Source organism: Coregonus lavaretus (genome assembly GCF_964263955.1).
Source record: "Coregonus lavaretus genome assembly, chromosome: 13".
NCBI classification, from domain to species: domain Eukaryota; kingdom Metazoa; phylum Chordata; class Actinopteri; order Salmoniformes; family Salmonidae; genus Coregonus; species Coregonus lavaretus.
The window spans coordinates 17,912,597-18,055,399 of record NC_140000.1 but is presented as its reverse complement, the minus strand read 5'-3'; the positions used below and the strand labels follow the sequence as shown (position 1 = coordinate 18,055,399).

General features: G+C 44.3%; 9 protein-coding genes across 14 annotated transcripts in view; 3 read left to right on the top strand and 6 right to left on the bottom strand.

Moving 5' to 3' along the window:
* Nucleotides 1-8,632, top strand: part of LOC311140820 (oxidation resistance protein 1-like) — a 70,107-nt gene extending 61,475 nt beyond the window's left edge. For 4 of the 5 annotated variants that reach the window (XM_084176062.1, XM_084176060.1, XM_084176059.1 and 1 more), the window contains 6 exons: nt 3,114-3,194; nt 4,933-5,058; nt 5,678-5,830; nt 6,067-6,162; nt 6,447-6,520; nt 6,761-8,632. In XM_084176062.1, the coding sequence (XP_084032188.1) occupies nt 3,114-3,194; nt 4,933-5,058; nt 5,678-5,830; nt 6,067-6,162; nt 6,447-6,520; nt 6,761-6,896 (666 nt within the window). In that variant the 3' untranslated portion in view covers nt 6,897-8,632. The remainder of the gene's footprint in view (nt 1-3,113; nt 3,195-4,932; nt 5,059-5,677; nt 5,831-6,066; nt 6,163-6,446; nt 6,521-6,760) is intronic. The other variant, XM_084176061.1, reaches the window with a different exon arrangement.
* Nucleotides 8,633-8,858: 226 nt separating this feature from the next.
* Nucleotides 8,859-16,178, bottom strand: LOC311139093 (squalene monooxygenase-like). Its single transcript, XM_084173976.1, has 11 exons — nt 15,537-16,178; nt 14,896-15,151; nt 14,354-14,531; nt 14,026-14,122; nt 13,707-13,820; nt 13,362-13,533; nt 12,955-13,050; nt 12,446-12,588; nt 11,884-11,980; nt 11,492-11,579; nt 8,859-10,616 (listed from the first exon to the last, which is right to left on the bottom strand). The coding sequence occupies exons 1-11, from the start codon at nt 15,810-15,812 to the stop codon at nt 10,424-10,426; spliced, it is 1,710 nt and encodes a 569-aa protein (XP_084030102.1). The 5' UTR covers nt 15,813-16,178; the 3' UTR covers nt 8,859-10,423.
* Nucleotides 16,179-17,472: 1,294 nt separating this feature from the next.
* LOC311139390 lies at nt 17,473-47,022 on the bottom strand. Of its 2 annotated transcripts, XM_084174259.1 has the most exons (21): nt 46,908-47,022; nt 43,186-43,491; nt 42,092-42,196; nt 41,386-41,446; nt 27,349-27,562; nt 26,247-26,391; nt 25,884-25,973; nt 25,554-25,688; nt 23,070-23,146; nt 22,842-22,914; nt 22,529-22,644; nt 22,395-22,420; nt 22,081-22,218; nt 19,755-19,864; nt 19,551-19,646; nt 19,372-19,455; nt 19,035-19,161; nt 18,611-18,716; nt 18,294-18,476; nt 18,059-18,133; nt 17,473-17,930 (listed from the first exon to the last, which is right to left on the bottom strand). In XM_084174259.1, the coding sequence occupies exons 7-21, from the start codon at nt 25,936-25,938 to the stop codon at nt 17,847-17,849; spliced, it is 1,485 nt and encodes a 494-aa protein (XP_084030385.1). In that variant the 5' UTR covers nt 25,939-25,973; nt 26,247-26,391; nt 27,349-27,562; nt 41,386-41,446; nt 42,092-42,196; nt 43,186-43,491; nt 46,908-47,022; the 3' UTR covers nt 17,473-17,846. The 2 variants fall into 2 exon arrangements, with proteins under 2 accessions (XP_084030385.1, XP_084030386.1); XM_084174260.1 differs by lacking the exons at nt 25,554-25,688; nt 25,884-25,973; nt 26,247-26,391; ... (3 more) ...; nt 43,186-43,491; nt 46,908-47,022 and adding an exon at nt 23,722-23,830.
* LOC311139947 (E3 ubiquitin-protein ligase RNF144B-like) lies at nt 26,146-43,395 on the bottom strand (the record flags this gene model as incomplete). The annotated part of the gene is made up of 6 exons (XM_084174944.1): nt 26,146-26,160; nt 26,247-26,391; nt 27,349-27,562; nt 41,386-41,446; nt 42,092-42,196; nt 43,186-43,395. The coding sequence occupies 6 exons, from the start codon at nt 43,393-43,395 to the stop codon at nt 26,146-26,148; spliced, it is 750 nt and encodes a 249-aa protein (XP_084031070.1).
* A 13,703-nt stretch (nt 47,023-60,725) lies between the features above and the next one.
* On the top strand, nt 60,726-64,181 carry LOC311139389 (uncharacterized protein). The gene is made up of 3 exons (XM_084174258.1): nt 60,726-60,998; nt 61,529-61,678; nt 62,080-64,181. Exons 1-3 carry the CDS (start codon nt 60,770-60,772, stop codon nt 62,274-62,276), a joined length of 576 nt encoding a protein of 191 aa, XP_084030384.1. The 5' UTR covers nt 60,726-60,769; the 3' UTR covers nt 62,277-64,181.
* A 609-nt stretch (nt 64,182-64,790) lies between these two features.
* Nucleotides 64,791-111,138, bottom strand: LOC311139946 (protein spire homolog 1-like; the record flags this gene model as incomplete). The annotated part of the gene is made up of 16 exons (XM_084174943.1): nt 64,791-67,616; nt 67,815-68,095; nt 68,209-68,307; nt 68,520-68,657; nt 72,883-73,025; nt 75,116-75,215; nt 75,342-75,505; nt 76,524-76,571; nt 78,422-78,463; nt 79,261-79,390; nt 80,292-80,378; nt 80,540-80,704; nt 80,954-81,028; nt 89,755-89,880; nt 91,039-91,275; nt 111,049-111,138. The coding sequence occupies 16 exons, from the start codon at nt 111,136-111,138 to the stop codon at nt 67,355-67,357; spliced, it is 2,187 nt and encodes a 728-aa protein (XP_084031069.1). The 3' UTR covers nt 64,791-67,354.
* Nucleotides 111,139-111,876: 738 nt separating this feature from the next.
* LOC311139191 (V-type proton ATPase subunit C 1-A-like) lies at nt 111,877-119,201 on the bottom strand. Its single transcript, XM_084174086.1, has 13 exons — nt 119,041-119,201; nt 118,457-118,645; nt 116,711-116,778; nt 115,644-115,729; nt 115,222-115,316; nt 114,879-114,970; nt 114,586-114,684; nt 114,423-114,491; nt 114,156-114,248; nt 113,938-114,031; nt 113,632-113,729; nt 113,329-113,455; nt 111,877-113,084 (listed from the first exon to the last, which is right to left on the bottom strand). Exons 2-13 carry the CDS (start codon nt 118,586-118,588, stop codon nt 112,989-112,991), a joined length of 1,149 nt encoding a protein of 382 aa, XP_084030212.1. The 5' UTR covers nt 118,589-118,645; nt 119,041-119,201; the 3' UTR covers nt 111,877-112,988.
* A 5,909-nt stretch (nt 119,202-125,110) lies between these two features.
* Nucleotides 125,111-133,021, top strand: LOC311140819 (antizyme inhibitor 1-like). Its single transcript, XM_084176058.1, has 12 exons — nt 125,111-125,309; nt 126,103-126,225; nt 127,606-128,105; nt 128,544-128,717; nt 129,102-129,274; nt 129,418-129,552; nt 130,145-130,226; nt 130,339-130,413; nt 130,699-130,861; nt 131,046-131,161; nt 131,411-131,625; nt 131,910-133,021. Exons 3-12 carry the CDS (start codon nt 128,004-128,006, stop codon nt 132,022-132,024), a joined length of 1,350 nt encoding a protein of 449 aa, XP_084032184.1. The 5' UTR covers nt 125,111-125,309; nt 126,103-126,225; nt 127,606-128,003; the 3' UTR covers nt 132,025-133,021.
* A 2,780-nt stretch (nt 133,022-135,801) lies between these two features.
* On the bottom strand, nt 135,802-142,194 carry LOC311140169 (Krueppel-like factor 10). The gene is made up of 4 exons (XM_084175113.1): nt 142,123-142,194; nt 138,145-138,393; nt 137,113-137,980; nt 135,802-136,798 (listed from the first exon to the last, which is right to left on the bottom strand). Exons 1-4 carry the CDS (start codon nt 142,162-142,164, stop codon nt 136,542-136,544), a joined length of 1,416 nt encoding a protein of 471 aa, XP_084031239.1. The 5' UTR covers nt 142,165-142,194; the 3' UTR covers nt 135,802-136,541.
* Between the last annotated feature and the right edge of the window lie 609 nt (nt 142,195-142,803).

Below are 142,803 nucleotides of genomic sequence, written 5' to 3'. Positions count from 1 at the left end.
GGTGAAGGTCAGGATTTTTTTGAGAGGAAGAAGCAGTTGGCACTATCAAAAAGATCCACAGACATCAGAAAAGCATTTGAAAGAGCAGGCAGTGATTTACACAGAGCCACAGAGGCGTCATTTGAGTGTTGGCTATTAATTGCCAAGGCTAAAAAGCCGGACAATATTGGAGAGCAGCTAATCAAACCCGCCTGCCTGAAAATTGTAGAGAGGCTGTGGCCTACAGGTGGTGGATAAAGTGAGAACCGTCCCACTCTCTGAAAACACTGTCAAAGACAGAATTGATAAAATGGCTGAAGATTGTCAAAACCAGCTGCACGAGAAGCTTAGGAATGTTCCCTTTGCCATTCAGTTGGATGAAGCAACAACAGTGTCAGACCAATCCGTGCTCATGGTTTATGTGCAATATATTGACGGTGATGACTTGAAACAAGACATATGTCTACCAATCTAGCCACAACAACAACAGGCCAAGATATTTTTTATAGCTATGGACTCATATCTCTCGTCCAACAATCTGCCCTACGAGAATATTGTTGCATGCTGCACTGATGGGGCTGCAGCGTTGATGGGCAAAAACAAGGGATTTAACAGCCGATTTGAAGGAAAAAGCCCCGGGGTGCGCAATTTTCCACTGCATGCTACATCGCCAAGCATTGGCCAGTAAAAAACTTTCAGAAGTCCTTAGTAACACCCTGGCAACTGTTGTAAACTTCATTAAGGCTCGCCCTACTAACAAGAGACTGTTTGCCCAGCTGTGTGAGGATGAAGCGCGTGGAACACTGCTGTTACACACAGAGGTACACTGGTTGTCATGTGGACAAGTGCTTGTGCGTTTTATGGAACTGCAGGAAAAAATAAAGGAATTCTTGCAAGATTTCAATCGACCACTGTGCGAACAGCTGACTGTTGCTTTTTGGATCAAAACGGCAAACCTAGCGGATACATTCACTCTCTATAAGGAGACAAACAAGCGGATGCAGGGTCCTGAATGAAACGTCATGCAGTGCAAAGACACTCTTGACGCTTTTGTGCGGAAACTGGAGTACAGAGTTTGAAAAATGTCAAAAGGGGAGCTACAACAATTTCCACTGCTGATGAAACAGTCTGGTGGCACTGTGCCTGCGTCTTTACGCACTGAGTTTACCCGGCACATGAACATGCTTCGGGAGGAAATTAAATCCTGTTTTGCCGATGTTGACGAATACTTATCAAAGGAATCGTGGGTGATGGACCCTTACATTTGCAGTCTCGAGGACGTGGAATACCTCGGCTGTGAAGATGAGCCTGCTGACCTTCAAGCCGATTCTGTGTCAAATAAATATTTCCACGAGAGCGGATACAAAAAGTTTTGGATTGTCAAAGGATACGCCGTTGCACCCAGACTGGCCAAACACGCAGCTACAAGTGTTATTCTACCATTCAGCACTACGTACCTGTACCTGTCTGAAACGGCCTTCAGCGTGCTTGTAACAATAAAAAACAAAAGCCCGTAACAGGCTCGATGTCCACCAGGACTTCAGGCTGGCTGTCACTAGCATCACACCTGACATCCCATCCCTGGTCAGAGGTATGCAGGCCCAAGGTGGCCATTAGGTTTTTAAGGAAGGAAAAAGTTATTGATTGGAACTTGCTGTTTGTTATTGTTACTTATTGTTATTTTTATAACACATACATTATAGCTGTGTCAAAACCAGTGTTCACATGATGTACATGTGTGTATGCAACAAACTGCCCGGTTTCAGTTCATTGGTCTGAGGGAGATCTAAGACAGAGCTATATAGGTGCTGTTAATCACTTATTACGCTGATAATGAATCATTATTATTATTATTTTGGTAACAATGTGTGTGTATAGGCCTACAGTTAATTATACACAAAGATAACCAGGGCAAACCAAAGAGAAAAGGAAAGGGGGGGGGGGCGCTCAGCTTGTCTTAGAAACAAGTAGGGGGGGCTCCAACGAAAAGTTGGAAACCACTGCTATAGTAGATTCAGACAATTTCATAATTGTTCTAGTTTTAGACATGCAGTATCGTAGCATATTTATGGATAGGCTATATTTGCAGGGGTACACAGCTCTGGTCCTTGAGGGCCACCCAACCACAGCACTGCTCATGTCCATCCTTATAGAGACAGATGAAGTAGGCCTACTGTACTGTATCTGGAGTTGTGCACCACTTGAATGGCTTTGTTATGCTATTTCATATGATCCCACTTTGTGCTGATTCATGGTTACATCCCCTTGAAGAGCTGGGCCTCAAGGGGCTTAGCTACCTTCTGAAGTAGAAGCCAGGCTTTAAGGTGTTATTGTGGAGGTAGCGCTTGTAGCTATTGTTAGACTCAGCCCGAACTGCTGATAGGCTATTTTGAAGGGGGGATTCCCGTGTGCTAGCTTGCATGAACTCTGTCTGGCGCAGATGTTTGCTTCAGCGCATTATTATTAATAATGATGATCAAAAGCAGCACTAGGGCTGGGAATTGCCAGGGACATCACCATACCATATTATCACGAGACTTAGGATATGTATTGCGATTCTCAACGATTCTGTTTATTGCTCACTATATGTCAGCTGCAGAGAGACGAGCATTAGAAAATGAGTTTTGATCAGTCATGGAAGTACAAGTGCTGAAACTGTCGTATCACCTACGGTCCAACGGATCCTCTCAATTGAATAAGATTATCAGAAGAATGTCCTTGTATGGCTTCTCTGGTTTTAATTAGTTTTGGTTCTGGCTGTGTCAGAATGGCTTGTCTGTCTCTCCTCCCTCTGGCTGGTCCTAACATCCTGTAGTGGTGTTGATTTAGATTACACAACCATGCAAAACACTCTATTCTCTTGGTTCATATCAACCACCTCTTGTTCAAATGTTAGACTTCAAACCAAATCTGTCTGTGGGCTAGGCTATGTAAAAGATGGCCTGAGTCCATGTGACTAGTCTATTTAATGGAGACCTGAATATCACATACTGGTAGATCTATAAATATAGATGGTGATGTCAGGTCTCCACCTTCAAATGTACTGTGTCTCTCCTCCCTCTGCTGTGCTTATCCTTTTCCCTCCATCGCCAGCAGCTGAGTTACACTTCCTGTTCCTGTCTCCGCCCCCCCAGGTAGTGTCACTGACTGAGTACCACCGCCGGATCGATGCGCTAAACAGCGAAGATCTGAAATCTCTCTGCAAGCGGCTTCAGGTGCCCCACCCAGCAAAGTTCCAGCTCTCCATTCCCTTTTTCTAGACTACGTCCCAAATGGCACCCTATTCCTTATGTAGTGCACTATGTTTGGCCACTATTATGTAGGGAATAAGGTGCCATTTTAGATTTGCCCCTACCAGGCTCTGTTAGAGCTCCTCAGTGGGTTTCTGACCTCTTGCCTCTCACCTAGTTGGCCTACTTTGTCCTACCTGGGCTGACCTGGGCCTACCTGGGCTAACCTTGACCTGGGCTTACCTGGGCTAACCTTTACCTGGGCTTACCTGGGCTAACCTTGACCTGAGCTTACCTGGGCTTACCTTTACCAGGGCCTTGGGATGGGCCGGCACTATGATGCTGCAGCCTCGTGTAGCAACTGTCCAAATAACCCCTATGAGGATCATTTCAAGAGTTTTCTGCAACCAGCAACTAATACCTGGTAGAGAAAGGGAGGAGGGTAATTGATGCCTTCATGAAGGGCCCATAATGCCCTGCATATCTACTTCTCACAGCTCCTCACTGACCACTGCTGTGGTTAGTTTCAAGAAGGCCTCATTACTGTTATTAATAGCCATAGCTAATTAGATAGCCTAGGCCCAAGGTTGTCATAGAGAGACAAATAATGTGAATCATAATACAATACGTTGTAGCCTATATCTGTTGAGGGAGGTGGATTTTCCTGAGGTTTCTCGACTCTGTCAATCACATGTGGAATTTGTGTTCCTCCACTTCTGAGTGACGCCTCACAAACTGTGTTCATCCATCCACATCTGGGTAGTGATGAACTGCTGCTTCCCCATCCGCCTCTGCTTTCTATTGGAGGGAGAGGGGAAGGGAGGGAGGTAGACGGGGATGGTGGGTGGAAGTGGGATTCCTTTCAATCCATTAAGTGGGTGCAGGATTGTTTGCAGAGGACAATGCAGGTAATTCAACAGGACTGTAACGTGATCACGGTCAGGCCACCAGTGGCTAGGCTCTCTACAATCAGGTCTGTTATGGAGAAAGATAAACAACCCCGCTGGAACTCACAGTCCAGCGCTGTGTGTCCAGCTCAATCACAAATAGGCCTTCTGGACCACTCATTATTTACTGGATGTTTTGCATTCTCCAGCCAACATTCCAAATGTGCTAACTATAGAAATATCCAGTGTCAGACGTTGTACAATGTAGCCTCCTGATTTGCCGACTGTATATGGATATAATGCACATTTCCAAGTGTTATTGCAATGTTGAAGAAGCCTACATGTTTGTATGAGCCATTTATGCTCCCATAAGCCAAGGCTGGCTCCTTACCTTTACTATGTGTTATAGACATAAAGGAGTCTGGTCTATGTTCTCCCTAAACCCGTTGCTGCTTGATTTATGATTTTCAAAACGGAGTTCATTTTTTTATATTAAGTAGGCCTATCTTGTATATTTGCGTTTCCTGGGGCTCATATTACACTGCAAATAATCCTGCCTCTGCTGATATGAGTGTATTCATATCTTTAAAACCACCTGCTTCGAAGTAAAATGACACACCCCCACTCCTAGTAAGTTATGTGGTATCGGTTTATTAGCCTATAGAAAACATCTAGCACAGTGTTCATCCCAGAGTCTGGCTGTGTCCCAAATGGCACCCTATTCACTATAAAGTGCATTACTTTTGACCAGGGCCAAGTAGTGCACTGTGTAGGGCATAGGATCCCCCTCCCACCCCTCCTGAGCGCCTGTCTGACTGTTGTCTGTGTGTTTTTAGATCACCACCAAGGAGGAGGTGAACTCTAAGCATGCCACCTCTATCAAGACGGAGCTGGAGCCTGAGACCTTCAGACCCAACCTCAGTGAACCTAGCGAGCTGCTGGAGGCACACCAGATAGAGAAGGTAATAACTCACACTGCTGACGGGCACAATGACTTAATCCATACCCATTGGCATATTGATGCACTGAAACTGATTGTCAACAATCTGCTTCCTAAAGCATCCTCATGATTGACTTTCAACCACAGGCCTTCAGCCAGAGATGTGCTGCCCCACCCTGGGGAGCAATCTGCATAGTGACAGCAGGTTCTTTAGCCTCATCATTACAAGGCTGATGGCGTAGTAATCTCTATAAATTACAATAGTGGGATGGTTGGGGTTTTCAGATAAGGTCTGTTAGGGTTTTAACATGGGTGAGGTGGGGTTTCTTCAGGAAAAAGGCATATTTGCAGGTATAGCTGTTGGGGAAAATAGATTCTTGTTAGGACATGCGTCGAAGGAAGGAGCCTTAGGAATGTGTGTGACTAGCCTGCTGCACTCTCATTGTAGGTCTTTTGGTGGTCTACACTTAAAGCCTGTTCTCCTGAGACTGTGGTTCTGGGTGTGTGGAGCCCAGTTACTCTCTAACAACCGGCTGTGTGAAAAGGTCACTGCAGCTTTAATGGACCATTGATGGCTGTGGCCTTTCTCTCTTTCATTTCCATGTGTTTCTTCCCCCCCGGCGTCTGCCTCTTTTCTCCAGCTGGCCAAGAACCTCCCTCCCCGTACCATTGGGTACCCCTGGACCCTGGCCTATGGCACCACCAAGCATGGCATGAGCATCAAGAGCCTGTACCGGGCCATGCAGGGGCAGGACACCCCCGTGCTGTTGGTCATCAGGGACAGTGATGGTGGGGTGAGTGGGACAACAACACTTCTCTATTAGGCCTGAATCCTAAGTCCAGATCTGTGCACGGAATTCAAATTTGCGTGAAAATCCTCCATTAACATCGATGCATAGTTTATGCGAAAGTGTGAGACAAGCACGCTCATCTAAAGTTAGGATTGGGCGCTTGAGCTGTAATAGATTACCATGGTCCCGTACGGTCTGTTTCCTGATCTGATGCGTTCTGGTTGGTTGTGTTGCTGCAGGTGTTTGGTGCATTGGCATCGGAACCTTTCAAAATCAGTGAGGGATTCTACGGCACGGGAGAGACCTTCCTCTTCACCTTCTGTCCAGAGTTTGAGGTAGGCTGACCTCTGACCTCTCTGATTGGTGACCCTTATTCTGAACTGGCCAGTGTGGTCCAGTTACTTTTACTCCTAACGTCCATTGTAAACTCATCCACCCCTGCTCAGAACTCAGCAATTAACATGTGATAAGCTCAGTTGTTTGCCTTATTAAATGAATGAGGCATCGTATTGTTATTAGTATGTCTCATATTCTCTTGACAATGGGGAGCTTATGTAAGATGGCATGAGGGTTTGAAATGATACATTTACACAGATGGTGCTCTGTTCTGTGCTGACAGGTGTACAAATGGACAGGTGACAACATGTTCTTCATGAAAGGAGATATGGACTCCTTAGCTTTTGGTGGTGGAAGGTACGTGCCTGCAATTTTTTTTCAATGTTAAAGATTTATTTAGCAATCAACTTTAAGATGTTATGCTTAGTCTACATTGACAGTCACTGCTAGGTGTCTTCAGAAGAGTAAAATGGTGCCTATAGTCTAAGATGATCAGAATCAGAACGTGTGTATGTTACGCACAATTTATGTGATGTTCTTGCTGTCTGGATTGAGTCTCTGAAGATGCCGTGATGTGTTTGTCTTGATGTGTTTCAGTGGTGAGTTTGGCCTGTGGTTGGATGGAGACCTGTACCACGGCAGGAGTCACTCCTGTAAAACCTTCGGCAACCCCATGCTCTCCAAGAAGGAGGATTTCTATATACAGGACATTGAGATCTGGGCTTTTGAATAACAAAACCCACCACGGGAAAAAGAGAAGGACTAAACATCCCTACAATGGCAATGTTGTCTCAAACCTAACTGCACATCACCACCCTGCTCCAACCCACTGTCTGGGGCTCCCAGGACGGAGCCAGCTAAAGGATGCGTGTTGTGCGTTCATACGTTACTACTGCAGTTATAACAGAGCTTTTCTTTGTGAATTACCTTGTGTGTATCTTGTTACAACTGTGTGCAGCGTCATTGAGGAGGTGTACTGTCCTGTGCTTGACTTTACTGTGAGGCATCAGGGGACGTGTGGGTTTGTTAGAGACCGTAGGGAGGCCTTGTTGCAGAACCAAGGAGGAGCAATCGGCTCGCTATCTCTGGCCTCAGCAGGAGATGATGTCGGCTCAGGTTTAGGATTGAGCGAGAGAGAGAGAGAAACTGCCGTAGTCCAGATTATCTGAATTTGAGACACTCAAGGAACCCCGCCCCTCAGAACTTTGTTGAAGTCAGTCTGTAGGATGTTACTATAAGTGGTGTTACAAGCCTTTAATGAAGAGATCCAGTAATAAAATAAACAACAACATGCATTCCTTTGTTCTCAGAGGAGAAGTTTGAACCTGAAGGCAGATTCTCAGCAGGATGCGAGGATGGTGACACTATTATGAGGGGGAAAAGTATTTTACATATTTGGTTTACTTCTGAGGCAGAAACTACGTATAGAGTATTGTGTTTTGTAGTCCTCCTGTTGTTCACCATCATAGCACACACCATCTCATAGCACATAGCTAGAATCAGAATATTACCCATCGTCGTAATAATAACGTTCTGTTCAGTGGGTGTACTACATGTGAGTTCAGCTATCACCGGCGCCCCTCAGGAGTCGTGTGTACTGTTCGTAGACAGTAATGTGTTGCAATAGATTTGTGGAATATGCAAATTACTGTCATGTGACCTCAAATAATCCAGGTTGGCACTTTTCCTCGCCTGTCTGTGGTTCTTTCTCAGAGAGGACTTGTAAAGCTTTTATGTCTTGATCCACAATTGCTTTTTTTCGGTATAATTTGAAAAGTCTGAGACGTGGTTAACTGTTTTACATGCATATGACAATTGTATATTATTTATATATATTTGATTATATATAAATATATTATATATATGTTGCTGTTGTGTGACAGTGATCTTTTTGTGCTGATATTTCAGCTGTTACAAATATAATGTATATTACCCTGTAAATTCATGTTAAAATAGTAGATTTGTTCCTATATAGAAATACATATATGATTGGTGGGTTGCTTCTAGCACTTTAATCCGGTCTAAAAGCGTTATAAACCAGGTTCTTAGACTTCTAGTAGCTGTACAGTACTTTTAGTTTAGAATCATAAACATGTTAACTGTTAGTAGAAAGCTTGCTGCTATAATATGAATAAGGGTAAAGCTAAACTAATGCTCAGTGTAACTAAAGGAGAGTGGTGTTGTCCAGGAGTGAGGAGGCTGAATGTCGAAGAAGAATTTAACTCACAAGTTATTTTGAGTGGTGAGTCTTTGTTAGTAGGTAGACTGTTAACAGACTGTGGACTAAGAGAAAATATGTACATTTAAACTTCACAGCAGCTTTCCTCCTCCTTTCTGGTTTTCCACACCAGTATTTGTGTCTGTGGAGTCACAAAGAATAACATGGATAAGTCCTCTAATTATTTTACAGGAATACAATGTATTAGTGATGTATAAATGAATAAATAACAATAAAATTGTTGTAACCTGGGACATGTCTGTCTGGGTTTGTATTGCTTTCAATCCCCTCATTCTTCTTCCAGCATTTGCACTAACTTTTTGATTGTATATTGAGCGCCACCTAGTGGACATTTGTATTAGTGCTTTTCAGGACTATTGGTCATCACCTCAGTAACATTAATCTAGCAAAAAGTTTTATTGAATAAAAACAAATCAGTGGGTCGATGGTAAAGATAAAACATCAGTCTCCAAATGATGATATTTAACTCCATTATTGCTCATTTATTAAACAAGAAATTAAACAAAATATAATTACAAGTAATTATTCTTAACACAGTGCAAAATTCTGTCATGAATTCCTCCCTAAACTCTGAAGAGATGGATGGAGCAGTGGACCATCGGTCAGGGACTTGTTTTGGGGCTGGGCTCCATCCAACTATCTCAGGTCCTGAATCAGCTCCCATCTCATTGTGCTATTTGTTTCTGTTGCAACCCTCCTCTCTTCTTTCTCCAGGCACACTGGAGCGTCCACTAGGTGGCGCTCAACACTGCAATCCTCAGACAGGCATTTTGTCACGCTTTAATTCCAGCAGGTGATCACAACTGAATAATGACTTTTAAAGAAGTGAACGTACCAGAGGTGTCATGAAAAAAATCCCTTGTCACAATGTGTAAAGAAGAAAAACTTTTAAGGCAGGAAAACCATAACTTGGCAAAAGTTAAGGACAGGCGATCTGACTTGAACCAATAAACAGTTCAATACATTATAATTTGTTTGTACATGTACAGTTAAAATATAATTGCAAATGCACAAGGAACATACTTTTTCAGAACAAAATAAGGACACCGTTTGGAGGAAGGGTAGACAAACAGCCAACTGTGTTTTTTTTTTGCCGTCATTTACACTCCGCTTCATGTGGGGGAACCAACAGTATAAGTGCTTCGGGTTGAAAGAAGTCATTGGCATAGAGAGAAGATAGAAGACAACCACAGTCGTTTACAAGCAGGACGGACATTTTTTGTCCACATGCTCAATTTCCACAAGAAATTTGCATCAGTGGTTTGACAGACACCTATAGTCAGTCCTACTGTATATTCAGCTGGTTATATGGTCAGATTTGCAATTAAGAGTTGCTAATGCAAACCTCTTATTACGCATTGTCTGTTACACTATGTAATTATATGGTTGTAATGTAAATTCTGAATATGCAAGGCATTACTAAATAATAATTGTCACTGTCAATTTAGACCCTGTCCTCAGAAGACATCCCTGTTGATAGTGATGATAGGATGGTGTAATATTAAAGAGGCTATACAGAATTGTTGCCTCTAGGTGTGCTCTTGAGCCAAAAAGGGATCCCTGGCCTAAATGGACAGAAACATTGTCCAGAAATTACTTAATTGGACAGAAAGTGGCATGCCTCCCCACACCCAACGAGTAAAAGCATAAATTGTTGGCCTAAAACTAAGTGGTTTCATATAAATCATACATACAGCCTAAATGTGACTTGACAGTTGACAACTACACTTCCATAGTGTATCTTTAGGTCACTGTACTGTTTGTATGTCATGTCACCATAAGGCAGGTGATGTGTGTATTCTCCACCGGGGGTCAGTGATGGCACTGCTCAGTAAACCAGAGTCGTATTCACTAGAAACTAAATGGAAGACACCAGGCAGAAACAGGGTAGGGGACAACCTGAACTTGTCTTCGTATTCCATTGCAAAATGTTTTCCTACGTTTGTGCACTAATGAATACGACCCTGTTGTCTAAGGCTGGTGTGCGTTCCACCGGATTAGGGCTCAGATTAGAGCACTGCTCAGTACACCAGGTACTTCAACTCAGAGTAGATGAGGGGAAACATGACGGTACAGGCGCGGTACAGGATAGCTCCACTCGTGAATAAGGCCCGGGGTTTGGTGAGCCACGACTCAGACTTGAAGCTGTAGTAGATGGCGTACAAGGCGACGGCAAAGAAGTGTCCTATCAGAGTCATCGGATGGGGCGTCAACCTGGGTATAGAATGGATTGAGAGTTAATTAGAACCATAGACTATTGATTGATGGAATTTGATCATTAATAGTAGTAGGCTGCCCAAGCTGGAGACAACATTACATACATAACAAATTATTGAGGATAAAAACACAATAAGGGCCAAAGGCTTATTTCCATTGTGGTCCTCTAATGTCAATACAGGTGCATGTACAGTATACATTTATATACACTGAGTATACAAAACATTAGAAACACCTGCTCTTTCCATGACATAGACTGACCAGGTGAATCCAGATGAAAGCTATGATACCTTATTAATGACACCTGTTAAATCCACTTAATCAGTGTAGATGAAGGGGAGGAGACAGGTTAAAGAAGGATTTTAAAGCCTTGAGACATGGATTGTGCATGTGTGCCATTCAGAGGGTGAATGGGCAAAACAAAAGATTGAAGTTCCAATGAAAGGGGTATGGTATTAGGTGCCAGGCGCATCGGTTTGAGTGTGTCAAGTACTGCAACGCTGCTAGGTTTTTCATGCTCAACAGTTTCCCGTGTTTATCAAGAATGGTCCACCACCCAAAGGACATCCAGCCAACTTGACACAACTGTGGGAAGCATTGGAGTCAACATGGGCCAGCATCCCTGTGGAAAACTTTCAACACCTTGTAGGATCAATGCCCTAACAAATTGAGGCTGTTCTGAGGGCAGGGGGGGGAGCAACTCAATAATAGGAATGTGTTCCTAATGTTCTGTACACTCAGTGTAATGTTTATACGTGAATATTTTACATACATATTTTTTGAATGGGGAATATTGCATTGACATGACATACACAGTAAAGGATCAACTGTAACAGTTTTGGAAGTGTGTCGAGCACATTAGTGAGACTCACACTGATAGAAGACCAATGGGACCGTTGATGCACTCCCCACCCAGCTTGAAGTAAAGGAAGCACGCCTTTCGCAGCTGGTGGAGAGAATCTGAAAGACACAAACACCAAACAGCTCATATGAATATACATGTCAGTCAGGAAGGACATTATGCTAAATGGTACAGTATATCTCAGTGTAGCACCTAATCGCCCTAGCTAAGTGTTTATTATCAGTTATTTGAGGTATACAGACATAAATTATACTGAGGAGAAGTACTGGACCGTTAGAAAACAAATGATTGAAGTAGAGACATTGGTAACAGTTTAATTAAAGACTTGTCATAAACATGACCTTATTCTATCTATCCTGTGTTGGCAGAGGACAGAAAAAAAGAACAGAGAAGGAGACTCACTGTCTGTTGCAGCAAACAACTCATACAGGGCTTGAGCCAACACATTCACCACAAAGGAATGTGATGACTTGCGTTCCCAGTGGAATTTTTTCTTTGCCTATTATTTTAAAAAACACACGAAAAACATTCAGCATTATACAGTATATCCTAACATTGCTCTGTAACTATTCATTTCACTAGTACAACACTGTGGATTACAGAAACAATATGCCCTGTGCCGCACATAAAACTCCCTAACGTTCTGTGGTAGCAGGTGATTGCAATGCAATATGGACCCACATTCCACAAAACAACAATACACATTCCAACCAAGGCCATTCAGACAGTGAAAATGTGTGTGGTGGAGTCTGGTCTGGTGGAAGCGCTGCTGACTCCGGACCACATATCCCCCTGGTTGGCCATTCTGTCTGAACCACTCTACTGCCTATCCCTTCTCTGTAATACCCACTGTCCAATCATTAACATAATACTGACTGTAAGTCACTCTGGATAAGATGACCAAAATGTAATGTAAATGTAATAATCATAAGAAAGGGGGATGAGATTAGGGATGTGAGTTTACCTGGAGCATGGCTGTGTTGTCGTACAGGTCAGGGATGTTCTTCATCAGGCTCCTCCAGATCAGGACGTCGTTGAGGGCCACACTCATCCCTCCTCCGGTCAGAGGGTGTCTCATGTTGTAGGCATCACCCAGTAGGAGCACACCTGGAAGAGGACAAAGGCCCATGTTAGCCCCAGTCCTCACCTCACTAACATCACACATATACACTGCTAGAGGGACCATCTTTTTCAGCAAAATATCTGATCTGGTCAATCTACTTAGCTAAAGATAAAATAATATACAGTTAATGAACATAACAAATGGAGCAATGCAGTTGGTCTAGTATTTATTTTGAGGCTTTCAAGGTTTATTGCTGTTTTAAGAGAGAAAGTTTCTCTGTCATGCTATAATGGTGGTAGAGACTCCACACAGCCAACATTAAACTCTCCAAGGATGCGTTCCAAATGGGACCCTATTCCATTTGCCCTTTGGGACACAGCCCAACACTGTGGTCAGTACTAGTGTCCTACCTGGCTTGTTGACTGGGGACGGAGGCAGGAAGCTTGCTGGCATAGACCTCAGCCGGTCATTCTGCAGAGCCACCATGAACGGCTCTTTTAGGTGTTCTAGAGAAGAGACAACAGAGCCAGGTCAGAGGTCACACATTCATCACCACAAAGATGGGTGGATAAAGAATTTTAATCAACATAGAGTGAACGTCAACCCATAATGCCGTCATTTACTTTTCATGTGTTGAAGCTCTCAAGCACATAGTCATGTGGGTGCTATACATTGGTGGTGGATATGGTTAGTTTGCCCTTAAGTCTCACAAGGCCCAAGGCCATCCTTCCATCCCTCCATACAATGTAAAGGATGTTGAACACATGGGAAAGCTATACTGTTTAAATCTCTATAGTGTATACCCTAAATCCCTTACCTGGTAGTTGTGGGTGTATTTTCTCAGCCATGTACTCGGTGAGGTTCCTGGGCATCTCTCCCCTGATGTCCACCAGTACCCTGGTGTCTGAGGAGGAGATCTGGTAGATAAGGACAGGGCTGGGGTTGGCCAGGACCAGCTCAGCATGGTGGGGCTTGAACTGGGGAGAGTTCTGACCACGACAGGAGAGGACAGAAAGGAAATACATTAGTCTGACTGCATTTTACTAATTGTTTGGTTGGTCGGTCGGTCGACTCATTGATTTGCTCATTCATTCATTCATTCATTCATTCATTCATTCATTCATTCATTCATTCATTCATTCAACATAATACTTGAACAAACCTTCATGATGCATCCAACAAAGTGAGAGGAGGTCTGGGCCTTCCCAGCTACCAGGCTCTTCCTGAACTTTGAGAAACAGCCGTCAGCTACTACAGTTACTGCTGCATGGACCTCCTATGGGACAGGTTAACACAATTACATCAGTTAAAAACACATCTGTTACACTGCTTGTCTTATCAATGGATCCTGGTGAATTGCTAATCAATAGGTGTAAATACTGTCAAGTGTAATTGTGAGTATCAGCATGGGGCTATTTTACACAGCAACGGCTATCTGTAGAGTACCAAAGTATAAGCTGCATCACAAGCTTAGAGTTTACCTTTGTGTCTCCTGTCTCCTTGTCCCTGTACTGCACTCCTGTCACACAGTCATCCTCTTCCTCCAGGCTGGACACAGTGCCTTCTATGAACGTAACACTAGGGGAGAGCAAAGTACCAGCTATTAAGAAACAGTAGTTCTAGTGATGGTATTAATAGAGCCGGGTTCTTCTGAACATATGACCTGACCAGGAAAAACATAATCAGGCTATAACAACTAAACCCTGGAGTTGGTCCTGGTCAAGTCATGTGGTCAGGAAAAAACGTGTGGCCATAGTGATAGTAATGATATGTCCAACAGGTATAGTGCAGGTTCCCTCCCAGACTTACTTTGGCTCAGCGAGCGCGACTCTGCGCAGGCCCATGATAAAGCGTCCGTGGTGGAAGGCCCTGCCACACTGGATACTGCTGTCTGCCTGGGGATATGGGATCTCCACCTCTGTGCTGCTCTCGATGTCATGAATCACATAGCCGTTCACCACGTGGGCATCCAGCCCCTCCACCGAACCTGAGAGGAGAGCCCAGGGTTAGGCAAGGGTGATGCAACACTTTTCATTATGCATTCAACTCAGGCCTTTAGTCTGTGGCAAAAAGGAATGTCTTTACATTACATAGGGGCTTGGACGTCTAGGTGTCTTTGCAACAGTTTGTTTGGTCCCACTTTAAACAAACAACAACTTATAAAGCCTTTATTAAGTTGTCAAAAGCCCTAAATAGGTCCTGCAGTGAGCCTTGTTCGTTGAGCACAGCCCCCATTTAATGCAAGGGCTTGTTGCGAGTCAGCCCATTGGTCGTTTGCCCCACGCTATCACCTTTTTACACGTAGACCCCACGCTAAAAGATCTCTAGTCCATGCTCCAGAGACCACTCACCCTCCATTCCCAGTTCTCTCAGGGCCCTGTATCCACCAGGCTGCAGCAGCTCCCCCACTATCCTGTCAGGCTCCTTCAGGTCCCTCTCTATCACAGTGACCCTCCGGCCGTCCCGGGCCAGCACTGCAGCCATGGCCGACCCCAGGACTCCCGCCCCTACGATGATCACATCTGGCTCCTGAGATGCAGGAGAGTCACCTGCTGCTGGGGGGCTCTCCATGCCTGAGGAAGCCACTCGTTTCCTCCTGCCACCTCCCTGTTTGGAGAGAAAGCGAGGAGGGTGGGGAGAGACAGAAACGAATTTAAATCATTAAATGGGCATGTTCATGGTACTTTGCAATGGTGATTGAAAAGGTGTATGGTTTGCTATAACAAAAAGGCTTCATTAGAGGTGTTCTGTTAAATCTCAAACAATGATGAACATTCAAAGAATTGTTTGAGATTTAAATAAACACAGATCTGCAGGTCTCAATGGTACTTACCCATAGAAGGTTAAAAAATATATAATTGCACTATAATTGGACACTATTTTATTGTATATAGTGTATACTGAAGTAGGCCAACGGGTGAGAATAATAATAATCTACATGCTTATTTCTGGTTTTTGGTCTTCAACAGATTGTACAGTTATTATTGCTCACCTTCTTTGAAGCGCTCTCTCCACTCCTGTGCCTGACAGCTGAGGGTTTCGGTATAAATGTATTGATGACCGGTAGGGATAATAAAAGTTCCAGCGGTAATTGTAGAATTTGGGGTACCTTGAATGTATGTCCGTGGTACCTGACATAGGATAGCAGCATCCCCACTGCCAAGAACACTACAGCCGCCAGGATTATCTCTTTGTGAGCATACTCCAAAACTGCGTCGCATTTCTTATAAATGTAGGTGAAACTTGCAATTCCAAGAAAAGTCCACATCTTTATTATATTATTATAATAGGCTACTTGAAATGAATAGGCTAACTCATTCAATAAATTATCACTGCTCAGAATGTTTCCTAACCTACAACCTGAAACTATATTCCCAAAACAAAAAGTAGCCTAGATCATGGAATAGAATAAAGTGCGCAATAAAATCACAGCACAGTTCAGCAATTACTATTTCAGAAATAACAAATATTATATCTATAGGCATAGACTATTGAGCATCCTATTTTAGATGCTTTAGCAGATCGTAGGCCTAGTAATATCCGTTAATCCAAAAGAAAAGTATCCAAACCCATGACAATTATTCCACCAGATATTTCAGATGGTGTCAGAGGATGCTAAATATGTTATGATAATGAGATAGGTAGGAACTTCGGGTTCGCAGGTTTGGTGTCCCGCCCTCTCTGTATCTGAACCGTCCAATCAGGAACAGCACATCCGTGAGCAGAGCTCACGCTATCTGGCCATTGGCCAATCCTCGGCTGCTGGTTGGAGCGCTGGCTGAGAGAGGATAGTATGATATGATGTCACTGGAAAGGTGTCATAGAACCGTTTCTGTGCTTGCAAACATTGCCGCACGAGGGCGATGTGCGCAAGTTGGTGGCAGAACAATGGGAAGTTCTTATAGAACACAGGGGGGAAAGCCTCTATTTACATGTTGCTTATGAGTGCATTTCATACTACTTTTGGATTATGATTAGATTTTAAGCCTTGTATGAATGTCCTACTTAATATAATATTTGTGACATGATCGCAAATCAACTGCATTATACTTAAAAAACACTTCAACTTCACTGTAAGTCGCTCTGGATAAGAGCGTCTGCTAAATGACGTAAATGTAAATGTAACCAGTAAAATGGCTCTTTGGCTAGCTTTTGCTACAGCCTATATCAGGGTTCTTCTCAATTCCGGTCCTGGAGGGCCGAAACACCTCTGTTTTTCATCCTCTCCTTCTAATCAGGGGCTAATTCAGACCTGGGACACCAGGTGAGTGCAATTAACTACCAGGTAGAAATAAAAAAACAGAAGTGTTTCGGCCCTCCAGGACCGGAATTGAAGAACCCTGGCTTATATCAATGAGCGTTAGCATTCTAGCTAACAACTGCTACATCCAAAATAGTTCATTTGCAAAGATCACAACCAAATATAATCTTAGAGACTGTTCAAGCAAGAATCAAAACATCATTGTAAGCGTATGAGAACCCCAAAAAGTTATTTTGTTTAATGCGGCAGCTTTTTTACTGTCAGTGTGTCATATACTGGAAAGGGGTCTATCCGTCTACAATTTTACATGCTACTGAGGAAGTTACCAATCCGGTTCACAGTCAGTACTTTTTTGCCAGACATAGGAAATAACACTATTAAGGATTGTGTTACATACCGGTATTTTGCCTTCGGGTGATTATGTAGATAAGTAGGATTGTGCGGATATCAATACAAACATGTATTTTATTTCTGAGGGCATCTTAGTTTATGTTGGGCAGCCTTATTAAATATTGTATAACGTTTTTTTGAAAGTATTTTTTCTTTTTTGCCAAGACTTACACGGACATCAACTCTTTTAGTGTTACTCTAACATTAGAAGCTAAGTAGCAATGCTATATATATTTATTTTCATAAATATCATAATAATGCAAAGCACTGACACAATAGGGTTTGCTTATTTTTATTCAACTCCAGTATGAAAAATTATACCAATCGATCAGTGATCAATTAATTAATTCCTTAATTCATTCAGTATTTGAAATGCCATGTCATTTTAACTCCATTTAATGCATATTTCTGGTCTTTACCATTGATGGCCTCACAATCTAATCATATGTCAACATTACAGGAGTGTGCATTAAAATAGTCCACATTCACAAGACTCCTGCACTGATTAATTTTGTATACTATAACTGTATTAATAGTTAGTCACGTGAAACTATAACACTGTGTAAGCATAAGATTATGAAAGGTCTGGATGGACACTATACCACTCAGGACAAGGGGTTTCATGGTCAAACAAGTCTTCACCACATGTCTTCACAGGTAGTGGTTAAAGACTGTTTCATATTTCTCCTGTTTGCCTGATGTGACTTTGGGCTCCCCATTTTGCTTGACAAAGTCCTGAGAATAAACAACAAAAACTCCCATTAACATATACTGATTTGGTAGACATTGAAACAACAGCCTTGTTACAAACACATGACTGCTATAGAGATGGTACTACATTGTTATTCCACTAGTGACCTCACCTCCAGCTCCTCCAATGAGGCGCTGCCATCCTCTACTTTCTGACCAATCCCATGGCTGAAGCTCATGTAGCGCTCCTGTCAGAAGACAGCGATGTTGTGTTATATAGCTAGCTAATACATAAGCATTCTTTAGCACATATAGTACATTTTGTCTCCTTCCAATGCCAACATACCTGGTAAATAAGGTTAAGTGCATGAATGAATGAATATTAGAATGTATATATTGTCTTAGTACCTTGACCATGCTGGTGACAACTCCTTCCTCTATGATCCTGACGGCGTTCCTCAGGCCGCGTGCGAAGGCGTCCATAGCTCCGATGTGGGCTATGAACAGGTCCTCCAGGTCCGTGGACTCTCTACGCACCTTAGCATCGAAGTTCAGACCCCCCGGCTGCAGACCACCCTGCTCTATCACAGTCTGGGGAGGATAGAACAATACATTTTCTTATGTTCTTTCTGCTGACGTTCTGATATTTGATAGGTATCGTCATAAAATAACTGATATTTATTAGTAATTGTGTGTGTGTGTGCGTACATTATCTTCTACGTCACCTTCATGATCATGGTGGTGTTCCTGATGTCCATGGGGAACTGGTCTGTGTCCCAGCCCAGGTCAGGAGAACCCGTGTTGGAGTCCACAGAGCCCAGCATGCCAAACCTACACACCAGAACAACAGGTTTATTAGATTAACTGGACTGGAACATCCAGATTACCAGGAATGACGTCAACCACCCAATCCAAAAAAGACCACTAGCCCCTACCCCCTATGAACTTCTGAAAGGTGTAAGAAATATGGTGAAAATTATACCTCCCCTATCATTACTCTACCCTATCAGAGGGCAAGGTGGAGCATTAACATATTGATTCGACCTATCCAATCTCTTCAGACCTACACAAGTCCATCGAGGTAGAGAGCAGGGGATAGGGGGTCGGTTTGGGATTGGGCAACATGTGAAAGTCAACATGGCGACTTACACAGAGGCCATGACGACGTCGTGTTCATAGGAATGCCCAGCCAGAGTGGTGTGGTTGGGTTCGATGTTCAGCTTGAAGTGGCTGTCCAGTTCATAGTGCTTCAGGAAGCCTATGACACTCATGGCATCTATATAAAGGTGAAACAGCAACATGTACAAAGAGATGTAACATGGAAATTAAAGGCATCAGAGATTTTATAGCATCTAATTGTTAGATGTGGTTCGTAATGCAGATAAACTGACTATTGAGGGCTTCCATAGTTCAACAGTAACCACATAGTATATCCTTACAATGTGTACATTATGTTAATGTTGTGTTATACACCCAAAAGCCTTACCATAGTCATACTGATGTTTGCATGGCTCTTTGGGCTTGGGTTCAATGAGGAACTGGCACTTCAACCCTATCTTCTCCTTGTACTCTGATATACAATAACACAATCAGGTTATCATCTGCAAATGGTTGGTACAGTATTATGGTAACAATGTATTACACACAGTAGTGCTAGCTACTTACTGACAACCATTTTGAAAAAGTTTGCCATATGTTTCAGTTCAGCGGCAACATCAGTGTTGTGTATCGAGTAAAAACCCTCCCTGCCGCCCCAGAAGACTGCACAAGGAGACAAAAATACATGAACCAGGTTAGGTGGTGGCAACGACAGGATCAGTGAAATAATGGTGGTTCATTATGAGACATTCATTTATTCTCTCATCTCACCAAAGTTCTCTGCTCCCAGCTTCTTGGCTACATCCAGTCCTTTCTTCACCTGGGCCCCAGCAAAGGCCAAAACATGGCAGTCAGGGTTGGTCGCTGCTCCATTCATGTACCTATGGTATTGGCAATAAATAACAAATTCATTAAAAAAAGGAAATGTAGGCTACAAGTCGGATGGCAAAGAGATGGCTTCATCGTGAAATACGGACAATTAGACATAAATATTGTGAAAAACAATGCATATACAGTTGAAGTCGGAAGTTTACATAAACTTAGGTTGGAGTCATTAAAACTAGTTTTTCAACCACTCCACAAATTTCTTGTTAACAAACTATAGTTTTGGCAAGTCGGTTAGGACATCTACTTTGTGCATGTCTGTGACGAGGTGTGAATGAAGGAGTCAGGCGCAGGTAAAATACCGAAGTCCAGAGTTTATTCCGTTACATAAATAAAACGCACCCAGCGTCAAAACGAAACTATCACAAGGGAGAATTCCACCTTGGCAATAACAAATGGAAGAGTAGCTCAACCGAGCTACTCGCTCTCACAATGAAACAATCACTCACAAAGACAAGGGGAACAGAGGGAACACTTATACACATACTAATTATGGGAATGAGCACCAGGTGAGTGTGATTGACAAGACAAGACAAGTGGAGTGATGAGAATGGGATCGGCAGTAGCTAGTAAGCCGGTGACGACGAATGCCGAAACCTGCTCGAACAAGAAGGGGAGGCAGCCTCGGCGGAAGTCGTGACAATGTCACAAGTAATTTTTCCAACAATTGTTTACAGACAGATTAATTCACTTATAATTCACTGTATCACAATTACAGTGGGTCAGAAGTTTACATACACTAAGTTCACTGTGCCTTTAAACAGCTTGGAAAATTCCAGAAAATGATGTAATGGCTTTAGAAGCTCATTTGAGTCAATTGGTGGTGTACCTGTGGATGTATTTCAAGGCCTACCTTCAAACTCAGTGCCTCTTTGCTTGACATCATGGGAAAATCTAAAGAAATCAGCCAAGACCTCAGAAAAGAAATTGTAGACCTCCACAAGTCTGGTTCATCCTTGGAAGCAAATTCCAAACGCCTGAAGGTACCACGTTCATACAAACAATAGTACGCAAGTATAAACACCATGGGACCACGCTGCCGTCATACCACTCAGGAAGGAGACGCGTTCTGTCTCCTAGAGATGAACGTACTTTGGTGCGAAAAGTGCAAATCAATCCCAGAACAGCAGCAAAGGACCTTGTGAAGATGCTGGAGGAAACAGGTACAAAAGTATCTATATCCACAGTAAAACGAGTCCTATATCAACATAACCTGAAAGGCCGCTCAGCAAGGAAGAAGGCACTGCTCCAAAACCGCCATAAAAAAGCCAGACTACGGTTTGCAACTGCACATGGGGACAAAGACCGTACTTTTTGGAGAAATGTACTCTGGTCTGATGAAACAAAAATAGAACTGTTTGGCCATAATGACCATCGTTATGTTTGGAGGAAAAAGGGGGATGCTTGCAAGCCGAAGAACACCATCCCAACCGTGAAGCACAGGGATGGCAGCATCATGCTGTGGGGGTGCTTTGCTGCAGAAGGGACTGGTGCACTTCACAAAATAGATGGCATCATGAGGAAGGGAACTTATGTGGATATATTGAAGCAACATCTCAAGACATCAGTCAGGAAGTTAAAGCTTGGTCGCAAATGGCTCTTCCAAATGGACAATGACCCCAAGCATACTTGCCATCACAAAGCTTTGACCTCAATCCTATAGAAAATGTGTGGGCAGAACTGAAAAAGCGTGTGCGAGCAAGGAGGCCTACAAACCTGACTCAGTTACAGTAGCTCTGTCAGGAGGAATGGGCCAAAATTCACCCAACTTATGGTGGGAAGCTTGTGGAAGGCTACCTGAAAAGTTTGACCCAAGTAAAACAATTTAAAGGCAATGCTACCAAATACAAACTGAGTGAATGTAAACTTCTGACCCACTGGGAATGTGATGAAAGAAATAAAAGCTGAAAGAAATCAATCTCTCTACTATTATTCTAACATTTCACATTCTTAAAATAAAGTGGTGATCCTAACTGACCTAAGACAGGGAATTTTCACTAGGATTAAATGTCAGGAATTGTGAAAAACTGAGTTTAAATATATTTGGCTAAGGTGTATGTAAACTTCCGACTTCAACTGTAGCTAGCAATATACAATATATCCTGTATTATACAGCCTACAACAAATTATAATCTCTTCCACTTTGAGGTGTGAAAACAACTGACAAAACTTTGGAGTGTAAAGATGACTAAGGTTGATGAGGAAAGCTGACCTTGAGTGAGCGAACAGGTTGCAGGTGACCCACAGCACCTTGACCCCAGTCCTAATCTGCAGCTGCAGGGCCAGGTCTGTCATCTCATCCAGGTTCCTGTTGGACTCCTCCAGAGTGCTGCCCTCAGGGGACATGTCCCTATACAACAGGATGGATAGGAGGGTAACATAGATCAGTTAGTGTACAATGACCATGAGTGAGAGAACAAGCATCTTGGATGGGTGCAACTTCTTTAAGGCATAAACGGCCACTCTATCCATGTCTCTCTACCGAAGATCAATTGATTTGATTCTGTAGGAACAAAGAGACAATACCTGTCATGAAAGGTGTAGTACTTCACCTGAAACGAACATACACATGAATCAATATGGTTTATATAAAAAAAAGCAGTACATTCTAAAAGACATAAAGTATTAAAGGTACAGTATTTGAGTGGAAGTTCACTCACACCAAGTTTGGTGAAGAACTCAAAGGCTGCATGGAGTCTCTTCTTGGCACATTCCATGGGGGTAGCACCCTCATTCCAGGGTCTGTGTAGTGTCTGGAACCCAAAAGGGTCAGCACCTGGTGGTGGGTGGAATGGAGGAAAACAGAATACACATGAAGTCATCATGACAGACCCATGATGAGAGATTGGGGTTGTTTCTATTGAAAGAGACAGTGCTTTATTGGATTAAATGTGCAAATGTTTCTGTAGTCTATGTACAGTATAAATGAGAGTGACCTGAAGCAATCAATGTGTGTTAGTGAACATTCATTACCAGTCCCACAGAAGGAGTGCCAGTAACAGACTGAGAATCTCAGCCAGTCCTCCATCTTTCTGCCCAGCAGCACCTGCACAGGTAAACAGTTACATGAAGCCTGCTGGGAAAACCTCAGGCGGGATCATTCAGGTGTGTAAAGGAGGTAGAGTCTCACTGTGCAACAGGAAGACAACAGATATTTCCATGACACACACACAGCTCTTTTTTCAAGTTTGCCACACCTACTTCTTCTGCACTGTAGTGTTTGAAACACAAGACGTCTCGAGCTCCAGCGTCGGGTACATATGGAATCTTCGGAATACCTGTGTGATACATTGATCTCGGTTAACCCAGAACTAAAATATCGCACAGTGATTGATTTGGACAGGAGCTGTGTACCGCACCTCAAATGTTATACTGCTCGAGCTCCTGTTCCTCTTATAGAATATTAGCTCAAAGGTATTGTGGAGCTCCTGCATCTAAATATAAACACTACCGGCACCCAACATGAGTACCGGCACCTATTTCAGTCCAAGTCAAGCACTGATCTCACATAATTTGGTCAAATGCTCATGCTCGTAGTCTGTCGTCCACCAGAGATCACATTGAAGCGTTCATGGAACGTCCCAAGGATTCAGTTTAGACTATTCCATTAACAGATTGACGTGTCGTTCTAACAGAACGACGTGTGCTGTCAAGCAAAAATAAAACGTTACCTTTGAAAATGGGGTTAAACAAATTAATTAAAAAATGCAGTTATTATTTTGTGAATGCATGAAACTTCCAATCTCAACTCTTGTTTGCAGAGTTCTTAGCGGTCAATTGCCACTTACTTAAAGCCTATATAAAACCGACATTGAGGAAGAAGTGTGCTATACTTGAAGCAATGAATGATTACCAGCAAACAATTCTGTTTCCGTAGCCATGTCAAATACTTTTAAGAACTTCAGATCATCTGTGAGTTTTCCCCTTGAAGTTCCACTTCCACTTCGTCTTGATCGAAAATAAGAAGCACAATCTTCACATCCACCACAAGGTGTCTCTGGTATCCAGCAGAACACCAACCGCTTTAGATTTTTGTCAAAATAGTATCTTTTGGTCCCGTTTGACTGCATCAAGCCGCCTTTCAAACCGTACAAACTAGTCAGCTCTATCACGGCCTTCTTTGGTAAAAGCTAACTGTCATTCCCAAATTCCGTGGTAGATTTAGGGTCTGATAGCCTTATCTATACATTGCAACATTATTGCCGTCATTCACATTGTACGCCCTCTTTAGGGCCCCATTTACTATAGTTCTAGTCTTCAGAAGCAAAATTATGAAGACAACCAGGCCTATGACTAGGTGAATGTAGAAAGGTCAAGTTAAAAATGAGGGTAAAACAAGATTATATAACAATGTGCAAACAAACATTTAAAAAAGTAGGCCTACAGACTTGTCAAAGAAACATAATATTATGCAGCCAGGGCATGTTCAATATCTGATGTTTATTTCAATTACAATGGATATTTTACAAAATATCTGATGCAGAAACATCAACGAAAAAAGTAGAAACAAGACGACACCATATACACACTTCCATAAATACATATTTACATACATTATAGTAGTAGTAGTACACAGTCCATCAGAAATTTGGTCTGGAATACCAGGTGGAAACACTAACATCTGTCAGCAGCAGAAAATATTTATATGTGCACCTTTAAAGCCCTATATCATTGGTTACTTCCAAAATGGCACCATATTCCCATTATAGTGCACAACCTTTGACCAGGGTGTCACGACTTCCTCCGAAGCTGCCTCCCCTCCTTGTTCGGGCAGGCTTCGGCGTTCATCGTCACCGGCCTACTAGCTACTGCCGCTCCATATCTCATCATTCCATTTGTCTTGTCTTGTCAATTACACACACCTGGTTCATATCCCCTCATTAGTACATGTATAATTGTTCCCTCTGCCCCCCTTGTCCTTGTGGGTGATTGTTATTTGTGAGTTGAGTGTAGCTCGATTGAGCTACCCGTACCTTGTATTTCCAGGGATATTGTTCCCCGTGTGCCGGTATTTTGTTGACGCTATCCAGCGTAACTGTGTCCTACGGAATAAACTCTGTATTCGGTGATTTACCCTCCTGCGCCTGACTCCTTCAAATCACACTCTCACACAGGGCCTGGTCAAAGGTAGTGCACTATGTAGGGAATAGGGTGCCATTTGGAACGTCCACATTTTTCTCCCAGTAAACAATGCAGTTTCCATAGCACATAATGAAACAATGTTTTTCATTGGTTAAGGATTTTTCCTATGTTACTTACAGTTGTTCATTTCATAAACAACACACATTTTTGCATAATATAATGGAAGGCAAAACAAATATCACCAAATACCAGGCACTGTAGGATGGAGGCACTTGTGCACCTAACAAGACTGGTTTGGCATCATGACGTTTGAAACATGAGGGTGGTAGACAGTGGTCATGTACTGTATGTGTGTGAGACGGTGGGAATCGGGGTACTAGCCAGTTTTTCAATTCTGTCAATTCAATACATTATTTCAAATTCAATGAATGAGTTGAAAATTAAGCCATTCTTTTCAATGAAGATTTTTCCATTCATGAATTAAAATCAGTTCCTGAATTGACTGAATGGATCCATTCCCAGACCGTGGTGAGAATAAGTAGAAGCAGTCTCTCTTTATGACTTGGTGGGGCTGGGTTCTGGCTGTATGTCTGTCTGTGTTACCTCTTTCTTCCTCCTCCTCTTCTTGTTGCCTCGGCAGGGCTTGCACAGGCAGCACAGGATGCAGGGCGAAGCCAGCAGGAGGAGAGGCGAGGCCACCAGCATGATTACACTGACGCCAACCAGGATGCCCACCACCTGCCAAGAGGAAAGGGTTCACACGCACACACACACACACACACACAGGGTGTTTAGCAGGAGGCCAATAATTGTGAATGTCACATACAAAATGTCAGGCCAATGACTGTTGATTCAGGCATACAAGAAAAGTTGATATAGCAAAACACAGGTTTCCTGGGTTACTAGGGTGTATAATAAGAAGAGTCACCTCACCTGTGTTCTGTTCCACATGACGGAGGCTCGGGAGTGGCCCAGCTTGTTCCTGCATGGCCCCTTATCATAGTGCCTCAGAAATATATCACCCTAAACATATAACAACAGTTATCATAGTGCCTCAGAAATATATCACCATAAACATATAACAACAGTTATCATAGTGCCTCATGAATATATCACCATAAACATATAACAACAGTTATCATGGTGCCTCAGAAATATATCATCCTAAACATATAACAACAGTTATCATAGTGCCTCAGAAATATATCACCTTAACAGAGGGATACAGTATCACCATAAACATACAACACTCAGGTTCAGACTTATTGAAGCATTTATAACTGTATATGGACTTACATCCAGGTTCTGCAGACAGTACCAGCAGAAAGTGTGTTTGCAGCTCTTACACAGCATCTGGGCACAGCCCTGGTTCCTCTCGATGTACACGCCACACATGGGGCACGGCTTGATGGGCAGATCAGAGTCACTGCATGACCGGCCCCTGAGGACAGGTGGGTGAGGGGTGCAGAGGTGGGGGAGAGGGGGGAGAGGTGGGGAAAGAAAGGGGGAGAGGTGAGGGGAGAGGTGGAGAGGGATGTGAGGGAGAAGTGTGGGAGAGGTGGTGGGGGAAAGAGGGTTCAGACAGAGAATTAGAATAAGAATGTTAATAATGTCTATACATTATAGTGTATATATAATTATATGGTGTTAGCAGGGTTAAAGCATGGGAGCTGAGGCACAGACTGTCATCTTTATTTAACACTAATGTTAATTGGCGGCTTAACTGAATTTATTTGGGGAGAAGAAACTACGAGGGAACCAGTTGACTGAATACCATGATCAGGAGGGATTGAATGAACTGCATTGTATTACTAAATGGACAAATATTGTTAATCCCCCAAAACAATATCAAACTGGCATTCTGTCTCTCATACTGTGGGGCTCAACTCTAAGATTTTAAAACACTTTCTAGTCTCGTCTGATGTTGTTATACTTTAGTAGATTAAACCCATCGATTCAAGGACATTTCCTCCAGTACATGAGGCACTTCGCGTTGTCAAAGCAACTGAAATTGATTTACTGACTGACTCCCCTACTCCTCCCCTTTGGCAGGGACACAATGATATTCCATTATGCTTTCCTCCACACCTTCCAATAACACACACACACACACACACACACACTGACAACAGTGAAGGGTGGAAGGGGTGGAATACTGTATGCTGCAGATATAGCGGGACACTGAGAGCACACTGTCTGTGGCACACAAAAAATGGCACAGGTTGTAGTTAACTTGTCTAAAAGGCAAGAGACTCTTACCAAATTGTTGATTTTACTTATTTCCAAAATGACTAACAACTCTACTGCCAACACATAAGCGGCTTCAATCAGCCTTCATTCGTTTTTTTTTTGTTACAATATTTTTTACACCAAGGCGCTCTGACTGTGACTGACTGACCTGCTCTCTGAGGCAGGTGATGATGATGTCATAGGCTGGTGCTCGGGGCAGGCGTGCCCGTCCTGCCAGGGCCCTCTACAGCCAGAGCAGAAGACAGTGTGGCAGGCTGGACAGGGCACGGACGTAGGCTGGCCCTCTGAGCTGGGCCCGACGCTGCAGACAGCCTGGCACTCCAGCACCGGGCACCATGCTCTACTAGGGTCCAGCTGCACCCCTGAAACATAACAAACCAATGATGTATATAAACACATGTATATACAGTGGGGGAAAAAAGTATTTAGTCAGCCACCAATTGTGCAAGTTCTCCCACTTAAAAAGATGAGAGAGGCCTGTAATTTTCATCATAGGTACACGTCAACTATGACAGACAAAATGAGAAAAACAATTCCAGAAAATCACATTGTAGGATTTTTAATGAATTTATTGGCATATGATGGTGGAAAATAAGTATTTGGTCAATAACAAAAGTTTCTCAATACTTTGTTATATACCCTTTGTTGGCAATGACACAGGTCAAACGTTTTCTGTAAGTCTTCACAAGGTTTTCACACACTGTTGCTGGTATTTTGGCCCATTCCTCCATGCAGATCTCCTCTAGAGCAGTGATGTTTTGGGGCTGTCGCTGGGCAACACAGACTTTCAACTCCCTCCAAAGATTTTCTATGGGGTTGAGATCTGGAGACTGGCTAGGCCACTCCAGGACCGTGAAATGCTTCTTACGAAGCCACTCCTTCGTTGCCCGGGCGGTGTGTTTGGGATCATTGTCATGCTGAAAGACCCAGCCACGTTTCATCTTCAATGCCCTTGCTGATGGAAGGAGGGTTTCACTCAAAATCTCACGATACATGGCCCCATTCATTCTTTCCTTTACACGGATCAGTCGTCCTGGTCCCTTTGCAGAAAAACAGCCCCAAAGCATGATGTTTCCAACCCCATGCTTCACAGTAGGTATGGTGTTCTTTGGATGCAACTCAGCATTCTTTGTCCTCCAAACATGACGAGTTGAGTTTTTACCAAAAAGTTATATTTTGGTTTCATCTGACCATATGACATTCTCCCATTCCTCTTCTGGATCATCCAAATGCACTTCAGACGGGCCTGGACATGTACTGGCTTAAGAAGGGGGACACGTCTCGCACTGCAGGATTTGAGTCCCTGGCGGCGTAGTGTGTTACTGATGGTTGGCTTTGTTACTTTGGTCCCAGCTCTCTGCAGGTCATTCACTAGGTCCCCCCGTGTGGTTCTGGGATTTTTGCTCACCGTTCTTGTGATCATTTTGACCCCATGGGGTGAGATCTTGCGTGGAGCCCCAGATCGAGGGAGATTATCAGTGGTCTTGTATGTCTTCTATTTCTTAATAATTGCTCCCACAGTTGATTTCTTCAAACCAAGCTGCTTACCTATTGCAGATTCAGTCTTCCCAGCCTGGTGCAGGTCTACAATTTTGTTTTTGGTGTCCTTTGACAGCTCTTTGGTCTTGGCCATTGTGAAGTTTGGAGTGTGACTGTTTGAGGTTGTGGACAGGTGTATTTTATACTGATAACAAGTTCAAACAGGTGCCATTAATACAGGTAACGAGTGGAGGACAGAGGAGCCTCTTAAAGAAGAAGTTACAGGTCTGTGAGAGCCAGAAATCTTGCTTGTTTGTAGGTGACCAAATACTTATTTTCCACCATAATTTGCAAATAAATTCATTAAAAATCCTACAATGGGATTTTCTGGATTTTTTTTCCTCAATTTGTCTGTCATAGTTGACGTGTACCTATGATGAAAATTACAGGCCTCTCTCATCTTTTTAAGTGGGAGAACTTGCACAATTGGTGGCTGACTAAATACTTTTTTTCCCCACTGTACATATACAGGTAACTGCCAAAATAAAGGAAACACTTGGGTAAATGAGGGATACAAAGTATATTGAAAGTAGGTGCTTCCACACAGGTGTGGTTCCTGAGTTAATTAAGCACTTAACATTCCATCATGCCCAGTTGCCCATTATTTTGACTACCATGGCTAGAGGAGATCTGAGTGACTTTGAAAGAGGGGTCTCAAAGGAGCATAGGGGGTTTGTGTGTGTGTGTGTGTGTCTGTGTGTGGCGTGTGTGTCTCAGTCACCAGATCTCCACCCAATTGAACACTCATGAGAGATTCTGGAGTGGCGCCTGAGACAGAGTTTTCCACCACCATCAACAAAACACAAAAGTATTGAATTTCTCATTGAAGAATGGTGTCGCATCCCTCCAATAGTTCCAGACACTTGTAGAATCTATGCCATGTTCTGGCAGCTCGTGGTGGCCAAACGTCCTATTAAGACGCTTTATTTTATTTTGGCAGTTACCTGTATGTACGTCTATAGAATGACACCCAAAGCAAGGTATTAGATTTAGAGGGTAGAGGATCCTAGATACAGTGCCTTCAGAAAGAATTCACAACCTTGACTTTTACTACATTTTGTTGTGTTACTGCCTGCATTTAAAATTGGTTGAATTGAGATTTTGTGTCGCTGGCCTCCACACCCCCAAAGTAGAATATTGTTTTTAGAAATGTGTACAAATTAATAAAAAAATGAAAAGCTGAAACATCTTGCGTCAATAAGTATTCGACCTATTTGTTATGGTAAACCTTTAATTTTTTTATTTTATTTTATTTCACCTTTATTTAACCAGGTAAGCCAGTTGAGAACAAGTTCTCATTTACAACTGCGACCTGGCCAAGATAAAGCAAAGCAGTGCGATAAAAACAACAACACAGAGTTACATATGGGGTAAAACAAAACATAAAGTCAAAAATACAACAAAATATATATACAGTGTGTGCAAATGTAGCAAGTTATGGAGGTAAGGCAATAAATAGGCTATAGTGCAAAATAATTACAATTAGTATTAACACTGGAATGATAGATGTGCAAGAGATGATGTGCAAATAGAGATACTGGGGTACAAATGAGCAAAATAAATAACAATATAGGGATGAGGTAGTTGGGCGGGCTAATTTCAGATGGGCTGTGTACAGGTGCAGTGATCGGTAAGGTGCTCTGATACTGATGCTTAAAGTTAGTGAGGGAGATAAGTGTCTCCAGCTTCAGAGATTTTTGCAATTTGTTCCAGTCATTGGCAGCAGAGAACTGGAAGGAATGGCGACCAAATGAGGTGTTGGCTTTGGGGATGACCAGTGAGATATACCTGCTGGAGCGCATACTACGGGTGGGTGTTGCTATGGTGACCAATGAGCTAAGATAAGGCGGGGATTTGCCTAGCAGTGATTTATAGATGGCCTGGAGCCAGTGCTTAAAGTTAGTGCTTAAAGTTAGTGAGGGAGATAAGTGTCTCCAGCTTCAGAGATTTTTGCAATTTGTTCCAGTCATTGGCAGCAGAGAACTGGAAGGAATGGCGGCCAAAGGAGGTGTTGGCTTTGGGGATGACCAGTGAGATATACCAGCTGGAGCGCATACTACGGGTGGGTGTTGCTATGGTGACCAATGAGCTAAGATAAGGCGGGGATTTGCCTAGCAGTGATTTATAGATGGCCTGGAGCCAGTGGGTTTGGCGATGATTATGTAGTGAGGACCAGCCAACAAGAGCGTACAGGTCACAGTGGTGGGTAGTATATGGGGCTTTGGAGACAAAACGGATGGCACTGTGATAGACTACATCCAATTTGCTGAGTAGAGTGTTGGAGGCTATTTTGTAAATGACATCGCCGAAGTCAAGGATCGGTAGGATAGTCAGTTTTACGAGGGCATGTTTGGCAGCATGAGTGAAGGAGGCTTTGTTGCGAAATAGGAAACCGATTCTAGATTTAACTTTGGATTGGAGATTCTTAATGTGAGTCTGGAAGGAGAGTTTACAGTCTAACCAGACACCTAGGTATTTGTAGTTGTCCACATACTCTAGGTCAGACCCGTCGAGAGTAGTGATTCTAGTCGGGTGGGCGGGTGCAAGCAGCGTTCGGTTGAAGAGCATGCATTTAGTTTTACTAGTGTTTAAGAGCAGTTGGAGGCTACTGAAGGAGTGTTGTATGGCATTGAAGCTCGTTTGGAGGTTTGTTAACACAGTGTCCAATGAAGGGCCAGATGTATACAAAATGGTGTCGTCTGCGTAGAGGTGGATCTGAGAGTCACCAGCAGCAAGAGCGACATCATTGATATACACGGAGAAAAGAGTCTGCCCAAGAATTGAACCCTGTGGCACCCCCATAGAGACTGCCATAGGTCCAGACAACAGGCCCTCCGATTTGACACATTGAACTCTATCTGAGAAGTAGTTGGTGAACCAGGCGAGGCAGTCATTTGAGAAACCAAGGCTATTTAGTCTGCCAATAAGAATGCGGTGGTTGACAGAGTCGAAAGCCTTGGCCAGGTCGATGAAGACGGCTGCACAGTACTGTCTATTATCGATCGCGGTTATAATATCGTTTAGGACCTTGAGCGTGGCTGAAGTGCACCCAAGACCAGCTCGGAAACCGGATTGCATAGCGGAGAAGGTACGGTGGGATTCGAAATGGTCGGTGATCTGTTTGTTAACTTGGCTTTCAAAAACTTTCGAAAGGCAGGGCAGGATGGATATGGGTCTGTAACAGTTTGGATCTAGAGTGTCACCCCCTTTGAAGAGGGGGATGACCGCGGCAGCTTTCCAATCTCTGGGGATCTCAGACGTTACGAAAGAGAGGTTGAACAGGCTAGTAATAGGGGTTGCGACAATTTCGGCGGCTAGTTTTAGAAAGAAAGGGTCCAGATTGTCTAGCCCAGATGATTTGTAGGGGTCCAGATTTTGCAGCTCTTTCAGAACAACAAGTTCAGGAGTAAACATTTGCTTAACAAGTCACATAAGTTGCATGGACTCACTGTGTGCAATAATAGTGTTTAACATGATTTTTGAATGACTACCTCATCTCTGTACCTTACACATACAATTATCTGTAAGGTCCCTCAGTCGAGCAGTGAATAGGTAAAAAAAAATATGTACAGTCGTGGTCAAAGGTTTTGAGAATGACACAAGTATTGGTCTTCACAAAGTTCGCTGCTTAAGTGTTATGAGATATTTTTGTCAGATGTTACTATGGTATACTGAAGTATAATTACAAGCATTCCATAATTGTCAAAGGCTTTTATTGACAATTACATTAAGTTTATGCAAAGAGTCAATATTTGCAGTGTTGACCCTTTTTTTTCAAGACCTTTTTTGTTTGTCCACCCGCCTCTTGAGGATCGACCACAAGTTCTCAAGGTCTGGGGAGTTTCCTGGCCATGGACCCAAAATATTGATGTTTTGTTCCCGAGCCACTTAGTTATCACTTTTGCCTTATGGCAAGGTGCTCCATCATGCTGGAAAAGGCATTGGTCGTCACCAAACTGTTCTTGGATGGTTGGGAGAAGTTGCTCTTGGAGGATGTGTTGGTACCATTCTTTATTCATGGCTGTGTTCTTAGGCAAAATTGGGAGTGAGCCCACTCCCTTGGCTGAGAAGCAACCCCACACATGAATGGTCTCAGGATGCTTTACTGTTGGCATGACACAGGACTGATGGTAGCGCTCACCTTGTCTTCTCCGGACAAGGTGTTTTCCGGATGCCCCAAACAATCGGAAAGGGGATTCATCAGAGAAAATGACTTTACCCCAGTCCTCAGCAGTCCAATCCCTGTACCTTTTGAAGAATATCAGTCTGTCCCTGATGTTTTTCCTAGAGAGAAGTGGCTTCTTTGCTGCCCTTCTTGACACCAGGCCATCCTCCAAAAGTCTTCGCCTCACTGTGCGTGCAGATGCATTCACACCTGCCTGCTGCCATTCCTGAGCAAGCTCTGCACTGGTGGTGCCCCAATCCCGCAGTTGAATCAACTTTAGGAGACGGTCCTGGCGCTTGCTGGACTTTCTTGGGCGCCCTGACGCCTTCTTCACAACAATTGAAGTTCTTGATGATCCGATAAATAGTTGATTTACAGTTGAAGTCGGAAGTTTACATACACCTTAGCCAAATACATTTAAACTCAGTTTTTCACAATTACTGACATTTAATCCTAGTAAGAACTCCCTGTTTTAGGTCAGTTAGGATAACCACTTTATTTTAAGAATGTGAAATGTCAGAATAATAGTAGAGACAATTATTATTATTATTATTATAATTTTTTAGCAGACGCTCTTATCCAGAGCGACTTACAGGAGCAATTATGGTTAAGTGCCTTGCTCAAGGGCACATCGACAGATTTTTCACCTAGTCGGCTCAGGGCTTAGAACCAGCGACCTTTCGGTTACTGGCACAACGCTCTTAACCACTAAGCTACCTGCAGCTTTTATTTCTTTCATCACATTCCCAGTGGGTCAGAAGTTTACATACACTCAATTAGTATTTGGTAGCATTGCCTTTAAATTGTTTAACTTGGGTCAAACGTTTCGGGTAGCCTTCCACAAGCTTTCCACAATAAGTTGGGTGAATTTTGGCCCATTCCTCCTGACAGAACAGGTGTAACTGAGTCAGGTTTGTAGGCCTCCTTGCTCACACACGCTCTTTCAGTTCTGCCCACATATTTTCTATAGGATTGAGGTCAGGGCTTTGTGATGGCCACTCCAATACCTTGACTTTGTTGTCCTTAAGCCATTTTGCCACAACTTTGGAAGTATGCTTGGGGTCATTGTCCATTTGGAAGACCCATTTGCGACCAAGCTTGAACTTCCTGACTGAAGTCTTGAGATGTTGCTTCAATATATCCACATAATTTTCCTTCCTCATGATGCCATCTATTTTGTGAAGTGCACCAGTCCCTCCTGCAGCAAAGCACACCCACAACATGATGCTGCCACCCCCGTGCTTCACGGTTGGGATGGTGTTCTTCGGCTTGCAAGCTACCCCCTTCTTCCTCCAAACATAACGATGGTCATTATGGGCAAACAATTATATTTTTGTTTCATCAGACCAGAGGACATTTCTCCAAAAAGTACTATCTTTGTCCCCATGTGCAGTTGCAAACCGTAGTCTGGCTTTTTATGGCGGTCTTGGCCAGTGGCTTCTTCCTTGCTGAGCTGCCTTTCAGGTTATGTCGATATAGGACTTGTTTTACTGTGGATATAGATACTTTTGTACCTGTTTCCTCCAGAATCTTCACAAGGTCCTTTGCTGTTTTTCTGGGATTGATTTGCACTTTTCACACCAAAGTACGTTCATCTCTAGGAGACAGAACGCGTCTCCTTCCTGAGCGGTATGACGGCTGAGTGGTCCCATGGTGTTTATACTTGCATACTATTGTTCGTACAGATGAACGTGGTACCTTCAGGCGTTTGGAAATTGCTCCCAAGGATGACCCAGACTTGTGGAGGTCTACTATTTTGTTTCGGAGGTCTTGGCTGATTTCTTTTGATTTTCCCATGATGTCAAGCAAAGAGGCACTGAGTTTGAAGGTAGGCCTTGAAATACATCCACAGGTACACCTCCAATTGACTCAAATTATGTCAATTAGCCTATCAGAAGCTTCTAAAGCCATGACATCATTTTCTGGAATTTTCCAAGCTGTTTAAAATCACAGTCAACATAGTTAATGTAAACTTCTGACCCACCGGAATTGTGATACAGTGAATTATAAGTGAAATAATCTGTCTGTAAACAATTGTTGGAAAAATGACTTGTGTCATTCACAAAGTAGATGTCCTAACCGACTTGCCAAAACTATAGTTTGTTAACAAGAAATTTGTGGAGTGGTTGAAAAACAAGTTTTAATGACTCCAACCTAAGTGTATGTAAACTTCAACTGTAGGCAGTGGCGGCTCCTGAAAAAATTCTCAGGGGGGGCAATTTTTCTGATGATTTAGGTGACCTACACACATTTAAAAAAAGATATGTCCAGCAACAACATGAAGACAGGGGCAGCATATAAGTCAATACCAGAAGCATTTATTGACTGATCTCAAAAGTGTTGGCTTACAAAAGCAAAATAAGTTATCACAGTAAAAATAATCAAGGGTGTTCTTTCACATTCCTCAACACTGCATAAACAATATGCATTTCCATAAAACACCTCATCTAATTGTGCCACAAAGTTGACAAGTCCAAGAAAAATACCAGGGTTGGTGGAGCCCTCAGTTTCATCTTTGCCTCGCAAAGCTAACTCAAACACTCCGCAAAACTTCACACACTGGATTAGCCGGCTGAGGATGTGGCGGTTCTTGCTAACCTCATCGTTGTGGCGGCGGACAGCTAGCCTGTATCCCTCATCCAGTTGAGTGGCAATGTTCACTCTCCCCAAAGCAGACAATCTCAAACAGCTATCCATGTGGGTCTTTGACAGCTCATGTTTCTTAATCTTTTCTGAAAGATGGTGCATGTCCGTTACACCAGTCGCTGTCCAAGCGGTGCTGTCTGCCGTGCCGCCTTCAGGGTGAAAGAGTAAGCAGGGGTAGCAGAAGACTGCATTAGCTACATCGCAGCCTGCTAGCCAGGTTTTTCGTTCGTACCAATTTTTGGAAAATCCTCGGGTGTAGGACTTTCCCCCTTTAGTAGAAACCTGTTGAATTATTACATTTGGTCTGGGAGGTCCTAATTGTTTCGTTGCCAATTTATCTTGATTTGTTCGCCGACAAAAAGGAACTTCTTTCAAAGAGACAATCGAGTTGCACTGAACGCTAGCCATCTTGACAGTAGTACGTGAATTGATTGACGCTGCTACCCGCTCTTTTCTTAGTTACGTTCATGGTTATGTTACGTATGACGAAAGCGCGTAAGTGCAAGCCCTCCCGGAACCCATAGAGATTGTATTGAAAGCTCTGATATGTGAAAAAAAAAGATTTTACATGAGAGTCTATGAGAGACTTCTGGGGCGATTTTCAACCTGACTGAAATCGCCCCAAAAGGGGCGGGGCCATTTGAAGCACGACTTTAGCCTGATTGGACATTTAGTGGCAGATCAGACGTCTAGATTAGAACACTGATAACTACTGTTGCCGTGATATAATTGATTAGAAAAAAAATCCCTTCCTTTTCCCGTTTGGCAGTGCGTCGCCCATATCGCCCTAATGAACACACCGCCCCTGACTGTAGGTGCAATCTTACTAGCAGCAATATCCTTGCCTGTGAAGCCCTTTTTGTGCAAAGCAATGATGACGGCACGTGTTTCCTTGCAGGTAACCATGGTTAACAGAGGAAGAACAATGATTTCAAGCACCACCCTCCTTTTAAAGCTTCCAGTCTGTTATTCTAACTCAATCAGCATGACAGAGTGATCTCCAGCCTTGTCCTCGTCAACACTCTCACCTGTGTTAACGAGAGAATCACTGACATTGTCACGATCGTTATACGGAGTAGACCAATGCGCAGCGTTAGTTGCAAACATATTTATTTAATGAATGAATGCACGAACAAAACAACAAAACGAAAACGTGACGTCCTCGGTATAACACAACCGACACGGCAACAAACCAAAACGGAACAAGATCCCACAAACACAAAGGGAAAACAGACAGTTTAAATATGGCTCCCAATCAGAGACAACCAGCAACAGCTGACACTCGTTGCCTCTGATTGGGAGCCACTCTGGCCAACATAGAAATAGCACCCATAGAATACACCATAGAACAAAAACACATAGAACTTACACACCCTGGCTCAACATATAGAGTCCCCAGAGCCAGGGTGTGACAGTACCCCCCCCCCAAAGGCGCGGACTGCGACCGCGCCTGAACATCAACAAACCAGTGGAGGGCTGGGTGGGCATTCCTCCTCGGAGGCGGTTCCGGCTCCGGGCTAGACCACCACCCTCTAATAATCCCCCCGTAGCGCCCCTGGTCCGGTCTGGCCCCGCTGGCTGGAGCTGAACTGGACATCGTAGGAGCGGATAGCTTCAGCTCCGGTGTGGAGCAGCTGACCGGTACCTGACCAGGCACCGGTGACCCAGGCACGGGTTGTGCCGGACTGACGACGCACACCCCTGGCTTGGTGCGTGGAGCAGGAACGGGCCGGACCGGGCTGACGATGCGCACCCCTGGCTTGGTGCGTGGAGCAGCTACGGGCCGGACCGGGCTGACGATGCGCACCCCTGGCTTGGTGCGTGGAGCAGCAACGGGCCGGACCGGGCTGACGATGCGCACCCCTGGCTTGGTGCGTGGAGCCGGAACGGGCCTTACCGGGCTGACGATGCGCACCCCTGGCTTGGTGCGTGGAGCCGGAACGGGCCTTACCGGGCTGACGACTCGCACCCCTGGCTTGGTGCGTGGAGCAGCAACGGGTCGGACCGGGCTGACGATGCGCACCCCTGGCTTGGTGCGTGGAGCCAGAACGGGCCTTACCGGGCTGACGACTCGCACCCCTGGCTTGGTGCGTGGAGCCGGAACGGGCCTTACCGGGCTGACGACTCGCACCCCTGGCTTGGTGCGTAGAGCAGCAACGGGTCGGACCGGGCTGACGATGCGCACCCCTGGCTTGGTGCGTGGAGCCGGAACGGGCCTTACCGGGCTGACGACTCGCACCCCTGGCTTGGTGCGTGGAGCAGCAACGGGCCTTACCAGGCTGACATCTCGCACCCCTGGCTTGGTGCGAGTAGCAGGAACAGGCCGGGCCGGGCTGGCGACGCGCACCGTAGGCTTGGTGCGAGTGGCAGGAACAGGCCGGGCCAGGCTGGCGACGCGCACCGTAGGTTTGGTGCGAGTGGCAGGAACAGGCCGGGCCGGGCTGGCGACGCGCACCGTAGGCTTGGTGCGAGTAGCAGGAACAGGCCGGGCCGGGCTGGCGACGCGCACCGTAGGCTTGGTGCGAGTGGCAGGAACAGGCCGGGCCGGGCTGGCGACGCGCACCGTAGGCTTGGTGCGAGTGGCAGGAACAGGCCGGGCCGGGCTGGCGACGCACACCGTAGGCTTGGTGCGAGTGGCAGGAACAGGCCGAGCCGGGCTGGCGACGCGCACCGTAGGCTTGGTGCGAGTGGCAGGAACAGGCCGGGCCGGGCTGGCGACGCGCACCGTAGGCTTGGTGCGAGTGGCAGGAACAGGCCGGGCTGGGCTGGCGACGCGCACCGTACACTTGGTGCGAGGGGCAGGAACAGGCCGGGCCGGGCTGGCGACGCGCACCGTACACTTGGTGCGAGGGGCAGGAACAGGCCGGGCCGGGCTGGCGACGCGCACCGTACACTTGGTGCGAGAAGCAGGAACAGGCCGGGCTGGGCTGGCGACGCGCACCGTACACTTGGTGCGAGAAGCAGGAACAGGCCGGGCCGGGCTGGCGACGCGCACCGTACACTTGGTGCGAGGGGCAGGAACAGGCCGGACCGTACTGGGAACACACACCACTGGCCTTAAACGGGGATCAGGAACGGGCCGGACCGGACTGGTAATACACCTCAGTACCTCTCGCCGCGCCTCTACATCTTCCTTCCCTCTTCTCACCAATGGCTCCCGTAACCTGGTGGCCTTCTGAATTCGCCCCTTGTCTGCCTCTGTCAGCCCCGTCGTCCATGCCCTGTGCCCCCCTAAAAATGTTTTGGGGTTGCCTCTCGTCCGTCCGACGACGACACTGATTACGCCGTTGCTCCTCTCTCCGTCGCGCCTCTACCGTCTCACTCCATGGCCGGCGATCCATCCCGGCCTGGATTTCCTCCCAGGTCCAGGACCCCTGCCCGTCCAAGATCTGCTCCCATGTCCAGGCTGCCTGCTCCTGGACACGCTGCTTGGTCCTGGTATGGTGGGATCTTCTGTCACGATCGTTATACGGAGTAGACCAATGCGCAGCGTTAGTTGCAAACATATTTATTTAATGAATGAATGCACGAACAAAACAACAAAACGAAAACGTGACGTCCTCGGTATAACACAACCGACACGGCAACAAACCAAAACGGAACAAGATCCCACAAACACAAAGGGAAAACAGACAGTTTAAATATGGCTCCCAATCAGAGACAACCAGCAACCGCTGACACTCGTTGCCTCTGATTGGGAGCCACTCTGGCCAACATAGAAATAGCACCCATAGAATACACCATAGAACAAAAACACATAGAACTTACACACCCTGGCTCAACATATAGAGTCCCCAGAGCCAGGGTGTGACAGACATGATGGCAGCTGGTCCTTTTGTGGCAGGCTGAAAAGCAGTGGAAATGTTTTTTGGGGATTAAGTTCATTTTCATGGCAAAGAGGGACTTTGCAATTAATTGCAATTCATCTGATCACTCTTCATAACATTCTGGAGTATACGCAAATTGCCATCATCAAAACTGAGGCAGCAGACTTTGTGAAAATTAGTATTTGTGTCATTCTCAAAACTTTTGACCACGACTGTACAAAAAAAATCTGACATTGAATATCCCTTTGAGCATGGTGAAGTTATTAATTACACTTTGGATGGTGTATCAATACACCCAGATCTACAAAGATACAGGCACCTTCCTAACTCAGTTGCCGGAGAGGAAGGAAACCGCTCAGGGATTTCACCATGAGGCCAATGGTGACTTTAAAACAGTTACAGTTTAATGGTTGTGATAGGAGAAAACTGAAGATGGATCAACAACAGTGTAGTTACTCCACAATACTAACCTAAATGACAGAGTGAAAAGAAGGAAGCCTGTACAGAATACAACTATTCCAAAACATGCATCCTGTTTGCAATAAGGCACTAAATATGGCAAAGAAATTAACTTTATGTCCTGAATAGGAAGCATTATGTTTAGGGCAAATCCAACACAACACATCACTGAGTACCACTCTTCATATTTTCAAGCATGGTGGTGGCTGCATCATGTTATGGGTATGCTTGTCATCGGCAAGGACTAGGGAGTTTTTTAGAATACAAATAAACGGAATAGAGCTAAGCACAGGCAAAATCTTAGAGGAAAACCTGGTTCAGTCTGCTTTCCAATAGACACTGGGAGACAAATTCACCTTTCAGCAGGACAATAACCTAAAACACAAGGCCAAATATACAAATATACACAACACTGAATGTTCCTGAATGGCCTAGTTACAGGTTTGACTTAAATCGGCTTGAAGATCTATGGCAAGACTTGAAAATGGCTGCCTAGCAATGATCAACAACCAACTTGACAGAGCTTGAAGAATTTTAAAAATAATAATGTGCAAATATTGTACAATCCAGGTGTGCAAAGCTTTTAGAGACTTACCCAGAAAGTCTCACAGCTGTAATCGATACCAAAGGTGATTCTAATATGTATTGACTCAGGGGTTTGAATACTTATGTAATCAGGATATATTAGTTTTTTTTTTTTTTATATATATATATATATATTTTTTTTTACAAATGTTTGAATTTTTCTTCCACTTTGACATTACAGAGTATTTTGTGTAGATCGTTGACGAAAAATGACAATTAAATCCATATGAATCCCACCTTGTAAAAAGTCAAGAGGTGTGAATACTTTCTGAAAGCACTGTAGGCCCGCCTATCCTAGATGTGCCAGGGCAGGGTTTTCAGTGGGGTTTCTAACTGCTTTTGTAACAAAGGCACATTCCATGTTGTCCTTTATCAGGGGAGCACCATAATAACATATTTTGTGCACTTTGTTCGACTTTTCAGTGACTAATATTGGTTTCAGTGTGTTGTTGCCTCAAGGCAAACCAACCAACCTCAGATTCCAATTTGTAAATGTCAAACCAGCTGAGACCTTTTCTACACTGTTTTCTTCTCTTCACATTCTCAGAAATTACTTTGCCTCTAAACAAAAGCCAACAACGAACCATATGTGTTCACCAACAGAAACTGTGGACAGACAGAACAATAACAACTTCATAATTTCCAGTAATTCTTAGACTGCTATTTATAAATCGCCTTATGCTAATCTGGTAGCTCGACCGACCGTCTAGTAGCTACTAAAGTTACAATAACCTTTCAGCTGGACTGGGACGGGGTGGGAGGGAGGGAGTCAAGATAAGGACTAGAGGGAGTCTCTCTCGGTACAATAATCCCACAATATGTCAGGCATGTCGATGCTAGAGGCGGGCTCAGATCAGCTCAGCTCACTGTCACCAGCTGGCCCAGACCTGAAATAGCCTGGTTGCCATGAGCGCCGTCACCAGTCACCTCACCAGCATGCTAATGCTAATGAACGGTACCGTACCTTGTTCAAACTCCAGCCGCTGGTACAGCTCCACCTGATCCGCAGGGGCAAAACAGGCTATCTGCAAAACAACACACAAAAAAAAACAGAATGGCTCACGTCTGTGATATTGCCTTAAAATCACAGGAGGACCAGCCTGGTCCCAGATCAGTTTGTGCTATATAGCCAACTTCTATGGTCATTGTCACAAACAGATCTGAGACCAGTCTTCAATGTACTGCAATCCACAGAAATTAAATGTATTGCATTCTATAGAAATGCTGAATTTAACGCAGGGATAATCATTTCAAGAGAAGAGGTGTTGATTACCAAACTCCCTGACCTGATTGCAACACTACATTGGCCTGTGCTGTAGGCTATTTACCATTTACACTTGACAATGACATTTGCAAGTTCAAGGTGTGGTGGCATGATGTAAGATGTAGAAAGGGTTGGCAAATTAATCTTACCCAACGGTACCCAACCCTACTAGTGTTAACAGGCAAATACATATGAGTGTAATAGCAATGTAGCAGTGTAATAGTCAAATGGTCTAAACATTGATGTGTACCAGTGGTTCTTCAAACAGACAGTGAATGTGTCCCAAATGGCACCTTATTCCCTATATAATTCCCTATGGGCCCTGGTCAAAAGTAGTGCACTATAAAGGGAATAGGGTGCCATTTGGGACGTAGCCACAGCATAACATCCAGTACAAGCCTAGTACCTCTGAGTGGAGCAGGACTCCCGTCCTCTGACAGGCCATGTCTGGACATGTGACTGGGCTGCCCCCACCCTCCCGGATGGCCAGCTGAACATACTGCTGCAGACACTGAGGGGACAGACAACCAATGGCGTAAACACAGATGTGAATACATGTATGTCTATGGACAGAACCAGAGAGCAGGGCCATGTTCAGCAGGGCACAACGTTGTGAAATGTTCAGAACAAACATGCCTCTCTGTAGACATGTAGAGTAAGGAATCACGTCAGCTCTGACCATTACATTTTTAACTGCAACGTTCCACAACGTTCACCTACTAAAAGTGGCCCTGGATTGATGTTGATGTTGACAGTATCTGAGATATACAGTAACTAGCACTTGAACTAGACTCGTCTCTTAGAAACGATTTGATGCTAAAGACAAAGCAGCCAAAAAATGCAGTCCTGCGAGCATGTTCATGCAAAAACCTGCTGTTTTGTTTGTCAGAAGAGTCACGCCAAGCCTCACTCAGCTACCGTAGCAACAGCAGAATGCAGAAAGCATGGGGTGTGTTGTCAATCGGTGCATAGTACTGGTAAGTGGTAACCAGTGTTGTGTTGACAGTATCTCTCTATGGCTGTGTTCCAAATGGCACCGTATTCCCTATATAGTGCACTACTGTCCAGGCCCCATAGGGATGCACCCTATGTTTGACCTTGGCCTAGCAACTCAGACTGGTGCTCCGAGCGACACCAGCAGCCAGGCAGAGATTAGCACCTGCCAGCCAACCAACCCCACGCCAGGATATCTCTCTATCCGTGTCAAGGCACATCACCTCCACCTCAGTGCGGATGGATACAGACTGACTGAACACAAATCAATAGGAAGTCAGCTAGAGTTCTGCATGCCAGAGATAATAGTGAAAGAGAAACTCAATGATTTCAGGAAAGCGGTGATTAAATATATATTTTTGATTCGGCAGATAGATACTGTATGTCCTGCTTGAACGCTGAGTCTTGTTAAGTGAAAATAGAGAGAGAATAGAAAATACAGGCATTTCCTTGCCCAGCATCAGATATGAGAAGAGAAGTTGTGGCAGGATTGTGTTGTCTACCTACCAGGGTGCAGAAGACACAGTCACAGGTGTGCAGTGTGCTGGTTGCTGCTGAGGGGTGCTCACTAAGGCACAGCTTGCAGTAGACCACCACATCAGGCTGGGAGGAGAAGGACTCCACTACAGCCCCGGCCTGGCCCTGAGGCTGGGATGGACTGCTGTTGGCCATGGGGCCCTGACCCTGGCCCCGGGCTGGACTGCTGTTGTTGGCCATGGGGGGAGCAGAGCGGTCAGTCAGTCAGTCAGCGTTGCCTGGAAGCTTCTCTTAGCCCTTCTGCTGGAGGAAGTGTGGAGGGCTGTCCTCCATGATCTGGAGGATGGTGGAGAACAGAAGACAAGCAGTCAGCCAATAGCCTCGCCAGTCCCCACATCATCTAGTGGTGTTTAAAACAGCTGATAGCCTCGCCAGTCCCCACATCATCTAGTGGTGTTTAAAACAGCTGATAGCCTCGCCAGTCCCCACATCATCTAGTGGTGTTTAAAACAGCTGATAGCCTCGCCAGTCCCCACATCATCTAGTGGTGTTTAAAACAGCTGATAGCCTCGCCAGTCCCCACATCATCTAGTGGTGTTTAAAACAGCTGATAGCCTCGCCAGTCCCCACATCATCTAGTGGTGTTTAAAACAGCTGATAACCTCGCCAGTCCCCACATCATCTAGTGGTGTTTAAAACAGCTGATAGCCTCGCCAGTCCCCACATCATCTAGTGGTGTTTAAAACAGCTGATAGCTTCGCCAGTCTCCACATCATTTAGTCATGTTTAAAACAGCTGATAGCCTCGCCAGTCCCCACATCATCTAGTGGTGTTTAAAACAGCTGATAACCTCGCCAGTCCCCACATCATCTAGTGGTGTTTAAAACAGCTGATAACCTCGCCAGTCCCCACATCATCTAGTGGTGTTTAAAACAGCTGATAGCCTCGCCAGTCCCCACATCATCTAGTGGTGTTTAAAACAGCTGATAGCCTCGCCAGTCCCCACATCATCTAGTGGTGTTTAAAACAGCTGATAGCTTCGCCAGTCTCCACATCATTTAGTCATGTTTAAAACAGCTGATAGCCTCGCCAGTCCCCACATCATCTAGTGGTGTTTAAAACAGCTGATAACCTCGCCAGTCCCCACATCATCTAGTGGTGTTTAAAACAGCTGATAACCTCGCCAGTCCCCACATCATCTAGTGGTGTTTAAAACAGCTGATAGCCTCGCCAGTCCCCACATCATCTAGTGGTGTTTAAAACAGCTGATAGCCTCGCCAGTCCCCACATCATCTAGTGGTGTTTAAAACAGCTGATAGCTTCGCCAGTCTCCACATCATCTAGTGGTGTTTAAAACAGCTGATAGCCTCGCCAGTCCCCACATCATCTAGTGGTGTTTAAAACAGCTGATAGCCTCGCCAGTCCCCACATCATCTAGTGGTGTTTAAAACAGCTGATAGCTTCGCCAGTCTCCACATCATTTAGTCATGTTTAAAACAGCTGATAGCCTCGCCAGTCCCCACATCATCTAGTGGTGTTTAAAACAGCTGATAACCTCGCCAGTCCCCACATCATCTAGTGGTGTTTAAAACAGCTGATAACCTCGCCAGTCCCCACATCATCTAGTGGTGTTTAAAACAGCTGATAGCCTCGCCAGTCCCCACATCATCTAGTGGTGTTTAAAACAGCTGATAGCCTCGCCAGTCCCCACATCATCTAGTGGTGTTTAAAACAGCTGATAGCTTCGCCAGTCTCCACATCATTTAGTCATGTTTAAAACAGACGAGAGGAGACTACTTCCAGGTTGCTTCCCAAATAGTGCACTACTTTTGACCAGAGCCCTATTTTGGATGTAACCCCAGATATATGATTATCACTTCCTGTTAATGAACAGAGTTCATTTATTCTTAGAAAAGCAGGAAACTCATGATGCTGCTGCCGATTGACCCATTTCATATGTTCTGGGCTAATCCAGACTAGAGAAGACGACAAGGTCTAACTGTAGCTCAGGTCAACTGGCGTTGGGCCCTGTGAAAGAGGACAAACCCAGAGCCAATATCGCTGCCCTCAAATTCCATAAGGAAAAATAAAGAATTAAGTAGTAAAATAGATTTAGCACAACAGAATGAGTGGCTAAAAAGCTATTGATCATGCATTGGTCTATCTACAGTATCTCATTCTCCACACAAAGTGCAGTTGCTGTTTAAATTGGCAGGCAAATTTATACCAGCCAAATCAATAGAGCCAACATCACTGTCCTAAATTTACTGAGCTCCTCTATCTAACATTGATTTATGGCACACATGCAAAACACTGATACTTGCACTTGAATGTGCACATTTTATTTCTGCACTGTCATTCTTTCTCTCTGTCCCATAGGAGTGAAGCCCTTCTGCATTGCATTGTGGTGGAGACTGGCGAGCAGGGCGAAGACATCTGACAATGCTGCCTACATCTGTCTGTCTGTTTGTCAGTCAGTCAGTATGTCAGTTTGTCAGTCTGTCTGTCTGCCCATCTGTCTGTCAGTCTGTTAGTCTATCAGTCTGTTAGTCTGTCTGTCCTGCACAACCATAACAGGAAGGTAGCAGTAACAAACAGACCTGATATTACCGGTAATAAAAACTCAAGTTTGCATTGCGACACAATGGTGCTTTATCCGTTTCCTCCATCTCTCTGCCTGGAAAGTACCTCACCTTTTTGTTATCTTGATGAAACATTGTAACCTGCAAAGTGATACAAATGGAGGAAAAAATTGCCAATGTCACCAGAGTGTTTGGATCCAGCCATTGACACAGCAATCAGGAGGACGAGGATCAGCTAGAGTAAAATGCTAACTTGTAGCCTACAACAACAACAAATGTGTTTACATCGTCATCATGATGTAGACAAGCTTTTCTTAACTAACCAAATGGCCTTTGCTTTGACTAATAGCAGATGTCACATTACAGTGAGTTCTGTTTCTAACCATACTGTAGGCATTCTCCATGGATCAAGGTCTAGGTTGAATCCCAGCCAGGGATCAAAGCCTCATTGTCCAGCACACAAGCAGAAACGAAAAACCAGCTCAGCTTGGTGAATAGTTGCCATACATACAGAGTGGCTGGCTGTGTTCTGTTGGAAGGCGGAAGCTGGGCCTGGGTCTGGGCCTATGCCGCCGGACTTACAATCCTGTGTGTGTGTGTGTGTGTGTGTGTGTGTGCGTGTGTGTGTGTGTGTGTATAAGAGAGCAAAAGAGAGAGAGAGAGAGAGACATTCATCTTGCTGCCCTTAATGCGGGACTAAATGTCAAATTGTTTCTACTCCAATTCCTATGAAAATGCTGTTTTAATTCATCAAAGAAACAAACAAAAACATAAGTTATTACTGTGTTATTACCATTGTTAGAATTTCTTAGTAAATACCAGTAACTGCTGCCAAATACTGTATTTATGTTGTAGTACATGTTAACCTACAGTAAGTGCGAGTATCCCCCTAATAAAGTATATTCTACATCACGAATTCATAGAGGAATAATCTGAAATATACTCATTATTCGCATGTAGTAGACAGCAGAAGAATACAAGATGAGTCTGACACAATTTCACCTTCCAAGGTTGTAGCTATACTGACATAGGTCCACATTGAAATTCTGCAACATACGCACATTAAACCATTCCTTACACAGAAAAGGACATTTAAATGCCACACAGATGTCACAATAAATACGGAAACACTAGAAAAAGAGAGAGAAAAAAAGAGAGAGAGAGACCTACCTCCCCGGTCAGGTCGCCTACAGTGTGTAGCCTACGAACGAGCTGCTTCTGTCCAGATTAACAGCCGCAGTGCTTTTACTATGACACAGACACATCTGTTGATACACAGTCACCTACAAAACACCTCCACTCGGTCGCCACGATATTCACACAAGCACCACCCATTTACCTCTTCCTTCCAACTGCACTAGACGCACCTCCCTTCCTGCAACGCAATCAGTGTTGGCATGCACAGTCAGTCCCGTGTTTCCAGATGGACGGGTGTGTGTGTAGGTATGTGTGTAGTATTGTTCAGCCAACGATGTTCTTAATGCTTTGTTGCCTTGCTGCCCTTCCTGCTGCTTGCTTGACCAGGAAGCGGTAGGCTATTGGTGGAATGTCCTCTAGCCTGCCCCTGGCGGCTTCCATAGAATAAAAGCAAAAGCAAAAATCTACAAGCGCCTTTCCTCACCTCAGGAGTTCGTCCTTTTTCCCCACATAATAATGAATCTTATTGTTACAAATCCACAGAAGTTTATCTTGTGTTATCTCCTAGTTGGGTAGAATATCGCAGTAAATGTGTTTTTACTTTCGATATTCGGAGTTCGCTCGTCATTAGCTCTCCGACAGAAGGTGCTAGGAGGATGAGAGTGATTAATATAGAATCGGACGACGGTAGAGAGCAAGGTACACACTATGTTTTTACCGATAGTCAAACTTTTCCCTTCACAGAGCCAAGAAATATGCAATATTCTGTTTTCTGGCGCTCAGGTGGTTTAGGGACCATCGTAAAAGTGCAATACCGGTGATTGCATGTGAGCAAAAAAATAAATGTTTTTGCATTCCAATTAAGGAGGGTTAGCCCTATATGAAGATTACACACACTGCATAGGGCCTCCAGTCACTGAAGGACCCAGCATTTTTATTAGTTACCTCTAACTACTAAGGGTACTATATTTGACCCATTTACAAGGATACTTTTAGAAAGCTTCCTATCTAGGTGAAATGGAGATGTAAAACCACATAATGTGAAGTAACTGACCCCACTCATCCATGCTACATTCATTAGAATTCCAGTTCACTACTTCCCTGATTTTATAGGCATATTTCTTGTGATAGGTCTAACTTTCAATACCTTCCTATCCATATGAGCTACAGATGTCTTGTTTACTACACACACCTGGTTCATATCCGCTCATCAGTACTGGTATACGTGTTCCCTCTGCCCCCTTGTCTTTGTGTGTGATTGTTTATTGTGGAGGGTAAAGTAGCTCGGTGGAGCTCCATGTATTTTGTATCGCCGGGATATTTCCCTGTGTGCCTTGTTATTTCCAGTGCGCACTGGAGTGTTTTGACGCATTTCTGTGCTTCGGACTAAATCCTGTTATTTTGTGATTTACCCTCCTGCGCCTGACTCCTTCAAAATCACTCATCACAGAATCACACACCAAGACATGGAGTCAGCAGGAGAGGAGCACATGCCTGGAGTCATGGTGCAGGTCCGGGAGCATTCTACGATGCTAGACAGCTTGGGAGAAGCGATGGATCGTGTTCTCCAGGTCGTCCATGCCTGGAGGAGAGGAGAGGACCCAATCTTTCGGGACCAGCTGAGCGACCGGATCCAGCCACCCACACCCCAGCACCCAGAGGGATTCATATATCCCGACCAAGGGATTTTGACGGGACAGCTGCCCGCTGCCAGGGAGTCCTTCTGCAACTGGATCTATACCTCTCAACCATCAGCCCGGATCCATCGGAGCGGGAGAAGGTGTCCGCCCTCGTCTCCTGCCTCTCGGGGCAAGCCCTGGAGTGGGTCAACGCGGTCTGGAGTGAAGGAGGAGCCGCGTTGGACAACTACGGGGAGTTCGCTCACATCTTCCAGGCCGTCTTCGATCACCTGCCCGACGGGCGAGCGGCTGGTCCACCTGAGGCAGGGTACGAGGACCGCGCAGGACTTTGCCGGATCACGAGATGATGGAGATGGGTGGTGCGGCGATCCGGGAGAGCGGAGGACAACAGCGCCAGGGTCACTCTTGTGGCACGAGAGGACATTCCACTGCACGCTGTCGTCAGCATTCTTTTGGGTCTGGAGGCGGTAGGCAGGGCGCTCTCGCGTCACCCCAGGTATCGAACACCCACACTCGTTCAGAGCCCTCTGCTGCGCACTGTACCCTACACATCCACTTCCATGATTACACGGTAGTTCCCCAGTGTAAGGCGCTGGTCAATTCAGGCGCAGCTGGGAACTTTATGGACAGGTTGTTAGCACATATTCTAGGTATTACATTGGTTCCCCTATCCATTCCACTCCCCATCAGAGCACTTGACAGTCGACCATTAGGGTCCGGGTTCATTAGGGAAGTTACAGCACCAGTCACTATGGTTATGCACAAGACCCATAGAGCAAGTCACCTTTTTTATTATTGAGTCTCCTGATTTCCCTGTTGTGTTAGGTCTTCCCTGGTTAGCACTACACAACCCCACCTTTCATGGCCGCAGAGGGTTCTCACGGGGTGGTCGTGAGAGTGTCAAGGTAGGTGTCTAGCTGTTTCCGTTGGTGCAACCACGGTGGAAAGTTCAGACACTACCTCCACCGTGCGCATTCCCCCCGAATACCTCGATTTGGCGCACACGTTTTCCAAAACACAGGCGACCAAATTACCACCTCTTCGGGCGGGGGATTGCGCGATAAACCTCCGGGTAGACACTGTGCCTCCCAGGAGTCATGTGTATCCCCTGTCGCAGGCTGAAACAGAGGCGATGGAGACATACATCTCTGAGTCCCTGCGCCAGGGGTTGATATGTCCCTCCACTTTGCCCGCCTCCTCAAGTTTCTTTTTTGTGAAGAAGAAAGACGGAGGTCTGCGCCCTTGCATTGATTACCGAGCACTGAACAAGGGGACAATACGTTATAGTTATCCTCTACCTCTCATTCCATCTGTAATCGAATCAATGCATGGCGCACGCTTCTTCACAAAACTAGATCCCCAGCGTGCATACAACCTGGTGCGTGTCCATGAGGGGGACGAGTAGAAGACACCGTTCAGCACAACCACTGGGCATTACGAATACCTGGTGATGCCGTACGGTTTGATGAATGCTCCATCTGTCTTCCAGTCCTTTGTGAAGGAGGTGTTTCGGGACATGCTTGGTCGCGGTTTAGTGGTCTACATCGATGACATTCTGGTGTATTCCACTACGCGCGCAGAGCATGTGTCGCTGGTTCGCAAAGTGTTGAGCCAACTGTTGGAACATTACCTTTATGCCAAAGCAGAAAAGTGTCTGTTTTTCAAACAGTCCGTCTCCTTCCTCGGATACCGCATTACCACATCAGGTGTGGAGATGGAGGGAGATCGCATTTCAGCCGTGCGTAATTGGCCGACTCCAACCACAGTCAAGGAGGTGCAGCGCTTTATTGGCTTTGCCAACTACTATCGGAGGTTTATCCGGGGCTTTGGCAATGTTGCAGCTCCCATCACCTCTTTTGAAGGGTGGGCCGTCCCGGCTCCGCTGGTCTGTTGAGGCTAACAGGGCCTTCAGTAACCTGAGGGTTCTGTTCACCTCAGCCCCGGTACTGGCCCATCCCCATCCATCACTACCGTTCATAGTGGAGGTGGATGCGTCCAAGGTAGGGATAGGCGCTGTCCTATCTCAATGCTCGGGCACGCCACCCAAGCTCCGCCCCTGTGCCTTCTTCTCCAAGAAGCTCAGCCCAGCGGAGCAGAACTACGACGTTGGTGATTGGGGGCTGTTGTCCGAGCCCTGACCGTGTGGAGGCACTGGCTCGAGGGGGCGAAACACCCTTTCCTCGTCTGAACGGACCACCGTAACCTGGAGTACATCCGGGCAGCGAGGAGGCTGAACCCTCGCCAGGCCAGGTGGGCCCTATTCTTCACCCAGTTTGATTTGAAACTGTCTTACATCCCGGGTACGAAGAACGTGAAGGCAGACGCACTGTCACGGCTGTACGACACAGAGGAGAGGCCCATAGACAACACCCCCATACTCCCGGCCTCCTGCATTGTGGCGCCGGTAGTGTGGGCGATGGACGCGGACATAGAGCGAGCGTTACGCACAGAGCCATCTCCACCTCAGTGCCCAGCTGGGCTGCAGTACGTGCCGTCTCTTGTCCGTGACCGTCTGATCTATTGGGCACACACGTCTCTCTCCTCTGGTCACACAGGAATCGGCCATACAGTGCCCATGCCTGACCGGAAAGTACTGGTGGCCTACCTTGTCTATGGACGTGAGGGTGTATGTCTCCTCCTGCTCGGTGTGCACCCAGAGTAAGGCACCTAGGCACCTCCCAGCGGGTAAGTTACAGCCCTTATCAGTTCCACAACGGCGCAGGATAAATAAGGTTACATTTTGGTTATTACTCCCTCCAGATTACCGTATTAACCCCTCGTTCCATGTGTCTCTCCTCAGGCCAGTGGTGGCTGGTCCGCTCCAGGAGTCTGAGGTGCGGGAGGTTCCTCCGCCCCCTCTGGACATCGAGGGGGCCCCGGCTTACTCTGTCCGTTCCATCCTGGATTCGAGGCATCGGGTGGGGGGCATTCAGTACCTCGTGGAGTGGGAGGGGTACGGTCCTTAGGAGCAGTGCTGGGTTCTGGTGAGGGATATCCTCAATCCCTCCCTATTGCGGGATTTCCACCGTCGCCATCCGGCTCGCCCTGCTCCGCATCCTCCTGGCCGTCCCCGAGGCCGGTGTCGGCGCGCTGCTGGAGCTGCGTGTCACGGGGGTGGGGTACTGTCACGACTTCCTCCGAAGCTGCCTCCTCTCCTTGTTCGGGCAGGCTTCGGCGATCATCGTCACCGGCCTTCTAGCCACTGCCGCTCCTCATCTCATCATTCCATTTGTTTTGTCTTGTTTATTACACACACCTAGTTCATGTCCCCTCATCAGTACTGGTATAAGTGTTCCCTCTGCCCTCTTGTCTTTGTGTGATTGTTTATTGTGGATGGTAGAGAAGCTCGGTGGAGCTCTGTGTATTTTGTATCGCCAGGATATTTCCCGGTGTGCCTTGTTGTTTCCAGTGCGCCTGTTTTGCACACTGGAGTGTTTTGACGCATTTCTGCGTAACTCTGTGCTTCGGAATAAATCCTGTTATTTTGTGATTTACCCTCCTGCGCCTGACTCCTTCGAAATCACACATATACATCTAAAACCACTTGAGTTTAGGTCTTTGACCTCCCTTGTCTATAGTACACCCATTATAATTGAAATGTTATATTGCATTGATTTTACACTTATTTCCTTTGATAGGTCTAATTTTCAATAGCTCACTGTTCGTATGAGCTACAGGTCAACAGACAAGTGTGATGGGTTCCTGGACCTCTCTTATGAAAGGTACACCTTTTGATTTTTTACAAATTCCTCACCTTTGATTTTCTAGAAATATTTATCCTATTACAGCTGTGGTTATTAATTCAGATACAGATCTAATTTTCCATAGCTTCCAGTTCAAATGACCTATACACCTAAAACCACTTGATGGTAGCTCACTGACCTCCCTCCGCCCTAGTACACACATTAGAATTGCAATTTTTAATTGCACTGATTTTATATGAATATTTCCTGTGATACATCTAATTTTCAATAGCTTACTGTCCATATGATCTACAGACTAGTGCGGTGAGTTCCTTGACCCCTCTTATCAAAGGTACACCTTTTTTTTTTATTCCCCCCCTTGGTCCTCTTGGAAATATTTTTCATACTACTGGTTTGGTTACTAATTCACATACAGGCCCTCTTTTCTATAACTTATATCCAGATGGTTTTGAAGTCTAACACTGAAAATACTTTCCAATATTGTACATATTTAACATAGTCACCGCCAAAGTATTCGGCACCTTTGATAAAAGCTTAGCAAAAAACAATAAAAAATCTAATACTGATGTCACGGTTTCGGCCGAGGCTGCTCCTCCTCCTGGTTCGGGCAGGCTTCGGCGGTCGTCGTCCCCGGAGTACTAGCTGCCACCGATCTATGTTTCATGTTCGTTTGGTTTTGTCTGGATGTTGTACACCTGTGTCTTGTTAGTCCTCGTTAGTGTCCTATTTAGTTCTCGTTGTGTGTGCTTGTCGTTGTGTGTGATTGCGCTTCTGTTTCGTGTTTGGAGCTACTTTTTCCCTCCAGTGTTTTGGAGAGGTTATTTTGCACATGTTTGTGCGCCGTTTGTTTTGTCGCCTGTGTGCGCCGTGTATTCGCCTTCGGGCTTATTGTGCTTCTGTCTTTGATATATATTGCACTAAAGCCTTTGGACTGAGCCTCTGCGTCCTGCGCATGATTCATACACCACACCCACCTTCAGCACGCCTTGACAGAATCACACACCATAATGGAATCAGCAGGATCGGCAGTGACGCCTGTGTCGCTCGAGGAGCATCTCCGTGGGCAAGAGGGCCAGATAAGACAACTGGAGACCGCTCTACAGGAGGTAATCAACACCTTGCACCGATGGGAGGCCAGCAGGGTACCCACACCTCCACCTACCCTGCCCACCCCATCGGTCGGTCCACCAGTCCCAGGTTCGGAACCCAGGGGGATTCGGCTCTCGCTCCCGAGGGCGTATGACGGAACAGCTGCCGGGTGTCAGGGGTTCCTCCTGCAGGTGGAGCTCTACCTGGCCACTGTACACCCGGTGCCCTCGGGATACGAGAGCGTTTCCGCCCTCATCTCCTGTCGCACGGGCAAGGCGTTGGAGTGGGCTAACGCCGAGTGGAGGAAGATGGACGCCAACACCATCACCTACGCCGAGTTCTCCCGCCGCTTCAAGGCCGTGTTCGACCATCCACCTGAGGGCAAAGCGGCGGGGGAGCGTCTAGTCCATTTGAGACAGGGGAAGAGGAGCGCTCAGGTGTTCGCTCTAGAGTACCGGACTCTAGCGGCGGATGCAGGGTGGAATGAACGGGCTCTCATTGACCATTTTCGATGTAGCCTACGAGAGGATGTTCAACGTGAGTTGGCCTGCAGGGATACCCATCTTACCTTCGACCAGTTGGTCGATATGTCCATCCGTCTGGACACCCTGCTGGCCACCCGTGGACGTCCCGAGGGGAGTCCGTCCATTCCGCCCTCCGGCACCTCCGAGCCGAGCCCTATGGAGCTCGGGGGTGCCGGCGCTAGAGAACGGAGGAGGAGGAGCCCGAGGGGGCCTGTCTCCTGCACCAAGTGCGGTCGTGGAGGGCACACTGCGGCCAGGTGCTGGGGAGGGTTCTCCGGGGGAGAAGACAACAGGCCACGCACTGGGGGGGCCTCCCAGGTGAGTAGACGTCCCACTTACCCAGAGCTTTCTGTTGCGCACTTTTGTATACCTGTTTGTTTTCCACAGGTTGCACCTCATTCCCAGCATAAGGCGCTAGTAGATTCAGGCGCAGCTGGGAATTTTGTTGATCGAAAGTTTTGTTTTGAGTTAGGGATCCCTCTCCTACCTGTTGACAAACCTTTTCCCGTTCATGCCTTAGATAGCCGCCCGTTGGGGTCGGGGTTGATCAGGGAGATCACAGCGCCACTTCGGATGTGTGCACAGGGGGGTCATGAGGAGACTATACAGCTGTATCTGATCGACTCTCCTGCGTACCCAGTGGTGCTGGGGATTCCCTAGTTAAGCACCCATAACCCTGCTATTTCGTGGCAACAGAGGGCTCTCGATGGGTGGTCTGCTCAGTGCGAGGGGCGATGTCTGGGTGTTTCCGTGGGGGCGACTTCGGTGGAGAGTCCAAACCAAGTGCCCGCACTGCACATTCCGCCTGAATATGGGGATTTAGCTCTCGTGTTTAGCAAAACTAGGGCGACGCAGTTGCCTCCTCATAGACAGGGGGATTGTGCGATTGATCTCCAGGCAGGAGCAGCGCTCCCACGGAGCCATGTGTATCCTTTGTCTCAAGAGGAGAGAAAAGCTATGGAGACTTACATAGCCGAATCTTTGAGACAGGGATACATTCGGCCCTCCACTTCTCCCGCCTCCTCGAGCTTCTTTTTTGTGAAAAAGAAAGATGGAGGGTTGCGCCCGTGCATTGATTACCGTGGTCTCAATCAGATTACTGTGAAATACAGTTATCCACTCCCTCTGATTGCGACCATGACGGAGTCATTGCATGGAGCGCGGTTTTTCACAAAACTGGATCTCAGGAGCGCGTATAACTTGGTGCGCATTAGGGAGGGTGACGAATGGAAGACAGCGTTTAGTACCACGTCAGGTCATTTCGAATATCTCGTCATGCCATATGGGTTGATGAATGCTCCATCAGTCTTCCAATCCTTCGTAGATGACATTTTCCGGGATATGCAGGGACAAGGGGTGGTCGTGTACATTGATGACATTCTGGTGTACTCGTCTACCCGAGCCGAGCATATAACCCTGGTGCGTCGTGTATTGAGGAGGCTGTTGGAGCACGACCTATATGTCAAGACAGAGAAATGTCTGTTTTTCCAGGAGTCGGCCTCCTTTTTGGGTTATCGGTTGTCCGCGTCAGGGGTGAGAATGGAGGTGGATCGTGTGTCCGCTGTGCGTAATTGGCAAACCCCAACTACTGTAAAGGAGGTGCAGCAGTTTTTGGGCTTTGCGAATTACTACCGGAGGTTTATCCAGGGTTTTGGACAGGTGGCAGCTCCCATCACGTCCCTTCTGAAGGGGGGTCCGGTGCGCCTGCAGTGGTCAGCCGATGCGGACAGGACCTTTAGGAGACTGAAGGACCTGTTTACGTCGGCTCCGGTGCTGGCGCATCCGGATCCCGCATTACCCTTTCAGGTCGAGGTAGACGCGTCTGAGGCTGGTATAGGGGCCGTTCTCTCTCAACGGTCCGGCACGCCACCTAAACTCCGCCCCTGTGCTTTTTACTCAAAGAAGCTCAGCCCGGCGGAGCGTAACTATGACGTTGGGGACAGGGAGCTGTTAGCTGTAGTTCAAGCCCTTAAGGTGTGGAGGCATTGGCTTGAGGGGGCTCAACACCCTTTCCTCATTTTGACTGACCATCGGAACCTGGAGTACATCCGGGCAGCGAGGAGACTGAACCCTCGCCAGGCTCGATGGAGTATGTTTCTCACCAGGTTCGTATTTAAAATCACGTACATCCCTGGGTCCCAGAATGGTAAGGCGGATGCGCTGTCCCGGCGGTATGACACGGAGGAGAGGTCCGTTGAGCCCACTCCCATACTACCGGAGTCTTGCCTTGTGGCACCGGTGGTGTGGGAGGTCGATGCCGAAATCGAGCGAGCGTTGCGTACCGACCCCAGCCCTCCACAGTGTCCTGAGGGTCGGAAGTACGTTCCGCTCGAGATTCGGGATCGACTCATTTACTGGGCTCACACGTCACCCTCCTCTGGACATCCGGGTATCGGCCGGACGGTGCATTGCCTTAGCACTAAATACTGGTGGCCCACTTTGGCTAGGGATGTGAGGGTTTATGTCTCCTCCTGCTCGGTGTGTGCCCAGTGTAAGGCGCCCCGACATCTGCCCAGGGGTAAGTTACAACCCCTGCCCGTTCCACAACGACCATGGTCCCACCTCTCGGTGGATTTTGTGACAGACCTTCCCCTCTCTCAGGGGAATACCACCATCCTGGTCGTTGTGGATCGGTTCTCTAAGGCCTGTCGTCTTCTCCCTATGTCGGGTCTTCCTACTGCCCTACAGACCGCTGAGGCCCTATTTACCCACGTCTTCCGGCATTACGGGGTACCCGAGGATATAGTGTCTGATCGAGGCCCCCAGTTTACCTCTCGTGTTTGGAGAGCGTTCATGGAGCGTTTGGGGGTTTCGGTTAGCCTTACCTCAGGGTACCACCCGGAGAGTAACGGGCAGGTGGAACGTGTCAACCAGGATGTGGGTAGGTTTCTGAGGTCGTATTGCCAGGACCGGCCGGAGGAGTGGGCACGGTACATTCCCTGGGCCGAGATGGCCCAGAACTCTCTCCGCCACTCCTCTACTAACCTAACCCCCTTCCAATGTGTGTTAGGTTACCAGCCGGTTCTGGCACCTTGGCAGCAGAGCCAGATCGAGGCCCCTGCGGTGGATGATTGGATGAGGCGCTCGGAAGAGACGTGGAACGCTGCCCACGTCCACCTGCAGCGGGCCGTCCTTCGTCACAAGGCGAGCGCCGATCTCCACCGCAGTGAGGGGCCGGTGTACGCACCCGGAGATCGAGTCTGGCTCTCTACCAGGAACCTACCCCTCCGCCTGCCCTGCCGGAAGCTGGGTCGGCGGTTTGTGGGGCCCTTTAAAGTCCTGAGAAGATTGAACGAGGTGTGTTATAGGTTACATCTACCTGTTGAGTATAAGAATATTAACCCCTCGTTCCATGTGTCTCTTCTCAGGCCGGTGGTAGCTGGTCCACTCCAGGACAATGAGATAGGGGAGACTCCTCCGCCCCCACTGGACATCGAGGGGGCTCCGGCGTACACCGTTCGGTCCATCTTGGACTCTAGACGCCGGATGGGGGGTCTCCAGTATCTCGTGGAGTGGGAGGGGTACGGCCCGGAGGAGCGGTGCTGGGTGCCGCGGAGGGACATCCTAGACCCATCTCTCCTGTCGGAGTTCCACCGGGACCATCCCGCGCGCCCTGCTCCGCGTCCTCCTGGTCGTCGCCGGGGTCGGCGCACGGCTGGAGCCGCGCGTCAAGGGGGGGGTACTGTCACGGTTTCGGCCGAGGCTGCTCCTCCTCTTGGTTCGGGCAGGCTTCGGCGGTCGTCGTCCCCGGAGTACTAGCTGCCACCGATCTATGTTTCATGTTCGTTTGGTTTTGTCTGGATGTTGTACACCTGTGTCTTGTTAGTCCTCGTTAGTGTCCTATTTAGTTCTCGTTGTGTGTGCTTGTCGTTGTGTGTGATTGCGCTTCTATTTCGTGTTTGGAGCTACTTTTTCCCTCCAGTGTTTTGGAGAGGTTATTTTGCACATGTTTGTGCGCCGTTTGTTTTGTCGCCTGTGTGCGCCGTGTATTCGCCTTCGGGCTTATTGTGCTTCTGTCTTTGATATATATTGCACTAAAGCCTTTGGACTGAGCCTCTGCGTCCTGCGCATGATTCATACACCACACCCACCTTCAGCACGCCTTGACAACTGAGCTATATTATCCTAAAAATATGCTTGAAAATATTAAGAGTGGTACTCAGTGATGTGTTATGTTGTCAAACATAACGCTTTGTATTCAGGACATAAAGTGAATTTCTTTGCCACATTTTTTGCTATTTTACTTTTGTGCCTTATTGCAAACAGGATGCATGTTTTGGAATATTTGTATTCTGCACAGGCTTCCTTCTTTTCACTCTGTCATTTCAGTTAGTATTGTGGAGTAACTATATTGTTTATCCATCCTCAGTTTTCTCCTATCACAGCCATTCAACTCTGTAACTGTTTTAAAGTCACCGTTGGCCTTATGATGAAATCCCTGAGCAGTTTCCTTCCTCTCTGGCAACTGAGTTAGGAAGGATGCCTGTATCTTTGTAGTGACTGAGTGTATTGATACACCATCCAAAGTGTAATTAATAACTTCACCTGCTCAAAGAGATATTCAATGTCTGTTTTTGTTTTTTTACCCATCTACCAATAGGTGCCCTTCTTTGCGATGTTAGCTCCCTGACCTCCATCCTCCCTAGTAAACACATTAGAATTGCCATTTTTCATTGCACTGATTTTATATGAATATTTCCTGTGATATGTCTAATTTTCAATATTTCCCTATCCATATGAGCTACAGGTGTACAGACAAGTGTGGTGGGTTCTTTGACCTCTCTTATAAAAGGTACTCTTTTTTATTCCTCCCCTTTGATTTTCTACAAATATATATCCAATTACAGCTCTGGTTATTAATTCACGTACAGACCACATTTTTAATAGCTTCCAGTCCAAATGACATATACATCTAAAACCACTTGATTTTAGCTCACTGACCTCCCTCCTCCCTAGTAAACCCATTTTTACAAATGTTCAAATGTTTCTTCCACTTTGACATTACAGAGTATTTTGTGTATATCGTTGACATAAAAATAAAATTAAATCCATTTTAATCCCACTTTGTAACACAACAAAACGTGGAAAACGTCAAGGGGTGTGAGTGCTTTCTGAAAGCACTGTATATGTAATTTGGACTGGAAGCAATTGAAAATGATATCTGTATGTGAATTAGTAATCACAGCTAAAATAAGATAAATATTTGTATAAAATCTAAGGGGAGGAATTTTAAAACAATAAAAGGTGTACGTTTGATAAGAGAGGTCCAGGAGCCCATCACACTTGTCTCTAGATCTATAACTCATATGGACAGTGAGCTGTTGAAAATTAGACCAATCAGAGGAAATAATTGTATTAAAATCAATGCAATATAAAATGGCAATTCTAATGGGTGTACTATGGACAAGGGAGGTCAAAGACCTAAACTCAACTGATTTTAGATGTATATGTCATTTGGACTGGAAGCTATTGCAAATTAGATCTGTACATGAATTAATAACAATTATTTGTTGAAGAATTTTAAAGAAGTCATTCGCTTTGATAATCAGGGAACACACCGCACTTGTCTGTAGATCTCTATCACATGTGGAGCAGAAGCAATTAAAAAGGATAATTATGACCGGAAATATTCATTTATAAATCAGGGAACTTCATTTATAAATCAGGGAACTTTAAAATGGGAATTCTAATGGGTGTATCATGGATTAGAGGCATTAGTGACTTTGCCACAAGTGATTTTTAGCTCTCTAGGTCATGCAAGTAGGCTACAGTAGGTTGCATATGAGTGAGAAAGATCATAGGCCTATTTATGTTTTTTGAGCTCATATTCTTACATAAAAATCAATTAAAAATAAACAAAATCACATTTAAAAATGTAATTATTGTGGGATAAACAACTGGTTTAAGATCTATAAATTATTTAATTAAAAAAAGTTTATGTAAACACCAGGTTCGGCTGATTGCACTTTTAAGACGGTCCCTTAGCTGCGATTGCATAATATTCATCCATTCAAACCAAAGTAAAGTAACTTTTTTTCAAACGGAAATGAATAAGGGGGGGGGGTAAACTGATATTTTTTTTACTGCGGAGATAAACCTTCAGTGCTGCACAAATGTCATTTACAATTATTGGCTTAAGCATACGCTACTCCAGTTATCCTATAAGATTAGAATAATTAAAATGCATTTATAACGTCAACAATACTTTAAATCATGCTGCAACTCTTGCAATTTGTTACTCTGTTCTTCTTTACAATACATGCGCAGTTGGGGAATTTATTATGAGGGGGAAGCAAGTGGAAACTCCCAAAACAGTATGCGCATGCCCCCAGCATTAGGGACTTTTATTTCAGAAGTTTGGCTACCGCAGCCTATAAAAGTAACCGACAACCGATTATAGCCCATTTCTCAATCGAAACACACAAATTGATGCACTGATGTAATATAGCCTATATCGTTCTGTTAAATTAACAGGTATGTTACAATGTAACGAAAAAAACGAGATTTTACCTGGTAAGAAATCACTTTCCTCATCACCAATCTATTCTCAAGGGACGCAACGGGTCTAATCTCTCGTGGATTGACAGTTTACAATTTTAGTTCTGGGTTAACCGAGATTGCAACGGGTCTAATCTAAACAAAAAGTGATAGGCCTATGATATGTATGGAAGTAATGGGGACTAACCAATGAGAATAACAAGGCCGGTGTGAAAGTGATATTTTTGCGTTAGCCTACACTACACTTCTTTTATCATTTTCATCACATTGTCTTTTGCATTAATTAAGCAAATGCCATATTATTATCATGTTATAACAACACTGAAATGTATATTTTTTTTTACAAAGCATTTTTTTCCTTATTTATTTCTGTAATTTATGCATTCTCTCTCATCCAAGAAAGGAGCTTGCAATTTCAGTTACACGCTCTCAGCAAATCTATGTCATGCTGTGTGGTGGAAAGGCTGTGCGTGTACTTGTTGAGCTCCAGGACAATCACAGAGTACGAGAGCCAGGTGATCAGGTCACAGGGAACAGACATGCAGAAGGCTGCCAAACTGCTGCAGGTGGTGTTGAAGAAGGGTCGCAACGCCTGTCAGCTCCTTTTCGACTCACTAGAAAAGTGCTGCCAGTGCCCACCACTGTTCGAAAGAGTCACCGGCCTCCCAGGTAAGTCTCTTCAAAAGTGTTAATTTTTTCATTTTATTAATTGCAAGTAAATTACTTTGGCCTACAAGTCTGTAGTTTTCACCAACATTTAAATATGGTTATGAATAGTCTAGGCCTACAGTTTATTTATTTTTTCAATTATGTGGTATTTAGAGAGGTAGGCTAACTAGGCCTAGATGGCAGCACATTTTCTTTGTAGTATATAGTATATGTTATATGAATTCTACCCAACTTTCCCTTTTAAAGCACTGGAAACCCAGCTCCATTTGGTGTCTGAGGCAGGTGAGGGCAAAGAATATTCCAGAGGCCCAAGAATGTTCCATTCCTCATGTGAAATCCAGTTTTTTAAAGATAAAGTGTAGGGTTAAATCCAAATGTTTTCTCCATGTGTCCAAAACAAAAGCTCATAGAAGGTTTTTAAAGTGTGTCATCATCATGACGCAATGGGAATCGCCGGGATACTATTGTCAGCAACAGACTATTTCCCTTTTTTTTATCTCTTCCCTTTTTACTCACACCCCAAACAACAGAGAGGAGGAGGAGCAACACTGCCCCAACTTACGTCATCAACATCAGCCATTCCAATTTGAGTAACTGCATAATTGGAGACTGCAACTTTCAAGGTGTGGCAACATGTATACAACAACTTCAGAGCATGGGTTCAGAGCATGCTATGCATGGTAAGTTACAGTGTGTCAGAGTTACAGTTACATTTTCTCATCATTTCATGTATTTTTTATGATGTGTTACAAGATTCAAGCACATTCACAGATACAAGCACATATGTATATATTATTATTATTATTTTGTATTATTGTTTCCTTCACTTCTCTTTTTGACCTGCACTGTTGGAGTTTAAGCATGTCACTGTACCCTGCAATTACATCTGTGACCCTGTGCATGTGACTAATAAACAAATCTAATCATTGACAATACAATTATTTATCAGATGTGTTGCACCAGTGTGTGTAGTTTACGCTAATTCTCAACACCTATCCCCTTTCTCTAATAGGTTCAAAGAAGCCATTAGATTAATAACTTTAATATATGGTACTGCATTCCATTCAATGCTCTATTACAGAGACGATGGAAGGCAACACCACCAGTGACCACCAGAGAGCAGTACGGGCCTGTCCAGAGCCAGAGCGCCAGAGGAGTGTCCAGGTCTACGGGTCCCAGCTGCAGTATGTCATCATTGGGGACAACAACAGCCTGCAGGCTGGAGACACACGGGAAGAGGAAGACGAAGACATGGAACTCATTCATGAAAGTAACTGATGGGATTTGTGTAGGGCATTTCCAGATGCTCAAAGCGGTTTACATTGTATTGGGGAAACTCACCTCATACACCACCAACTAGTTTCCATTTAAGTCATTGAGCAAACGCTCTTATCAAATCAAATCAAATCAAATTGTATTGGTCACATACACGTGTTTAGCAGATGTTATTGCGGGTGTAGTGAAATGCTTGTGTTTCTAGCTCCAACAGTGCAGTAATATCTAACAAGTAATATCTAACAATTTCACAACATATACCCAAAACACAGATCTAAGTAAGGAATGAATTAAGAATATATACATATAGGGACAAGCGATGTCAGAGCGGCATGGACTAAGATACAGTAGAATAGTATAGAATACAGCATATACATATGAGATGAGTAATGCAAGATATGTAAACATTAAAGTGGCTAGTGTTCCATTTCTTAAAGTGGCCAGTGATTTCTAGTCTATGTCTATAGGCGGCAGCCTTTAATGTGCTAGTGAATGCTGTTTAACAGTCTGATGCCTTGAGATAGAAGCAGTTTTTCAGTCTCGGTCCCAGCTTTGATGCACCTGTACTGACCTCGCCTTCTGGATAATAGCGGGGTGAACAGGAAGTGGCTCGGGTGGTTGATGTCCTTGATGATCTTTTTGGCCTTCCTGTGACATCGGGTGCTGTAGGTGTCCTGGAGGGTGGGTAGTTTGCCCCCGGTAATGTGTTATGCAGACCGCACCACCCTCTGGAGAGCCTTGTGACTTACAGGAGCAATTAGGGTTAAGTGCCTTGCTCAAGGGCACATTGACATATTTTTCACCTAGTCGTCTCAGAGATTCAAACCAGTGACCTTTCAGTTACTGGCCCAACGCTCTTAACCGCTAGGCTACCTGCCTCTGGTGCCAAAGGTTGCATGTTTGAATCCAATGATAGAAAGTTGTTTTTGAGATTTTTGTTTTAAGCCTATCCCAAACCTTAACCCTTACCTTAACCATTCAGATTTAATGCCTAAAATTAAGATTTCGGAGTTAATGCCTAAACTTAACTCTTACCTTAAAAATGTGGAGTTAATGCCTAAGCTTTAATGCCTAAAGCATTAAAGCGTTGTGTGGCATGGCATCAGTGTCCTATAGAGCCATACATGTATGGCTCTACTATCCTAGATGCCATCTCCTGCTGTTGTGCCCTTGAGCAAGCTACTGCGCCACGGTCGACCCTGGCTCTCAATCCCCATAAGTGATATGGAGACAAAATGTATGGCCATTGGCTACATTGTAATGTTCCTTGCTGTGTCAACTTGATTTCTGTGGTCCTCTGTAGCTCAATTGGTAGAGCATGGTGCTTGTAACGCCAGGGTAGTGGGTTCGATCCCCGGGACCACCCATACGTAAAAATGTATGCGCACATGACTGTAAGTCGCTTTGGATAAAAGTGTCTGCTAAATGGCATATTATTATTATATTATTATTCTGGGGAATGTATATTTATTGTCAATTGTAATGTATTGTTTGGATAGTATAACTTAACCCTACATAATCAAAGAATGAACCATATATTTGGTCCGTAGACTTATGGAATAAGTATTGAACCATACAGTACATACAGTACGTTCTGTGAACCCAATGTATAATGACCACACTGATCACTGCTATTGATAAAGTGCATTTTATTTATTTTAAGTATTTACTTGCTGTAAAAAAAAACTTGCTGTTTTACTTTGAATGTGTTATTAATGTATTAATTTGAATGCAAGTGTTAGGACATGCAGATTTATCTTTACTGAAAATTGTACTGTACATATTCACTGTTCTACTAAGTTATCAATATAACTAAATAGGTTATTTAAAAAAAAAAAGTTTACTATAAGGTACAGAAATTGTTATTGTTCTGAATTATTTGACTTTATCCGGCAATAAACAATATTTCTTCTCAATAATTTTGTTTCTCAATATTATTTTTGCTTGAAAAGCTGGCATGTCACCTAATGAAATATCCATACAACATTATAAAGGTATTGCAATACATTTTTATAGTTTTTTGTCATTTCTTGAAATCTCTGGGAGGGAGTTACATCTGAAAGGTTTGAACAGATTAAATATACAAGTTACACAGCAGTACATGCATTTGGTGTCACATTTTGGGCTTTCTGTTATGTACCATACAGTAGATCACCTCTACTTATTATAGTCCATATTTTGTCCAGCAATTACTTGTATTGTGAGAAACAATCTCTAAGCTAGTTAATAGTAGCCTGGATCCTAACTGAATAGTTATGTTTCACTTCACCAAACAGAGCAATTTAGTTTGGATCTAGGCTAAGTTAATAGCCCCAAGTCTAAATGATTTTAGTCGGGATGTAAGTGGTCAAGGAAACACAGACCTGCTCTATGGACGGACATTACTATAGATCATATTTATATACAGTATGCTGAGTCACTGTGGATTCAATCTGTCACAAAAATAATATATTAATGCTGAGAGAAGAAGGCAGTGTATTTAAGGCAGAAATATAAGGAACTGGGAGGAAGAAGACTGGATTTGTAATAGACACTTTAATATACATAAATTCTGATTCCTGGCCCCCGAAATATGCTTCAGCTTCTGGTTTAGAGACAAACGGTATGGTTAAGACACACCACAGTCACACACAACTGATATACAAATTCATGAAGGCATCAGTTCGAGGCTTTGAGTTGAACAGTAGAGTAGTGTGTAATACCATACTTTGCTGCATATACAATAAAACAGAGGGTGGTTTTAAGCATGTTAAATCATACCATAACTATTGTAAAGCAAAGAAACACAATTTGAGATCATTTCATGTACTGTTATTGAATATGGGTGTTTATATGAAATATTCCATTCAAAACCAAAGAAAAAGCCATGTCAAACTTACATCAATAACTGAAATCAACATAACAGTAGGTATAGATTTCTTTCACAAAATATGCATATATTTCTGTGGGTGCATGCTTGTTACTGGGACAGACCAGATTATTTTGGGGGGCACAGGCTATATAAAATATTGACAAAAAGTGATTCCTACTGTTGGTGTCTGCTTTTGTTATGATTATCTAGTGCAATTACTGTACCTGCTCAATGATATCACGCGTGTTCAACTACCAGTGACAAATACTGTGTCAATATTGTTCCTTCATCATGTCATAGAGTTAGTATCATAGAAATAGAATGAATAGAACATGCTTGGAAGCTCTAACCCTGGCAATTTGACTGGTAAACTCATCGGTACACTCGCAATAGCTGCCTGGTACTGTACCTGCTCAATGATATCACACGTTTTCAACTACCAGTGACAAATACTGTGTCAATATTGTTCCTTCATCATGTCGTATAGTTAGTATCATAGAAATAGAATGAATAGAACAGGCTTGGCAGCTCTAAACCTGGCAATTTGACTGGTAAATTCATCGGTACACTTACAAGGGCTGCCTGGTCTTGCGATGCAATAATTTTCCATGTTTATTTGGAATGGTCTATCAACTGATGCTGGATTGCCATGGTAATGAAGACTGTTCATTCAAATTATGCTAACTGATGTGGCTCATGTAAAGGAATTTATTTTTTGTAATGTCAGTTGAGTTGACTCAACAAAACATCACAGCACAGAATGAAGGGTACACTTCCTGCTTTTACTTCCTGGCATGGGTCTAGGTTGAAGATGACAAAGGTTAAGACAACGGGATTTTAAAATCCCATAATAATATGCAACAATGGTAGTTGGCAACAGCGCTGGTAGTTAGCAATGGCACTGGTCCCAGATTTATGACGACGATGTCTTAACCTGTATATTTTTGACCTAGGCATGCGTACACTCAAAATGGCTGCCAGTCCACCCATTATGCCATCATTGACTTGAATGGGGACGCCTGTTCTATTCATTCTATTTCTATGGTTAGTATATTCATCAGTCTGACATCTTTTGGAGAAGCATGCTCTAATCGGGGGATGCGATGGCTATAGCAAGGTCAATGAGTATTTACACCAGAAAAAAACACTTCTTTGGGTTTTATATTATAGTTTAGACAGAAGGGAATCCTTTTGGCACTAAAGCTGACATTAGCAGCAAGTACTGTATTGTCAATGTCATACACCTGACATTCCCGTAGACCCTACAACGAGACAGGTGAGAGGTTTGGGCTACCTTCATGGGTATGATCTAACTTTGAGCAAAGTGATACACTGTTTGTTTACCTGTTATTCTTTATGGTAAAATGATGCTTCATCAAGACCGCTCAGAACCCCAGAGAACATCAATGAGCAGAATTCATTATTGTACCGTCAGCTAAAAATAACCTGAACATGTCAAGAGTAAAAAGGGAGAGACAACTTTTCATCACAAACCACCTGACTCTAAGCCGAACCATATGTACACACGTATACCATACCATACAAAATTATAACTTGTAAAAAAACATCTACAATTTCATAGTTCCATATCGATTCAAGTCATCATCCAATCGTTTGTTGCTTTTGTCTCATAATGTCTCCACTTTAAGATGTTCACAGCTCTCAGTATGGGACTTGTGTTGTCAGCATCACACCTACTCTCTTACAGTAGAATACCATAGCCTGAGGAATTCAAATATGGAGCGTAATTTTGCCTTGTGCTCATTGATTTTTCTGTGGGTGAGTAACTCCTACCACATTCCACCAATTGTGCCAGTATAGGGGGTGATTGAGGCCATACCACTTTGAATCTTTACACTACCTCATACTTTACATTTGATCATTCAGTGTCCTTAATCACCTCTCTATGGCAGAACATTATGGTAACATTTACATTGCTGAGCAAAATATTGTATAAAAATTGACTAGTATCATTTTGTCTGAAAGTACTGGTACTGTTTTCAACAATCAGAGGACATAGTAACAAGCACTGACTACACAGTCCACATTCCTCCAAGGAAAAGTAAAGGTCCACAGCATCGACAGACAGACGAAACTAGACACGGTATAGGCCGGATCGCAGCACAGTCATCCAGATCAAAACCCAGTCAGTCAGAGTTCTGTATTGTGCCATAAGTGCTGGAAGCCGCTAGAAGACAGTGGAGAAGGTAGACAAGGACGAGGGGACAGTCTAGATCTCGTTGATTGTTCTTTCCGAGGGTCGGTAATCAGCTCCCTTGGGGGACGACATGTAGAAGGACTGGGTCTTGCGTTTTAAGCGCGCCCGCTTGGTGGCCAGGGAGAGGCTGTGCTTGCTGGAGGAGATGATGTCGTGGATGAACTTCTTGCAGTCCACACACACTTCCATGGTGCACCAGTCCTCCGTCAGCTCCGCTGGAAGCTCCACCTCGTCACGGGACTGGGACTTCTCCAGACTACCGTGCTTAGACAACCTGAGCGAGGGAGGGAGGAGAGGTTAACACTAAGTTGTGTAACAGAGTAGGTTCCGTCTCTGTCCCTCACTGGGCTCAGCCGGCTACAGTTGCTCTTAAAATAGAACATAACTTCATTTGAGAATAAGTCTTGCACATCTAAAACAGGGACATTTAAAAAAGCGTTATGATCTAGAGAAGTAGTAGAGGGGTGCCTACTTGGACATGGTCTTCTGAAGGCTGAGGCGGTGGTGGCTGGTAGAGGGTTTCTCAGGCTTGGGGGCTGCTGCTGCTCTGCTTGGTCCTGCTGCTGCTGAGGCTGCTGCTTTAACTGCTGCTTTTCCTTTTCCTGCTGAAACTGCTGCTGCTGCTGGGGCGGCTGATGGACCAGCTATACTGGCAGCTTTCCCCATGGCTGCTACCCGGTCCCTGGGTAGAGTGGTGGTAGAGCCCAGGGAATAGATGGGCAGGTTGGCATAGGGCTTGGAGGGCAGCCTCATCTGACAGAGAGACAGAAATAGAGCAGAGTATGAACACATTCATAAAGACAATATTATGGGATGACTTTCTATCAGTGGGCATCCATCAGTGTGAGAGAATAAATATGACATACTTTTTGACAGCACTGTGAACACACAGGCCTTTTGCAGAACTGGCAGGTGTAGGACCATGTGAACAAGGAAAACCTTTTGGTTCGGCAACAGAAGCAAAGCTGTAAAAAAGAAGAAATTCAGAACAGGTGCATCAAAAGTTTAAGACAAAAGGAATCAAATCATTCAAAAAGCAGTGTGTGACTACAATTCTGTGACTACAAAGATTTTGAAAGGAATGTGTAAGATGATTTTTCTCAACAATAGGTACTGTGATGTTTAGTCCGAGATACTTTTATTTCAGCTGGGTGAACATAAACAGCAGTAAACTGACCTTTCCCTTCTTCATAGCATTGTACACGTCCTTGTACTGTTGGAACTTCTCCAACTCTGCTTTGACCAGCACCTGTCTGATATGCATCACCTCTTCCACCGTCAGGGACAAGCACTCTACCGGGAAACAAAACTCCTCCTGAAAACACACACACAGCACCGGCCAGGTTACTATGACAACCGCACAAACCACCCTTGTTACCATTCTGTCCACACACACACACACACACCAGAACCTCTCGGTGCACTCTGTCCAGGTTCTGACAAGTTTGGGCAAAAAAAGTATCCATTGTTTACCCGGCAAGCCGAGGGGACAAACAAAGCACAATGGGCACGGAACGAGTAAACAACTGGAGTGATGACAGATAATGCCAATATTCCAGAAAATTCCAGAAATCCTCTACTTGGTTCTGCTTCACATAAAGGTCTAGACAACCTAAAAACACACAAGGCCCCTCTGCTGTGGTTGGTTTTCTGTTTCTGACTTCAATAAATAAGCCTGCGGTGGGACTACGGAGATGCTATCTTCAACAGTACACCAGGTCTGCTGCTGCTGCTGCAATTACTGGTCATCCTGGTGTTGTTCCAATAATGTTTCTCAATAATGTGTCTCTATTCAACGTTTTTTGTTGTTGCACCCAGCTAATGTTTCTCACTCCCAGAAGAACCATGAATATACTGTAACTCTGTAATGCTGCTGCGGCTCCTGCTGCTGATCTTATGACTCACAGAGATACAGTGGGCTGCATTGTCTCTGGCCCAGAGGAAGGGAAGGACGGGGAGAGCCTAGGGAGTATCAACAACAACAAAAAACTAGTTTATACTTGCTACTGAACAACAGTATTTTATATACAGTATACACAACATGAAGGACTTAATTCATCTATCTAGAGCATTGTTTTACTTGGCAGTGGCTAGCTAGGCTACATGATGCTTGCAAGCACAACAACTATAACTATGGTTAAATGGAGCAAAGCTGAGTATGATTAAATGATTGGTGCTCCAGTGAGGGATGCATCTGCTGTTGACTGTCAAAATGCATAATGACAATCACACCTAAACTGAAGGGCTTTCTATGAAAACAGCAAAAGTCCTGGGCGGGGCTGAGAGATGGATCTCTAGGAAAGCAGGAAGCATTAGAAGAGATAATGATGAACTACGGTGCGCCAGCATGGACATAAGGGGCGACTGGCAAACCTTGAAAGGCTTTCTTCCCCTGCACAGAGCAGACAGGGCAGACCACACCATGCCCAAGACAAACACCTCGACAGGGTAGGAGCTCCGTAAGGGGTGGAGGGTGGAGGGAGGGGAGTTGAGGAGGAGGGAGTTCCAGGGTAACAGATGGTGGGCTATCCTCCCGACCTGAGAAGGACAGGGGTTATAGAGGTGTATGGAAGAGGGGGAGGACAGGGATTATAAAGGTGTATGGAAGAGGGGGAGGACAGGGATTATAGAGGTGTGTGGAAGAGGGGGAGGACAGGGGTTATAGAGGTGTATGGAAGAGGGGGAGGACAGGATTATAAAGGTGTATGGAAGAGGGGGAGGACAGGGATTATAGAGGTGTATGGAAGAGGGGGAGGACAGGGATTATAAAGGTGTATGGAAGAGGGGGAGGACAGGGATTATAGAGGTGTATGGAAGAGGGGGAGGACAGGGATTATAAAGGTGTATGGAAGAGGGGGAGGACAGGGATTATAGAGGTGTATGGAAGAGGGGGAGGACAGGGATTATAAAGGTGTATGGAAGAGGGGGAGGACAGGGATTATAGAGGTGTATGGAAGAGGGGGAGGACAGGGATTATAAAGGTGTATGGAAGAGGGGGAGGACAGGGATTATAGAGGTGTATGGAAGAAGGGGAGGTCAGGGGTGTGTGTGTGGTCATTTGCATGTGTGCATACATGGACCTGTGTGTCAAGATTTTTATTGTATGACTTAATTTGCCCTTTTTTTCTTACATGGGGTTATAGAGGGACAGTGCTTTCGGAAAGTATTCAGACCCCTTGACTTTTTCCACATTTTGTTACGTTACAGCCTTATTCTAAAATTGATTAAATTGTTTTTCCCACCTCATCAATCTACACACAATACCCCATAATGACAAAGAAGCACCTTTGGCAGCGATTACAGTCTTCTTGAGTATGACGCTACAAGCTTGGCACACCTGTATTTGGGGAGTTTCTCCCATTCTTCTCTGCAGATCCTCTCAAGCTCTGTCAGGTTGGATGGGGAGTGTCACTGCACCACTATTTTCAGGTCTCACCAGAGATGTTCGATTGGGTTCAAGTCCGGGCTCTGGCTGTGCCACTCAAGGATATTCAGAGACTTGTCCCGAAGCCACTCCTGCATTGTCTTGGCTGTGTGCTTCCTGTTGGAAGGTGAAACTTTGACCCAGTCTGAGGTCCTGAGTGCTCTGGAGCAGGTTTTCATCAAGGATCTCTCTGTACTTTCTCTTTTCATCATTCCCTCGATCCTGACTAGTCTCCCAGTCCCTGCCGCTGAAAAACATCCCCACATCATGATGCTGCCACCACCATGCTTCACCGTAGGGATGGTGCCAGGTTTCCTCCAGACGTGACTCTTGGCATTCAGGCCAAAGAGTTCAATCTTGGTTTCATCAGACCAGAGAATCTTGTTTCTCATGGTCTGAGAGTCTTTAGGTGCCTTTTGACAAACTCCAAGCGGGCTGTCATGTGCCTTTTACTGAGGAGTGGCTTCTGTCTGGCCACTCTACCATAAAGGCCTGATTGGTGGAATGCTGCAGAGATGGTTGTCCTTCTGGAAGGTTCTCCCATCTCCACAGAGGAACTCTGGAGCTCTGTCAGAGTGACCATTGGGTTCTTAGTCACCTCCCTGACCAAGGCCCTTCTCCCCCGATTTCTCAGTTTGGCCGGGCGGCCAGCTCTAGGAAGAGTCTTGCTGGTTCCAAACTTCTTCCATGTAAGAATGATGGAGGCCACTGTGTTCTTGGGGACCTTCAATGCTGCAGACATTTTTTGGTACCCTTCCCCAGATCTGTGCCTAGACACAATCTTGTCTCGGAACTCTATAGACAATTCCTTCGACCTCATGGCTTGGTTTTTGCTCTGACATGCACTGTCAACTGTGGAACCTTATATAGACAGGTGTGTGCCTTTCCAAATCATGTCCAATCAATTGAATTTACCACAGGTGGACTCTAATGAAGTTGTAGAAACATCTCAAGGATGATCAATGGAAACAGGATGCACCTGAGCTCAATTTCAAGTCTCATAGCAAAGGGTCTGAATACTTATGTAAATAAGGTATTTCTTAAAACCTGTTTTCGCTTTGTCATTATGGGGTATTGTTTGTAGATTGATGAGAAAAAAAGTAATTTAATCAATTTTAGAATAAGGCTGTAACGTAACAAAATGTGGAAAAAGTCAAGGGGTCTGAATACTTTCCCAATGCACTGTATATGGAAGAGGGGGAGGACAGGGGTTATATAGATGTATGGAAGAGGGGGAGGACAGGGGTTATATAGATGTATGGACGAGGGGGAGGACAGGGGTTATATAGATGTATGGAAGAGGGGGAGGACAGGGGTTATATAGATGTATGGAAGAGGGGGAGGACAGGGGTTATATAGATGTATTAAAGAGGGGGAGGACAGGGGTTATATAGATGTATGGAAGAGGGGGAGGACAGGGGTTATATAGATGTATGGAAGAGGGGGAGGACAGGGGTTATATAGATGTATTGAAGAGGGGGAGGACAGGAGTTATATAAATGTATGGAAGAGGGGGAGGACAGGGGTTATATAGATGTATTGAAGAGGGGGAGGACAGGAGTTATATAAATGTATGGAAGAGGGGGAGGACAGGGGTTATATAGATGTATGGAAGAGGGGGAGGACAGGGGTTATATAGATGTATGGAAGAGGGGGAGGACAGGGCTTATAGAGGTGTATTGAAGAGGGGGAGGACAGGGGTTATATAAATGTATGGAAGAGGGGGAGGACAGGGGTTATAGAGGTGTATTGAAGAGGGGGAGGACAGGGGTTATATAGATGTATTGAAGAGGGGGAGGACAGGAGTTATATAAATGTATGGAAGAGGGGGAGGACAGGGGTTATATAGATGTATGGAAGAGGGGGAGGACAGGGGTTATAGAGGTGTATTGAAGAGGGGGAGGACAGGGGTTATAGAGGTGTGTGTGGGAGAGAAGAGCTGGAGGGATTGGAGGTGGGGTTTTAGGAGCATCTTACATCACCTAACAGAAATAAGATGGAGGCTGATGAACACAAGACAAACTGACACACTATTCAGGAACCAAAATCTCCAATGTGGTCATTTTCTCAAGATTGATCAACTCTTCTCTTTCCCTTCTTCTCTTCTGTTACTCACCAGAGACTTGGAGCTCTGTCTGGATGGGGGTATGAACTGTCGTACATTGGTGGGCGTCTCCTTCTCAATGGAGTGTCTCCTCTGGGGGGCCTGCCGTTTCTCAGGCTGGGGGGTGGAGGAGATGGGCAGGAACATGGGTGGAGCTGGGGGTGGGGGGAGAGAGGACATGTATGATATACTTTATGTAGTACTGTAACCCTTACAGTGAGGGAAAAAAGTATTTGATCCCCTGCTGATTTTGTACGTTTGCCCACTGACAAAGAAATTATCAGTCTATAATTTTAATGGTAGGTTTATTTGAACAGTGAGAGACAGAATAACAACAAAAAAATCCAGAAAAACACATGTCAAAAATGTTATAAATTGATTTGCATTTTAATGAGGGAAATAAGTATTTGACCTCCTCTCAATCAGAAAGATTTCTGGCTCCCAGGTGTCTTTTATACAGGTAACGAGCTGAGATTAGGAGCACACTCTTAAAGGGAGTGCTCCTAATCTCAGCTTGTTACCTGTATAAAAGACACCTGTCCACAGAAGCAATCAATCAATCAGATTCCAAACTCTCCACCATGGCCAAGACCAAAGAGCTCTCCAAGGACGTCAGGGACAAGATTGTAGACCTACACAGGGTTGGAATGGGCTACAAGACCATCGCCAAGCAGCTTGGTGAGAAGGTGACAACAATTGGTGCGATTATTCGCAAATGGAAGAAACACAAAAGAACTGTCAATCTCCCTCGGCCTGGGGCTCCATGCAAGATCTCACCTCGTGTAGTTGCAATGATCATGAGAACGGTGAAGAATCAGCCCAGAACTACACGGGAGGATCTTGTCAATGATCTCAAGGCAGCTGGGACCATAGTCACCAAGAAAACAATTGGTAACACACTACGCCGTGAAGGACTGAAATCCTGCAGCGCCCGCAAGGTCCCCCTGCTCAAGAAAGCACATATACAGGCCCGTCTGAAGTTTGCCAATGAACATCTGAATGATTCAGAGGAGAACTGGGTGAAAGTGTTGTGGTCAGATGAGACCAAAATCGAGCTCTTTGGCATCAACTCAACTCGCCGTGTTTGGAGGAGGAGGAATGCTGCCTATGGCCCCAAGAACACCATCCCCTCCGTCAAACATGGAGGTGGAAACAGTATGCTTTGGGGGTGTTTTTCTGCTAAGGGGACAGGACAACTTCACCGCATCAAAGGGACGATGGACGGGGCCATGTACCGTCAAATCTTGGGTGAGAACCTCCTTCCCTCAGCCAGGGCATTGAAAATGGGTCGTGGATGGGTATTCCAGCATGACAATGACCCAAAACACACAGCCAAGGCAACAAAGGAGTGGCTCAAGAAGAAACACATTAAGGTCCTGGAGTGGCCTAGCCAGTCTCCAGACCTAAATCCCATAGAAAATCTGTGGAGGGAGCTGAAGGTTCGAGTTGCCAAACGTCAGCCTCGAAACCTTAATGACTTGGAGAAGATCTGCAAAGAGGAGTGGGACAAAATCCCTCCTGAGATGTGTGCAAACCTGGTGGCCAACTACAAGAAACGTCTGACCTCTGTGATTGCCAACAAGAGTTTTGCCACCAAGTACTAAGTCATGTTTTGCAGAGGGGTCAAATACTTATTTCCCTCATTAAAATGCAAATCAATTTATAACATTTTTGACATGCGTTTTTCTGGATTATTTTGTTGTTATTCTGTCTCTCACTGTTCAAATAAACCTACCATTAAAATTATAGACTGATCATGTCTTTGTCAGTGGGCAAACGTACAAAATCAGCAGGGGATCAAATACTTTTTTCCCTCACTGTATATCACCAGTTAAGTTGACTGAGAACACTCTCTCTTTGACAGCATTACATAGAAGAGCTGTCAGGTGAACAGCTGAGAGCTGTGAAAGCATAGAATTACATATATAATTATAGGATCTCTATGATAACCCTAACCATAGCTTCATGTCCAGACCAAGGCTCAACCCTTACCCCAACCCTAACTCCAGATTCATGTCCACACCCAGGCTCATCCTTACCCCAACCCTAACCCTAGCTTCATGTCCACACCCCGGCTCAACCCTAACCCCAAACCTAGCTTCATGTCCACACTCCGGCTCAACCCTAACACTAACCCTAACCCCAGCCATAACCTTAACCGTAACCCTAGCTTCATGTCCACACCCTGGCTCAACCCTAACCCTAACTCTGGCCTTCTGGTCAACTGGTCTACAAGTCTACTCACTCTTCTTGCCCAGTACAGACTCTGGAGACGTGTCGTCCACCACCGATGTAGAGACACTGGAACTACTGACTGACCTTCGACCCCCAATGGTGATGTCATCCTGTACGGGGAACAACAGAGAGCAGTGCTGTAGGATGTATACTGATGTCAACTACCAGAAGAAGACACACACACACAAATGCAAGTGCGAGCACACACACACACACACACAGACACACACACTTACATCAGAGTCGGAGCTGTCCAGTTCTGACAGGGTGGGTGCTTTCAGCCTCTTCCTCTGACATAGGGCCTGGGCTCCACCCCCTGGTGCCCCTGGCCCCCCATTGGACAGACTGCTGAGGGTCATGGTGCTGGATGTCTTCCTGCGGCCGTCAGGACTGGACACATCTGGACAGAGAGGTTGTCCCAAGAAGACTGATCAGACAGAGGACAACTCAAATACCCAGGGGTGATTTCAGCAGGATGCAACGTAGCTAACTATACTGAACACAGCAGATAGAAATGTTATGAATAGAGCTGGGAACAGGATTCTGTTCTATGTGATACATTTCTATCTGAGTGTTCGGTAATGTTGCACCGTCCTGAACAGACCCGAGGGGAACACACCAGCGGTAGGGAGGGAGGAGGGAGTGTGAGTTGAGGAGAGACGGAGAAGCAGCCTGGTGTTACACATACACACAACATGGATTCTACTTTCACAACACTTTAAGACCTGGACTGAGCAGGATTCTCATGTAACCCTAACCCTAGCTGACTCCCTCCCTCCTAGCCTCATTGACAACTTCTACCCCCATGAGAGAGAGAAATAAAGTAGGGAGGAAGGGACAGAGAAGACAGTGCTGGAAACAGCAGATAACCAGTAGCAGAGGCCGATCTGATCTGTGGATGCATTGAGGCCTTGCCAGGCTCTCTCTCGCTCTCTCTCGCTCTCTCTTTCTTGCTCTCTCGTTCTCCCGCTCTCTCACTGTCTCTCCCTCTCTGTGAAAAGGACCACACAGTGAGCATGTGAATACCTCATCTGGAAAAAGGCTCAAATATGAGCTCATTACCTCAACGGGAGGCCAAGGCCCTCCTCCTTTACTGCTGTCCTGGAGCTCCAATCCTGCCTGCCTGGGACAAGACTGACTGGTCCTAGGAGCCAGGTTTAAACTAGAGCAGATCAAACATCCACCATTTGTGGCACTATGTTTAGTATCAGTCAAAAGCAAAACACTTTGTAAAGCACTGGTTTCTGTAAACTATATTTGTCGATATAGTATAATTCAATCTATTTTAATCAAGACATAAGCAGTAGTGTTAGGATACAGCCAAATAGGCAGACAAACGAAACAGGGCCGACATTATGTGTTGCAGCACACAAGTAGCTAGTCACATAAACAGAGCGAAACCACTCCACATACTTTACCTTGACGTGTAAGGATCAACTGTGGAGTGCTGTAGTATATGCCTCCACCTAAAAGGGAACACTTCCTTAAATATGATTGGCCAGACTGTACTAATGGTTTATTCCTATACCCGAACATAGCCTGTCATTTGACTACAGAACTCTATCTCTCTCAGTGAGTATTGGTATTGGAGAATCTGGCCACAAAGTAAGGGGATAAGTACCCAGCTGCAATGAAGTTCAGATAGCCAACCATCACATACACACGCACGTACGCACGCACGCACGCACACACACACATATAACACACACACACACACACACACATTGAAGCTACACAACAATAAATTGAACCGACTAGTAGCCATGGATGAGCAAAGGGTAAAAGAGCCTCCAGTGTGATGAAAGACGCTGGGATCAGCGGGAGAAATGTCAAGCACAGCCAATCAGACTTGTCAAAGTTCAGATACCCCGCCCACAACAGGAAGTGTTGACACAGAAAATAGTAAGAGGGTGTAGATTATTAGAAATTATTTTCAGTGTCACCAATGTAAATTCATTGGCTATCTATCTCACTAGAGGATGTATTGGTGATGAAATTTTTTGATAACCACTACAGTACAACCTTATCAAACAGAAGGTATCCTCTTCTTATCTGTTTAAAAAATGGCCATATACTGTAAGTTATTCAGAAGTGCTAAGTGAAAGTGACCAATGCAGGTGATGGTGGAGATAAAGTGTGATGTTTTTGTGAGAATGTCCTTTTCTGTGTTGAACAGAGCTGGGAGCTGACAGGTGTGTGTGTGTGTGTGTGTGTGTGTGTTCTGCGTGTGTGTGTGTGCGTGTGTGTGTGCCGACAGCTCCTGTCTACGCTGCTCTCTGATCGCACCTCTGATTAAATTCTGCAGACTCACTCTCCAAGATGAACAACTGCATTGTGTGAGGAGGACAGTCATTTTCTAGAAAACCGAGGAATGTAGTTATGCACGTCTTGGTTGTTTGTAATGAGTATTTCTGAGTAATGATGTTCTTTAGCTAAGGCAACTCTTTCCCTGATTTATTTTAGTATCGAAAAGAAAAAGGCCCAGAAGCAGAATTCTATTAATAGATTCTTTAGTGGGAGTTTGAAAGGCAGGAGCTCTGTTGCCTTTACTTTCTGTCGGCTACTGACTTTTATCAATCAATCTGTTTTTAACATACAGAGGTTTTAACCAAAGAGCAACATTACACTAGAGAAAAATGTAGGAAGATCTAATTAGTTTAGACTAATCCCAGAAAAAAAGGAATTTGAAGTGAGCATTATTCAAGCATTTAGACAAGGAAAATACTGTTTTACAAATCCTCCTGAGGGACTGAGAAGAACGAGCACCAGCTGTGTGGAGCTTTTGACATCAGCAAGTGTGCCTTCGAGAAATAGTTCATTATCAGAGATGTACTGTAGTGACAGGCAGCGAATAAAACCGTTGGCCTGTTTGAGTCACATCTACCTTGGTCTTTTTCACAACTGTCTGTGGTATGTAAGGCTACATCTAACTTAACATTATCCCTGGGCATAGTTTGAGTAGACCATTAAGCCCTTTCACATTCCATGTGGAGATTCAAAAACAAGTGTCATAAGAATTTAACTAAGGTGCAGAATGATTGAAAGATATGCTGAGGTTATCTATGAGTGAGTTGCTGATGTGAAGGTAGCCATTGACAGTTCTCATCCTGACCAGTGTCTGACATCATGACGTCACAACCAGAGCGCATACTGCTGCGGTGCAGAGCCAACCAAGACAACCATCAACACCACCACTGAAGCATGAAGAAGCATGAGATGAGAGTATTAATATGCATGCTCTAGCTTGGGCAGATGGACAACAACCACGATAGATAGAGACGTAAAGAAACAGCCAGGTAACTGGACAGATCTTTACCTGACAGGTCAAAACTTTGAGACATGCTAAGAGGCCGAACTACTGCAAGAGAAACAATGGTGGCGTTACAGAGTTATTAAGCTATCCATAGGTTAGTTAGGAGGAATACGGGCAGAACACATATATTAAGTAAGCGAGAAGAAAGACATCATCTGCCGACATGTCTGTCAGCTGTCCATAGTGCAGTACAGTACAGTATGTTAGGAAATGTAAAATGATGAAAGTAGTCAGTAGAAAGTGCATAGCCAATGGTGAGAAAACATTAACATAATAACTAAATAAAATACATTCTCTCTTCAGATTCTAAGGTTTGGTTTGGTTATAGTCAATACAGGCACTTAGCATAACACCAGACAAGGTGTATGTTTAGGCTGTATTACTAGCAGAGCTGTAACACCAAACAGCACAGGCATCCAAGAAAACAGTAACTTGGCTGGGTGGAAGCATCGTTTAAACCAATGAAAGAAACTATGATTCACCTTGTGTTTTTCATTCATGCCGATGCCCAGCACCCGTGAACGTGCATAATCACAACATACTTCACCTTCTCACAATGAGTGTGAGTGTGTGTGTTGTGTGTGTGTGTGTGTGTGTGTGTGTGTGTGTGTGTGTGTGTGTGTGTGAGAGCGAGAGGGAGCGTAAGAGAGAGAGAGAGAGAGAGATAGAGATAGAGATAGAGATAGAGATAGAGATAGAGATAGAGATAGAGATAGAGATAGAGATAGAGATAGAGATAGAGATAGAGATAGAGATAGAGAGAGAGAGAGAGCGAGAGATAGAGATAGAGATAGAGATAGAGATGGAGAGAGAAAAGACAGACAGAGGGAGGTGTTTCTCACCCAGCCTGCTCCTGCGGATCACATCAGGAGAGACAGGTCTCAGTTTCCTCTCAGATTTGATCTCATCCAGGATCCTCTCGTGCAGGGTGGGAGGAACCTGGGGCTGGGGCTTCAGCTTCCTGGCTGCTGCCTACACACACAAACGCATTAACGCACACACACACACACACACGCACACACGTGCACACACACACGTGCAGATACATACATGCACTCACACTGAGTTATGGGCATCAGAGTTATGGACATCAGGCCTTTCGCCGCTGCCTCCTAAACCTTAACGACACTGTCACTGTACCGTTAATATAACTGTCACTTTGTAACAGTAACTCTTTTGACTGTCAGTCCGCTCCTCTCATGACTGAGGCAGGCACTTCACTGAGGCTGGGGCAGTGAGCATTGATATACAGCTCCAGTAGTAGATGATCTGATTATCTATCTATCACCCCTCATTCCAATCAGTATAATCATACCCCAGAACCCAAAATCCTGAACTACCTGTATTTCTTTTGGGATATAAAGATGAAGTCTTTCTTTGACTAAAGATGGGTTCAGTGGCTTGAGGATTTAAATGGAAAGGGAAGACCCCAAGCATCAATTCCCAAGCTTCCCCACGTTCCAGTGATGAACGAGACTTGGAAGCCTGGCATGGCAAGACTAGAAGACACCAGAATGAGAGGAATGTGAGGCAGGTACCATAGAATGTACTATCATATAGTATATAGTACATGTACTATACAGTACTGTACATTAACAGGATTAGAAAGAGAGAAAATTCCCCATGTTCTCCTCTCTAAACCCTATGACTGTACAGCCCATTTAGATAAGAGATATACTTTACATACATAGCTAATAGTTGTCTTCTTATTTCATTCTATGGTACTCTGTTCAGCCCAAAGAGATAGAACAGAGTGCCCATAGAGATAGAACAGAGTTGTATCTCTATGGTTCAGCCCACCACCATTCCAACACCAAAGAGGTTGCTAGTTGATGTAAAGTATATCTGTTGTTTCTATAGGCTGTGCACTCACAGGGTTGAGAGGAGGTCTGGACCGGATGAAGTCTAGGATGACCTCATGGGCGCTCTTCTTCAACCTTGGTGGGATGTCGTTGTTTACCTGGAGGTGCAAGGGACACACACACACACACACACACACACACACACACAGACAGACAGAGAGAGATTAAGAGACAGCATAACTACATATCTCTGCTTAATTACAGTAACTGCTTCAAACATGACAACAAACCATGCTTTTAAGACACCTGACAGTCTTACCATGACCTTGCGTAGTTTGTAGCGTTTGGAGCGGATGTCATCCATGAGCATCTCATAGGGCGTGAGCTGAAACTCGATGGCCAGAGGGTTGTACTGGCGCTCCTGGACCTTCTTCAGCTTCACCCCGTTACGCAGGTCTCCCATCACCTGCATCCAGAACTTAGCCTGGGGGATGCAGGGGGACAGGAATCATATAGCAACACAGTACTCATCCAATGACTTAACACTTATAGGGCCAATTTCCCAGACCCAGATGAAGCCTAGATACTCCTGGGCTACAAAACATGCTAGTCCAAGAGTAGGTTTAATATGGGTCTGGGAAACTTGTCCTAAGGGTGTCACATAAGGGTGTCAGAGAAGGGTGTTGCCAGATAAAAGGGGCTGTGTGAGGCTATTAAGGAGCTGGTCACCTACCCAGTCTGCATTCTGGAGCTCATTTAGGTCTCTGCTGGGACCCTCAGACGGCTCGCCACCCATCTTCCGAAGATTCTACCATAGAGAGATAGAGAGAGAGAGAGAGAGAGAGAGAGAGAGAGGGAGAAAGACAGAGAGAGAGAGAGAGAAAGACAGAGAGAGAGTGAGAGAAAGAGATAGATAGATAGATAGAGAAAGACAGAGAGAGAGTGAGAGAAAGAGATAGATAGATAGATAGAGAGAGAGAGAGAGAGAGAGAGAGAGAGAGAGAGAGAGAGAGAGAGAGAGAGAGAGAGAGAGAGAGAGAGAGAGAGAGAGAGAGAGAGAGAGAGAGAGAGAGAGAGAGGTAGGGGGATCAGAGAGAGAAATAGATGAGCACTCAGAGCTTAATGTGAGCTTAAAGGCCCAGTGTAGTCGAAAACGTTTTGTGTGTTTTATATACATTGCTCAAAAAAATAAAGGGAACACTAAAATAACACATCCTAGATCTGAATGAATGAAATAATCTTATTAAATACTTTTTTCTTTACATAGTTGAATGTGCTGACAACAAAATCACACAAAAATTATCAATGGAAATCAAATGTATCAACCCATGGAGGTCTGGATTTGGAGTCACCCTCAAAATTAAAGTGGAAAACCACACTACAGGCTGATCCAACTTTGAGGTAATGTCCTTAAAACAAGTCAAAATGAGGCTCAGTAGTTTGTGTGGCCTCCACGTGCCTGTATGACCTCCCTACAACGCCTGGGCATGCTCCTGATGAGGTGCGGATGGTCTCCTGAGGGATCTCCTCCCAGACCTGGACTAAAGCATCCGCAAACTCCTGGACAGTCTGTGGTGCAACGTGGCGTTGGTGGATGGAGCGAGACATGATGTTCCAGATGTGCTCAATTGGATTCAGGTCTGGGGAACGGGCGGGCCAGTCCATAGCATCAATGCCTTCCTCTTGCAGGAACTGCTGACACACTCCAGCCACATGAGGTCTAGCATTGTCTTGCATTAGGAGGAACCCAGGGCCAACCGCACCAGCATATGGTCTCACAAGGGGTCTGAGGATCTCATCTCGGTACCTAATGGCAGTCAGGCTACCTCTGGCGAGCACATGGAGGGCTGTGCGGCCCCCCAAAGAAATGCCACCTCACACCATGACTGACCCACCGCCAAACTGGTCATGCTGGAGGATGTTGCAGGCAGCAGAACGTTCTCCACGGCGTCTCCAGACTCTGTCACGTCTGTCACATGTGCTCAGTGTGAACCTGCTTTCATCTGTGAAGAGCACAGGGCGCCAGTGGCGAATTTGCCAATCTTGGTGTTCTCTGGCAAATGCCAAACGTCCTGCACGGTGTTGGGCTGTAAGCACAACCCCCACCTGTGGACGTCGGGCCCTCATACCACCCTCATGGAGTCTGTTTCTGACCGTTTGAGCAGACACGTGCACATTTGTGGCCTGCTGGAGGTCATTTTGCAGGGCTCTGGCAGTGCTCCTCCTGCTCCTCCTTGCACAAAGGCGGAGGTAGCAGTCCTGCTGCTGGGTTGTTGCCCTCCTACGGCCTCCTCCACGTCTCCTGATGTACTGGCCTGTCTCCTGGTAGCGCCTCCATGCTCTGGACACTACGCTGACAGACACAGCAAACCTTCTTGCCACAGCTCGCATTGATGTGCCATCCTGGATGAGCTGCACTACCTGAGCCACTTGTGTGGGTTGTAGACTCCGTCTCATGCTACCACTAGAGTGAAAGCACCGGCAGCATTCAAAAGTGACCAAAACATCAGCCAGGAAGCATAGGAACTGAGAAGTGGTCTGTGGTCACCACCTGCAAAACCAGTCCTTTATTGGGGGTGTCTTGCTAATTGCCTATAATTTCCACCATTTGCACAACAGCATGTGAAATGTATTGTCAATCAGTGTTGCTTCCTAAGTGGACAGTTTGATTTCACAGAAGTGTGATTGACTTGGAGTTACATTGTGTTGTTTAAGTGTTCCCTTTATTTTTTTGAGCAGTGTATATTTCCACACTATGAGTTCAGAATAATACTGTGAAATTGTGAAAATGATGATAATGCCCTTTTATTGTAATGCCCTTTTTAATGCCTGAAATTTCTGTCTGTTTTTGTGTGATGGAGTTTTGGCCTGCCTGGTGACATCACCAGGTGGTAAATTAGTTAATAGGCCAATAAGAAAGAGAGTTCCAAACCTCTCTGCCAATAACAGCTAGTTTTCCCCTCCACACTCAGACCACTCCCAGTCCTAGCCCAAAATCTTGCTCTTTGCTAAGAAGCTATTTTTGTTTCTTTTTGACCATTTTTATTGAAAACAATCACAGTAAGGTACTTAATTGTTACCCAGAAATAATTTGATGTTGAGATAAAAATGGCATTGGACCTTTAACTAAGTAACTGACCTCAAAGCCACAGATTTCATCCTTTCATGTTGAAATTAGATGTTAATCAAGTTCCTTGACTACCGCAGCATTAGGACAGGCAGCTAGCCCCGCTATCAGTCATACCCACAAATCAATACCTATTTGATTATCAATGACAGTTAACGAGAGCCTTCACAGCCTGACAACCTGCCAAGTCCCTATCAACTAGCATCACAATGGTACGCTAACACATTCCCACCACACACATGCCCAGTCCATTTTCATCAGTGATTGAAAATCATCAGTGATTGAAAATCCTCAGTGTAGCCATAAGGAACATAGCATGGTCCTGCCAATGTATGCATAGCAGAGATGACAGCTTTTAGCCATGGTCAAGATGACTGTATGAAATACAGTGTGGGAACTCCCTTAGCTAGCCCATGCTAACACTAATCCACTGCTTTTAAATGTGAGCAAATGCACTTCGAGAGAATTGGGATGCAACCAACGAAGCAGTGAGCAGCCTGCCTCCCTTCTCCTCCTGATTTAGGAGTTCATTAGAGGACAGGACACTGAGGGATCTGTTCTGCAGCAGACTGGAAAGCCTCCTCCTCCTCTCTCCTCCTCCTCCTGTCCCCTCTCCCTGTTATTTGTGGTGAGAGAGTGGGTGTCACCCTACATCCCACCGCTGTTTGATAGAGCAATCATGGGAGTCTCTCTGCTACAGCCCCTCACAGGAGATTTACTATAGGGCCTCTCCTCTCACTGGATATAAAGAGCCATAACTCACACATCTAAGGTGTCTACCTTCTCTACCATTAACAGTTCTCTACCATATTCCCTTTTCATGTTTATTTAATTTTTTTACCTTTATTTAACTAGGCAAGTCAGTTAAGAACAAATTCTTATTTACAATGACGGCCTACCCCCGCCAAACCTGGACTCCCAATCATGGCCGGATTGTGACACAGCCTGGAATCAAACCAGGGTTTGTAGTGACGCCTCTAGCACTGAGATGCAGTGCCTTTGACCGCTGCGCCACTCGGGAGTCCATGTAATAACATAATCCAGAAACCTTTACCATGGTTTGTGAATAACAACATGATTGTTGACAAACATTTTAAAAAGGACATCATTTCTGAGCAGAGGAGCTCAGGGTGAGATGATGTTGGATTTAACACTCATTTGTATGACCAATACCATCTCAAATCACATCAAAGCCAAACATTTCCATTTCAATAGTAGGTTGCTAACTGTGTACACAGTGTTATAATGACAGACTGCAGTAGTAGTAGTAGTAGTAGTAGTAGTAGTAGTAGTAGTAGTAGTAGTAGTAGTAGTAGTATCATGCTCATGTATTTCAAATAACATTAGCCTAGGTGTATGTGTGTTTGTTTATAGCAAACCAAAAAATGTTCACATAACTAATTAGGGCAATTACCAAATCCTTAATGAAGCAGTCATTAATTCCAGCCTTTAATTTTCCTTCCGTAATTTATAGTAGTTAACCCTGAGCAAATAGGAACAGAAGTGGCTTCGGTGATTCACCTACAACTATGCTTTTAATAGTGTCTTTCTGTCCTGTTATAGAGCTCTTTGTTATGAAAGAAAGGGTCTCTCTCTCTGCCTGCTGTCCTGTAGCTGCAGTTAGCTAGCTAGATCCCCTGTGGGACAACATGTCTCTGCCTCGCTGCCAGACAGAGGAGGACAAGTGGGGGAGGGGAATGATGCTGGGCCGAAAGCTCATCTTACTCCTCCTGGTATCACACAGACAGAGAGACACACACACACAGACACAGAAATGCATGTCCACACTCACGCACATGCACGCACGCACGCACGGACACACACGGACACACACACACACACACACACACACACACACACACACACACAGAAATGCATGTCCACACTCACGCACATGCACGCACGCACGGACGGACACACACACACACACACACACACACACACACACACACACACACACACACACAAGCATAACCTTGTCCCACATTGAAGAACCAAGCATCTTGAACAGAGATTGCACTGTTCAGCAGATCCTTAGTCCCACCCCATCCCTACTGCTATAGCCCTAGGTCTCTGCCTCCACATACAGTAGACTAGACAACACCCTGGCCTATCCACATCTGGTTGCATACACCAGTTAGGCTAACTAAACTGGATCTACTGTCTGTAGCCCCCTGAACCACAGAGCTTGACACCTTCCTCCCCTTCTTCATAGTTAAGCTTCTTACCCTCTCCTCATAATAAGACTCTCCACTCTCTTTTGTAACAGCGAATTATATAACTGTCCAATTCCTTCGCTCCTTTCAGACGTACTACTGTGGAGGGGGTGCTGCTTGGCTGGATGGGTCCCTGGGGAGTAGCACCCGGTCTGTGGTTCATGGGGACAATTCCAAAAGCTGAGCACATAGATTTTTCCTATAGAAAACCCTGCAGAAAGATTTATATGACCTCAATGGTGCACATTTCTGGGGTTCACAGGTTATATATGACAACTGAGACGGGGGGACGGGGGGGGGGGGGGTTTATGTACATGTATTTTCTGTGTCTGTGACTCTAAACGCACTGACTGTAATTCTCTATATCTATGTTGAGCAATAGGAAGAGCTATAGCCCAGTACATCACTGGGGCCAAGCTTCCTGCCATCCAGGACCTAAATACTAGGCGGTGTCAAAGGAAGGCCCAAACTCCAGTCACCCAAGTCATAGACTGTTCTCTCTGCTACCGCATGGCAAGTCTAGGTCCAAAAGACACCTTAACAGCTTCTACCCCCAAACCATAATACTGCTGAACAATTAATCAAATGGCCACCTGGACTATTTACATTGACCCCCCCCCCCTTTGTTTTTACACTGCTGCTACTCGCTGTTTATTATCTATGCATAGTCACTTTACCCCTACCTACATGTACAAATTACCTCAACTAACCTGTACCCCCGCACATAGACTCGGTACCCGTACCCCCTGTATATAGCCATGTTATTGTTATTATTGTGTTACTTTTTATTTTTACTTTAGTAAATATTTTCTTAAAACTGCATTGTTGATTAAGGGCTTGTAAGTAAGCATTTCACGGTAAGGTCTACACCTGTTGCATTCAGCGCATGTGACAAATACAATACAGCACATGTGACCCTGTGGCAGACAGCAGTGCATTGTGGGACTAATAGGGACATTAAACTAAGCCTTTAGGTATGCAGACATGTTCACTACAACATTATGGAGTTACCTATTTACAGATTTAGGATCTTAATTTGAGCCAGTGGGAGTTACCTATGTACAGATTTAGGATCTTAATTTGAGCCAGTTTGCTACAGCAGGAAAATAATCTTGCAGCAACAGGAAATGTGAATTATTATGTGGATTATAATGAATGGACATTTTTGTAGGGGTTGATAAAAATGTAAAAAGTCTGATATTTCAAAGTGGAAATTACAAACTTCAGAAGTTCTCCTGCAACAAGGTGATCAAATTAAGATCCTACATCTGTACCACCACAGAACTAAGCCCTATAATACTGTACTACAGAACTGTACAGACAGAAGTGGACTCTGCTCCCCAGCCAGGTGAAAGACTGAGCAGAATATTTGACAACAAAACCTGCAGCTACTCCCAAGCAGCTTCCCCTGAGGTAGACAGATCACTCCCATCAATGCTCCTTACTGGCTTACTTTAACCTGTCATATGTTGGGGTGGGATAGCATGTCTATACACACACACACACACACACACGCACTGTTGTTCCGGTCTCTCAGTCCCAGATCCGCTCCATTGTCTATCCCTATTACATTCTAGCCCACAGTAAACATCACTGTGATGACCTGTGGCAGACACGGATAGAGGTCATGAAATATGAGATGCTAAATGCGTGTGGCTCGGTGCGAGGCACAGTGGCAGATAACAACACTGCTGCCTGATTCTCATCCTGACTCCCTGCTGTGGATATGTTTTACAAACAACAGCTGTGTCTCTAGCACTACAGTACAACGTAAATCCAGGTATCCATGCCAACACACTGGTTATGTTGTGTAGTGTGTGTTCTTTTTTTAATCGAATTCCTTGATTTTAGCAGAGTAATAGACAGTTTCACCACAACACACACACACACACAGAGTAACCTGCATTCCTTCTCCTCTGTAACACACACACACCCGACTCCAGGCTGATGTACAGTAGGATCCATTACAGGACATGTCTGTATGTAGTGTGCCATGTTGATCAGTTCTCTGAAGCGTGTGAAACATGTTAATGGCATGTTTCTTAATCTCCTGAAGTAATGTTTCTCCAGTCATACGACCTCTGAATATATGTCCCAGGTCTACATGTCTGTCTGATTTACAGTGCAAGGTTGTCTAGTGGTGAATGTCAATGACCATTCAGATTCACCCTTTAGTGGTCCTATGTGCAGCGGAGCCTGAGAATGAGATGTCAATCAGGCCCCAGAAACAGAGCTGAGCTGTTCAAATATCCACACAGGTTAGCATACCACATAGGATTAAGCAATGTATTGGGTATACAGTGAGGGAAAAAAGTATTTGATCCCCTGCTGATTTTGTACGTTTGCCCACTGACAAAGACATGATCAGTCTATAATTGTAATGGTAGGTTTATTTGAACAGTGAGAGACAGAATAACAACAAAATAATCCAGAAAAACGCATGTTAAAAATGTTATCAATTGATTTCCATTTTAATGAGGGAAATAAGTATTTGACCCCCCTGCAAAACATTACTTAGTACTTGGTGGCAAAACCTTTGTTGGCAATCACAGAGGTCAGACGTTTCTTGTAGTTGGCCACCAGGTTTCCACACATCTCAGGAGGGATTTTGTCCCACTCCTCTTTGCAGATCTTCTCCAAGTCATTAAGGTTTCGAGGCTGACGTTTGGCAACTCGAACCTTCAGCTCCCTCCACAGATTTTCTATGGGATTAAGGTCTGGAGACTGGCTAGGCCACTCCAGGACCTTAATGTGCTTCTTCTTGAGCCACTCCTTTGTTGCCTTGGCCGTGTGTTTTGGGTCATTGTCATGCTGGAATACCCATCCACGACCCATTTTCAATGCCCTGGCTGAGGGAAGGATGTTCTCACCCAAGATTTGACGGTACATAGCCCCGTCCATTGTCCCTTTGATGCGGTGAAGTTGTCCTGTCCCCTTAGCAGAAAAACACCCCCAAAGCATAATGTTTCCACCTCCATGTTTGACGGTGGGGATGGTGTTCTTGGGGTCATAGGCAGCATTCCTCCTCCTCCAAACACGGCAAGTTGAGTTGATGCCAAAGAGCTCAATTTTGGTCTCATCTGACCACAACACTTTCACCCAGTTCTCCTCTGAATCATTCAGATGTTCATTGGCAAACTTCAGACGGGCCTATATATGTGCTTTCTTGAGCAGGGGGACCTAGCGGGCGCTGCAGGATTTCAGTCCTTCCCGGCGTAGTGTGTTACCAATTGTTTTCTTGGTGACTATGGTCCCAGCTGCCTTGAGATCATTGACAAGATGCTCCCATGTAGTTCTGGGCTGATTCCTCACCGTTCTCATGATCATTGCAACTCCATGAGGTGAGATCTTGCATGGAGCCCCAGGCCGAGGGAGATTGACAGTTATTTTGTGTTTCTTCCATTTGCAAATAATCGCACCAACTGTTGTCACCTTCTCACCAAGCTGCTTGGTGATGGTCTTGTAGCCCATTCCAGCCTTGTGTAGGTCTACAATCTTGTCCCTGACATCCTTGGAGAGCTCTTTGGTCTTGGCCATGGTGGAGAGTTTGGAATCTGATTGATTGATTGCTTCTGTGGACAGGTGTCTTTTATACAGGTAACAAACTGAGATTAGGAGCACTCCCTTTAAGAGTGTGCTCCTAATCTCAGCTCGTTACCTGTATAAAAGACACCTGGGAGCCAGAAATCTTTCTGATTGAGAGGGGGTCAAATATTTATTTCCCTCATTAAAATGCAAATCAATTTATAACATTTTTGACATGCGTTTTTCTGGATTTTTTTGTTTTATTCTGTCTCTCACTGTTCAAATAAACCTGACATTAAAATTATAGACTGATGATTTCTTTGTCAGTGGGCAAATGTACTAAATCAGCAGGGGATCAAATAAAATTTTCCCTCACTGTACATGCTAAGTATTATGCTAGTATGGACAATGGAACAGAACCAATATGTAAGCAAGCTGAGGGCCTATGCAGTCAAGTACTGTGTAGTGTGTTGTGAGCATTGGTAAATGGAGGTGGGTTAGTGAACCATGCTCACATGATGAGTAACCTTTCCTGAGACCTGAAGACTTTCTTTACCTGCCCAAGCTAATTCCTAGCCTTTAGCTCAGTGGACTAACACAGTCTTGTTGCACACAGGAGACAGGGGGTTTGAACCCAGTTGGTCACGCATTGATGTGTAGCCTCACCTCTTTGGCACTCTTGATCTTCTCCAGGAAGGAGCGCAGCTCCCTGGTCTCAGCATAGAGAGCACGGCACACAGCCTGGTAGTGGCTGGGGGCGTCGCCAGGGCTGGGGAGGTGGGACACACACATCTACACACAGACACAGACAGACAGGGAGAGAGAAGTAGTACTGTAAGTAAAACATTGTAGATACTGTAAATATGGTCATTCAGCAGATGACAGAACATATCCTTGTGACAGCAGATGACAAAATACTGTATGTCCTTGTTTCTCTGAGATGAACAGAAGGTGCTCTTGGCATGATCTTGGCACCAGTAGTCCACTGCATTTCCCATCCCATATAGCTCCTCAAATTCTAACAGAAAATGGTTGGCTGTCTCATCTGCAATCTTGCCCACAAAGTAAATTCCCTGAATTGACAACATTTCTGTCTGATAAATGGTGCTGCTGTGTAGAGAGGAGGAAGCCTGGAGCAGAAATTGAGAATGAGGTATTAGGGAGTCTTTTCCCAGTAGCATCATAATCTCAATATTCCCTGACCCACTTATTTTTAATAGAGTCATGCTGATATAGGAGGAGATCTCTGATTGCAAATCACACAGGAACATACATCTGAAATCTTGTGAAACATCTAGAAGGCAGTAAGAGAGAGAGAGAGAGAGAGAGAGAGAGGCAGGCAGGAAGTCCCTCAGAGTAAGGCTCCATAGTTAACATCAGACAGAGAGAGAGAGAGAGGCAGGCAGTCCCTCAGAGTAAGGTTCTGTAGTTAACATCAGACAGAGAGAGAGAGACGACAGGAGGGTAGAGAGGATGACAGTTATTAGAGGAGACATCTAGCCATTGGCCAGTAGGGCTGACGAGACAACAGCGACACTGTCACCCAGGCAGATCAGATGTCCACAGCCTCAGATAACCTTGCTAGCAGTCTCTATGGAGACCTGGTTCCATCCCCTGGGCCCTAGCTCTAGAATCATTATTTCACCACTGTCATGTCTGACCTCATCGGGCCGGGTCGGATGGGAGGCTGAAGACTATGGTTATCTAAACACCATTGGGGCATCTAAGGACTCACTGGGTGGATCTAGTATAGATGTCTGTTCCCTCATCACTACTGGACATGCTAGGTGGATCTAGTATAGATGATACTCTCATCACTACTGGAGGAAAGACTTATACAACAACTGCAGGCTCCAGTACCATAACCTTTCCTGATCACCACCATTTTGTAGTGACATTTTGGCTTTTAATCATCAACCACCACCCTCCCCCCAATCAACAGCTGCCTACCCTGAGGATGTCCCTGTAGCCACGGACGTTACAGATGTTGATGGGGTCGTCTTCGGCCTCCTCCTCTTCCTCAGTGGCCTCGTAACCTTCATCAGGGCAGGCGTCTCTCTCGGCCTCGCCCATGTTGGTCATGAGGTCTATGAGCTGCTCCAGGGGTGGGCTCAGCTCCCGCTCCTCGCTCTCCTTCAGACCGTAGTCCAACGCCTTGTAGATCATGATGCCCAGAGACTCAATCACCTGAAGGACACAAGCAACAACACACACTGGGTATCATTATATTGCCATCCATATACGTTCATCATTGGCATCCAAGAATCATGCCAAAACAACAATGCCTTCATGTTTTGAATCAAGGGATTTTGAATAATTTGCCTTGATTTGTGTTATTCAGCTGTTAATGTCCTGGAAAAAAACAATAAATATGGGTTTGTGTCTTAGTTCCCAGTTATGTAATATATATATCATCTCCTTTCATGCCCCTGCACAAGACTGTCCCATGCTTTCAGCTGTAGCATGTGCTACACAAACACATTACCCTTTCATTCAAGAGAACGGCCCAACCTTTAAAAGCAAGGCAGACCTTAACAGATTAGTCAGTAATAACGTGACTGAGCCAGCATAGGATACTGGCCATTATAATGACACAAAGACACATATAGATACCATACGCATTATATATTGAAGATGAAAACAACAAATATTCAGGAGCTTCAGCGGAGTGATTTAAATCTTATGCATACATGTATTAATCGAGAATATCTGTATTGTTTTATGCTTAAGTCCAAATCTAGTAGGTGTGTGAGAAAGATGTTAGCAGTCCCAGTGAATGCAGTAAAGTGGCTTCCCTTTGTTAAATCAGGTGAATCTGGCCTCTGAATGGCAGATCATGGAGAATGAGGCCAGAGCTGGTCTAGCGTGCCAAGCCCGAGACAAAAGACTGACTGAGAAATCACACCGGATTACACTGCAAACCTGAATGCTGCTGATAAACAGTGGGAAAGGAGAGAGAGATAAAGAGAAAGAGGGGGAGAGAGAAAGAGAGAGAGAGAAGGAGAGATAGAGAAAGTGAAGAGAAGGGGGGATGGAGGGAGGGGAGGAGAGAGTAAAAGGGATGGAGGGAGAGGGAATAAAGATAGATAGAAATAGGGAGGGAGAGAGAAGGAAAGAAAATGAAGTGAGAGAAACGAAGAGAGAAAAAAAGAGAGCAAGAAAGTAAGCGAAAAGAGGGAGGGGTTCGGTGTGTCTTTGTAGATCACACTTAATGGGCAAGGTCACAGGACCCTGTTCAGATCAATAGTCATCCAGGAGGAGTCATGTGAGTGGATCTGTCCTGAACTCCTCTAGAACACAACACTACAGAACACTACCCTGGCTCAGTGGGAACCTGGGAACCTATGCACCCTGATGAGGATAAGACCTCTTTGTCCTGCTGCACCCCACACTGGCCTGCTCTTCCCTACCTCCCCTCTGATGTTACACCCCACCTCACTCTCCACTCTCTGATGTTACACCCCACCTCACTCTCCACTCTCTGATGTTACACCCCACCTCACTCTCCACTCTCTGATGTTACACTCCCAGCCAGAGACACACAACAACACCATCTCTCCCCTGTGCTATGGGACCAGTCACTCTCAAATACAAAATACAAAAGTCTGCCTATAAACTCTTGTCTAAGCAGCTTTCATCCAGACAGCATTGTAGAACAAACCAAAGTGAACCTAGCTGTGAAAGGCCCAACTGACACTAGGCAAGCCAAGGTAAGGCATGTGGAATTTCAAGCCTCTATTGTTGAGGTGTTTGATATTCAGGTTCTGCTGTTATTGTTCCTTGCTAGTCAAAGGTCAAGGTATGAACCAAGCATTGCATTCAGCCTGAAGAGTGAAGACATAACAAAGTAATCAGAACACTGAGAAGAATCCCTCAGAAGAATGATGCACCTAATAAACATGTAGGGAAACTTCTAGAACATGGACTATAATGACTCACAGTTAAATCCTTCCAGTTTTCAGAAAAATACGTATGCATGGGAGGTAGCCTAAATTGTAGGTAGATGCATAAACATTCTGTGCAGATTTGATTGATTCCAGCTCTACATAGACAAACCCCTGATTTGAGCAGCTTTTTAATTGATAGCTATAGCATATTTAAGTAGGTAGGAGACAGGGTGGTTTTAACTGCAATAAGTGCTATTTATTCCCTCAGTCAAGAGGAGAGCTAACACAAACATGACTGTTCCAATGATACATCACACTCTCCTTTCTTCACAGACTTGTGACTAAACTAAGTGAAGGAATGGAAGGAGGAAGGAATGGGGAGGAAGGAGGAAGGAATGGGTGTCAAGAGAGTGGGGATTTTAACTGTGCAGTGAAGCGCAGCCATGAGCAGGTAAAACAACATCAAACAGACTGCCTGTGTTCCTCATATGGCTGTCACGGAGGTGACGAGAGAAAGAGAGCAAAAGAGAGAGAGAGAGAGAAGAGACAGAGAGAGAGAGAGAGAGAGAGAGAGAGAGAGAGAGAGAGAGAGAGAGAGAGAGAGAGAGAGAGAGAGAGAGAGAGAGAGAGAGAGAGAGAGAGAGAGAGAGAGAGAGAGCAGAGAGAGACAGAGAGAGACAGAGACAGAGACAGAGACAGAGAGAGAGAGAGAGAGAGAGAGAGACAGAGAGAGAGAGAGCGAGAGAGCTGATCACGGGGCAGGGAATGGTTCTGTCACACGAATGCATGTTTTCTTTACACACAATCCAGCCTTTCCCTGTAAATACCATACCAGTACCACACCCTGCTGAGGTCAACATGAATATCTTAACGTACCACACCCTACCAAGGTTAGAGGTTTTAAATAGTCCAGATTGATAGAACCACTGTGTGTTAAGATGCCTCTGTGCAGCTTTCTGTCATTAAAGCCCCCATGCAGTCTTTGTAATTTAATTTCAAATCATCACTGTATGTCATTTATATCACCGTGTGTGCTTTTTTAATGAAAAGAACTCCAAATTATATATATTTTTAATCATTTATTTCCCTGACCCTCTTTTGGCCCTTGAAATGCTCTTACACAAAAAGGGCATTATGATCATTTTCACAATTTCAGAGTGTTATTTCGACCTGTGTGGAAATATCATTAAAAAAACAGGAAATCACGTTTTTAACTGGACTGCCCCTTTAAGACCTTTTTTGACCATGGAGACTTTCTCCCTCAAGCCTCTGCCTAGACCTCTGCAATGGGCTCAACCTGTTTCCTTTACACAATCTGAAGGTGAATGAATACCAATGATTGTGACTAGAATTGAATAGATACTTCATTATACATTTTAAACAGAAATTGATAATTTAATTGATTTTAAGATGTGTTAATAAGTAATCTGCTAGGCCTATATGAAATAAGTACCTTTTCAGTAGCAATGTGACTGTGTGAGGCTAGCAGTTATGTCAACATGGCCACACTTGTGCATCAACAACCACAAATACTCATCTTCCATCTTCCATAGTCATAAGACTGCTGGCTCAGCATCATTCAGCCTCATACAAAGACACTAATATGGTTTACAATCAGGGACAAATCCTATTCCATCTCTTACTTTTGATTCCTGAGGAGGGCTACAATGATTTCTATGGGACAGTGTTTTTTTTATTTGACATAACCCACTGTCATAATGTCTGGCTTCAGTTTACCCATGTATGAAGAAACTAACATATTGTGTCAAGGTGTCAAGTTGTCTTCAGATTCAGATTCAGAGTGTTTAATAGTCACAGGGTTGTAAAGGTTGCAGGTGTGATTGCAGGGTACAGTGAAAATCTTAGTCTTCGAGCTCCAACATGCAGGACTAAGTGAAATAAAATAAAGAAAATGGTCATTTAAAAACAACAATATAAATCATTAAACCATGGAGTGGTTATGTCAGTGGGTCTTAATACATTCAAGATCACATTTCGGAGTACAACACCTCAGGTATAAACAATTAACAAATGATGTAATAACTGAAGGCCTAATAAGCCACTCCAGTTGGGAGAGGAACATTTAACCTTGTCTTCCCATATCAAGCCCAGGGGTCTGACAGGTGAGTGAGGCTGTAAAAACACTCTCCTCCTGATAGGTTGTTCTCAGCTTGTCTCTGCTCCACTGGCCTCTGAGAGTAAAGTTTGCATCTCAAATGGTACCCTATTTCCTATGTAGTGCCCTAAATATGATGTTATTTGGGACATGACCTAAGGCTTACAGTTCCACTGCCCTCTCTCAGAAGGCTATGATAGGTCACTAAGGTTCACTCACAACAAGGAAAGCTGGGAAGGAGTCCTACATAGGGTTGCAAAAGGAGGGTATCACAGAAGGTTGGTGGCACCTTAATTGGGGAGAAGGGGCTCGTGGTAATGACTGGAGTGGAATCAGTTGAATGGTATCAAATACAGTACCAGTCAAAAGTTTGGACACACCTACTCATTCAAGGGTTTTTCTTTATTTTTACTATTTTCTACATTGTAGAATAATAGTGAAGACATCAAAACTATGAAATAACACATATGGAATCATGTAGTAACCAAAAAAGTGTTAAACAAATCAAAATATATTTTCAATTTGAGATTCTTCAAATAGCCACCCTTTGCCTTGATGACAGCTTTGCACACTCTTGGCATTCTCTCAACCAACTTCACCTGGAATGCTTTTCCAACAGTCTTGAAGGAGTTCCCGCATATGCTGAGCACTTGTTGGCTGCTTTTCCTTCACTCTGCGGTCCGACTCATCCCAAACCATCTCAATTGGGTTGAGGTCGGGGGATTGTGGAGGCCAAGTCATCTGATGCAGCACTCCATCACTCTCCTTCTTGTTAAAATAGCCCTTACGCAGCCTGGAGGTGTGTTGGGTCATTGTCCTGTTGAAAAACAAATGATAGTCCCACTAAACCCAAACCAGATGGGATGGCGTATCGTTGCAGAATGCTGTGGTAGCCATGCTGGTTAAGTGTGCCTTGAATTCTAAATAAATCACAGACAGTGTCACCAGCAAAGCACCCCCACACCCTCACACCCCCTCCTTCATGCTTTACGGTGGGAAATACACATGCAGAGATCATCCGTTCACCCACACCACGTCTCACAAAGACACGGCGGTTGGAATCAGAAATCTCCAATTTGGACTCCAGACCAAAGGACACATTTCCACCGGTCTAATGTCCATTGCTCATGTTTCTTGGCCCAAGCAAGTCTCTTCTTCTTATTGGTGTAATTTAGTAGTGGTTTCTTTGCAGTAATCGACCATGAAGGCCTGATTCACACAGTCTCCTCTGAACAGTTGATGTTGAGATGTGTCTGTTACTTGAACTCTGTGAAGCATTTATTTGGGCTGCAATTTCTGAGGCTGGTAACTCTAATTAACTTATCCTCTGCAGCAGAGGTGACTCTGGGTCTTCCATTCCTGTGGCGGTCCTCATGAGAGCCAGTTTCATCATAGCGCTTGATGGTTTTTGCGACTGCACTTAAAGAAACTTTCAAAGTTCTTGAAATGTTCCATATTGACTGACCTTCATGTCTTAAAGTAATGATGGACTGTCTTTTCTCTTTGCTTATTTGAGCTGTTCTTGCCATAATATGGACATAATATGGACCCCCCATACCTTGTCACAACACAACTGATTGGCTCAAATGCATTAAGAAGGAAAGTTATTCCACAAAGTAACTTTTAAGAAGGCACACCTGTTAATTGAAATGCATTCCAGGTGACTACCTCATGATGCTGGTTGAGAGAATGCCAAGAGTGTGCAAAGCTGTCATCAAGACAAAGGGTGGCTATTTAAAATATATTTTGATTTGTTTAACACTTTTTTGTTTACTACATGATTCCATATGTGTTATTTCATAGTTTTGATGTCTTGACTATTATTCTACAATGTAAAAAATTGATACAATTCAGAAAAACCCTTGAATGAGTAGGTGTGTCCAAACCTTTGACTGGTAGTGTACATCAAACACATGGTTTCCAGGTGTTTGATGCCATTCCATTTGCTCCGTTCCGGCCATTATTATGAGCCGTTCACCCCTCAGCAGCCTCCACTGGAGGGTATATTACTGGAAACTTTCAAAGTTTCGCAGTAAAATACCAGAATATTGGTAACTTTCAAGGATTTTATGTAATCTATCACAAGACATCTAGTGGCCATTCAGATAGTGGGTACTTCAGATTATCACAGCCATCTGTAATTTTATCTGGCCCTCTGTGTGGCCTTATCAAATTAAATTACATTTTATTTGTCACTTGCGCCGAATACAACAGGTGTAGACCTTACCGTGAAATGCTTACGTACAAGCCCTTAACCAACAATGCAGATTTTTTTTTAAAGTAAGAAAATATTTGCTACAAAATTTATCAAAAATACAATTAACTAAAGTAAGAAAAAAAGTTACTCAAGTATCATATGTATCACATGTGAAATATATAAAATAATCAAATACAATTATTTGAAGATTTTTTAAAAATAGAATGACAAAGCCGTAAAACATATAAACCATCAACTTAGTGAATACCATTGGTGTTTAATATAAGGGTTTCAGCATGAAATATCCTTTATATATATTTTTTTACACTTTTATTTAGTTTACTATGTCAATATGTCATTGTTGTAAATATTATGGAGTCAAACTGGTAACTTTGGTACCGAAGATATACCAAAGACAAGATACCAAAGATTCCGGTAACTTTGGTAAATTTCCGGTAGTTTACTAGCTTTGCAATCCTAGTCCTACACTACAAGGGTGTGTGTAGATATGTGTGACCAAGTGCAAATATGAAATGGCACCCTACTTCCAATCCCTATGTAGGGCACAGTGGGCACTACTTTTTGCCAGAGCGTGGTAGAGACTTGTGCACTACAGAGAATAGTGTGTCATTTCAGACGCTGACCAAGTGTACTAGCCTACATGGTACTCTGATGCAGGGCCAGATATTTACTATTAGTGTGCTAATCAATTATAATATAATATAATATAATATAATATGCCATTTAGCAGACACTTTTATCCAAAGCGACTTACAGTCATGTGTGCATACATTTTTACGTATGGGTGGTCCTGGGGATCGAACCCACTACCCTGGCGTTACAAGCGCCATGCTCTACCAATTGAGCTACAGATTAATTACAGATTATTATTTGAATCAGCGCTAAAAGGTTTTAGAGAATTAAACGATTGGAGAAAATAATAATGTGGGGAATGAAGGATTTGCAATTATACCTCCTCATTAGTCCTGTCACAGGAAATATGTCATACTGCACAGCAGCCCCAGTAAACATGAAGTCCTGTAGCTGGCAGCAACCTAACAGGAAGCCACTGTCAGACCATGCGTTTCTGGTCTGAGTGGTTTTTACATACCATCAACAGAAGTCTCTCCTTATAGAATGTTACAAAAAATGTAATATAGTACCTAGCCAGCACACACAATATTGGGTTCTGGGTTCCAAGAAATACACTACATTGCCAAAAGTATGTGGACACCAAAGGTATGTGCTCGTCGAACCTCTCATTCTAAAATCATGGGCATTAATATGGAGCTTGGCATTGCGCATGGTGATCTTAGGCTTGTGTGTGGCTGCTCGGCCATGGAAACCCATTTCATGAAGCTCCCCACGAACAGTTATTGTGCTGATGTTGCTTCCAGAGGCAGTTTGGAACTCGGTAGTGTGTGTTGCAACCGAGGATTTTTCTGTTCTGTGAGCTTGTGTGGCCTACCACTTCACGTCTGAGCCGTTGTTGCTCCTAGACATTTCCACTTCACAATAACAGCACTTACAGTTGAACAGGGCACCAATTTGATGAACTGACTTGTTGGAAAGGTGGCATCCTATGACAATGCCACGTTGGATGCCACGTTGAAAGTCACTGAACTCTTCAGTACGGGCCATTCTACTGCCAATGTTTGTCTATGGAGATTGCATGGCTGTGTGCTCGATTTTATACACCTGTCAACAACGGGTGTGGCTAAATTAACCGAATCCACTCATTTGAAGGGGTGTTCACATACTTTTGGCCATGTAGTGTATCAACAGCAATACTAAAGCTTTCCATCATCACATCATGTGATCCATTGTAAAAATACTTCAACACCTATAACTGATTCATGTGTGTTATTTGTCCACCTTTATTTGTGTAAATGTTTCTGAGAAAGGCTACATAAGGGGTGGCCTCCTGTTGACACACCCTACTGAGAGACAGTAGGGTGTGTCCCAAATAGCACTCTATTCCCTATGTAGTGCACTACTTTTGTAAAGACAGAAACAGAAACACTAAAGGTGACGTCAAACACAGAAAAAACAGCCAGCCAGCAGCAGAGCTCTGAACTGAACTGCTACCTTGACTGATTTCTGTTGGGATTATGTAATCTAGTTAGCTCTCCTCTCCTCTCCTGTCCTCTCCTCTCCTCTCCTCTCCTCTCCTCTCCTCTTAATTACTGTAGTTTTAACCCAATTCCTTAGGGAGAGAAATCTGGGAGGGCCATCTTCCAGACTTTCTGAAATAAGATTTAATAAAAAGTACACAACCTCACATGGAGGGGGCTGCCTTAACAATGGAGCCTTTGAACCACATCAGAAGACCTGCCTCCATCTCTCACAATGTCATCGTCTTATAGGGTTGTCATTGGATAGAGAACTGCAAGAGCATTGAGCCAGTAACCGAAAGGTCGCTGGTGCGAATCCTCGAGCCGGCAAGGTGGGAAAATCTGCCGTTCTGCCCTTGAGCAAGGCAGATAACCCCCAACAACAACTGCTCCCCCGGTGCCGATGACGTTGATTAAGGCAGCCCCCTGCACTTCTCTGATTCAGAGGGGTTGGGTTAAATGCGGAAGACACATTTCGGTTGAATGTATTCAGTTGTGCAACTGACTAAGTATCTCCTTTGCAAGGCAAGGAATCAATCTATTCAATACATCATTGACTTCACTGCTAATGTCTGAACTTGGTTTGAGGCAGTCAACAACAGATTGATGTTGCTTTTGTTGTTATTATTTCTTTTAAAATATCTGATTTGCCTCCATTTTGTGTGGCTGGCTTGGCCCCGCTGAGAATCTGCTACCATACCTGTCCATATACCTTTGAGCTGTGTTTCTTGGTCCTGGAAATGGGGACCCATCTAGCTTCTCATTGGGGTTGGGTGTATAGGGGGTAGGTAGTAGGAATGTGCACCCCTTTGGGTCCCCGGGACCAGGAGTGAGAAGCACTGCCTTTGAACAATGTCAAAATGTCCATGACCTTGAACGTACCTGACCCTCTGACCGATCTAAATGTATGTACATGTAACTGTATCAAGCAATCTGAAATTGTAAATCATGAAATGTGTAATAACTTGAAATATGAAATACGAAAACTGGGAAAAAAAACTGAATGACTAAATATATCAACAACAAAAAAGAGAAGGGATTGATAGCAGAGGAAAGAAGGCAGGAAACCCTTTGTTGTTCTTTAATATCATCAGATAAGGGTTTTAGAATAGTTTTCATGATCATTTCATAACAGAGTTTATAGTTAAAGTAGAGGGCCTTGCTTTAGAGCCAAAGCAGTGATTTGTCAAGACGAGAGACGTTGTGCTCAACCCAGGACCTCTGAGTCATATGACTGATGTTCAGCTCCGCCTGAGGGTTCAGCCGACACACCCCCTGATCCCCCGGCGTGCACACACACCAACTTTAACACACATTAAACTAAACCCATCAAACAATTTTCAAGATGGAATGAATGGGAATGTTCATAATTTTTCTGACAAAATATTGAATTACACTATTCAGCAGCTGACCAGAGAAGACAGCTTTTCCTTTGATCGTGTAGTTAATCAGTCCAGCCAGACTATTTCCAATAGAGTTCTTGTTTATATTAAAACACCATGCTGTCTGACTAGTCATTACTAGGTTAACTACCTTAATCCTCCTCCTCCAAACTTCAAAGGCTTCCTCTTAAAAATCACCATCCCTGAACAGTTGAACTCTAACAGAGAGGAGAGGACCTGCCTGCCTGGGACATAATGGAAGTATGAAACATAACCCAGCAGTAAGCAGCAGTAAGAGAGTAGCAACAACATGAGACCAGAAAAGTTTACCAACTCTGGAGGCGTCAACAGCAGTGTTACCAAGAAGACTAGGCATTCCCTGTACTGCATACCAGGGAAGCGAACCCATGACTAACACTAACCTACACCCAAAGCAGCGTGCTATCTGCTAGCTAGCCAAAATCATGATTTTAGTTGGCTTGTGAGCAACATTATTTTAGTTCTCATGGAGGGTGACGTCATAGCACTGTGGGATTGCTACTTATCATCTGCTACATTTATGTGTTTCTACCTCCATATCACTCTCGGTGTCTGGACCAAGGGAAAGTGGCTCAGCTGTCTCTGTCTGTCTGTCTTCATGGTAGTAAATTGTGCCACAACAACACAGGGTTCATATAGTTCAGTGTCGGGCAGCAGCATTGTAGAGATTGAATCACATCAGTGACAGTGTTGGGAAATGATGTGATCCAATCACGACCAATGTTTCTGAACTAAATTGTCCACACACGCACGCATCCACGCACACCCACAAACACACCCACAAACACACCCACACCCACACCGAAGCTGTAATGTAATAAGACGTTGCTGGATCTGCAGTGATATGGTGGCAGTCAGAAGAGGGTGTTGGAGTGGAACTTTCCAGTACTTTCTTTTCCTCAGCCAGGCTCTCACACAACACATCACACACACACTGACTGACTACACAAGGATAACCCAACTCTGCTGTAAAGCAGCTTAGCAGGGATTTTGTTGATGCAGTTTCACTGCAGCTTCTTTCTCACAGTTTCAGAAAGCGAGTGACAGAGAGAGAGTCTCAGTGTGTGTGTGTTCTATTCTCTCTCCATCTGCTACCAGAGATCCATTAGCAGGCAATCCCACACTACTCCAGGACTCCCAAAGTTCCACCCCACTGAAGACAGATTATTGGTCTGCATCAGGAGCTCAACAATATATTTAACCTGAATACATGCAAGACACAGAGTAAGCTGCAGTCATTTAGGACATTGATGGTAAATAGTTTAATTGATGTCAAAACAAATGTAACCTTCATAAATTCCTCATATCATGTGCTCTAATACTACTAGCCTGGTGGTAATGATGATGACGTACTAACACACACATACGCTAGCTAGCCACATCACCTGATACACAGAGAACAATAGCTATTGCTACTCTTGAGCAGTACACTCCTCCCCAGGCTGTGTGCGAGACTACTTGAACAGCACTGTTGTTTGCCCCTGAGAGGATAAATAAAGTTCTATTGAATTGAATTGAACTATTCCCATCACCATATCAGCTGGATGAAGAGGCTGAGAAGAGGTTGCTGGGAAGGTAAACTACAATATAGCGCTCTAATTAGCTCTTTAACTGTCACCCAGAGTCAACATCAAAGGGGAGAGTTCGCATGGTGACATTAATTTCGCCAGCCCAGTCAGTCAGACCAGCTAAGAGCTTAGAGAGTCTGTAGTGTAGGTCTATCTATCACTGAGCTCCAAATAGACTCTTTCAACACTACCGATAAGATTTTGTTATAGGTGTTATGATACATATTTGTTCAGATTTTCTTGTTTTAGTGAATGACTGCTACTGTATATGAAATTTCCTCACTGTCAATGACAGTCCCATGTTACACATAGTGTAGGTGTGGTCATATCCATTCGCTCTAGACTAACCTCTGAGCTAGATGTTGTGAATGAGGTGTGCACAGACAGTATGGTAAAGTACTAGTAAAACCACCACCACAATGCCCCTGGCAGCAGGTTGCGTGTCAGACATGTCATCAAACAGGATTAACACGCCCTATGCTTGTACAGATTGTATCCATCCACCATTGTGACTGTTGCCGGCCCAGTTACGCCAGATATAATTCCATTGGAACACTGTCGGTCCATCTCTCATTCATATTATTACAGACATCTTCCCAGAAACAAGGAAGTCAGAAACATGCCACTCACCTCTGTTGATGTGGCTGGGATTGATTTACCTGTGGAGAGAAAGAGGAAAGTTGTCAACAACAGGGAATATATGACTAAAGCGAAGCAACTTAAAATACATTGTCTTGGTTATGAAATCGATGTGAAACTATTTGTGGCTCAGAAGGGCTTATGCAAACATGATGAACTCTAAGATGTTAACAACTGGTCCAACCAGCACACCATTTCATGTCAAAAGAGAAGCATGTATTGTTCATGCTAAACCTTTACTGTATCTAAAACTGAGGCCTCAATTCAATCAATTGCAGGTCAATTACATTTTAAAACCATGCTGCGGGTTCACTCAGAATGTTTCCGTACACTGTATCTGAAGGACAGATGTACAGTGGGGAAAAAAAGTATTTAGTGAGCCACCAATTGTGCAAGTTCTCCCACTTAAAAAGATGAGAGAGGCCTGTAATTTTCATCAGAGGTACATGTCAACTATGACAGACAAAATGAGAAATAAAAATCCAGAAAATCACATTGTAGGATTTTTTATGAATTTATTTGCAAATTATGGTGGAAAATAAGTATTTGGTCAATAACAAAAGTTTCTCAATACTTTGTTATATACCCTTTGTTGGCAATGACACAGGTCAAATGTTTTCTGTAAGTCTTCACAAGGTTTTCACACACTGTTGCTGGTATTTTGGCCCATTCCTCCATGCAGATCTCCTCTAGAGCAGTGATGTTGTGGGGCTGTCGCTGGGCAACACGGACTTTCAACTCCCTCCAAAGATTTTCTATGGGGTTGAGATCTGGAGACTGGCTAGGCCACTCCAGGACCTTGAAATGCTTCTTACGAAGCCACTCCTTCGTTGCCCGGGCGGTGTGTTTGGGATCATTGTCATGCTGAAAGACCCAGCCACGTTTCATCTTCAATGCCCTTGCTGATGGAAGGAGGTTTTCACTCAAAATCTCACGATACATGGCCCCATTCATTCTTTCCTTTACACGGATCAGTCGTCCTGGTCCCTTTGCAGAAGAACAGCCCCAAAGCATGATGTTTCCACCCCCATGCTTCACAGTAGGTATGGTGTTCTTTGGATGCAACTCAGCATTCTTTGTCCTCCAAACAAGACGAGTTGAGTTTTTACCAAAAAGTTCTATTTTGGTTTCATCTGACCATATGACATTCTCCCAATCCTCTTCTGGATCATCCAAATGCACTCTAGCAAACTTCAGACGGGCCTGGACATGTACTGGCTTAAGCAGGGGGACACGTCTGGCACTGCAGGATTTGAGTCCCTGGCGGCGTAGTGTGTTACTGATGGTAGGCTTTGTTACTTTGGTCCCAGCTCTCTGCAGGTCATTCACTAGGTCCCCCTGTGTGGTTCTGGGATTTTTGCTCACCGTTCTTGTGATCATTTTGACCCCACGGGGTGAGATCTTGCGTGGAGCCCCAGATCGAGGGAGATTATCAGTGGTCTTGTATGTCTTCCAGAGGAGCCTCTTAAAGAAGAAGTTACAGGTCTGTGAGAGCCAGAAATCTTGCTTGTTTGTAGGTGACCAAATACTTATTTTCCACCATAATTCGCAAATAAATTCATTAAAAATCCTACAATGTGATTTTCTGGATTTTTTTTCCTCAATTTGTCTGTCATAGTTGACGTGTACCTATGATGAAAATTACAGGCCTCTCTAATCTTTTTAAGTGGGAGAACTTGCACAATTGGTGACTGACTAAATACTTATTTTCCCCACTGTATTTGTGTCTATAATCCAATATGACAACGTCTGCAGAGGAAACAGCATTTGAGGTGTCAGTTTTAACATGGTTAACAGGTTAACACCTCAGATACAGCCTGAACATTCTTACTGAACCTGCAGTGTTTTCCCCCTTTATCTGTTTTATTGATTTAATCTGTGGCTATATGTTATGAGATACTGTATGCATGTAGGTCTCTCACATGAACCACCCCTGGGCTGCTGACTGCAGTTGCCATGGCAACTCTCTGGGAACTCGAACACTGATCAGCCCGAGTCAGAAGGTCGACAAGCAACAAAGGCTCCGGTGACTCCATGATGGAGGAAACTCAACACTAAGTGGCCATCAATCAACCATGAAAATAATATGCTCAGTCAAACAAGATTATTATTATCAGACCGTCAGAAAATGAAAGCTGTTTAATCAAGTGAGGCGGAACCACCATTTTGAGCAAAATAGGTAAAGTACAACACAAGTGCATTATAACACAGATTGACTACCATGGGGGCTAACCTTGCCTATATGCTGTAGCACAGTCGTTAATAGGGCCAGGATTCTTTATACACTCTTAGAAAAAAAGGAGCTATCTAGAACCTAAAAGGGTTCTTCGGCTGTCCCCATAGGAGAACCCCTTGAAGAACTAAAAGGGTTCTTCGGCTGTTCCCATAGGAGAACCCTTTGAAGAACCCTTTTTGGTTCTAGGTAGAACCCTTTTGGGTTCCATGTAGAACCCTTTTCACAGAGGGTTCTACAGGGAACCCAAAAGGGTTCTACCTAGAACCAAAAAGGGTTCTATTTGGAACCAAAAAGGGTTCTCCTATGGGGACAACCGAAGAACCATTTTGGAACCCTTTTTTCTAAGAGTGTATGACTATAAACCTGACCAGTCCACAACATCATTAACTGGGTCGCAGTTAATGAAAGCAGCAGTTAATTCACACCACTTGGTTGGTGGCATGTGACTACTGATTACACCCTGTCTCTGCCTCTCTCACTGCCTCTGCCAATCAATCTCTGTCCCTGCCTCTGCCTCTACCTCTGCTAGTCAGTTGCTGCCTTGGCCTCTACCTCTGCCAGTCAGTCTCTGCCACTTCTTCTACCTCTGCCAGTCAGTCTCTGTCACTGCCTCTGCCTCTACTTCTACCAGTCAGTCTCTGCCACTGCCTCTACCTCTGCCAGTCAGTCTCTGTCACTGCCTCTGCCTCTACCTCTGCCAGTCAGTCTCTGTCACTGCCTCTACCTCTGCCAGTCAGTCACTGCCTCTGCCTCTGCCAGTCAGTCTCTGTCACTGCCTCTACCTCTGCCAGTCAGTCTCTGTCACTGCTTCTGCCTCTGCAAGTTAGTCTCTGTCACTGCCTCTGCCTTTACCTCTGCCAGTCAGTCTCTGTCACTGCCTCTGCCTCTGCCAGTCAGTCTTTCTCACTGCCTCTGCCTCTACCTCTGCCAGTCAGTCTCTGTCACTGCCTCTGCCTCTACCTCTGCCAGTCAGTCTCTGTCACTGTCCCTGCCTCTGACTTTGCACAACTAAAATTCATCAATACACTTCATTCAACAAACCTCTGGGTTAGGCCTAAATGTTCCTCCAAGCCACCACGTCATCGTCATAAAATGTTTATTAACTTCAATAATGCGGCCAAGCAGATTATGTACGATGACCCTCTCCACATACACAATGACACGCTCTATTGTATTGCAACATCATGCAAAACAACATGTTCAAATCATTTGCTCGTGACTGCCCCATTCATTGATGAAAAAAAACAAGATGGAGGCCTAATATTTCAGGACGTCAACAGACCAACTTGTACTCACAACCAACATCCTTGAATCTGCGACTAAACCAACGGTGCTTATTTTCTAATCCAATTTATTTTATAAAGCCCTTTTTACATCAGCAGTTGTCACAAAGTGCTATGCAGATACCCAGCCTAAAACCCCAAAGAGGAAGCAATGCAGATGCAGAAAGAAGCACAGTGGCTAGGAAAAACTCCCTAGAAAGGCAGGAACCTAGGAAGAAACCTAGAGGAACCAGGCTTATTTTGACACTCAAAGTAAGACAAAACTATTTGCTTTTGTTACCGTCATGCAGGAAACAGACAACGGCCAAATCCTGTTACTCTCACACAAACTGGCTTCATCACTGTGGGAAAGAAATCTGATACAGAGACCTGGAAGATGCTCAATACAAGGCCTCAGACACACAGAGAGAGGAGGAAATCACTTTCCCTTTCCTCCTTAACCTGTTCTCTCTCTCTCTCTCTCTCTCTCTCTCTCTCTCTCTCTCTCTCTCTCTCTCTCTCTCTCTCTCTCTCTCTCTCTCTCTCTCTCTCTCTCTCTCTCTCTCTCTCTCTCTCTCTCTCTCTCTCTCTCTCTCTCTCTCTCTCTCTCTCTCTCTCTCTCTCTCTCTCTCTCTCTCTCTCTCTCTCTCTCTCTCTCTCTCTCTCTCTCTCTCTCTCTCTCTCTCTCTCTCTCTCTGTCTCTCTCTCTCTCTCTCTCTCTCTGCATTATCCAGCACAGAGCTACAGCGTGACAATCTAAACAACAGCGAGGACACAGTAAACATTATGACAAATGTTAACAATCTGGGTAAGATCAGGAAACTGGGAAAATTGAGTTAGAGTAGCTACATTTTGTGCACATCTATTTGGTCAGTGGGAATAGGGACAGGGTTGGTGGGTCTGTGACAAATAGGTTGGAAGAATGCTCGCTCTCAGTTTTTCTTTCTGTCTGTCTGTCTGTCTGTCTGTGTCTCTCTCTTTATCTCTCTGTCTCTGAACACAGCTGGGGGGAGACCCTGTGCTCTGTAGCCCAGTTAACCAGACATCAGAGTGGTCAGTCCTTCTGAGAATCCATAAAATATGGATATGATGTAACAAATCAGTGTAGAAAGATATCATAATGGATTTAAGGCACCAGAAAAAGTAAGGCGTCTTTAGAATAACGTTAGCCTATCTACATTAACTCAACAGATGATTAGCTTTAGTCATATCAATGTAATAATCATAGATTAATAAAGTGTAATAACATGTGATGATAACACATTTAGTAACAGCATTGCATGTAGGGTAGCCATCTTCAAACCAGTAGCGAACCATGCAAAACCTCCCATCCCCCATTACTATTGCTGAGTTACTAATAGATTGCCAGGCATGGCAAATAATACACAGTACACCACAAATTCCACCATTACTATGCACACTCCATTCATAAATGTCAAAAAGGTCCCATGTGTCTCAGTTGGTAGAGCATGGCGCTTGCAACGCCAGGGATGTGGGTTTGATTCCCACTGGGGACCAGTACGAAAAAGTATGAAAATGTATGCACTCACTGCTGTAAGTCGCTCTGGATAAGAGTGTCTGCTAAATGACTCAAATGTAAATGTAAAAAAGCTGATTAAGCATGGAGTACATTGAGTCCAAAGCCAATAAGCCATCAAATTGACTCAGCACACATTGACTCAAGGTGTATAACTGAGTAAGTGCTAGGCTACAGCTTCCCTGTGACACCATGGGTAAATAAATGAAGACATATTCCGGTTGAAATAGAGTCTGCTATCTGGGAATCTGATTACAGGATACTAGCGAGGAGGAAGACCGACAGGAACTCTCCACATGCAAGACAAGACACATTACTTGTAGTCACTTTCACTGGCAGCCTGACAACTCACTCGAAATTATTCCACTGCTCTGTTGTTGGCTACATACTTTAGTCTGAGACTGCCATCATTGAAGTTGTTTGTGGTGACGAGGGGCGTTGACCAAAACAAAGTCATCAGCGATTGGATCATCTTTAACCAATTACATTTGACATTTTAGTCATTTAGCAGACGCTCTTATCCAGGCGACTTACAGGAGCAATTATGGTTAAGTGCCTTGCTCAAGGGCACATCAACATATTTTTCACCAAGTCGGCTCGAACCAGTAGTCCCAACGGTCTTAACCGCTAGGCTACCTGCTAACCGCTAGGCTACCTGCCGCCCTATCAGAGTATGAAAGCCAATTACACATTTTCAAGCCACCGCTTTACCCATGTTTGTTCTGGCTTTGGCCCAACCCATTGGTTTCTGGACCAATCAGACGCCCCGAATGTGTTTGCATTCGGTGAAGGGTAACCTAACGTAGCGTAAAATTAACGCCTGAAACTAGATCCCCTACATACTGGTCTTGACGAGAAGAAACTGTTGGGGAGGTTATTTTCTGCACTATTCAACCAATCCAGTAAATGTGGAGGAGAAGTTAAGATGGTGTTGCCTTGTTAACGTCCAAAAGTGGAAGTCACGTCACAGGCTCTCTTTCCATTTCCCCTGAAAACTGGAACATCCGGTTGTTGGGGACTCGACAGAGGCTAGGTGAAGGGTCGGGGAGGCACTCAGATCCAGACTCATTGCGGAGAAGAAACTAACGCCCGTGGGTGTGGCGTAGCATTTGGCCGGAGCAAGGAGCATAGGTAGCCAGGCAATTTCAAAGACACACCCAGACTACACACATCACTTGCTGTGTCATATCAGGTGTGACACAAGACAATGTCAACAGTTTAGCTAGGCCCTAGCTGTTAGGGCATAAGTCCCTCGATGACTACAGTGATGATGATGATGATGATGATGATGATGATGTGGCTATCATGCAGTCATACCATTGGTTGAGGGTCTTTGTGGCAGTGAAAGCACTCCATTTAAAAAAAGTTTACAAAAAAAGATGTTGATAAGGGACCACATCTTCCAGTCACTCACATGTAGCCTAGCAAGGTAGCCTGCTGCAGATCCTCTCAAGCTCTGTCAGGTTGGATGGAGAGCGTCACTGCACAGCTATTTTCAGGTCTCTCCAGAGATGTTCGATTGGGTTCAAGTCTGGGCTCTGGCTAGGCCACTCAAGGACATTCAGAGACTTGTCCCAAAGCCACTCCTGCGTTGTCTTGGCTGTGCTTAAGGTCGTTGTCCTGTTGGAAGGTGAACCTTCGCCCCAGTCTGAGGTCCTGAGCGCTCTGGAGAAGAGTTTCATCAAGGATCTCTCTGTACTTTGTTCCGTTCATCTTTCTCTCGATCCTGACTAGTCTCCCAGTCCCTGCCGCTGAAAAACATCCCCACAGCATGATGCTGCAACCACCATGCTTCACCGTAGCGATGGTGCCAGGTTTCTTCCAGATGTGACGCTTAGCATTCAGGCCAAATAGTTTTTATGAACAGAAATTATTTTGGTACCCTTCCCCAGATCTGTGCCTCAACACAATCCTGTCTCGGAGCTCTAGGGACAATTCCTTCGACCTCATGGCTTGGTTTTTGCTCAGACATGCACTGTCAACTGTGGGACCTTATATAGACAGGTGTGTGCATTTCCAACTCATGTCCAATCAGTTGAATTTACCACAGGTGGAACCAATCAAGTTGTAGAAACATCTCAAGGATGATCAATGGAAACAGGATGCACCTGAGCTCAATTTCGAGTTTCATAGCAAAGGGTCTGAATACTTATGTAAATAAGGTATTTCTGTTTTTTTATTTGTAATACATTTGTAAACATTTCAAAAAATCCTGTTTTCGCTTTGTCATTTTGGGGTATTCTGTGTAGATTGATTAGGATTTTTTTGTATTTAATCCATTTTAGAATAAGGCTGTAACGTAATAAAATGTGGAAAAAGTCAAGGGGTCTGAATACTTTCCGAATGCACTGTCACTCTGGGCAGCAATAAAATTGTGCCATGGAAATATATATATATTTTTTTCATCTCAGTAGGCTATTTTATGGAGTGTGAATGATGAACATGAACATGTGATGTGTGACTGGGAAAAACAACAACAGCTCAGCCAGCTGACTAAATGCAATCGCCAACAATAGGAAAGCATGACATATTCATCTAACAGTCGGTATGCAGCTGCCTTGTTGACCTCTTTCTACATAAATAAAACATTATTACAGATTTTCTCATTCTAGGAACTGGTAATATTACCAATGTGTTGGATAAATGAAAAAATGAGACAGAAAAAATCATGAATGCATTGCAAAAACATCATCATTACATAATTATTGTACCTACCATCACAGCCTTCATATTGTAATTTGACAGCTCCGTCTTTCTGAATCCTCACATCCCGCGGTCCCTCAATCCTTTTCGCAGTATCCACCACTGATGCATCGGCAACTGGGCCAGAATCCCTCCTCCTATGTCCCTGAGCCAGGTTTATGCAGCATTGGTAACACACTGCCCAAGCCTGCTCTTCATTTATCGGTTGGCTGTAGAGCATTAAAATCTCCTCCAAAGACAGTTCATCTCCCCCTCTTTCTTCCATTCCGTCCATTTTTGCCAGCCCGGGATACGGCGGCTCATCTCGCTGGACCGCAGTAGGGCCGATCAGCTCTCCGCTCTTCTCGTCCGCATCTCGCCGCTTGGCCATCCTTTCATTCTATCGACCGAGAAGGGCCAGTGATGACACGAATAAACCGGGAGCCGCAGATAAACAAACGATCCGGGCAGCCTGAAGACATCGGAAAAGCTGCGGTTCCCTGTCCCTCGCAACAGCAGCACAACCACCGACAATTATTATTATTTCCTCCGCCTTGCAGTGTTTTCTTATGGGTACCAGTCATATGACGGATTGTTTGCATGGTCTGAACGCCTGTTAGGTTTCGGTCGACTTCAGAGGAACGCATACACATGACATGCGCAGCCAAATGATTTTATATCCCACTTTCCCTGTTATTTTGTGCCATCTACTGGCCAATTTGATAGAGTACAGTGTATGTGAATACATCTAGGCAATGTGTAGGCTACTCTGGCAATTATGTTTTGCTCTCAAACAAATATTTCTCAATGATGGATTTGGGTGCACATTTCTATTCATATTGAATTCCTCATATTAATGTTTAAAGGCAGTGATTTCTTAAGGGCTATGTGCATTCCTACTTCTCTATGGAGGAACTTCCTCTAACTACCCCGCCCTTAGTTCTGCAGAAGCCGAGCATGACTCACTCTCTTTCTCTCACTCACACAACTGTAAACGTGAAAGATTCCTACAGGGCCAGGCCGTTCATTCTAATATGTTGTCAATATGTAATGTTTACAACCTTACCTACCAATATAGCCTACCAACACAGACAAACCCTAACCCCAATCACAGACCATTTTCTTCATATTGACTGTTTATCTATTTATGGCATACATAATGCTTACACATACATATATATATATATATATATATCTCTTTTAACATCAAATATACACATGAGACAACACACAAATATTTATAGCATCTTTGTAACACTATTTGTTGCCAAGGTGAACCAATACCTCATGAACACGTACCAGATGTGCTTGGATGTGCAGGTAAAATAACAAATTGCTCACATATACAAGTAACTATGAATAGTACCACTCAAAGATGTAGCTATCAATATGCACAACACAGATGTGGAATGATTGAAAATGCATAAACTATCATAAATATATATTTAGAGATCTCATTCGTTTCAGCACATAGTTAAAGGCCCAATGCAGCCGTTTTATCTCAATATCAAATCATGTCTGGGTAACAATTAAATAATGTGATTGTTTTCAATTAAAATGGTCAAAAAGTAACAAAAAAATTGCGTTTTAGCAAGATCAATTTCTCTAGCAAGAATCTTTACTAGGACTGTTTTGGAGTGGGGAGGGGAAAACTGAAAACTAGCTGTTATTGGCAGAGAGGTTTGGAACACTTTCTTATTGGTCTATTAATTAATGTATCACCAGTCAGGCCAAAACTCCATCCAACCAAAACAGGCTGAAATTTGAGTCTGTTTTACACTAAAATGGCATTATCATAATGCCACAATCTTTCCAACCTCAGTGTGGGAATATATATAAAACACAGGAAAATCACATTTTTGACTGCACTGGGCCTTAAAATACAGTGTACTTTGATTATGCAGTTTAAAAAAAATCTGTAAACAAAACTAACAACATTAACATCAAGCCATTGTTTGTCCTCAGTTTGTACAAATGGAGGGGTCACTTTAAGTGCTTTAAACCACAAGGAATGAGCATGCACATCTGAGGAGAGCAAGGAAAAACAGTATCACACAGACATGAGCAAAGCAGAGGAGAGGAGGATTAGAGGAGAGGAGGATTAGAGGAGAGGAGAGCAGATAGCAGAGCAGAGAATGGGGAAAAGAGCAAAACTGGGAGAAAGATTTACGGGAAAACACAAGTTAGTCGGTACTCAGCATAAAGACAAGACAGAACAGAGGAGTCAGGTACAGTGAAAATCTATTTGAAGTCCAGCATGTTGCAGTCTATCTTGTAGTAAACATAAGGGTAGTACTCCTGCTGGCTCAGGTTCAGACCAGGGATATCCATGGCAGACTACAAGGGAATAAAGAAACATGACAGAGACCATTAGCTTACACAGTAAATAACATTAACACGACAGGGATAATGTGGTTGTCTAACAGGTCTGCTGAACCAGACGATATCAAATCTGATTTAGCTATTGTACCAGAATTTTTAATACACAACATTTGTATGGCATCGCAATGCCTCATTACTACAAAGAAACAACAGGTATTCATCTGGACACAACGGGTATATATCAGGTCTAATTACTCACATCGATGACAGCTGCAGCGCTGCTGTCCAGGTGTTTGTATAGGTCATTGAGAACCTCCCTCAGTTTCTTCATGTTCTTCTTGTTGGGCTGGAGCAGCATAGCCTGGAAGTTCACAGGCAGCCCATATCTGTGGGAGCAGGGGCAGAGCAGTTGCATCACTAACAGCAGGCACAGCACACAGTCAGTTTGAGATATATTTGTTTGTTTTTTATTCAGGTTGACTTCTTGTCACTACAAGCATCTTGTCACGCACTACAAACATCTAACAATTGGACAACTGTTAGTATAGTGTGATCGTCATACCTTAAGACAGACTCCACAAAGACCCTCAGAGCCTTGATGTGAATCCATGCGATGAAGGCCTCACTGAAGTTCACTTTCAGCCATCGCACCAGTGGCCCCTGACAGAGGGAAAATAACACTTAGGGTTACAGGCTCCATCCACCCGACTCTGTAGCTGGTACTGTCCAATAGTTTCACCCACCTACCCCATCCCATGCCAGAATGGTTGCAGGGATGTCCGAACACTAAGTGTACTTGCAATGAAACATTTCTTTACAGTGTAATGTTTCCGTCACATATACCTTGGTCAGGCATCATATGACTTACAAACTGCTTCTTCTTGTCTGTGGAGAGACGTGTCATCTCCTCTTTGTCCGCATTCATCTCCTGCTCGTTGTACTGGAAGTCCCTGACTGTGTACCTGATAGAAACAGCAAGACTATTACATATGGAGAAGAAACAGCAAGACAATTACATATGGAGAAGAGTGTGTGTGTGTGTGTGTGTGTGTGTGTGTGTGGGGGGGGGGGGGGGGGGGGTCTTACTTGTTCTCTCTGGCCTTGTGTCTGAAGTCATCAATGGCCTTCCTGAATAGGGTGACGCTGAACAGACCACTGTCATGGTCCTCAAACAGCAGGCTGTAATAATGGGACAAGCAGAACACAGTCACAAAGGCATGATGGACTCACAATGAAACCACTTCATGAGCAGAAAATACTAAAAGAGAAATGAAAGACATGGATTGAATAGACTACTGAAGTAGTTATTTTAACATGCATTCACCGTGGGCTCTGAATCTCCTATATACTTACTTAGTGGATCGGGGTACCACCATTTCAGACAGCGTTTCATAGGTCTTCTGCCAGTCAGCATAACTTATCCTAGAAGCATCCAGAATTGTTAGATAGCAAACAACTGCTATAAAAAAATAAAAAAATATGAAACTGTTGTAAATTGGAAAAAAGTAGTACTTACTTTGGTACAACCACCAGCATAGTGATCAGATACTCTGAGTCAATCACAAAGTCCTCCTTCTTGACAATGTCAGCCAGACTCCTGGTCAGCAGGCTCCCCCTACAGACACAACATGGTATTGTATTATATATTAATGATAATGTAAACAAATGTTGAAAGAAACAACTGAACAAAGCAAATATGCATTGGAAGACTTTTCCTCAACAACACTGGTTCAAATATCATTCTCACTGAAGACATAGATTAGCTTCAGTGGAAAATATAGTAATGCCCTCAAGCAAAACTTGACTCACGCGTTCTTCCTCTCCAGATTCTGCAGGTTCCCTTTCAGGTTGTTGTAGGCAGACGCTCTGGCCTTCAGGTCGTTGTCAATCTGGCTTACTTGCTGTAGAGAGGAAGAGGTCAAGTACTCAGAATACGACCCATGTAAAAACTGTGCACAGTGTTCAACAACAGATTTACTCAAGAGGTAGAGAAAATACAGTTGATTGATACCATTCAAATATTATTTACTTATTGATAGTTATATACCTTCATGTGCTATCAAAATGATGACTACCTGACAGTTATAAAAAAGGGTTTCCGTCTAACTAATTATCAAGAGAATCAGATGAGGAGGGTGGGAGAAAGACTTGCCTTGGATATGATATCAGAGATGTTCTTCAGTGACTGCTTGATGGGGTACTTGGCCATGTCCCACTGAAACCGTGTGATGTAGGTCACCAGATCCACTGGAGGGGGAATCAAGGCATTGTTATTCTGGGCAGGACTTGTAAGAATGTTGTTTTTACATTATGATGCATGGCTTTATGGTTAATTGCAAGATCCTCTAATCAACCATTTCTAAATGTGCTGGTATTTCTTTAGTATTTAGTATTAACAACAGGGTAAAAATGATAATTGCTTAGTCAATCAATGTGAACAGTAGAGGTAGCAGCACACTTCCTGGATTCATTGTTTTTCCAGAGGAGCCATTTGTAAGTGATGATAACTAACTAGCTAATCGCCAATGTCCTCCATTGTTTTCATATGAGTAACTTGTATGTGATGATAAGTACCTCCGTTGGCCAGCAGGTTCTCCTGGACTTTGTCTCGGCTGTCCTCCAACACATCAGCCATGTACTGAGACACCTTCTTCACCACACTGTGAACAGCCAGGAGACATTCACACAATCAGGCCGCAGTCAGCAAGCCCTCACATCAAAAGGGGAATATACCATGCTTTCATATAGCACTCTGCTCAAGACATCAAAGTCTAAGCAGACTGTTCATTGGGCTGGGTATGAGTGTTCATCTATCTATAGTCTACAGCACCAGACTAACAACTGTTATTCAACACTTATTATTCACAGAAATAGATTGTAACTATTTTGTTGTTTAGCACTGTAGTTGCCTTCCCCGAGCCAAAATTATGCGCATAATACTTGATATGCTTACATTCCAATTGGTGTGATCAGTGGCTGATGGAAAAAAACTATATTCCATGCAATGACAGTATGGTTGATGTCAATAAGCCTTAGGCTTGTTTGTCTAGACAACTGACACCTAAAAACGCTGTCAGATTAAGCAAATCAAAAATCAGTCTGTAAAGGTGTTACTTTGGCATGAGCTTTCTCATCTTCAAATTTCCTACAGACAAGTTCCAAAACAAGGCTGCTATTGCCCTATGAGAGGTAATTGGGTTGCTAATGTTGGCATTTTTTGAGAGTCAATGTCTACACAGGAAGTACATGTGAATTTTTGGACGTCAAGGTTTTCCAAGGATTATAAATAACTTCAAACCAACAGTAGCACACAAGTCATGAGGGATAAATATGACTGAGTAAAGAGATGCTGGTGTGTCACCAAACTGTAAATTGCTAACTTTAGTCTGTGGGCCTGCTAGCATCACGTCTGTGTGAAATTCCTCACTGTAGCAAGGTTAGGGCCACAGAGGGATTAGAGAACTGACTGGACTCTGAAGACATCACAGACTCACATTGGTTTGTGAGGCACTTTGACAAAAATAATATGTCTATCACAACACATTCACAATGGACAAGCTGTATAAATAGTAAGGAATTTGATATTTTGTACAGTGATCATAATGTTCAAAGGGGAAATTACAGTGTAGTAAAAAGCCTACCCTTCAATAAAGGAGTCCAGTTTGGCCAGGTCATCCGACAGCCCAACTAACACATCTAGCGTCCCCACCTGTTAACGCAAAAAGGACCAAACATGTCAGAGCTTTGATTAGAGCAGTGTTTCCCCTACCCTCATATAGCGGGGCAAGCCTATTCTATAAGCAGGGTGAGCCCATTGGTTTCATTGGCTTGATGCCAGAGGACTTTGATCAAACTAGGGCAAACTCAAACTAGGGCAAAGACTGGATGAGAGTCCTGAGGTTAGGGGGTCTGGTTGTGCTGCCTGCCTGCGTTTTGTTTTGAAAGTCAGTCACCCAGCAGTGACATTCAGGGGCCCGTATGCTTTGGATGGCGCCGCTTTGGTCGGGACCCCTTCATGCGTTGCAAACAGTTCCAGGAGAACCGTGGGGTGCCGTCTACCCCATGTGACACACGGTGTCAGTAGGGTCACAGAGGATAACCATTAACCATCCTATAAGGATGGATGGCACTTCTGGAGTAATGAAAGGAGAAAGCTTTGACCCATACCATTATTAACAGATCACTTATTGGGAGCAGTGAACGGACAATACTTATTTCTCTATAGTTACTTTTGGAGTAATACAAGGAAGATGATTTCATTTGTGAATACACTATGGCAACGTTTCGTGGAAGCCTTGTTTCACATAGGAATGTAGAGGAGCTAGTAAGTATACTGAACAAAAATATAAACCCAACATGCAACAATTTCAAACACTTTACTGAGTTACAGTTCATATAAGGAAATCAGTCAACTGAAATAAATTAATTAGGCCCTAATCTATGGATTTCACATGACTGGGCAGGGGCGCAGCCATGGGTGGGCCTGGGAGGGCGTAGGCCCACCCACTTGGGAGCCAGGCCCACCCACTGGGGAGCTAGGCCCAGCCAATCAGAGTGAGTTTTTCTAAAGACAGAAATACTCCTCAGCACACCCCCTCCCCCTCCTCAGATGATCCCGCAGGTGAAGAAGCCGGATGTGGAGGTCCTGGGCTGGTGTGGTTACACGTGGTCTGCAGTTGTGAGGGCGGTTGGATGTACTGCCAAATTCTCTAAAAAGGCAGCTTATGGTTCAGAAATTAACATTCAATTCTCTGTAACAGCTCTGTTGGACATTCCTGCAGTCAGCATGCCAATTGCATGCTCCCTCAAAACTTGAGACATCTGTGGCATTGTGTTGTGAAAGACATTCACATTTTAGAGTGGCCTTTTGTTGTCCCCAGCACAAGGTGCACCTGTGTAATGATCATGCTGTTTAATCAGCTTCTTGATATGCCACACCTGTCAGGTGGATGGATTATCTTGGCAAAGGAGAAATGCTCACTAACAGGGTTGTAAACCAATTTGTACACCAAATTTGAGAGAAATAAGCATTTTGTGCATATGGAACATTTCTGTGATCTTTTATTTCAGCTCATGAAACATGGGACCAACACTTTACATGTTGCGTTTATATTTTTGTTCAGTATAAGTTAGTTGGGCTGGGCAATATGGCCATTTTCATTCAATCATTTTCTAATTCTAAGTGTTTATTTGGCTTTCTCCATTCTGATTATTTTATACTCAACCAAACTAGGAGAAACTGACAGTGAAGTAGTAACTTTTTATTTAAAAATAATAATCCATACCGGTATGTGGCTCTGTACTGGTATTCATGATATATCACCCAGCCCTATAACTTAGTATGGTAATGTAGTAGCTACTATCTATGGCTACTGCTGCATGCTAACCTTGAGGTCTGGGATGTTGAACTTGTTGTTGGTGGACAGGTTGTTGTTGCGCGTGGTGGCCACCATCATCTGGTCCCATGTCTGCTGGCATGTCTTCTCTCCAGGAGCTGAGATCAACCAGAACTCTGTCATGGCTACAGCTACACACTGATCACTACAGGCTCACAACGGAATGCACAGAGATGGGTGCTGTAAAACAAGAACAAACATTTTCACTTGTTCAACAGGACTTAATTTGTAGTACAGTATTATCAATAGCAACGTTATTCTCCATTTCATGTTGACACATCAGTAGATAAAAATGCTAGGAAGACAACATTGACTGCTATTTAATCAATCTCTGTCTCCACAAACCTGTCTTATTTACGTGCTGCTGATATCTGGTTAGCTAGCAAGCATGCAAGATAAAGGATATTTGTCTTCTTTACCTTAAAAGTTGCTAACGTTAGCTAAACCTCACGAACGTTCCTGCAAGTGACATTCTCTGTTCATTGAAACATGACCCATAGCTAGCTAGCTAGTATCACATGATATCGAGCAGATTTACAGTCAAAAAAACAAATTACAGTTTTCACATTTCTTACCTGAGATCTAATGACAAAACGATTCGAACACTAATCAATTACTACCGTACAATTCCGAAGGTTTAATATTCATAATTGCCAATCAAATCGTAATACTAGAAGCCTTTCCAACAGCATCACATTCAAGTCAGCTGATCAGATGAGGAACAGAAAGGCCTCTCGTGGGGGAGGGGATCTTTTTGACGTCACGACATTTGACAGACGACCCCAGCTGGTTTGGAGGAGGTACTACAGCATGGACATTTCAAAACAGAGTAGGACGATTTTTTTCTTTTACAGAAATCGTTTAAAAAAGTAGCAGGGTTGGGGTCAGTTGGTCCATTTAAATTTAGGAGTGCTATTGATTTACAATGAGTCATTTTAACCATTGAATTGGAATTGCATGATCCCCTCAAGAATATACTGTACTTCTGGTGGGGGTACAGGCTATGATATTCAATCATCTCAGTGACATTCTTGTTATCTTAGTTCTGAGGACACAGACAGTCTCAAATGCGCAGTCAGCTGGAATTTGGGGTGTAGACGTTCTAAATTTGGACAGGAGTCCAGCCGTTTCCTGACTCTGGGTGTCTCCCTGCTCAGAATTCAAGGAAAACCCCACAAAGGGACATGTTTATAGTTCAGTAGGTCTGGGGTGCATTGTTTGGGATACAATGCCTGGTCTGACTGGAGCCAGCCGACCAGCCAACCCCTCAGATCAAACGACAGGCCAGGGACCAGGATGGGCTGCCCACTGTTGGCCACAGGCCAGTCTACAGGGACATGTCTGGGCACGTGCACTGTAATCACTCTCATTTGGGCTACAGACGTGCAGACTGGGTCTGGGTCATTGAGTGGTGATCATGATGTGAGGAGAGGTATTAATTGAGTGTGTCCTCAACAAAAACTGCCTACAAGTTAGTCATACAGTGTAAGATCTCTGAAAAACCTATGTATGAAGGTCATTGCTGTAACTTTGTGTATTTCAAAGATGAATGTCAACATTCTCTAACATTCCCATCTCAGTTACATGGTTTAATATATCCAAAGCATTACACAAAAATAGAGCACCAAGTTTGTTGTTGAGTCCTACCACCATAAACATGTCACATCCTCCCTCTAGTTCTAGTCAAATCACATTTTATTTGTCACATGCGCCAATAGAACAGGTGTAGACCTTACAGTGAAATGCCATTTGATTAGCTGTTCAGGAGTCTTATGGCTTGGGGGTAGAAGCTGTTAAGAAGCCTTTTGGACCTAGACTTGGCGCTCCGGTACCGCTTGCCGTGCGGTAGCAGAGAGAACAGTCTATGACTAGGGTGGCTGGCCTTTGACAATTTTTAGGGCCTTCCTCTGACACTACCTGGTATAGAGGACCTGGATGGCAAGAAGCTTGGCCCCAGTGATGTAATGGGCATTGCGGTCGGAGGCCGAGCAGTTGCCATACCGGGCAGTGATGCAACGAGTCAGGATGCTCTCGATGGTGCAGCTGTAGAACTTTATGAGGATCTGAGGACTCATGCAAAATCTTTTCCGTTTCCTGAGGGGGAATAGGCTTTGTCGTGCCCTCTTCATGACTGTCTTGGTGTGTTTGGACCATGATAGTTTGTTGGTGATGTGGACACCAAGGAACTTGAAGCTCTCAACCTGCTCCACTATAGCCCCGTCGATGAGAACGGGGGCGTGCTCGGTCCTTCTTTTCCTGTAGTTCACAATCATCTCCTTTGTCTTGATCACGTTGAGGGAGAGGTTGTTATCCTGGCACCACACGGCCAGGTCTCTGCCCTCCTCCCTATAGGCTGTCTCATCGTTGTCAGTGATCAGGCCTACCACTGTTGTGTCGTCGGCAAACGTAATGATGGTGTTGGAGTCGTGCCTGGCCATGCAGTCATGGGTGAACAGGGAGTACAGGAGGGGACTGAGCACACACCCCTAAGGGGCCCCTGTGTTGAGGATCAGCGTGGCAGATGTGTTGTTACCTACCCTTACCACCTGGGGGAGGCCCGTCAGGAAGTCCAGGATCCAGTCGCAGAGGGAGGTGTTCAGTCCCAGGGTCCTTAGCGTAGTGATGAGCTTTGAGGGCACTATGGTGTTGAACGCTGAGCTGTAGTCAATGAATAGCATTCTAATGTAGGTGTTCCTTTTGTCCAGGTGGGAAAGGGCAGTGTGGAGTGCAATAGAGATTGCATCATCTGTGGATCTGTTGTGGCGGTATGCAAATTGGAGTGGGTCTAGGGTTTCTGGGATAATGGTGTTGATGTGAGCCATGACCAGCCTTTCAAAGCACTTCATGGCTACAGACGTGAGTGCTACGGGTCTGTAGTCATTTAGGCAGGTTGCTTTGTATACAGTGCTTAACTTTACATATCACGTTTGAACTTTTACCCATGAGTTTGAGTGACCATGACACTGACAATACATCTTACTACAAAAATATAACATGATTAAACTGTAAATGACATTATACTATACAACTACACATTCCTTATACTGTGTACAAACTTTCAAGACCCAGTTTCTTTCACTGTAATCAGATTAGTTATATTTCCTCAACTAGTTATTCTGAGCCATCTGAGGGACATTACAGTAAATCTAATCTAGTATGTCTGAATTATTATGGACTGTCTAGGACAGAAAGGGAGTGGAAGGTTTTAAAGAGGGAAATTGTGTGAGATAAGCATTATCTTGTATTATTGTTTCAGTGGCAGATTAGATCTATTTGTCAACCTCTCTGATACTAGTGTTACAAGGCCAACATGTCCAAGGCTCAAGTCCGGAGTCAGACTCAGTGACTTCAGGAAAATGTTAGAGACTTGAGAAGAGAGGGATACTGGAGTGCTTTTACAGTTTCCTTTTCATGGTGTTTATTCAGAGAGTTGTAACCTGTAAAACACTTTTTATATATATAATAGAATAAAATAGAATAGAATATTGATATTTTATAGTAAATTTGCGGAATGCAGTAGCTTTTATTTACTGTGGTCAAATTATCTGACTGGATTTACACAGTTTGAGCTCAAGATTCAGCTCAGAGAAAAGGTCTGTGTAGAGGTTGTTTTACTTATCAACATTCTTTGGCAAATGCAGAAGGCTGGAACACCATGGTGTAACTCACAGCATTAGAAACAAGTACTAAATCAAGACCCATTGTATAATGCAGGGCCTAATGATTGACTGTATTCATTTGGATTTAGCCATTTCAACCTCCCCATACCTCTACTACACAACAAAGAATGGAGTGATTCACTTCACCTACCAAAGGGCATGCGCTTAGACAACCACTGTGACGGCAGTTATTCAATGAAGAATTTAGTTTTCCACTAGGTTCACTAGTCTTGTGATGTTGTACTTTGTTGCAGTGTAACATAACACTATCTAAGAACTGTGAGGAATACCTTCATTTGTCCTCAAATGTAACTATTATATTTTTGTTGGAGGTATAGTGATTTGTAAAGGCAAATAGGCTATAGAATGGATACCAATTAACCCTCCTAACAGACAGGTTTCCCTTTTATAGGAACAATAACATACATTGTTTATTGATTATTTTGAAGTTCCACTATGATTTACTTTCACAATCCATAGAGTCCTCTGATAAAAGAACATGGAGCTTTCATTGTGTGTAAAATATGTGGTGTAACAGTAATTGTGTTCATATCAATTGGCTGTTGGTCATACTAAATAACTCTGTGTATATAATCTAGGCTTCCGTCGGGCGATATTTTGATGTAATCTGGCCCCTGTTTGCAAATGAGAATTCCAGTTGCACAATGCACGCCACTGCAGTGTTTTCACTCACTGTGGGCGGTACACACTTCGACAGCAAGTGTGCTCAGTGTCCCGGGCTATTATGATCACAACAATGGAAATCAAACATTGTGTTTTTCTGGAAGCCACTTTAGATGCTATGTGTGATTATGATTAGACTCAATATATACCCTCATCTACAGTCTTGGAGAACAGACACAAAGCTCGGAACCGATTATTTTGTGTTGTGGTCCATAGGATAAACTTTCGCTCTCAAGTCTTGACAATTGGCCAAGCAACATTTGTGTTTGAGCAAAACAAACAGAACCATTGTGTATTTTCCCCTTACCAATACCCATAGCTCATCTGACATTACACTCATCTCTAACCAACGTCTATCTAAGATAAACAGGCCACGTGTGGGTTTGGACTTTGCACATAAGCTATGTACCGGTGGCTATTCATAGGAGCTAGGTTCATGTCCTAAGCTTAATTTATATCATATTTGGTCCTTTGCACCTAAATTCTCAAATACAAAGTGATCAGGGCCAATTGAGAATCATATGGAACCAATAATATTAGTCTCATAATTGTTCTCAGCTATAAAGAAATTATGTTCATTGTTACAGTTTGAATTTCAATGTAATGTTTTGATTTGTAATGCATAAACAGACACAGTTATTCTCTATTCTATACGAAAACTTCTCCATATATTTCATTTCAATGTTCATTGTTCTCCCCTGGATGCCTCCAATGTTGACCAAAGGAACACCTACTGTGGACACTGGTTGCTGAAAATGGACATTGACCACAAAACAAGACAGCTGATATGTATTCCTGTAAGACAGTGTGTATGAAAATAAGAAAGGGTACAATAACAGTAGCCTGTTTTTATATATTCTAAATACAATATAAAAAACAGTTCCCAGAATATACAATTTCATGAAGTGCTCGTCATTCTCACATGCACATAGCCTATCAACTGATAAACACCACTAGTGAAACCTTGTATGTGAGGTATGCTGGTGGTGTGTCGAAGCCTTACAAGCCATGACTAACTTCTAAAGGTGATCATACCCCATACCACAATGTAAACACATACAATCTCAGTATGCAGAGAGCAGCATAGGTTTGTGGCTGCAGGAGACACGTTTTAGGATTGCCAGGTTGGCTGTTCAGACAGATCCCTGATGATTACACTAACTAATTACTCTTTTAATCCATTGTCTGTAAAATACATCACAACAAAATGTAACATTACCTACATAACCAACTTATCATTGATACAACAGTCAACAGGTGGATAAATTAAAAACCTGTCAAATGAATCAATTTGCAGGTACCCAGTCCCCCTGTCTGAAATTACATTAATTGAGTTTTACCAATTTGGAATAGACCTTCTTCTCCACCAATAGGCAAGAAGGGTGGCATGCAAATTAATCTGTGGGAAATGTACTCCTTTGCGTCTTCAGAGGAAAGCAAAACTTCACAAACTCTCCGCAGACAAGGCAACGTGAACGTCGGGGACGTGGAAATCAAGAGGCTAAAGTTGTAAAAAAACAAATACACATGCAACCTATTTTCACGCGGTTGAACTTGAACTTGTGTTGCCAGAATACAAGAGAGGAGTACCAGTGACAATTTGTGGAAAACATTTTAAACTTATCCCGGTGCCATGGGAAAAGGCATGAAGACGTAAACAAGGTAACAATACTATCTGATTGAGACATTACACATTCTCAGAACCGTAGAAGGCTATCCGGGCAATAATGGAATATAATATAAAATAATATATAATATTAAAGGGGCAATCTGCGTTTCAAACAATAACAACCCACCTATCCCGCCACAGTTTGTGTAAATAGCAGATGAATGGGGCTGGAGAAATCAAATTCATAGACAGAGCTATGGATGAAATGGACTGACTATATAAAAAATGACTTTTGAGGCTATACAGTGTTTGTTTATAGTTACATTGTTTACAAACAATGGAGTAAAACAAGCTTATATTTTGGGTTCTGATAGGGAACGGCAGTTGAACTAAGCTCAGAAGGCATTTATAAGTTATATTCTTCAAGAATCGATGGGTAGAGATCGTTCATTGAAAATAAAAAACTGCTTATCCTTTAATAAATACAAATTATAAATAATAGGAGTTTGATAAAACAGAATTCTCATCATATAAATAGCATAGGTATAATTGTATATAATATTATCACAACAACTAGATATCACACATGAGGAAAATAAAATAATGCTTAGAAATAAAATACAAGCCAACCAACCCACCGATCACTCGCATTTGCCTTGACAGCTCGAAAACCCCGCCCATCTGACGTCATTTTCCGCTCCCGTTTCTTTCTCTCGACTTCGGCGGTTTTGTTCGCTGCGTAGCTACGAAAGGGTTCAATTTAGCTTCAACTGTCGATCTGCACCTCGGCTTTGATGGAATTTTTTCTTTCCTATAGTACCCCCGCCACTCTTTGAAAATTCCACCTAAAAGGAAAAAACGATCCACCCCAAATATTGGGTTTTATTCTCACGTAAGTACCTATTAGCTATCTAGCTTGCTAACTGGCTAGGTAAGTGGCTAACGTTAACTGATCAAGGAGGGAAAGTAGCTAGTGTTAGCCGCAGTTAGCTAGTTAGGCAACGAACGAACTAGCTAACGACTGACTGACTGTCATTATTGTCGTCATTCATCAAATTTATTTAGCTAGTTACTTTAGTGTACTAGAGATTATCATAGCTAGCTAGCCAACTGTGCTATCTAGATAATTAACATATTAGCTACGATTACTTTGAAAACGTTATCATGGTGTTTCTAGCTAACTAGCTAATCCTTAGACGCCATATAGGACTGTTAGCACTCGGAGTCTAATTTACAGCCATTTCTCACACAGGGTTAGCTAATGTTAGCCTGCTGAGTTGGCATGTAATGTAAGTTAACGTTAGCTGGCTAGCTAGCTATGGACGGTTTGTTTTGACATTTCAGTGTTTTGTTATTTTGAAAACACAGCAGTGGTACAATCAATAGCTATTTAGTTGAGGTTGGAACTTAGTTAACAACATTTGAACATATTAGACAACATAAGGTACAACGTGGCACTTGAATTCATTTTCATTGTAGAATTTAGAAATGATTTGAGATCATGAAAAAGAGTATTTCACACCTGTTTAGATGTTATACGCTATGCAAACCACCAGTGCCTAACAATCAATTAACCAATGTCTTGTTTTACCATTCAATATTTAATTTGATCTAATATAATCCTCAGAGCCAGTTTAGCCTCTCTTTCCTCTTGACTCAACTGTATCATATTGTGTTCTGTGCAGGTGTACAATTACTACCCAGAGGGCTTAGGGGCGGCTCTCCGCCGAGAGCCGTTCGACTTCAACGCTGAGCCACCTTGGGATCCTAGCTGATAGTGGGGGAGCTCCATCTCCTAACTCGTCCATGTGAGTAGACATCAGGTCACGTAGGAGGAGTACTGATCTCGGTACAGTTTAGCCTTTTAGATCATAATAAATATAAAATACTATGGACAGGGGGACCCTGATCCTAGATCAGCACTCCTACTCTAAGACGCTTTGTGAATACAGGCTCAGGTCACGCTGACACCATAATAACCCAAATGTCCTTGTGGTGACTGTTGTAATAACAATTGCATAGTGTTGGGCTACTTTTATCTGATGCTCTCTGTCCCTGTTGTTACTGGTGACTGGTTATATCCAGCAACAGAGAGGAGGGGCCACTCAGCCATTAGTCATAGTTGTAACACAATGCTTCCCGTCTTCACCTATAACCTAAATATTATGATTTCTTTGTGCATGTCATGTGGTAAGCCTACTGTTAGATTTGTGATACGTTTGTATTTCCTCCCAAGTCTTTGCCCCAATGAAGTTGGTGGTCTGTAGAGTTAAGCAGTTTTCCAAGTTGCACAAACGTTATTGTCCATTAACCAAAAAGAGACCATCATTTGTGACCTTTGATCTTTTGTCTTGGTTGTAGTGGGTTGTTGTCAGGGTTTTCACAGACTGCTGAGATGTTGTTTTAGTCATGCCACGGCAGGCCGGTGTCTTGGAGCTGTTCCAGCTTGCTATCATGAAGCTGTCTCTGTTTTTGAACTGCCAATACGAGGCTCCCAGCCACAGAACAGAGACAGGGAGACACACAGCACCCTCATGATCACAATAGTCCAACCCAGCTCAGCGACACTGCACCCCTCTGTTCACAGACAGTGGTCTGGTCCTGCCGTCAGACATTGCAGTCTGTGAGGCCAATCAACCAGACATTGTGTCTCTGCACTGCACCTCAAACACCGAGTGCACATCTGGCCCAGACCCAGGCTCACAATGCTCTACTGACTGACGCATTATGTAACATTATCGAAAGCAGAGATCTGTCATCCCATGCTGCTGGTATAATGCCATCAAAAGAAACCTTTATGGGTCACTGCCAGTGGGATTAATGCTAATTGTCGGGAGTAATTGATGGTAAAGTAAACGAACTCCATGCCCCAGAGCTCTTGTTTTCACAGTGGCTGTCCAGACACCCAGGGCTCCCCCATACGCAGCCCCGTAACGTGATTTCCACCTCGACCTCTGAATGGCTGCCCTCACAAATAGCTTGGTTCACAGCGAGAAACCATCCTAAAGGCTTAACTGGTCCAACTAAGTGTAACATGTAGAGAAAAGTAGGCCAACTGCCTTTGCCCTTTTCTGTAAAAGAATTCCCTATTTCTTTCCCACCATTTTTGTAATGATTATATGGATCTCATTTTCCCCATCCACTTCAATAGTTATATTTCACGCTGCCTCTCTTCCTGTGTTTTCCAGTTTGCTGCATACTATCTAGGACCCCAAGGGCTCAGAGAGAGACCACTTTACCCAGGGGCTCAGAGAGAGACCACTTTACCCAGGGGCTCAGAGAGAGACCACTTCACCCAGGGGCTCAGAGAGAGACCACTTCACCCAGGGGCTCAGAGAGAGACCACTTTACCCAGGGGCTCAGAGAGAGACCACTTTACCCAGGGGCTCAGAGAGAGACCACTTTACCCAGGGGCTCAGAGAGAGACCACTTTACCCAGGGGCTCAGAGAGAGACCACTTCACCCAGGGGCTCAGAGAGAGACCACTTCACCCAGGGGCTCAGAGAGAGACCACTTCACCCAGGGGCTCAGAGAGAGACCACTTCACCCAGGCAAAATTCTTTATGATTAGCAGACAACAGTTGAGATGAAGGGACTAGCTGACGAACCAAACTACTCCGTCGCCCTGCTGGAGGGAACCACGGCCCTCAGCGACGTGGTTGAGAATCACATTTATGAACAAACATTGGTAAGTACTGTAAAGAGACATTCTCTGTACATTAAAATACTTGCACGTTTTGAAGTCTTGCTACTTTATAGCGTATCAAAGTTGTGCCCATGGAAATGACAGAAATAGATTGATAAATTCAAGCAATCACCACTTAAATATATTGATTCAGGATGTGACAAATACAATGCTGCTGTGTAAAACTGTGTGCCAGTCTCTTCCTACTTGGTTGAAGTGGCAGGTTAATGAGTCATTGTGCCTGCTGACCACGCTCTATATGCTTTCAATTCACACCAGTGGAAAAATGAGGTTGCGGATTGCTCTTATGTAATTGTATGGTGTTTGATGAGCGACAGTAAGAATAATCAGTCATTGTGTACTTGACAGATACAGGTGAATGACATTATAGCATCCCAGACAGCCAGTAAACCTGATGTCATGTTTTTCTTCCTCTCTCAGGCTGAGAAGAATGCGTTCTTCGTGGCAGACTTGGGGGTCCTTATGAGGCAACATGTTCGCTGGCGAACCCACATGCCCCAGATGCGTCCCTTCTACGCTGTCCAAGCCAACAGTAGCCTGGCTGTCATTGAGATCCTAGCTGCTCTCGGCACTGGCTTCATCTGCACCAACAAGGTGCCTGCAGTGCTCTCTCCCACTACTATAACACTGCAATAGCATCACAGACAACCTGTCCAGATCAAATCACATTTTAGTGTAGGCTAACTTACGGGTCCTTTTGCACAGCTTTAGGATGTGTTTTTCAGTTAAATACATTTTTATAGATGCATCTCGTAACTTCCAATGGCTTACATCAGTTGCAGCTTCTCACAGCTCTGTTCAGGATCAATTTGTTGGGCCAATTACTGCTTTATAACTGCTTCATAAGTCAACTGGCCTCTACTCACAGAAAATAGGAAGGAGCACCATCTAGTGGAGAAATTTCTCGCTGCCACAGTGCATTGCTCCTTCACAACTTAGAGCTGTAATACCAATGTTGTTGTTTTTGTGTCTTTTCAGTATGAGTTGGAGCTTGTGCAGGGCAGTGGCGTTCTCTCTGAAGACATTATTTACAGTGGTGTGTGTAAGCAGCTCTCCCAGATCAAGTACGCAGCTAAGAACGGCATCGACTTCCTGGTGTGTGACAACGAGGCCGAGCTACGCAAGATCGCTCGGTGCCATCCCCGTGCCAAGTAGGTGTCCATGTAAACTGTTATTACAACTGTTATTAAACTGTTATTTTAAAAGTCCATATTTCATACTCTCTACAATACAACTACAATGGCTATAGATATGAAATACCTAAAAATAATAATCTCTCGCCGTCTCTGCTCAGACTGCTGCTGCAAGTGGCCACAGAGGCTTCCAGCGAGGGTGAGGAGATGGGCATGACGTTTGGCTCCAAGCTGAAGGACTGCAGACACCTGCTGGAGAGTGCCAAGGAGCTAGGCCTGCAGGTGGTGGGGGTCAGGTGAGTCCTTCTGCAACACCACCCTTCCTCTCTAGTCATTGTTCATTATTATATTCTAGTTTTTTCTCTCTTATTGTCTTTTAATTATGGGCTAATAAATTAAACTGTGCCTGTATGTCCAATACTATTATCACCCTGAGAAGAAAATAGTTTATTGTATCATCAGAGATTGACCATCGGACAATTAGCAGTATTTTTTGTTCAACGCGCAGCTCACACCCGAGATCAATAGGAAATAGTGGCTAGCGCTCTGCTCGCGCTGACCAAAAGTTAAGCTTCCCATTTAGCAGCTTTTAAAAAAGCGCCAGTGTAGCCCCTGTTTGGCTACCTGAATTCAGTTTTAAAAAATCACCTGCCTAATGAGGCTGCCATAAATTGGCCGTCTTTCACTTAAACAATGGGGATGAACCAGACAGATCCGTTTTAGGTTAGGCCTAATGGAATTTTTAGCAGTTTTGTTTTCATTCTTTTCTTTATCACTTTGGGCAACCTCAGAGCAGGCTCAACTTGCCTGACTGCTCAGTTTACGTTCCTCAGTCAATCTCTGATCATATTGTATTCTCATTACGTCATCATTATCCCCATGATGCAGGTTCCACATTCCCAGCTCCTGTGACGACCCTCAGGCCTACAATCATGCAGTGTCTGACGCTCGCTGTGTCTTTGACATGGGGGTGAGTTAGCTAGTGCTTACATTATGGGACTTTGAATGTGCATAATATGTGAAGGAACCTGTTATATTTTGTTTTGAAGTTTACAAGTCTTTTTCTTTAATGTTGTTTTCAGGAGGATATTGGCTTCAGAATGACAATCCTGGATATTGGAGGTGGATTCAGCGGCTCAGAGACTCAGCTGAAACAGGTCATTATTGTATAATAGTTAGCTCGTTACATAATGCTGATTTAGATGGATTACTTCAGCTGTATTAATACATGATTCAGTCAGTCAATGGTCACAAGCCACTTCACCCCATTCCTGACGTCAGGCCTGTACCATATTATTATTATTTTTTAATATTACTAGTAATGTATTTTTCCAAAGGAAAGCCTTCACACAGCTTTCCTTTGAATTTGAGCAAATACACACACTCTCTCTCTATTGAATGCCTGTTAGGCTGAAGGTGCAGTTTTTTTCCTCTGGTAACAGATTAACAGTGCAGTCAGGCCGTTGTTGGACCTGTACTTCCCTGCATCGTCTGGCGTCTCCATCATGGCAGAGCCTGGCAGTTACTACGTGTCCTCCTCCTTCACCCTGGCTGTCAACATCATCGCTAAGGAAGTAGGCGCCCGGGATCTTCATGGCAATCACGGTCAGTGGCAGTACCTTCTCAATACCTAGCATATGAAGTCAAATGCACTTCCATGGTGTGGTGGGCTGGTCAAAATCAGTGCTATAGTAAACGTGGTTCAGCAGACCTAGATGCTCCAGCAGACCAGCACATACCTGTACTACTATTGTGTCTTATGACTGTTGTTTGCCATACCTCTTTACAGATGAACCATCTCCCAACGATGAGCCAGAGTTCCTGTACTACATGAACGATGGGGTGTACGGCTCTTTCACTAGCAAGCTAGCAGACAATGTGATTCCAGCCCCGGCTCTGCCTAAGGTGATTTTTTTGCTTCAGGGCTTAGTAAACTAAATCTCAAACAAAATGACAAATGAAATGACAACGATTCTGCATTTCATGATTTTGCATCACCAAGCAAAGATTCAGTTCAATTCAATTTCCCGTCTCAAACACCCTGTAGTGAATATTAGGCTACATCCCAAATTGAAACCCTATTACCTATTTAGTCATTTTAACCATGGCCCATACGTCTCTCTAAATGACTCTCTGTGTCCCTGGATGTTCCAGAGCGGTGGGTCCGAGGAACCGGTGTTTGCCAGCAGTCTGTGGGGTCCGTCGGGTGATGAGCTGGACCAGGTGGTGGATCAGTGTCTGCTGCCAGAGCTCAGTGTGGGAGACTGGCTGATCTTCAACAACGCTGGGGCTTATAGCCTGGGCCCTCCGTCCACTTTCACAAATTCACCCAGACCCCCCGTCTACTACACCATCTCTACTGGAGACTGGTAAGAGACAGACGAATATCAGGGTCAGGCTGGCACTGTCACTGTTTGAAATGGGAAGCTGTTGAGTATTTGATTTGATTTATTGGTTGAGGTGAGTTTCCCCCATTTTAATGTATGTAAAGTTCTTACACCATCTGGAAAAGTGTCCATTTATTTATTTGGGACCTACTGATATTTATTTTAACAGTTGTATGCTGCCATTGACTTTGTTTTTTCTATATTGTTTTGGTAGTCTTTTGAAGTGAAGAGAATGCTTTTCAACAAGTTTTGTTTGTTGTTAACAGGTTTGAGATGCAGGACGCTGGTATCACACAGGACATCAGCATGAAGAACTTCTCTCTGGTCCCCTGCTTCCTCCACTCCGGCCAATCAGACGAAGCCCTGTCTGTCCCAGCTTAGGCCAGTTGAACCAACCCCATGTCTCTGCTGTGCTGACCTCACCTGGTCATCATTCCAATGGGAGGAAAAGACTGAATGGTGCTTGCTGGCTGAAAGCTTTTTATTATTAATTTCATATGGAATTGAGCTTTTTGGGGGGGGGGGTCGGCGGTCGGCAGACTGAATTGTTGATGACAAGCCCTATACAGTATGTTGTTGGCTCTCTCAAGGAATAGCACAGGTGTTCTTTCCTTTCCACATTCAGTAAAATAGTATGCAACAAAATGGATGAGTCTGTAGGGATGGAACTCCTACCTGTGTGGGTATCCCATGCGGTTACAGTTTACAAATAGTAAATACATAAAATGGAATTTAAAAGTTAATATTTGAAACATGTATTATATTGCCTATATGTCTCCTTTTGCCAGTCTTGTAAATTCAATTGTCTACCTACTCAAAGTGAAGCAGTTGTTTATTTTAACAAAACCTGATGTTTTAAAGCCATTTTTGGATGCTTCGCTAAAAACATATTTATGTATATTTATGGTTTTATTTGTTGTGTCGTTTTTTTTTGGTGCTATGAATCTGATCCCCTGACATTTATGATCAGTCAGTATTTAAAAGGGGGCATACTGTAACTAAATGCATCCCAAATGACACCCTATTCCATATTTAGTGCACTACTTTTGACCAGAGCACTATCTAGGGAATCGTGTCATTTGGGATGCATATAACAGTACAGTGCCTCAGCTCAGATGAAGGGGAACTCCATTTGACTCAAGCAATATGAGTACAGAATGTCATTCACCAAGCATCTCGTTGATGGGGAGCTTGCACTCACACTCTAAATATAGACCATCTTGAGACAATTATCATAATGCAACATTGATGTTTCATTTGTTTTTTTAAATCCCTGTTCCTTCCTTACAAGTCTCTCTGGAAAGAATTGTGCAACATCTGTGAATTGGTCTCCAGTTTTGCCTAAAGTAAATTAATATAAAAGCTCTCGTTGACTGAATCATAATGTGTATGTGTTGTTCTTGCTGGTAAAATGTGCATTTTCACCCACTGCTTAGTAACAGTACTGTTATACCGGTAACATGAGTCACTATACCCGAACATACTCAGTGGCCAGTTTATTGGGTACACCCATCTAGTACCGGATCGGACCCCCCTTTGCCTCCAGAACATCCTGAATTCTTTGGGGCAGGGAAACATTGCTCAATTGGTATCAAGAGACCTAACGTGTGCCAGGAAAACATTCCCCACACCATTCTGCCACCAGCCTGTACCGTTGACACCAGGCAGGATGGGGCCATGGACCCGTGCTGCTTACGATAACTCTTGACTCTGCCATCAGCATGACGGAACCGGGATTCGTCAGACCAGGTAAAGTTTTTCCACTCCTCAATTGTCCAGTGTTGGTGATCGCATACCCAGTGGAGCCGCTTCTTGTTTTTAGCTGATAGGAGTGGAACCTGGTGTGGGTGTCTGCTGCAATAGCCCATTAATGACAAGGACCGACGAGTTTTGCGTTCTGAGATGCTGTTCTGCACACCACTGTTGTACGCAGTTATTTGCCTGTTTGTGGCCCGCCTGTTAGCTTGCACGATTCTTGCCATTCTCCTTAGACCTCTCATCAATGAGCAGTTTTCGTCCACAGGACTGCCGCTGACTGGATGTTTTTTGTTCGTCGCACCATTCTCGGTAAACCCTAGACACTGTCGTGTGTGAAAAGCCCAAAAGGCCGGCTGTTTCTGAGATACAGGAACCGGCGCGCCTGGCACCGACGATCATACCGCGCTTAAAGTTGCTTAGGTCACTCATTTTGCCCATTCTAATGTTCAATTGAACAGTAACTGGATGCCTGTCTGCCTGCTTTATATAGCAGGCCACATGAATCGGTCTCTGTAGGAGCGAACCATTTTCGGAAATGTGGTGTACCTAAAAAACTGGCCACCGAGTGTATATTCCACTAGAACAGGGTGTGTTGTCTATTTTCGACCAAGGATAACAATGTTTAGTAAATGGTTGTATGTTTACACTACACAGAAAGTGAATGCCTCTCAATGGAAGGAAACTCCGGTGACCTCATCTACTATTCAGTCACAACACAGCCTTGAACTGACACAGATACGTGCCCAGACAGGGGTATACTACAAAGCAGGATCGATGAGCTTTGGGCCGCTAACTTTAATAAACAACCAGAAATAACAGTTGATTTTCTGGTTCATTAAGAAAGCTAAATATACATACGCTATATAGTATGTGGACACCCCTTCAAATTAGTGGATTTGGCTATTTCAGCCACACCCGTTGCTGACAGGTGTATAAAATCGAGCACACTGTCATGCCATCTCCATAGACAAACATTGGCAGTAGAATGGCCTTACTGAAGAGCTCAGTGACTTACAATGCAGCACAGTCATAGGATGCCACCTTTCCAACAAGTCAGTTCGTAAAATTTCTGCCCTGCTAGAACTGCCCCGGTCAACTCTAAGTGCTGTTATTGTGAAGTGGAAATGTCTAGGAGCAACAACGGCTCAGTAGTGAAGTGGTAGGCCACACAAGCTCACAGAACAGGACCGCTGAAGCGCACAGCGCGTAAAAAAAATCATCTGTCCTCGATTGCAACACTCCCTACCGAGTTCCAAACTGCCTCTGGAAGCAACGTCAGCACAAGAACTGTTCGTCGGGAGATTCATGAAATGGGTTTCCATGGCCGAGCAGCCGCACACAAGCCTAAGATCACCATGTGCAATGCCGAGCGTCGGCTGGAGTGGTGTAAAGCTCGCCGCCATTGGACTCGAGCAGTAGAAACGCATTCTCTGGAGTGATGAATCAAGCTTAACCATCTGGCAGTATGATGGAAGAATCTAGGTTTGGCGGCTGCCAGGAGAACGCTACCTGCCCCAATGCATAGTGCCAACTGTAAAGTTTGGTGGAGGAGGAATAATGGTCAGGAGCTGTTTTTCATGGTTCGGGCTAGGCCCCTTAGTTCCAGTGAAGGGAAATCTTAACGCTACAGCATACAATGACATTCTAGACGATTCTGTGCTTCCAACTTTGTGGCAACAGTTTGGGGAAGGCCCTTTCCTGTTTCAGCATGACAATGCCCACGTGCACAAAGCGAGGTCCATACAGAAATGGTTTGTCGAGATCGTTGTGGAAGAACTTGACTGGCCTGCACAGAGCCCCAACTTCAACCTCATCGAACACCTTTGGGATGATTTGGAACGCTGACTGCGAGCCAGGCCTAATCGCCCAACCTCACTAATGCTTGTGGCTGAATGAAAGCAAGTCCCCGCAGCAATGTTCCAACATCTAGTGCAGTGGTATTCAACTCTTACCCTACTGGTTTTGTTTTACCTAATAATTAATTGCACACACCTGGTGTCCCAGGTCTAAATCAGTCCCTGATTAGAGGGGAATAATGGAGAAAAAAAAAGCTGTGGAAGTGGCTTCGAGGTCCAGAGTTGAATTTGAGGGATCTATTGGAAAGCCTTCCCAGAAGAGTGGAGGCTGTTATAGCAGCAAAGGGGGGACCAACTCCATATTAATGCCCATGATTTTGTAATGAGATGTGACAAGCAGGTGTCCACATTATTTTGGTCATGTAGTGTATGTGTTATTGGTTGTTGAGCCAATTAGACCATGCCCATTTCAAGTTAATTTTTCTAAAAACTAAAAAAAGGCAAGTTAGCTGGCTAATTCCTTTATCTTGCTTTGTAGTATACCCCTCAGTTCAGTAACGCAACACATACCCTCTCACAATTCAACACAAATACAACAAACTAGTGAAGTTTTACACCTTTTATTTCACCTGTAACAAATTAATAAAAATGTTTAATTTAGTCAAGTTAAATATACAAACTTTTCTCTTAACATTCTTTCTTTGGCCAAACATAATTCTCATGAATATTAAATATAGTGGATTGAGCACATTCAGTAGGTAGAAAAACAATTAATGCACAAGATCTAATAGTCAAGCATAGTTTTGCAATCCATAACAACGGTAATTTACTTATTTGATAGGCTCAGAGATTCTGAAAAATAGTCTATTTATGGCTCTAGTTGTTTACAGATTTGACTTCTACATTTCTGTGCCCTGCTCCACACTTTGGAGGTTGCCACAGAAAGAGCTGACAGTTGCCACCACCACAACCACATGTAAAGAGGTTTATCTTGTCTTGTCAGTAGTTCAAAGCACAGTTGTAAACAATAATATTTGCATAATCTTCAACAAGTAAGAGTTCATCAAACTCAATGTAAAGGAGTAAAACCCTGCTATCATTCATCACACATTGAAACGCTAATAACAACATAATCTCTCAAGTGGACCTGAATGAAATATGAAATTGTAAGTCAAGAAACTGTAAACACGTCTAACAATTCTATAGTTCTATAAGAATTCAACATGTAATTAATTGCATTGATGTGCATTGAAGTCTTCAGTGAGCAGTATCACAGTGAATGAGTTCCTTCCTATTTAATGAAGAACCAGCTTATTCTACAGTGTCTTTAAGGCAACAGTTTGTTCAGGGCAGAGAACGAAGGAACGGTGCCAAAAACACTGCATGTGTAACATCACCGCTGTGACGGACTCCCACCTTCTTGGTGGCTAGGTGTCGACGGGCGTGCTTGGCCAGGTGGTCGCTACGCATGAAGCGGCTGTGGCACATGGGGCAGGCGAAGCGCTTCTCTCCCGTGTGGGTTCTACGGTGGCGTGATAGCTCGTCGGACCGGGCGAAGCGTCTCTCACAGCCTTCCCACCTACACTTGAAAGGTTTCTCACCTGAACAGAACACATAGAGGAAAGACTAGTGTTACACAAAAACACACAGTCAGCCATACAGGCCAAGAGGGGGGATTACCTGACCTTGTTATTACGCCATGTAAGGAGGTCTTTGAACGTTGTGCTTTTGTGCAATTACAGCACCATTGAAGTAGCAAGAGGAGGCCAAAGAAAATAACACTAACTTTACAAAAACCTGAGATAACCTCTGTTGTTATTTCTACAATATGTAATGCTTGTGTTACTTGTAAAGAAAAAGGCAACTACCTGAACTTGTAACATTTAAACCTGACTCCCCACCAGCCCTGTCTTACCTGTGTGAGTCCTCATGTGGGCCTTGAGGTGGGAGCTCTTAAAGTAGGTCTTGCCACAGTCCTCGTGGGGGCAGATATGGCTGCGGACTCTGGACACCTCAGCGGGCTGCGGGCTGCTCCGCTGGACCACTGAGGTGAAGCCTGGCGCTGGGGCGATGGCTGGCAGCTTGGTGCCACCAGGGGTCAGCACTGACGGCTGGATCGGGACAACTGGCCGGGGAACCAAGAAGATGATAGGGCCCTTTGTCACCTGGTCACCCATGAAGAAGACTGAAGGAGGATCAACTGCTACTGACTGTTGTTGGTGACTGGTGGTGGTGACCATTGGAATATGACTGTTCGCTGCAGTAGGCACAGCAGGTAGTATCTGGCAGTAAACCGGAACAGGAGAAGGAGAAACCCCACAGTTGACAGGGGACACCGATGTAGGCTGGTGGAATTTACCAACAGAGGCTGGCAGAGTCACAGTTACCGGAGCCTGGGTGGCAGCCGGTGCAGCATAGGAGTCAAGGGGTGTCATGTTCCCTTTGGAGTCCCTGTCAGATAGCCTATCTGCCAGGGGGTTGTTGCTGCTGTCTGGGCTTGGCTGGGGCTGATGGGGCCGGGGTTGGGGTAGTCTGTGCTGCAGGGGGGCGGCTGGACAGATGCTCCAGCTGCAGTGCTGTGCATCTGCAGTGTGACGGATCACACTGGTGGCCTGTGATCGGGGCTGGCTGACTGTCTGTGTCAAGCCCTGCTGTTCTGGCCGTGGGTTATGGCTCTGGCACCAGGAGGTCTGTACTGCCACTGGATGCTGCAGCACTGTCTCTGGAGAAGGATGACTGTAAATGGCCTCAGAGTTTGGCGGGCTGTATGGTGGGGTCATACACTGAGACGGAGGGCAAAAAGAAAACAAGGAAATGGTTACGAAACTATATAATCTCTACATTGTGAGATTATATTTATTATATTTCACTTAGTATGGAGGATTATCACGGTGAATGTATGTGACAGAACTTGAGAGAACACACACAAGTAACACAGGAAATTTACCAGAGACTCTCGGACCTCAGACGGGTCAAGTGAGAGACGAGAGTCATCCTCTGAGAAGTCAGAGGAAGGGGTCAGAGGTCGGAACTCTCTGTGCTTGAAACTCCTGGAAGTCCTGGCTTTCCTGTGGCTGTTCATGAACATAAGAGCCTCCACCGCCTCCATGTCTCCCTTGGCCATAGGGTGACACTGGGACTCTTCCTGGTTCTGACTGCCAGGGTAGTACAGCTCATCAACTTCCATGGTGTCACTCTGTTAACAGATAAAGGAATATCCACTGAGTGTACAAAACATTAAGAGCACCTGCTCTTTCCTTGACATTGACTGACCAGGTGAATCCAAGTGAAAGCTATGATCCCTTATTAATGTCACTTGTTAAATCCACTTCATTCAGTGTAGATGAAGGGGAGGAGACAGGTTAAATAAGGATTTTTAAGCATTGAGACATTTGAGACATGGATTGTGTATGTGTGCCATTCAGAGGGTGAGTGGGGAAGACAAAATATGTCAGTGCCTTTTAATGGGGTATGGTAGAAGGTGCCAGGTGCACCGGTTTGTGTCAAGAAATGCAACGCTGCTGTTTTTTTTACGCTCAACAGTTTCCCATGTGTATCAAGAATGGTCCCCCACCCAATGGACATCCAGCCAACTTGACACAATTGTGGGAAGCATTGGAGGCAACATGGGCCAGCATACCCGATACAGGACTATTAAGGCCTAGTGCACTACTTTTGTGGTAAAATATATATATACAGTGGGGAGAACAAGTATTTGATACACTGCCGATTTTGCAGGTTTTCCTACTTACAAACCATGTAGAGGTCTGTAATTTTTATCATAGGTACACTTCAACTGTGAGAGACGGAATCTAAAACAAAGATCCAGAAAATCACATTGTATGATTTTTAAGTAATTAATTTGCATTTTATTGCATGACATAAGTATTTGATCACCTACCAACCAGTAAGAATTCCGGCTCTCACAGACCTGTTAGTTTTTCTTTAAGAAGCCCTCCTGTTCTCCACTCATTACCTGTATTAACTGCACCTGTTTGAACTCGTTACTTGTATAAAAGACACCTGTCCACACACTCAATCAAACAGACTCCAACCTCTCCACAATGGCCAAGACCAGAGAGCTGTGTAAGGACATCAGGGATACAATTGTAGACCTGCACAAGGCTGGGATGGGCTACAGGACAATAGGCAAGCAGCTTGGTGAGAAGGCAACAACTGTTGGCACAATTATTAGAAAATGGAAGAAGTTCAAGATGACGGTCAATCACCCTCGGTCTGGGGCTCCATGCAAGATCTCACCTCGTGGGGCATCAATGATCATGAGGAAGGTGAGGGATCAGCCCAGAACTACACGGCAGGACCTGGTCAATGACCTGAAGAGAGCTGGGACCACAGTCTCCAACAAAACCATTAGTAACACACTACGTCGTCATGGATTAAAATCCTGCAGTGCACGCAAGGTCCCCCTGCTCAAGCCAGCGCATGTCCAGGCCCGTCTGAAGTTTGCCAATGACCATCTGGATGATCCAGAGGAGGAATGGGAGAAGGTCATGTGGTCTGATGAGACAAAAATATAGCTTTTTGGTCTAAACTCCACTCGCCATGTTTCGAGGAAGAAGTTGGATGAGTACAATCGCAAGAACACCCTCCCAACCGTGAATCATGGAGGTGGAAACATCATTCTCTGGGGATGCTTGTCTGCAAAGGGGACAGGACGACTGCACCGTGTTGAGGGGAGGATGGATGGGGCCATGTATCGCGAGATCTTGGCCAACAACCTCCTTCCCTCAGTAAAAGCATTGAAGATGGGTCGTGGCTGGGTCTTCCAGCATGACAATGACCCGAAACACACAGCCAGGGCAACTAAGGAGTGGCTCCGTAAGAAGCATCTCAAGGTCCTGGAGTGGCCTAGCCAGTCTCCAGACCTGAACCCAATAGAAAATCTTTGGAGGGAGCTGAAAGTCCGTATTGCCCAGCGACAGCCCCGAAACCTGAAGAATCTGGAGAAGGTCTGTATGGAGGAGTGGGCCAAAATCCCTGCTGCAGTGTGTGCAAACCTGGTCAAGACCTACAGGAAACGTATGATCTCTGTATTGCAAACAAAGGTTTCTGTACCAAATATTAAGTTCTGCTTTTCTGATGTATCAAATACTTATGTCATGCAATAAAATGCAAATTAATTACTTAAAAATCATACAATGTGATTTTCTGGATTTTTGTTTTAGATTCCGTCTCTCACAGTTGAAGTGTACCTATGATAAAAATTACAGACCTCTACATGCTTTGTAAGTAGGAAAACCTGCAAAATCGGCAGTGTATCAAATACTTGTTCTCCCCACTGTATATGTTTTATTCCGATTTTCAGCCGGCGCTGCAGCACCCTCAGCACCCCTACTTCCCGCGGCTATGGTTCTGAGGGCAAAAGAGGGGGTGCAATTCAATATTAGAAAGGTGTTCCGAATGTTTGTTATACTCAATGTATCTCATCATAATGTCATGTACTTATTCCCTGTGATTCATAATTATCCTTTCTCTGACTCCGAGGACACATAAGCTCATTGGACATGGGTTGAAATTTTATATTACAAAATATCAAATGCTTAAAGTGAAATATGAAATGATTTTTGTCAATGACTTTTCTGTCCATAAAGAAACAAAAAAAAATGATGATTGGAACAACTGTCATTATTCTTCAGCTGGTTAATAAACACAATGTTCATACTGTATCAGTAGCTTTTCTCTATACACGCTTCAGTAAATATTTAGATACCTAACACAATTGATTATTCTATTGATTTACTTGTCTACCAATACTAACAAAATATGTAAATCAGGGATGGGCAACTGGGCCTTTTGTAGGCTTGCGGATCAATTTCCAAAAAAGGGCCCCGACCCCCAAAAAATTAAAATGACTGCTGAGAGTTAGAATACACAAGACACAATTTCGAAGTTTGGTTGTGCATCAGCAGGTTTTATCTTGATATGTCAGTCACTGACAGTCACTCAATTAGCCATGTCTGCTAACACTTTTTTTAGCAGTAAATGAGTCTAGTCAGCTATCTAAACGTAGTAATCATGGCCGAATACCAACCAGGAACAGAGGGCACGTGCCCAGGGGCCTTAACCTCCAGGAGGCCCCCAATCATTTTGTTTGTCACTCTCACTCAGATATTATATTAACATAGCATTAGTCATGGTAAACTGTGTAGAATTGCAGGAAATTCACTTTAAAACTACTCAAATTTCTCTCCACCCCATGGCAAAATGAGTAGAATTGCATGAAATGTGTTAAGAAAATTTCAACATTTTCTCTGCCCTATGGGAAATATGTAGAATTGCTTTAAAACTGCAATATATTCTCTATAAGCAATGGCAAAATGTATAGAATTGCAGTAAATTAACTTTAAAACTAAAAAATGTCAAGTAAACAAGTAAAATGTTTTGCCAGAATGTTATGCTCGCTTAGGGCCAGCCCCGGCTATTGGTATAACGCATTTACTATAGTTAAGAGGGTTCAGTCATTTAACTGCACAAATGGATTGATTGCACAAATCAGTTGACTGCGTGTGTGGGTATGGATGTCGGTACGCAGACCCGCCAGCCACTCTGCCCGCTCATGATGAGTTCAGAATTTTTGTTGCCCATGTGAACAGTGAGTGATCGGCTAGTGTCTCCCAGCACTTTGACCTTTAACACAGCTACCCCAACACAGCTACCCCGCAGATGCACCGGGCGTGCTGCAAATACAAACGGTCCCACACCCCCTCCCACAGGCTACGCAGAGATGGGACTCAAATCTACTGTCATACAAATTCAACTACATTTCAATATCCACTTCATTAATTATTACTAAACAGATCTCACAAAGTTCTTCTTTTTTTTTTTTTTTTACATTAACCAACATGACCCTAACGTTAGTTGTTTCCTAAATACTTCAGTGAGAATGAGGATTGTAGCTACTTACATTATTGTGGTGCTGGACAAAGGATGACATAATTTTTCTCATATTCACTGTGTTAATTAAGTGGTGTGTAACAGTCGGACTTGTGGTAAATGTTACAATATATGTTTCCCTTCTCCTTTTTCTAGTTCCATTCGCCATCATTTCAAATGCGGTGGGTACAGATGGGCCGGTCTCTACTTTCAGCCAATCAGACACAAAGGTGTGTTAGACAGGAACCAATAGGAGAATAATCAACGCGTGATCAGGAGCTGATGTGGTCCGTGGAAACAGCGTGGTACACAACAGCATCAGCGTGTGAAAATACCGCTGCGAGTTGAGTGAGTCACAGAAAACCCCTGACATGACAGTCCAATTTGGAAAGATCTGTTATTTTCCAGACTACTGAACTGCATCTGATTATACTTTTAAGTTTATATTCTATTATATTCTTTTATACACCTGATATTGTTAGTAAAAAAAAAAAAAAACATTCATTTTTTAAGTCAAGAAAACAATTATGTAGGCTATAGACTAAATCCAATATTATATAGCAGACTGGTCTCATAGACTAGACATAATATAGTAAACGTAAGTCGGGGACACTCAAATTGGTATGATATGTTACATTTGGTATGGTTACATAAGACAGAAGGTTACTTAAAGCAAAAACAAAAGGAGGGTGGTTGGGTAGGTGTATAACAT

What these genes read in the sequence shown, in the direction of transcription:
- LOC311139093 (XM_084173976.1), bottom strand. Translation starts at nt 15,812, where the DNA reads ATGTGGACTTTTCTTGGAATTGCAAGTTTCACCTACATTTATAAGAAA. An exon ending in GAGAGAACTGGGAATGGAGG is followed by an intron (nt 14,532 to 14,895) that starts GTGAGTGGTCTC and finishes CTCTCCTCTCAG; the next exon opens with GTTCGGTGGAGGGGCTGGAT. An exon ending in GTTGTTTGCTGCAACAGACA is followed by an intron (nt 11,580 to 11,883) that starts GTGAGTCTCCTT and finishes TGTGTCTTTCAG; the next exon opens with ATTCTCTCCACCAGCTGCGA.
- LOC311139390 (XM_084174259.1), bottom strand. Translation starts at nt 25,938, where the DNA reads ATGCAGGAACAAGCTGGGCCACTCCCGAGCCTCCGTCATGTGGAACAG. An exon ending in AGAGGAGGAGGAAGAAAGAG is followed by an intron (nt 23,147 to 25,553) that starts GTAACACAGACA and finishes TGTATCACACAG; the next exon opens with GTATTCCGAAGATTCCATAT. An exon ending in CTTTTTCAAAATGGTTGTCA is followed by an intron (nt 19,456 to 19,550) that starts GTAAGTAGCTAG and finishes ATTGTATATCAG; the next exon opens with AGTACAAGGAGAAGATAGGG.
- LOC311139389 (XM_084174258.1), top strand. Translation starts at nt 60,770, where the DNA reads ATGTCATGCTGTGTGGTGGAAAGGCTGTGCGTGTACTTGTTGAGCTCC. An exon ending in AAGAGTCACCGGCCTCCCAG is followed by an intron (nt 60,999 to 61,528) that starts GTAAGTCTCTTC and finishes CCCAAACAACAG; the next exon opens with AGAGGAGGAGGAGCAACACT. An exon ending in TTCAGAGCATGCTATGCATG is followed by an intron (nt 61,679 to 62,079) that starts GTAAGTTACAGT and finishes GCTCTATTACAG; the next exon opens with AGACGATGGAAGGCAACACC.
- LOC311139191 (XM_084174086.1), bottom strand. Translation starts at nt 118,588, where the DNA reads ATGACAGAGTTCTGGTTGATCTCAGCTCCTGGAGAGAAGACATGCCAG. An exon ending in GTGGTACCCCGATCCACTAA is followed by an intron (nt 114,249 to 114,422) that starts GTAAGTATATAG and finishes CCATTATTACAG; the next exon opens with CCTGCTGTTTGAGGACCATG. An exon ending in CAGACAAGAAGAAGCAGTTT is followed by an intron (nt 113,730 to 113,937) that starts GTAAGTCATATG and finishes TCCCTCTGTCAG; the next exon opens with GGGCCACTGGTGCGATGGCT.
- LOC311140819 (XM_084176058.1), top strand. Translation starts at nt 128,004, where the DNA reads ATGAAGGGACTAGCTGACGAACCAAACTACTCCGTCGCCCTGCTGGAG. An exon ending in GCTTCATCTGCACCAACAAG is followed by an intron (nt 128,718 to 129,101) that starts GTGCCTGCAGTG and finishes GTGTCTTTTCAG; the next exon opens with TATGAGTTGGAGCTTGTGCA. An exon ending in CAGCCCCGGCTCTGCCTAAG is followed by an intron (nt 131,162 to 131,410) that starts GTGATTTTTTTG and finishes TGGATGTTCCAG; the next exon opens with AGCGGTGGGTCCGAGGAACC.
- LOC311140169 (XM_084175113.1), bottom strand. Translation starts at nt 142,164, where the DNA reads ATGAGAAAAATTATGTCATCCTTTGTCCAGCACCACAATAAT. An exon ending in TTGTCCAGCACCACAATAAT is followed by an intron (nt 138,394 to 142,122) that starts GTAAGTAGCTAC and finishes ATCTGTTAACAG; the next exon opens with AGTGACACCATGGAAGTTGA. An exon ending in CTGAGGTCCGAGAGTCTCTG is followed by an intron (nt 137,981 to 138,144) that starts GTAAATTTCCTG and finishes CCTCCGTCTCAG; the next exon opens with TGTATGACCCCACCATACAG.